Consider the following 121,896-nt stretch of genomic DNA (forward strand, 5'->3'; position numbering starts at 1 on the left):
AGAACAGATTTCACACAACACCATGTCGTAAATGCACTCAAGTGTCAACTAGTGCAAATCGCTGTCAAGGAGCACACTACCACATGCATGCTGACATGCAAAGCATTATGATGATGCATGTAGCAATGTGTTGACACATAACACAATCACACACACACACACACACACACACACACATGAAGAGAAAGAAGCTTCCAAAGGGAAAGGAGCAGCGTGTGTCTCTGTGCCACAATATGTAACAACCTGTTCTTTTGAGGGTGAGGATCGCTTGGGTAATCACCAACTGCAATTATATTTTTGGAACTGCTCTTTGATGAAGTTTTCAACGCTACTGTGTACTTACCTCACCTATAATGTAGGTTCATAGCTTCACCTCACCTTAACCCATCATTATCAGATCTTCCTGTCAATTCAGGAACTGAAATATTACACCTCAAAGGCTTTTGGAAAGTTGGATGCATTCAAACTCGTGACATCTTTCACCTTCCTTGTACCCCATAAAGTTGTGCAAATCAGTGTGCATTCTTTCCCTGTGCAGGTTAGCTTTCATATCATGAGCTCTTATCTCATTACTCCTAACAGTGGTGAATGTATAACTCTTGTAGAGCAACGTGTAGTACAAGTACATTCATTTCACAGTATCCTATTCTGATTAGAAAAAGTCTTCTACATCTTGCAGGAGTAGATGCCGACTTTGCATTCAGGATTTTGGAAATTGACCATAGAGTTCCATCAGGTTCGGAGAAAAGGAGCATCATCAGACTTCTATGACTCATTGTGCATCACAGGCCTCATGACTTCAGTTTCCATGTCCAAACTCTCAGCGAGCGAAGGAGACTAGCCAGGGGCCAGCTGTTCCTCGCACAACCATGTAGATTCCCTTTGACACACTATATCTTAATCAGTTTTGACAGGTAGGATTTATGAGAAGGCCGTCGTGTAAATCAAAAGGAGGCTTGTTATTATGGAGAGGCACTGAAATGGTATAATTGTTTTTAAGTGGTGCTGGAGGGGCAAGTGTACATGTATTTGTGTGTGTGTGTGTGTGTGTGTGTGTGTGTGGAGGGTGTGTGTGTGTGTGTGTGTGTGTGTGTGTGTTGCATGTGATCGTGTGAACATGCACAGTGTTCTGGGAAGTTTTCCAGAGATTGGGGAAATCCGCTTTCCACACAACAAACAAGTTAAACCACAAAAACAAATCTGTTTAAGATATTTTTTTTTTGTCTCATTACAGCAAATAACATTTGATGGTAGAAAAAGCCACAACTTTCCCAGCTATTATGGCAGCGTTACACGCACCCTTCGGGTTATGGAGTAAAATGTGCTTACACACAGGGACAGTCAATCTGTGTGCAACAACAGTAGGGATAGATATTTTTTGGCAACTGTGAATGAACGGAGTGCATGAAAAACATCGTCGATATTAGTATTTCATTTACATTAAATATTTTTAGAACATCTGCTTTGACCCTAAAACTTATGTTTGTGGAATTTTAAAAACAAAACTGATTTGTAAATATTTGCTCCTTTAAAAGACAGAGTGCATGCTCAGTTTGAGCCTTAAAAAACGTAATATATCTTCAGATATCTCGCTTCTCATGGACTTTTAAAACTGCTCTATCCAATCACAGGAGTTTCCTCTCTTTACTATATGGCGCCATCAGCCATGAGTAAGGTCAAGATTCACATCTTTACCGAGATTCAAGTTTCAGGCTGTATGTGTTTTGTGTTACCTTGAGGTAAAATCAGTATGTGCAGTTCTGCAATCCGTGTCTAGCGAGAGCTTCTTTTATGGAGTCATAAAGAACAAAGCACTTAACTGAATAAACAAATCAGCCACTCTGCCAAAACAGGGAAAAGGCAACATCAAAGCTGGTTGTAATCGTTTTAAAGGTCAGCAGCTGGCTTACTGACTGAGTCATTGGCTAGTTGGCTAGTGGGCTTTTGCTCTGGAAGATGGTTCGTCGGCGGGCTGAGTAGACGACTGAACAACCTCTGGGAGGACTGCTGATTAGTTGAATCATTGGGAGGCTCTGACTGAATACTGCTCTTCATTGATAAAATTCACTCTCTCTCTCTCTCTCTCTCTCTCTCTCTCTCTGCTGTGTGTGTGTGGGTGTGCGGCAGACTCAGGACTCGGACTCACTGCTGTTTAATGAGCAAAAGACGCCAGTCCCAGTGGGACCAAGGACCGATATATTAGGGAGAGAACACACAACCACACCGATCTTTGCTCTGACCCTGTGGAGTGAGAACTGCCACTGGGGGTCCCTTGCAGTGACCCTTTCCTCGCCGACTGGGTCAAAGGTTACAAACCTCAGCATGCGTCCTTTGAAATGGAGCAACGGGGGCTTGCTGCTGGACTGATTGGCAGGATGGCAATTACCAAAATGCTTGTCCAATATATCTGCCTCACCTTGCAGCCATGAGAAGGAGAGAAAGGCAGAGAAAGCAGCTTAACAGCAAGTGTAAATAATGTATTAAGTTTGAGCTTGCTGTTGCAACTCATAAATAATGATGTTGCTAAAAAAGTGGCTTTCAGAGTGGCTGAAGGTAGTCTGCTTTGGTCGTATCTTTAACACACACTTTTGTAAATCCATCTCAGAAAACCACTGCTAACCACTGTTATATTCTTGTCTAGCATACACAAGATTGTTGCTGTATTGTGCTTTTTTATTTATGTCTTTGTCTGTTTTTTGTTTTTTTTAATAAACCGTTCTACTACTATTGCTGCACTATTTATCATCTATACCTACTATAGGCCTATTTGTCTTGTACAAATGTATTTAAATAGCATGGTGGCATAAAAGGTTACTGGGTGCTGTGCTGTGAATGATTATTTCGTAGGTAATACATGTTTTGTCTGACAATAATTGTCTCTGGGTGATATTGACCAGTAAATCAGCATAACCTGAAATAAACTCTTCAGGACATTGCCAGAATTGAGTCCATTAGACCAAGTAACACAGTAATGAGACTATCAACAGGCTGTCAAGAAATCCATTGTATCTGAGTAATCTACACCAAATTTGGTGAAAACAAAAATGACTACATCCCAAATGTCTACACTCGCCTCATCTGCACACAAAGTTGACTGTGCAATTGTTGTGTAAGATCAAATGCAAGAGACAATTGAAAGCTGCTGTTATCAATACAGTGCATCACACGACTGTGTGCATGTTTGTCGTGACAAACCCACAGAGAATTATCACCCAACTCTGCAGTTCTTCTCAGGGAGCATTTCGGTGTCTTTTGAGTTTGTTTTTTTGACTCGCAATTTTATTGTTTTGGTTCACTGCCACTGCTCTCATCAGCATTGTTTCCAGATGCAGGGGGTAACTGTTTTCAGCAAAAAAAAGCTAAAACCAAGGATAAATGGCAGACAGACAGCAACTAGCTGGTGAAAACAATTGAAACCAAAAACAGAGCTTAAAAGAAAATTAATCTTACATTCGCCAAGTTGCCAGAGTGATTTCTCATGTAAGTCTGATGTATCTGCAGGATGATAAGCAACTATGCTAACTAGTTCACCAAATCAATTTTAAAAGGTGATAACATGTCGGTGTTTTGTTAGCAGCCTGTTTCCACTGCCCCCAAGAGGCCAAGGCATCATTTATTGCAGGTTTAAAGACTGGAGATTGGCACCATAACAACCTCACTAAGACAATAATTTCATTATAATGATATGACTTTTTCTTTGCTCCTATGTGGGTGCCCTCTCCCAAGCCTTTTAAGTTGGGCTGTCTGCTGATCTGTAGATAATTGTTGACCGTAGTACTAGCCAGGAAATGGAATGATCAACTCCAGATGACGAGACAAGAGCGAGGAGGGAGCAAGACGGACAAATGGAGAGAGAGAGAGAGAGAGAGAGAGAGAGAGAGACAGAGAGAGAGAGAGAGAGAGAGAGAGAGAGAGCAGTGGGGATACTCTGAAGAAAAAAGAATGTACTGATCGTGCAGTTTATACAGTAAATGTGACAATAACTCCATTTGAGATCACACAGTCTAACATCACCTCCTGTGATGTTCATGGCAAAATCAACATTTGATTTAAGTGCGACGAGCATCAAGTGTTAAATTATCTTTAATACAAAGGTGTCTGAGCTGCACTTGAGATTGTTCTTTACCTAATTGAAAGGCAACTACCCATGATTCAACAGTACTTGAGTAGCACTTAAACACGATTTGCTTGTAATTTCCCCTGTGGTTGTGTTCTAGTACAACGACTACATCTGCCAGCTTGACCCGAAGTTTGGAGAAGTGAGTGACATTGTTTGCCTTCAGAGTAATGGCTGTCATTATGGTGAATTACTAGCCTACCCAAACACCCAAACATTCTCTAAAACCACCCCACAGCGCTCTGTCTCTATCTTGCTCTCTGGTGCTGGTGCCTTGTTACAATCAATTAAGCTGATTACAAGCACTATCTTCACCACTTCAAAGGAGGGCCATTACAGCGGGTCAGACTAACTGTCTCTTTACTGCTCTGCCCTGTTGTTTGTCTCAGAGTAAGAAGCTTTAGATATGTTGCACTCTAACATTTAAGTTGCTGAAATCTGTTACTAAAGAAGAAAAATCAAAAAAATGCTGGAAACGGACAATTTTTTTTATCATGCTAATTAAAGGATAACTGACAAGCAATGAGCTGAAGACAATTGGTGTCGTCTGTGCTCTTTTATGTTGAAGGTTGACTCCTCATCAAGCCAGACAACAGGTCAAATAATAAACGGAGGGACACAGAGAGAGGGAGCGAGACGCCAAGTCTAGACGGCGTATTTAGGGACCCTCCCTGATTGCTTTGTTCTGCGCCATGTCTATAGATAATTACCTCAACAAACTACTGGGAGCCCTGTCAAATCTGAGGCAAGGGAGAGGTGAACTAGATGAAAAAGTAAATTAAGTCGAAGCATTATTGAATGAATGTGTCCATGTGCATCTGTGTGTTTGTGTGAGCTGTCATGCGTGTCAGGAACGTGTGAGACAGACCCACTTCTAAAAATATCTACAGCAGCGGGGCGCAATGAAAGAGATATTACCAATGTTTTTTTTTTTTAATTCTAATCAACTTTATTGGCCAAGTATGCATGCACTTACAAGGAATTTGACTATATTGTTCTGCTGGACAGATAAAGAAATAACAGGACTGTTATTGAGTGAAATTGTGTGATGTAAACATAATTACGTAAACACAGGTTCACATTAATATCTATAGTCATCTTAAGCTGATGATCAGATATGACCACTAGTCGGCGCTGTTTAGGGGGCTTGTGGTGATGGGATTAAGTGAGGGGAGAAGAAGAGTAGGGGCGCGTGTGGTTTTACTTTGTCTGGTTCAGTGTTGAGGCTTGAGTAAAGTTATGAGGAAAACCCAGAACGTGTTGGACTGATTCATTCATATCATACAACCATGACGCTTACACTAACCTCGGGACTAACAGTAGCTATCTCTGCAATACAATACATGGATATCTTAAAACATCAACACTGTTACCTCTTCAACTGCGGTTGATACTGTAAGTTCATTTATTGATGCACCTTTTAAAGCTAAAGTACTTGTTGATTAACCGTTAATGATCGGTTAAGATAAAATAGCTGTATCAACCATACACAACAATAACATTTATGAGTACTGTAATAAGTTTGAGTATTAGTCCCATTAAAGCATCAGTGTCTGTAGTTGGATTACTTAGATTGGAGTAATATATTCATTTTAAAACTTTTTGATGCAGGTTTAAGTTGACCTATATTTATCCACACATGTTGCCATATTGTGGCAATTAATGCGTCTCACTCTCTCATTCCAAATGGGATAACTGTGTTCAATTTAAAAGTATTTCAGTGTTTTAATAAATCTTAAATGTCAGTTAAAGACTATTGTTAAAGTGCTGCATTGGAGTTACTAATCAATTAAGATGTTCACTTGGCTAAAATGCACTCTAATAAAAAACTAATTGAATAATGACATACTTACCCCAATTATGCTCTCACAACAATCATAAAAGTGTCGACATAATTACAGTGCATGGTTTACAAGAGCTCCACCTTAACCACATTACTAACTCATTTGCATTGTTAGTTGCCACTGAATGATCAGAATATGACCTATTACTGTAGTCAGTCAGTACAGTGAAATGCATTTACCTGTGTGCATCAAATTATTAAAACACTACTTCCAAATTAATTTGGTTAAAAACCAACCATGAATCTTAATATTAAACAGAGAAGGACTTTAGCTAGAAGGGAAGATGTTTCAAATGTTACTTTTATTTTCTAAAATTGGATTTTCTTTTTTATATCTTTCAGAAATTGTTGGATTTGCCAGTTCTGTGAAAGTCAGGCTGGCCCATGCATCTGTCATGGCTGCATGTTCAAAGTCTTCACAGTGTGAAAATAGATCTGGAAATAACCGTTTAATACTGTGTAGGGTTACACTTGATCCTAATTAAATGGAAAATGGCCAATGAAACAAAAGTGCTTTTGTCCACAGGAGCCTCGCAGTATAGCTTAAAGGAAATTTTGTGATTAAAAAAAATCAAATGCAATTGCAATCATTGAGGATAAAATCAAAATAATGAATTGTTTTGCATTGTGGTCGACCAACTTCCAGATGGGAAAACAACAATAATAAACCTTATCTCATCAAAACATGAAAAGGATGATATCTAGATTCAGATATGATGAATTATGATCAATCACACCCGGAAACAAAACCCTTTTTTATTTTTATGCATGTGGGCCTCTTTTATTATACCTTTGCTCCATTTTTTCACACCTAAACCCAACATGACGTTATGTCAAAGCCATTGGTTAAACACAGACTAATGCGTATCTATTATCATGATTATATGTTACGATTAGAGGGCTTTTGCCTAACCTAACATTTCCTACATTCAAAATTGCCAAATCAAATTTCTTTCTGTATCTGTCATGTGGAGAGCTTCCAACCATACTCAACAAAAAAGTGATTGTTGCCTTTTCATTATCATAGAACATTAGTGTGAAGCAGTTATGAAAAGGGAACAAACGATTGGTTTAAGATGCAATCCATTATCACAGGATTGTTCCCTTCACAATGCTTTGGAAGTCTCACAGACACAAATCAATAATTCTCACACACTCACTAATGAAGGACAGATCATTTACTGGGCTTCAACCTTCACTGTTGAATTTGCGAATATCCTGTCAATCTCCCGCAAGTACATATCGATCACATCACTTACGACGTGTAAATATCAATCAGCACAGAGCTAATTGAAGGAGTCGGAGCCTACAGTACAGTATGTCATAGCTTCAGTAGTCTGCAGGTTCAGGAAGCTGACCAGACATTGTTATCTTAATCCTTAAGCTTAAATGGAAAGTAAGGCAAAGTAAAATACCTTTGGCAGGGGTTTACCATTTACTCTGTATGTGTGGGTATTTGGCTTGTAGTGCTGCTTAAAATGCAAGTATTTCCCTGGATTAAAAAAAAAAAAAAAAAAAAAAAAAAACAGCTCTTGTTTTGCTTGAAGAAAAAACAACATTTTGAATCGTGGGCAAACTGTCTGAAGTGGAGAGACTCCCTCTTTTTCTCCCTCTCATTTGCTTTGCCACCAAGCCTCTCCCGCAAACCCTGGTCGCCGACCCTGCCCTTTCACACACGCATGCACACTCACTCAGCAATATTGCTTTGTCAGCCGACGTTTAAAAAGATTAACCTCGAAATTGCCAAAGGGCATCCCAACTCGCCTCCACCCTCAGCCACTTCACCCGCCTCTCAGTCAGTGTTCCCCTCCCTGGAGCTCCCTCTCAGTGAATACTTGCGCAACAAGTGGCGCCGCTGTCGAGCCCCCTGGGCATTAGAGGGTTGAGTGGCGTCCCAGAGAGCCGTAATTACACCACCACTCAGGTGATTTAAAGGTCCGGGAACATGCTGACCCATGCACGGCACCAAAAGTCCCACATTACACCGACACCCATGTTCTGTGTGTCAGAACACATTATTTATTCTTCCACCTCGCATGGAACAATTACACTAGCGTAACATTTTTATGTGCAAACATGTACAAATCATTTTACGTGTTTCAACAGAAGTGAAATGAACCTCGTCACATCCCTGCCAGCATTTGTTTTTGCCAGTTCTTTGAAGGCAGTAGTCTGCAATGCAGGTTAGTCTGTTTTTATCTACTGATGCCTGGTGCTTTGAATAAAACCATGTACTACAGTGAGTTAAGCCTTGCCTGTGTGTCTCCCATCAAGGAAACATAACATTGTGATCATTCTTTCAACTTTATTTTTTATAACCAATACTGTTAAGTGGACAGTATTTGAAAAGAAATAATTGTATACAAATGATACTCACAAGAACTTGGACTTGACAGGCTATAATTCAAGAGAAAGGGGTTGATCATTAGGTTTGGTTGACGCTCCACCCCTTGCAGACATTGTGGTGACAACAGGGAATGTTTTACTTTGAACAAAGTCAGGGCTAATACTGGTTAATGGGAAGGGGATGTTCCTCTGCCCCAGTAGTCCTCAGCTCTCACCTCTCTTTAGTTCTCTCTCTTATCTTCTCCGTCTTTCAGTTTAACAAGATGTTGTGACCGAGTGGTCACAGTGATGTATTAGAAATTCATTGCCGTCTTTCTGCACAGGACTGAAAGTTTCCCCTCGGGAATCGCTAAAGTTGCATTGAATCATTGAATCTCTGCACTTGTTATCAGCTACTACACTATGCACCAACATTATGCCCAGTTTTCTGCAGGCCCAGAGGTGCATGGAAACACCGATTTTGCTCCACACAAGTAGTTGTATACCTGACAGAGAACCCCTGAAGTTTTCTGCTGTCTTGGGCCAAAAAACAATGAGTCGCATAATAGATGTGCCATAATTGATTTTAACGGAGAAAGAAGGAGGAAGGGGAGAAAAAAGCTTGAAAGACAAAGAGAGATAAGAAATAGTTTCCTTTCACTCAAGGTTTTCTCATGTTATCAAATGAGGTATTCTTCATGTTAGGATTTTGTATCTGACAGCATTGGATAAAGAAAGTATGCCTTTTCAGTTGTAATCCCTGCAATTTAGGCTGTAGGTGCAGCTCCATTACTTCAGTAGGTTTAGTAATGACCCAGGAGAGAATATAATTGCTTCTTAATTTGAAGTTTGAAGTGCATGAAATACCTGAGGCTCAGCCTGCTGTCTCAGCAATGGTTAATTCATGGATTAGCTGTCTTTTTTCCACACTTTTTTCCAAACCAGGACCTTTACTGTATAGTGTTGTGTTTTTATAATGATGTTTGCACTTGTGACACGCTCTCTGCACGGGCATCTTTATGAGAGCTCTGTTACCCTTAATACAACAACAAAACAAAAAACAATATATACGGTTTATATTTATACACAGTATCGTGTGAGTAAGAATGTAGAATTAACACTATTGTCACACCGGCCAGCGTGGTGGGACTGCACTGTAACACCCTTCATTATTTAGGCCTGACATCTGTCCAAGCTGACTAACGCCATATAATTACAAGGCCTTTGACCAGCCATAATGGCTTCTTTAGGTCCTGTCTTTTGTCCTCAGTGAAACATTTCCAAAGTGTCCATTAGTGACAATACAACACTCGCAACTGACACTTGGCTGCTCAACAACCAACGAATAATTATTTCACTGCAGGGATCTAACATGATTGTCACAAGTTGGATTTACTCCAAAAAAAGAAAGTAACAAACCATTGGAAAAAAAGACCATTTAAAAACCATTTTGATACTATTTATGGTTTATACTTTTCCGCCATTCCAGCACTGGATTACAATTGCTATGAAGGACTCACAGAAAAGGATGCATAACTGTAATCCTGTTGCTGTTTGTATTTTTATCCCAGTGATGTCAGCGTCACTGTAACAGAGCTGTATTAAGTTACTGCTTATGCAAACCGAACATTTCCTACTACTGCTACAGTAGATACCATTAAAAGCATTCAACTGGTGAAACACGGGGTAGCTTTTGTTGTGAAGCTGTCAGTGTCTTTGTCACCGAGGTTAGTGTCGACTGATTGGTCAGCAGCAATGCAACTCAAACTACAGCGGATTAGTTTTAAATATTGCAGGAAATCATGGCAGACTTCTTTATTAAGAGTTTGTTTGGCTGCACTGTAACCACATATTCCTTACTGAAAAACTAGCTGTTCATTGTTGCTGTTGTATAAAATAACACTTACTATTACCACCACAGCTGTCGCCTAATCATCCAGGACCAGGAAGTGATATGCATAGCTTTCTAACATACGTAGCATCCATGCAAGCTCCCCTGCCTGTGTGTCCATGTAGTGCCCATGAACATCTTGTCAAGGCCGCTTACCCATCAAAAACTACTATTGAGACCATGTAATGAGCTGTCAATCTGTGGGATGGATCTAGTTTCATTCCTCAGGCATACAAACACTCATCAAGACAAACTTCTGCATTCAAAAAACAAATAATTTTCCCAGGCCTCATCATGTGATCTGTATTGTTAGTGTGAGAAGGAGGCACCACTGTTCTGATAGAACAAGCAGTAGAAAATGAAAAGAGGCTGACAAGCAACAGGATGTCAATTACATGGCAGCAGTGAAATCCACACTTCATGTCGGCTTAAAGCTGTCAACTGTCAATAGAGAGGAATGCCAGACAGCAGTGCTGGAGCCTGCCTCGGAGAACAGAAGGTAGTGTTTGTGTGTGTGTGTGTGTGTGTGTGTGTGTGTGTGTGTGTGTGTGTGTGTGTGTGTGTGTGTGCGCGTGTATGCATGTATACACATTGTAACTGTAATTGGAAACAGCCATTCACCCATGCACAAGTGTTGCACAAACAACATTTTCACATAGGCACACAAACACCTCCTCTGACAGCAAATTAATAAAAAAAGAAGTTGTGTTCACGTTTGCCAATTCTCAGAGACGGATGCAATTATCACTTTAGCTATTTTCTGCTTTGGTGTTACCTGCAGTTGGCATTATTGAAGACAAACGGAGATTGATTTGCACCCTGGTATACGTTTGCATTCATAAGACATTGCAGGGAGAAGGGTGTTGCACTGTGTCTCTTGTTGCATTGATTTCCTCGTCTCCTGTAAAATGGACAACATGATTAACAACACTAAACGTCTATTGCTAACCTAGCTGCCCTGTGAGGCTCAATACACCGAAGAAAACTAAATTGTTCAATGTGTAGCATATGGATCCTTCCTAGTAATATAAAGTTTGGCCCGAGGAAAGGCCATGTTTTTACCTAAATTTAGCATCCGTGTATGGAGGAGGTCAGGGAGACGAATAAGTCAAAACACAGGAGTCACCCAGGAGACTGCTCTTTGTGTCCTATGTGAACCAAGTACTTTTGTTGCCTAAAGGGTTAATCCTGGATCGGAGAATGTATTCTTAACCATATCTATAGCTTTACATGATAAATAAATGATTTAACGTTTCCAGGATTGTGGAATCAGATTTGCCATAAATAAAGATTCTAAAAGAAATATAAGACAGATAATAACATCATATAACAATTAATACTAATGATCAGAATGAATTAAGTTTTGAACAACTCAAATAGACAAAATCCATGTTTCCACAATTTAAAGGTAGGAGTTTGTATGACTTTCAACTATTAAGTATTAATCGACGAGCCAAAAGGATCGCAAATGCTACGGCTAAAAACACTGTTGCGCCAAAAGCATTTGTTGACGTTACTCACAGCTTTACTTACTATATCCACTTCATTCTGCCGTGTGCTTTTTGAATATGCATTAAAACTTCAAGCAACGTTAAAGAAATTAAGGATGCTTAAAAAAAAGATGAAGTGACTGAAGTTGATTCTCATCTTCAACTATTTACACAAGTTGATTGCACTTAGCGGGAGATAAATACAGTTGGTCTATGGTGACTCCTACTTCACAATTGGACGTCGCGTCGTACGCATCTGCTTCCTAGCAGTGTGTAATCAACCAGAGCCTTTTTATTAGTCTCTAAAAAGAGAACGGCTTTGATTAATGACGGAGGCCCCTGGTCTCCACGTGCTCTAATTAACAAACCTCAGTAGGTTTTTTTAGCACACTCTTGACTGTTAACCTGCATTAATGGAGAAAGGAATGGGCATAATGAGCTGTTTTAAAAACATTACAATTTAACTTTAATTTAACTTTAAATGATTTGTTTAGATGATCGCAACTTATATGTGTTAGTGGCCTTTACAAGTCTGAATAACCTTTAGTTGAAATATCCTGAAACCAGAACCTAGAATGTGTAGAGCAAGCAAGGACACGCACATACAAACCATAATTTAGTGGGGAAATAACTCAAGCACGATGGGAAATTGCCATTGACCCTGTGTGTGTGTGTGTGTGTGTGTGTGTGTGTGTGTGTGTGTGTGTGTGTGTTTGTGTCCTCTTGTGTGTGTTTCCACTAAATTAAGAACTTATTAGGACTTAAAAACCCTATCCTATTTCACGCTGGGAACCTCTGGGGGAAACGAGGATTACTCTTCAAAGCACTGCGGCCTGGCTCTTTTAATGTTGTAACACTTCATATTTTATGTCAGTGTGATGGTTGGACCATTTAGAGAGGTCATATGTCAAAGTTAGATGTAGCTAATTATATGTCTTATGGATTTGATCGTCCTAACAAAGAAGAAATAAATTACTTCCGTTCAGCCAAGCTGGAAAATATTTTTCCAAGGCTTCTTTTCACCCCAAAGCACTTTTCTTTTTTGGGCATGCAGTAACAACTTTTCTCTTTGTGTTCTGTTGTTGTTTGCTTTGAAATTAAATTGAATCATTTGACAGATTTTGATGAATGAGACTCAATTTTCCAAACACTAAACATCCCTTAAAGGTAATTGGAACTCAAGATTATAAGTGCCAAATTTATACTCTAGTTATTTTGATGACACCGGGTCCTCAGGGCATTTTGATGTTTACCTTTTGTTACCAAATCCAGAATAAATAATACTGTACCGACTACTATAATGGCTGATAATACATGTAGACAAGCTCATAAAGTTAGTGTTAAAACATAGAGTCATTCTCTGTCTTGCTTATTGTAAGGAAAGCTGTAAATATAGCATGAAGCTGGAATATAGCATGGATGTTTTCCAAGACAACAAAGTGCCCAACCAGGGCCCCCGTACAGTAAATACATCTTCACATAAACAGGCACTGTGGGGAAATGTAGCGCTGTTAAAGGGTGGTGTGAAGCCAGAGCCGCCACAGTTGGAAAAGGCCCCTAATGACTTCAGGTCTGTTACCAAAAAAAAAGACCACAGTCATGATTAAACAACTTTTAGTAGTTCTCGTCAGTGCCACCACTAAAAGGAGTCATCCGACTACAAAGACTGTTGTCAAATAAATAAACATCTTTGTAATTATTGGCTAACCTTTGAGGAAGACAATTAAACATGAAAGTAATGTATGTGAAGTAAAAATAGAAAGACGGGTAAATTAGTCTATTGATGAAAGCCGTGCAAATGAAAACGGATAATAATGTTTTGCGCTCTTGTCACGTCATATTTTATTCAATGGACTCTTTCATCATGAACAAACCTCTGTGGAGATGTCTCTTCACCTCGCTCTATCTGTCACCATATTGCATTAGCTTTCTGGTCTAAATGCACCGAGGGAGGATATCAGATTCCTCACAGCAATGAGACAGAGATGGATTGTGAATCAAAAAGACCGAGACAGATCGCTGGTGGAGACGGTCCTTATGTTCCTCTTCACAGCTGCTGCCAACAGCAGGACGGTTTCATCTCATTGTTGTTTAGAGTCTCTGACACAACATTGAAACTCTACCTGTCCCCATTATGATGGATTCACTCATAAATGTGGTGGCTCGGTTTCAAACGGGAGAACCTGTTTTGTGATTTTGTAAGCTTGTCACTTAACCTGCTCACGACTCATCCCCATTAAAACTGTCTCTGGAGATATGGGTAGGGTAGGGTGTGTGTGGTGAGGTTACAGGAAAGGAAACCAACTGTTTTCCACATATTTTCTATTGTATTCCAGCAGATTCTATTTCTCTGCTGTTGTTTGTTTTCTCTATTCAGACACAAACAGTTTAGTGTCTTCCCGCAATTTATGCAAAATCAAAAGTTCATTGTTGTGGGTTGACATTTGGAAGTTTGCTCACTCTCTCTGTGTTATATTGACTTGGATGGAAGTGTAGAAAAAAGTGTTTTACTACTTAAAATTCTAGAGCTCTTGTACAGTACAAGTTAAAACAAGCATCTGCCACAGCGGCACTTTTTTGTCCTTTTTATTGACATTCAAGAGCTCTAGTATGTTGTATGTATGTTGATGTGTTGTCCTTCTTGAACTCAGCCGTCTACTGATTCCCGGTCAATGACGTTGAATCCCAGTTGATGCTTTGACTGGTCTAAGTCTGGTGTTCACAGTCAGCTGATGTTGTCTGTTTTCCGGTTTTCATACAGTCTCTTGTCCAGGATCCTAGTCGTTTCACATAAGAAGTCAAACATCTGTATCAGATTGTGAGTGGGCTGCTTTTCAAGTGTGAACTTTCAGAATTACTCAAATCAATTTCTGGTCATTTTCTTATCGGTATAACAGTATCTGATGTACTCTCACAACCCTATCAGATTAGTGTACGGATCAGAGCTCAAGTTCACTTTTATCACCACTGTCATGCTCCAAATGTGTAAATTTAAATCTGGATGTTTTTTTACACGAATACTTGCTACAATATTTTTTTCACACTGTAGATACAATATACTACAATACAATTTAATTTTATTTACTCATTGCTATTTCTTTGTGCTTTTTTGGCTCCCTACTTGCTAGTTTTCAGGCACTCCCAATCAGGTTGAAGTGCTATAGAAATGTAGGCCATCCGTTTTAAGGTGGCTGGTTAATGGGTGTGTTCTGCTTATGCAATCCTGGTATTTTCGTAGGTATTATGACAATAACATACCAAATACCAACCTCAAACTAATTAGTAATGTATGTATCCACAATCTTTCCCTACACCCCTGACAACTCACTGGAGTACTCATACCCCTGATTAGGAAACAATGATCTATTGCATCTACTTCTATGGAAATGTATGTTCACTAAACTTTTGCTAATTAGATGCAGAGTGAAGTCAGTAAATTATCTTGTGCAAGTGCTCCCCCTTGTGACAAGATCAGATTCTCACAACAACATGTTCTTAGTTCCCACAGGAGATTCTGGCCGGATGAGTGTACATTTTTCTTGTTACAGCATCTGAGTGCAGTTGACAAAATATGCCAAGGAAAATTTTTCAGAAGCCCAGTGTGACTTTCTTCGCCCAATTTATACAAAGTGATGGAGGAAGATCACTGAAATGAAGGAGAATGAATCAGGCTACAGCCACCGATGGTGGACACCTGACATGCAAGCCCAAATTAAACTCTTAAGTACTAAACTTTGTTTTGTGTGGTTAAAAAAAAAGTTCATTTGTGACTTAAATGTAAGGGCCCTGTAAACCTATTTTCTCAAGCAGGTTCCTACTATGATCACTGTGGTCCTACATAACATCCTACATTGTCTGTCAAAGTGTTCTTTTCCCCCCTCTGTGCTCTTCTCACTTGTTTGAAGTAAGTGGGTTTCATTTGCAAAAAAATGTATTGTCATGTACCCCAATCACTTGAATTAGGATGTGATGACAGTTGGTAGGTTATTGGTTCTTACTGTTGCTGTCAATCCAATGTGATCGAACCACACCCGCACAATCCTGTTGAAGCAGATCATCTGAGTGCTTAACTCTTAATGACACCTGAAGATGTTTTTACAATTTAAATTATTGCTAGTTGAGTCATGACTATTATTTAAAAAAAAGAAAAAAAGCGGAATGATTCGGTAAGAAGACACAGATGTCAGTGCAAACAGAAGCAGCTCATGTATGAGCTAACACTGACATCTGTGTCAGTGCAGACAGACGTTTTTCTAAGATGTTCTTACTCAGTTCATCATTCTTTGTCAGAGTTGTCTGTAGAGGAAGCTAACTGTGAGTTTGCATCATGGAAATAAAAACCCCGAACCTTTGCTAAAACCTGAATATATATAAACAGCCAGCAGATGTCACTGTGCTTCTTCTGAAGGTGATAAGAGATGAGAAGACTATCACGGTTAGCAGGCTTGGCTACTTTATTCATGAAACGGACAGAAGAAAGAAACAGTTGTAATGAGGAACTGCTGTATCATCCCAAACAAGCATTGATCTTATTTTAAGTTTTTCCAAGCATTGCTTTTTTATTATTTTTTAAAGCTAAGATTCTGTGAGAAATTACACAAATTAATAAATCAGATTGTTGTGTTGTTTTTCTTACTATTGTATAGGAGACTATAAATTAAATCACAAAAAATGTGATTTAATTGATATGAATGAGATGTATGCTCCAATAGATGAAAGGCTTCAATGGCTTTTTGTACGAGGTATTAAAGCAGAGTAATGTCTTACCGAATGTGTCACTCAAACTATTTTTTATTAACAAGTTTTGCTTTCTGGTTCTGCAGCTCCTACGTGTATTTAGTGTATCTGCTTCTGTGTTGCAGAGGTTGCCAACCACTGCACCACAGTCGGAGCCTGTACAGTCCAGTGGTTATTCATACCCCGACCACGTACTTCAGAGTTTACTCATTCTCCTCTGGCTGCAGGATTGTGTGTGTGTGTGTGTGTGTGTGTGTGTGAGAGAGAGAGAGAAAGTGTGTGTGAGTGAGTGAGTGTTCCTTCAGTTATAATTGCTGCAGATACAGGTCTCTCTCTCACACACACACACACACACACACACACACACACACACACACACACACACACACACACACACGCTTAAGAGAACATTCAGCTGTGTGCATGTACATACACAGTGTGACAAAACCAACATGGCTGCGTAATGATTAATCACTAAGCACAATTTACACTCCCTTGCTGGAATAGTATCCATAGCAAATATGCACACACACACACACACATTTCTCTCTCCTTAAAAATGCTTGTCCATTAGAGAGAGCGAGAAAGAGAGAAACAGAAAAGACAGCGAAATACAGAGAAATAAGAGACGATGGATTTGAGTGTAATTGTGAGTGACTCCTCAGAACAAAGCAATTATTGATTTCACACTCTTAATAGCTTTTCTGATTGCCTCTGCAAGTATTAAGTGTAATTCAGTGAAGACGCCGAACAACTGGTCCATTGAATTAATTGCAGACCGTTTTAAGTGCAGTTTAAAATCCTGTGTTTTTGATGGTTAAAATTATGAATTGACGTTAGAGTGCGACGAGAAAGCTAAGTTACTACAACTAAAAATGCGTTGTAGTCTTCAGGATATTTCATAGAAATTCATTTTCTATTTTATTTAGTCATTAATCTCCTCAGCAACGAACAGCCAACAATGACTGTTTTCAGCAGCGGTTTTAATCATATATTCTGCTTAAGATGCATCTGCAAGTTCATACAAATGCACAGGATAATATTAGCATTTAAATAGAGTAGCAATGTCCATTTTGTTCTGGTAAATGCATATCAACACAATTGCAGGGATAACAGTCGTACTTCTTAGTATTGGAATACCATACCTCTGTACATTTTACTGATGACACTGCAATATATCTAAAGGTTTGCCTTATCATGCACATCTTTTACAAGCTGGATAGACCGATTCAGCTTAGATGCAAATTGATATGTGCAGTGAAGTGTAGATGTCCAACACCACTGATTTTCAAGGGATAGGGATGTGCCAAGTCGCTTGTTTATCAGGGCTGAAGTTGCAATGCACACTAGTGCATGTCAAAACTGTCAGCTGCTGTTTGGAGATGTTCCTTCATGCACACAGCAGATGTTTCTCTACCAGTTTTGTAGCTATTTGAGAGCTTATTAAATGCCCAGATCTACTGTGGTATTTTCTCACCCTCACTGGCAGCACAACTTTCAGCATTTAAGCCATCAGAAAAGCTTTCTTGTTGTACCTTTGTTTTCCCACATAAGTACTCAAACTATTGAATTTGTATGTTTCATAGTAAAATAAGGACAATAATGCCCAATGCAATTATGCATTAGCCTTTTGACAACTTTGTTCTATTCAAGTGTCCCAGTAAGCCATGAAGGGGATCCTGAAACTCAAGCACCTAAATAGAATTCATCCATATTTTGTGTTACTTCATCTTGTGAAGTAACACAATATGAAATCAACACAATGGGACATGTGTATGAATACAGATCCTTTTTCAGGTTTACAGAGGTCATAATAGGCTCCTCACATATAGCAGTGTTAATTATTGTGCTTAAAGTAGATATAGAGGGAATCTGATTTTCAGAGTCTCGCTAGAAATGTGCATAGATAAAGCACTAAAAGGTGATGTATGGAATAAAGGGCGAAAGCCAAAATTGATAACGATAAAACTGTGTAGCTATTTATTTATCCATTAATTAATTCCAATCAGATTCAAACAAGTCTCATGTCCCAATAATGAATTATAAATACCACCCTGCAGACTAAAAAGCATACAAATTGCTCATTATTTTATGAGAAAATGGCAAAGTTAGTATGCTGTATTCCTGCACATCGACAAAGTGTCAGTACCACTCGAGAGGCCAAAGGAACAGATCAGGCAAAATATGATATTGGTAACATGTCGGAAAACGAAAAACACATCGATATGGGACTCAGGTGTCTTCAGATTTAGAAGGAGACTACTTCAGTGTATGTGGCTATCAGATACAGAAACATTTGATGTGGTGTTTTTGATATATTTAAAATTGTTGTAGTCATTTCTCAAATGTTATCTCAACTTCTACTGTAGGAGGTTAAGACAAACTGCTACATAACTCATTACTTGTTTTTAATCCATGGTTGAACCTGCATGAGGATGTATGAGGCAACACCAACAACTTAATTATGAGTGAACAGAAATGATGCTGGTCACAAAGAAAGCCTAAAATCAGTATTATAAGCAGAGCTACCAACAGAGTGTGCAGTTTTGTGACTAAAAGAATCAGGATTTAATTGCAGAGGTTTGAGTGCCTTCCAGTCATTTTTGCTGTCAAACTGTTGAACCTGAGATTTATGAGATTTCAGAGTACTTCTGACAATACGCTCTTCATGCTTTGAATAATGAATTTCCAGCCGAGTGTCTTTCTTAGTTTTTCTCTTGTGTTTTTGCATTCATGTCTCTCCTTTGTCAGAGGGGCGTGGCAAATCGGATTAATAACCTGTGAGATTTATAATGTGGGGCTCATTACAAATAAGAAAATGACTCCTACTGCTCAGGTGGAGTGTGTTGCCATTTGACATGAAAACATTTACAGATTAAAGGGAACGTCCTATATGTAACAAAAGGCAGTGTCTGAAGTGAACCTGTTTAATATGTTAATAACTGTATCTGCATAATAGCCATACCATGCTTTACTTCCAATGTACAGAACAATCATTGGAGTACATAAGGGAAACGCAAACAACCCTTTATGGCCGCCATCGACCCATCCATCAGGTGTATGAAATTATTGCATTGTTGCCTATTTAGACCCTTCATAAAAACTAAAAAGCATGCAAGGTGCTCATTATTCTATTCTTTTGCATCTGAGAAATTGTTACGGTTGGAATGCAGCACAGACGGTTCACAGAATGTGAAACTCAAAGTCAACAGTATGTACCAGAAGTAGCATACGTCATCTGAAAGCTGGGAGATGCAGCTCAGCACTTAGTGTCAAGTTGTTCTAGACATAAATCTGTAATAAACATTGGGTTTTGGTTCGACGATTTTAAAAAGCTGAAAGTTTAGATTGTATAAGGCTTAGAACATTATGATGAAGTAATTTATGACCATTCCTACACTCAATTCAGTCTGGGTTGATGCCAATTATGTGTGGGTTGATACCATTTGTTACCCGGATTTGGTGCAAAATTGAACCATTTTTGATCATCGGAAATTTGTTAAAAAATGGTCAGAAATCCCTCCAAAATACCACATTAAGACACCAGCTTGCTGTGATTTAGTATCAAAAGTTGACACTTTGAGATTTCTGCAAGAATTGCATTTTTTGGCAATTGGATGATGAACACTTCTGTTCTAGAAACTGCTCAGAAACCCTGGCAGTGTCAATATAACTAGGAAAGCCAGACATCCTCTGAATGCCTTAGGTCTCTGCTCTCTGGTTTTAAAGTGTCATGAGGCTGTGATTATCTTAGAGATCACAACCTGACATTTCATGCAATGACGTCAAATCAGGTTTTTAAGAAATGGTCATACTACAATGAAATGTCTTATGTGGGGACTTACATTATCACAGATAATTATAAATGGGCTCATTTAATCCACAAGAGTCTCAACCTTTCAGCCTTGCTCAAGTTATGCAATTTAATTTAGGGACCCCAGAATGCAGAAATATTAAAATTTTTAGAATAAGCGAAAATAACAAATTTGAATCTGCATGCAAAAAAAGATGCATGTTTTTTGCCCAAAACTGCATGGGATTAGCATAAAGTGGACATGTCTGCAAAGGGGAGATTTATGAAGCCACTCTCTTCATATATCTTGAGGTGCAAGATCAAGGGACCCCTGTGAATATGGCCAGTTTTTTATTTTAATTTTAACCTAACTTTGGAATGTTATTTAGCCTCAACCTCTTTAACGACCAGGGTAATTGACCACACCTTTAAAGTGATAGTTCCCCTTAACGAACTAAATGTGAATGAGGAAAATGAATGGAAGCCTTTTTAATTTAAGTCTCTTCTACAGTGAGATCATCTTAGTTTATCTTAATTACTCAAATGTCTTTGGGATTAGTAGCAGCTCTGATCAAAGCAGCCTCCACCACTTCCCCTCTTCACACATTTAAGAGCTCTTCGAATCCATTAATCTGTACATCCCTTTCCGTTTCCAGCCTCCATTCACATTGTCAATCCCTGCCTTCCAGACTTACCGCCACTGATCCTGAGATGTTCTGCCAGACGTACTGAGCTCGCCGTCCGCCTCGAGGAAGCCACTTACTGGCTGCGTTGAACAGAGCGAGAGAGCCAGACAGGGCATTATGAAACAACAGATTGGACTGGAAACAACAGATTTCAATGTTAGAGGTAGAAGGCCTCTAGTTAAGGTAGGTACAATCATCATCAACAAGCTGCTCCTGTGAAAATCATTGTAGTGATTTCTACAGTATGTAATGCAGCTGTTTTAGATATGTGTGGTGGTAACTAAATTAAGTTATGCATTAAATTAAAGTTCAACTACTGCTTTAAGAAACAATAACCCCTATGCAGGTTCAAGCCTCTGCAGACACAATGACACCGAGTACCAACAGGCCAGATGGGCATGGATATGATTCTAATATCACAAAGAAGTTCATAACTTGAAGTAACAAAAAAAAGGAACAAAGCGCCTTAAAATACAGTTTACTAATCTAAAGCATATTGAGCAAGATGTGTATGTTGATGTTTCTCTTAATTTATGGTGACCTCTTCTTCCTTGCTGACTGTCAAGTGTTAGTCCAGTTCACTGGTATTTTGGTCTCTGGTGTGGGCCACCAAAAATATCTGGATCTCTTTGCTTTGATAAATATTTGTCTGATATTGATTTGCTGTTATTTTGTGCTGGGTAAAGCTGTCAACAACTGGTTATGGGAAGACATTGGCTATTCCTAGTTTGATTTTGTTTTTTTATGAACTGGCAAACAGAAACAATGGGCTTAAAGCTGCACGGACCAGTAGGAAAGCTGTTGCTTCTCAGTGGGAACGGCAGTAAAAAAAAATAGCTGCTTGATTTATTTAAATCGCAGTTTAACTGGAAAAGCTTTATTTAATGTGTGTTTAGCTCAGGGATATTTTATATGTGTTCAGAACATCTGGATTTTAAAAATTCACATAAAGAACTCGTAAACCACCATTGTTTACAATAAAGCAGTGACTTACATTTATTGTCATTATACCACTAGCATAAAAACACGTTTGATATTATCAAACAGGAAAGCTAACCAACATAGAGAGGACTGATTAGTTATTAGGCTTCATACAGTTTGTTCCAGACACTCTTGTCTATACAGTATATCTACCCGCCATGACAAATTCCTTGTAGGTGCAAACTTCCTTGGCAATAAACGATTCTGATTCTGATTCTGATTCTGATTCTGATTCTGATTCTGATCTGCTGAATACAGCAGCTGTAAGCCAAAGGTCACAATTGTCTTTTTAAAGTTAGGGAATTATATACTCTCCCCACATTCAGACATAATGCAATGGAAAGCCAAAGACAATCCTGGAGGCAACCGCCGACAACAATAACAGCCTTATAGATCAATTTTCCTCCTTGTCGTTACCATAGTGATGACAATGTGCTGGCTGCCTGGGATTTAGTTTCAGTTTTTTATACTCATCATTCCTTTGCCCTCTCCTCCTTTCTTACCGTTTCCGTCTATCTTTTGGGATGAAAGGCATAGTATCAGACTCTCTCCCCTTTTTTTCCATGCAGTCAGTTGCAAACCCAAGCAGGGAGAGGGATTATCCCTATATTTCTATTAGTCACACACTCATAAGCCATGTATCACTCTGAAGCTTTGTGTCAGCAACTCCACACCCAGAGTGGAGAGACTTCTCATTATTGGCGGATTGAGAGGTTTTAGCTTGCACTGGAAGCGCAATATTCTGAAAGTCAAGTCGTGTTTGAAGCAAGGCAAATGCATTTCGCAGATTGCGACATGGTGTAATATGTCTTAACGTTCATTGCTGCCATGACTGCTTAATTGGTATATTAGTTCAACTTAGAGAAATATGGATGTATTAGAAATGTTCTTTAATTGCGCACATTTGTCAAGAAATGTTTGAAATATCTTTAAAGGGTTTTAAACCACATAGTGTCTGTGTATGGGTATAGAAATGCATTAGGGTTCTTTTATTCTATTTTAGCAGTATAACAACTATCATAGCTTGCTATGTGTTAATTATTTAGGGAAAGTGCTATTTCACATATTGACCGGTCCAACAAGACTCAAGCAGCATTTTGAGGCAATCATTTTGGTAATTGCTTCGTCGAGTAGTCATTTACCCACAGCCTACTTACAACTGCTATCCATCCCCTTCCACATCTGCAAACACGGCCATGCTGCTCTTCTCTTGCATTTCCCCTCATTACACTGTGAGGGAAGCGGTAGCTTGACATGCAGGAAGACTGCTACTCCACTTTGCTCTTTCCCACACTCCTTATGAGGGATGAGGGAAGATGGTTTCAATGCGCTGTACATATGACGCGCTTGAAAAGGAGAGAGAGAGCAGTCGAAATGGCACTTTGTCGGGTTTGACAGGACTCCTCTTGGAACAGATGTTTTTTTTGTATATATAACAAATACTAATCTAAATAATAAATTAATTAAACTAATATAAAAAAAATGTCAGTCTCTATTTTCCCGGTATATTGACCTTGAGTGTTTACCACAGCTACTTTGTTCTCGGACCCTTCTTTTTTCCACACTCCTCTATCACCACCTCTATCCCCTACAACTGCAGTCCGACTACAGTCTTAGATTAGATATTTACCTCACGCAAGAATATTTTCATATTTATTTTGTAAACCTGTATACTTTTTTTCTGTGAGGCTTGATCATACAACTCTTAACTGCAAAAACTTTCAATTTCACTTTCAATTTTCATTTCGTCAACCGTTGTCCCAGCTATGGGTAAATAGCCCCGCTGCCTTATGGTAAGCCTGTTAGACAAAGTCTAACTGGTGGTGCGCAAGACGAGGGCCTTAACAGACAAAGGACCCGGCAGCCTCCTGCAGCCAAGATGTGGGACCGGTTGTCCTGGGACCAACCTTTTCCACTGGGATGTGCCTCATCATGGTGAAGACAGTGCTACTGGGGATGCCGCACCTCCTGCTGCACTTTAAAATCCTCCTTGCACAGTTCTTCTCCAGTCTGTATCACCAGCCTCCTCTATAGCTGTGAATGTTGGGTAACCTACAGCCATCACATCAAGTCCTTGGAGAGCTTTCACATAAGCTGCCTCCTGGGAATTCCTTGTGATTGTGTGGTGCCTCAAACTGATATACTCACTAAGTCCATATACATTCCCCACCTCCAGTAGAACTTGTGGGTCCAGGATAGGACTATTCAGCCATTAAAGAACTCACCGTTTAATGGGTGGACGTCATCATGGATTTAGATGGCCATCTGAAGAGAGGTTCGTGTGTGTGTGTGTGTGTGTGTGTGTGTGTGTGTGTGTGTGTGTGTGTGTGTGTGTGTGTCGTGCAATTGTGGTAACACGTGTGGCAAATGTAATCTCTGACGACTCCACTCCTCTGTCTTCTCTTATAAAGAAGTGAAGGCAAATGTGAAAGAAGGTCCAAAGGCTGACGTAGAGGATAGTTTGATATGATTTAGTAACTCAATGTACCGTGAAAAATCCTTTGGAAACTGCTGCAGGAGGAATAAACATTTTACGGATCATACTTAGGTTTTTCCCAAAGGCTTGTGAAACTGAATTTTTTTTTAATCTTTGTCTCAGTGAAGGACAATTTTGAGTTTAAAACTTTAAAAACTTTTCAGTCTGATTTCAAGTTAGTCATTCACCAAGCGTTGCGTTTACTTCATGCCATGTCTCTTGATTGACTAAACAATCAGTTTAGGACAGGATAATACAAACTTCCTGTATTATCCTGTTTTCTGTGGTGCATCATATTTCAATAAGCCACGACAGTGAGCCACCATGCACAATACCAGGACTCTGAAACTGAAGCAGCTGAATGTAATTCAGACGTCATTCATTTAGTATTTACATCTGTGCTTTTCCTATTGTGACATGTCAAAATGCCCTCTGTGAAAAGGACAGTTATCTACAGGGTGAAAATATAATAGGTCAATGTGAAATCACAGCTAATTGCATTTGATTTATCAATCCATTTTCACTTGTTGATTCTTAGTCTACTGTGAAGAAAGCCAAACACAAAGAAGTAAAGACAAGTCAAGGATTGCTATTTGTTTTTTGGTTTCATATTTGAATTCATATGATACACTTGGGGGCAGTGGAAACAAGTTTTGAGTACAACATTGTTTCATCACTGTTCATTATGTATGGTGAACTTGTAAGCAGATAGTTGCCTTTTTAAACATCCAGCAGTAGTAAATTCAATATTAATTCTCTTTTAGCTGTTTTAGGTCTCGACCAACTCCTGAGGGAAAAATCTGTCACTTTAGCTTCTAAATGCACAACAATGTTCACTGGATGCTCAGGCTGTCGGACTGCTTTCAGTGTCGCTTGATGCAGGTATCATATACCGATTATAGTATCATATATCGACTATAGCCACACAAAAAAGACAGAGCAGAACTAAAAACAATGGATGAATTACTAACTCAATGAATGGACAAGATGATAGCGAAACAAACAAACAAAAACATAGACCAACTTAATCTAATAGTTGTGGCTCTGAATGGCTTTCAGTTTTACTTAGTTATATAAGGAAAACGTCAGTGAGACACTAACATCAGCTGCAGAGAGAGCAGATGATGCTGCATGCCTCATTTCTGATACCCCTCACATCTACAGAGATCAATATTATTTTTTTGTTCTCCTGTAATTGTGCTGAGATTCAAATTTTGGACATACTTCCAGTCACTTGATGTCAATTTCCATCTCTGTCTCACTTAAGTCTAGAGAGTATTCAGATGGAGTAGACTCGCTCTCAGTTCTCATTACCAATGATTCACAGCTCAATTATCTTGTGTTTTTTTTTCAACACATGCAAACTAACCACTTGGTCATATTAAAGTTACTACAAGGAACTTGAAACACAATATGAAACCATCCCAATTTATTACTCAGCCAAAGGACCGTGGACCCACACTGGGCTGCAGAGCATTTGCTACCGGAAACAGCGAAAACAAAAAACTTCAATAATAAACATATAACATTATTCTAAGATATGTTTAATTTGCCATAAGCTGTTTATTTCCCACCACGTTTAACTGAAGCTCATATGAATGCTGAGCTATAACATGTGATCATAGATTACGTAACAGGTACATCTGCACCTGAGAAAAATAAAAAATAATCTGGATCAGCTCTAAGTGATTTGTATGTATTCACCCACATCCACTTCCTCTATGAATATATATTGAAAACTTAAAATTCTCTTTTTTGTGCTGAGGAATCTGAGATCACAGTCATTATCTCTGAGTCTCTGGGTTGGACTGAATCTGCCCTGATGCGATGAGGTATCAAGCACACAGCAAAACACTATGAGATCGAAACCTGTTGTGTGAGGACATATTCTTTGCTTGTGTGAGTGCACAGTGTGAGTGCCATCCGGGATTATGATAGAGTGGATGACACATGTGAAATAGAGGTCACTTCTTCATCTGAATCACTGAAGGGAAGCCTTCACCTTCAATGCTCAAACTTTAACACTCCTGAAAGTGAATTATTTAAATAGATAACACATGCAGGTTAGTGTGTGTACATGGCTCAGGAACAAAGCAGGTCGGCTAATTTTGACTCCCTATGAGTCAGTGATCTGCAGAAAATCAGTGAATGCTTTTTGCTATTATATCAGATGGCTAAACAGCGTGAAAGCTGCAATTATTTTGAATTCAACTTGCCTGAGCTCCCAAAATACAGACTGTAACTCAAGTGTAATGTGTTGGATGTTTCCCAGTGACATAACTGTCTTCTTGTGCTTGTCAGTGTGCAGTCTGGGGCGAGGTTGCCATTTCTTTGTGGGAGCATGTTTACCCGTGTGTGTTGTTTTTTTGTTTTTTTTTAAAGAAAAAAGTGATTTGTGTGCAGTTAAGCCCATTATAGATCCACAGATGATATATCAATTAGGAGACTGTACAGGAAAATAGTACACAAGCCCCCCTTCGTAATCTCACATTGTGCAGCACACCTGAATCCAAAATGCTTCACTTTCCCCCAACCCCCACCCACAGACTATGGTGGATTCCGGTCACCCACCCTGTACTCTTCAGGCTGGCAGAGTCACAGGGCTGAGCGTGGAAACCCTGGAGGCGTCGGCACAAGGGGGGATGATTCATTTATCTAGGATAAAGCCTCCCACCTTCTCTTCAATGAGCTGATGCAGCTACAGCACATGTACAAGGGAGTGTTTCAAGTGTTCATCTGTACTAACTGCCATCCGGCTTCACAAAGCTTTCTGCCACAGCCATTACCTCTATCTACTCTTCCACAGGCTCTCTCTATTCTTACTGTAGTCTGAAGCAAGAAACACATTTGCTGTTAAATCTGTATGTTAGCAGAATATTGTATATGTTTGTGAAGATATTTCTGGAGACAATAAATTGAATTTAATGCTTTGAACAGCTACTAATACATTATGCCACATATGGAGACATTTATTTTATGTTACCTTCAAATGTATGTCTGTCAATCTTCAGGGATAGTTGACCAAAAGAAAAAAATCTAAAATACATATCTCTTTCTCTTACCCAGTGCTATTTATTAATCTAGGTTTTGGAGATATCGTCTGTAGAGATGTCTGCCTTCTCTCGAATGTAATGGGACTTCAGAGCACTCGACTTGTGGTGCTCAAAGCGCCAAAAAAAAGGTTGAAAAATTCAACATCAAAAAGTCTGTGGATTATCTTGATTAATCAGGTCATGATTCCTGGCAAAAAATATTACTGTTATTATATAAATATATATAAATATTTTGTATTTTGGGGCGCTTTGAACACCCTAAGATGAGTGCTATAAATCCCGTTACGTTCAAGAGAAAGCCGATATCTCACACCAAAACAATCTATATTGATAAATAGCAATACAGGTAAGGGAAGAATAAGGATTTTTGAGTTGTCCTTTTTATTATTAATGGTGCACTTTGAGAACAATCTATACTTGTAACTTAGTTACACAATTTTTTTAATTCTACAAAGAAACTTGATCTTTATCTTTCATCTCATGCTACTGTTAATGACTTCCAGTGTACACACAATACAATTGAAGTACTGAGAACAAATGTCAAAAAATGGACATACTGTACAAACAAACAAGTGTTTGCCTATACATCTTTTAGTGAATATCATATCATTGTTTCATTATTCTTGATTATTTTATTCTTCATGTCCTTAAACCTTATCCCTTTTTGCCCTGTATCAATATGTGTTCTGTGCAGCTACAATGACCCCATTTCCCCCAGAGACATTAAAGATTCATCCACATATCTAATCTAGTCTTTCTGATTGGATAAAATGCAAGCAAAGATTAAATTCGGTCCACATTAGCTGATAGAAATCAAAGGATAAAACTAACATTGACCTTAGATTTGGATGCTTTGCTCAGTGAGAGAACAGGTTGGCACAAAGGAATGAAAAGAGTGTCATTCCTTTGTACATTTTCTGAATTCATTTATGTTTGTCAGTAGTTTGGCTGATTCTTACAGTACAGAGGTTTTAAAACATCTGGCAGGGTGGTAATTACTGGGCAGAGAAACAGACAGATTTGGAAGACATGAGGAGGGAGAGGCAAATAAGGTAAGCACAGGGAGTGAAAGAGAGGAGGTGGGCGTCCTGCAAGGTGTTTATTATGTGACTAAAGAATGAAACAACAGGAATGTCACAGGCAATTTCATTACAGCTTGTAATTATCACACCCACACTTTTTTACAACATATACAGTAGCAGCACTGGGTGTCACCGAGGGGAATTACTGCACATAGCACAATATGTTTTTCTGAAACCACAAAAATACAAGCTTAAAACAATTGTCTGTCAAAATGGTAAATACTTGCAACAATTTTGTGTATTGTGGTAGTTAGTTGCCCAAAAATGTATTTGGTTAAAAATGAATATGGTGGCAACTCCTAAACCCAAATCCAAGTTTCAACATGTCCCTTCAGAAACCAGCATGTCACAGACGTTATTCGTGTTTCTCTACAGTCCATAGTCAAAATGTATATGAGAAAAGAGTTTAATATTACCTTTAAATATTTGCAAATTTACTGCAACACAGGTTTCTAACTTTTGTCCAGTAGAACTGATTCAGATGTTGGCGTAACAAACACACCAGACACACACACTTTCTGTCTCAGTTTACTAGAGACTAGAAATATCCCCATCAGCAGAGGTTAGTGTTCTCCTATGGAAAATAATTTCAGCTTTTCCTTAATTAGAATGAGATCAAATGGGGCAAAGTATACCCTGATGTGCTGCATGCTCACACCTCGTATGTATGTATATTGGGTACGCACAGTTGCCAGTTTACAATAGGACACATAGCTAGCACTAATGCAACAGCCCTGCAATAAATCCTACGATCATAAGAGTTTAATACTAAGTTTTTGCACCTGGGTAAGAAGAGTCACACCTCAGCTATTCAGCTATTTACAGCTTTGTCAAGTTGAATATGCTACTTAATTGAAGCAATAGTTGGCTAACTGAAAGATAACTAAGATTTAGTTGTAGTAGTTATAGTAGTACAAGTATTAAAAGCAACAAAGTAGTGTGCAATAGGTTGTGGTGGACGCATAGGTCACACGCACACACACACACACGTCACAATTACATTATTTTTTCTTTTTCTTTTCTTTTCTTTCTTTCTTTTGTTGTTTATAATGTAATTTCTTATGCAAATTATACTTAATGTTGTTTGTAATTTTGTAAAAAAAAATATATTATATAGGTGGAGGCTTTAAATAAGCCCAGTTGGCTTCCTGCCTATTCCTGCACTATGATATTCATTTATCTCTGTTACGTTTATTTTTAATTTTATTGTTTTAATTGTGCAAAATTAATGAAATTAAAGGAAATGAAAACTCAGGACTATCACCAAGAAGACCAGGGTTTGAAGTCTCATTTTTCAATAAAAAAAAAAAAAAAAGTATTATTAATATTATCATTTTACAGCGGTAGTTTAGTTAGGTTTAGGCAACAAAACCACTTGGATAGGTTTAGAAAAAAATATACATAGCCTACAGTAGGCTATATATATATATATATATATATATATATATATATATATATATATATATATATATATATATATATATATATATATATATGTAGCAGTCTATCTATCACATTCAAGATAGCAACATAAAAAAGTTGCAGACATTTTGTTTGTATCATTGCAGACTTGTTGTAAAATGCAATAGTTTTACCTATGGGAACTTCACAAACTGGCAGCTGATTGCATGAACAATTTGTTAAAAGCTATTGCCAGCAGCATAGCATGAAGCTGTGGTGTAAATAGGAGAGGGAGAGAGAATACTCGCACTGTGGCTCTGTTCAGAGACACAGAGTGAAAGCCGGTAGCAGCTGAGTCAGGGGCAGTGCATGGTTCAGGGATTATAATTGACTACAAATATCCTAATGGAAGTATTGCTTTTATTGTAAGCACCCGAGGAAAGCATAAGCTCGCTAACACAGAAGCACACTCCAAAACAAACTAAAGCTGCATGAGTATTTATGTTTTCGTGGAGCTGGGGGAACGCCTTGAAAATCATAAGCAAGTTAATATTACCACCAGCAGTGACACCAGGGTGACTCACCCTGCTGGGATTAATCCAGAGTGTATTGTTCAAGATGTTCATTAATATCCTGACAGCAGATCTGTCTCAGTTAATTGCTTACATTGTGGAAACAATGAAACACAATCACAATGAATTTTAGTTCTTCAAGCTGTTTTTTTTTCAGCAATTTCACAAAAGCATAGTTTAATTTACTTTGATTATTTGTATTCAATAAGTTAATTGAACTGTGTTTATGTGTTCCCAAAACTGAAAAATTGCTGGAGGAATTAGCTTACTGTTTTGAGTGAGTCACTTTTGGGCACTCTTGGAGTGTCACAGTTAAAGCTCTACTTCTACTGCCAAAAGAGATTTTTGTAAATTGGTGATGTTATGTTGGTGTTTTAGAGCTGTAGTTTGAAAACCTAAAATGTTACAGCACCTTATCAAATGCATGATGAAATGCATCAATCTATATTGATAGGAATGCATGTATTTGTTAAAAAGGGCCGCACTTGTATTGTATGGAATGACAGGGGTCCACTGTTGGCTGGTACATAATGACACAAGTTACCTCTTAGAGCTTAGAGCAACATTTACGCTCCAGCGTGGGTGAATAGAAAAGATAAAACCAAAATTAATAAAAAAAGAAATAAGCAAAATAGATAATTCTTATGAGAAAACAATAATTTAAACTGAATTTAATCAAATCTGTAGTGTTGTTATTTGTATTAGTAAAGCAGCACCAGCAATGTCATCATTGTAGCTTTTCGAATGTGGGATGTATTGTGAAAACACAATGACAACCAATCATGATATATATATATATATATATATATATATATATAGTTTAATAATTGTTGCAACTATCACCACATACCATGAACAACCAACACTAACTATTTCAGCAATTCTAACACTTGATGATGATACTGTCACTTTAAGGGTTTGCATTAAGAAAAAGCTCGCTTTGAAAACAATTACTGTATCTACATCTATATAATTAAACACCATAATGCTGTACACTATGTAAGTAATCTTTTTTTCTGATGGCTGCTATATGTGTCACATAAAGATTAAATTGTAACACTTGATGTAGGAGAAGTGACTTGAGAGCTGTTTAAAGATTATGCTGATATGTTAAATTAACAGCACATTATGGAGAGACATGCATCTCTAAAAGTGGCTGACTATTCATTTTTGTTTTTGTGATTAAATGGTTGTTCATTCTCTGTAAGCAGTCTCACATACTAGTTTGTGCAGGTCTCACACTGGGAAACACTGTCACTTTAAGACCCACTGCATCAATGCAGATGCACATTTTGGTCTAACAACAAAACTGACTTAGTAGAATGTGAACAACATACCATACGGAAAACATGTCACAAACAGGATTAAAATGTTTACAGACAATAGTAGAGGATGGACAGCCAACCTATCCTCAAGGCTGCATCTGACGCTGGAGAGATTACTGCGAGTTGAAACATTAGCTCACTCCGAACTAGTCTAAAAACACAGGAGTGATTAGGAGTAAGAATAGGAGTGATTTGCTGGTGTGTGTATGTGTGTGGGTGTCTTATAGGAGATCTTATAATCAGATTCTCACTAGATGCCAAAAGGTCTTTATCACGTCACCCTAATTATCATTTACAACTGCAGCTTTAGAAAAGTATGCTGATTTTATCTACTAAAACAGAACCACAGATTTCTTTGTTTAATGCCCTTAGATGTCTTTATGAGATTAGAGGTAACTCATTGAACTGCAGACCATACTGAAGCAGTTGAAAAGAGATATTCAACTTTCAGTATCTACACAAACCTTAGTTTGATAAATTGCCTTGCAAGCTAAAGATATTTATGTTCACTTGGTTTATGGGTCTTGGTTATTGCTGTTACATTGAGTTTTAAAACTCATTCTAGCCTGAGACAAGAATTCCAACCATTTTAATAACTTCTCCAAGGTCAAGAATTTCTTTAATCATCTTCTGAGTTGGTATTTTATCCCTGCATGAAAGGAGCAGAGTGTTGCATTTAGTGGCATCTAGTGGTGCGGCTGCAGATTGTATTCAACATAATGCTCCACTCACCCTTCCCTTTACAAGCATGTAGGAGAACTACGGTGGCCTTCAGGTAACGTACAAATGTGAAAGGCCCTTTTTAGAGCCAGTGTTTGGTTTGTCGTTCTGGGCTACTGTAGAAACATAGCTGTGTGCACCATGTGCAACATGTGCAACCGTGAAGAGCACGCCCACCATATGTAGATATAAAGGACTAATTCTAAGCTAACGAAAACACTACCATTCTTAGTTTCAGGTGATTATACACTAATGAAAACACAGTTATGAATATTGTATTCCATTTCTGCCAATCATCCCCCTAAATCCTACACATTAACATTGGTTTGATGCGTTTTCACACCAGGTTGATTATATTATGGTTGTGTATGTTCAATTCTTATAAATAATGTATTTTTAATCAATGGATTTGATATTATTTCCATTAAATGGTCATGTAGGTTTGTTTATTTATATGTCCAATATTCAAATTTGACTTTGAAATATAGCTATCACAAATATTTGCCTCTGACATATACCTTGTCTGTGAGTTTTTGAATCTGTGCGTATGGACTAGGTAAAGCTACAAATGAATTGCCTTGTTTTGTGTTGTTACATAATTATTATAAAATGGGTGAAAATCAAATAAAAACTATAGGTCTTTTAAACATACCGTTTGCATCACAAAACTTTAGGAGACTTTAGAGGGTGTGTAACAAATGGTTCTATTTTCACACCAATTATCCCTGAAACTTTTTTTATCCCAAAAGTATTTTTTAAGTTGTATTTGTGGCAAAAAAAAAACACTTTTTTTGTATACGAACACAGCAAGAAATATTTCTTCATCTGTGGGGAAATAAACAGGTAAAGGTGAGCCTCACACATTTGTACAACACTGTCATTTTATGGGGGAAGTTTGTGGCAAAGTTGTGATTTTCTTTACGTCCTTATTCTGTCATCGTCATGTTTTGGTGTTTTTGGAACACGTTTTGCTGCTGGAGTGATCAGCTGTAAGCTCAGTCATGGCTATCATGATGATGTCAGCAGCAGATTTCAGGCAGGTCGTAGCAACAACAAAACAGAATGCTAGTCAGCTCTTAGCTTGAGGTGGAGCTCAACTGATTAGTCAGATGAATTAGGTTGGGTTAGGATTAGTTTTGCCAAAGGCAAAATGTTTCGTATTGGAAGTTTAATTCCTAAATCCCAAACTGGAATCATGGTTCTCAAATGCACAGTTTTTTTTATGCAGGAAGGGAGTGAGTCAGTGCAATGATCTTCTCCCTTAGAGTCCAGTATGCTTCTTTATCGCTTTATACGGACTATTCCCAGAGGTTTTCTGGCACTGTTGTTGATGAGTCAGACACTTTACAAACACCAGAGAAGACATCCTGCAGCCCAGTTGTGTAATTGAATGGCTCTTCACGATGCATTTATCTTTCTCCCATCTTTTCCAACATTCGTGTTACCTGCACTCGCAGGACTCAACATTTTTCATGTAATCGAACAAATAAATCATAAAATTTCCCAATGTTTTACGTTGAAATGTCAAATCTCTTTAAATCAAGGGAGAACTAGTATATTTTCAAATTTTTCCTGTAAATAGTCGCAATATTACTTGTACAAAGTTCAAATTAGTCCAGGTATGGATGGCTGGTGTGTTTAAGAAATGAAAGAGAGAGGCAGGAGAAATTTGAAAATAAGCCGTGAAAACATCATCTTAAGCACCAGACTGCAGTTAAATGTGTCTCATAGTCAAAATGCCAAAGACTGTATTTACATTTGCCAACCATATTGCCATATGCAGTTTGGTTCTTCAATGGAGATTAGGTTTATCAGCAGAGCAATTACCATTTCTAAAAAAGAGCCTGTGTTCGACTTTAAACATAAGGATGATGTGAGAGAATTCTTCTGGTACATTTCCCTCTCTGAATTTTATTCTAACAGAGCAGTGAACAGATTAGGGGGATTATAAAAAGCTCTCTTTCGCTCCTCGGTGCCCATACACAGACTGACATAATAATCACACTCTAATGTATCGCCTGGATATGTGCCCGAATGCGTCATTCTTTTTTGTGTTGATTAACTGGAAATTCCTGAAGGGCACACTGTGACTGCAGTGCTGCAGTTGGTGTTGATTGGAAGGGCTCTCTATATTTAAAGCGTGTTTAAGCAACTTATACAACAACTTTTCATTCAAAGAAGCATTGCATTATTTTGAAATTGGTTAAAACTGTGATGAATAACATGGTTCACAAATACAGTTATTCATCAGTCCATCCATCAGAGCTGAGGCGAGCAGAGAAACTCAAACACCTTTTTTTTGCAGCTCATTCAAGGGGTCCTCAGATGCTCGTATAGGCCAAATGAGGAATGTGTATCCTCTCCAAAGAGAGTGGGGCCATGAGGCATCCAAACTACATTCCAGAACCATATCAACTGACTTGTACCAAAGCTAGAGAGTGAAGCTTGGTACCAAGAGAGCCTCACTCCATCACACAGACAGAGAAACCTCATCTCAGCCACTTCAGTTTCATGGCAGGGTAGAAATGAAGATTGGTCAGGACATGGGGAACTTTACTTTTCAGCTCTGTCTTTACCACAAAGGTTTGTCCCAATCGTACATTCCTGCAGCTTCACAGTCATTGCAACCATTTTCTGTTTTTCAGATTCAATTCATATTTTTGCAGTCTCACACTTGGAGGTGTTGGTCGTCATTCCTATCCACATCAGATAGATAGATAGATAGATAGATAGATAGATAGATAGATAGATAGATAGATAGATAGATAGATAGTAACTTTATTGATCCCACAAGGGGAAATTATTTTGTTACAAGCAGCAATAGGTTCCAGTATTTCGTTACAAGCAGCAATAGGTTCCAGTACACTCCAGTACACGTCAGAGGTCACAAAAAATAACAGAATCCACCAATGAAATCCACAAACTAGATGTGCTTTAGACCCTTACATCCTGCATGTGAATATCACAAAAACAAGTGACAATGGGTGCCCTTGTGAGACCAAAGCTCACTTTGAATGTGGCATAAAGACACTATGTACAGAGAATGAACAATGACCCACCAAGACCTTCATCACCTGCCATAAAATATGTGCGGTCAATAATGTTTGAGCGCACTCTCCAAAGATCCTGGTTCCTTTTAATACAATAACACCCCTGCTTTTGCTTTTAGTCTCACATCCATGCAGCACTGAATAATGGTAATCACCCAGTGAAATCAACGGGGCCCAAAGCCGCCAGCGTTGCAAGGCCAATGTACCTTACTTCTTTGAACTGAAAGTGATATGCATTTGATCACATTTAAAACTATTTTTCCCTTCTGTACGTGCCATCCAGCAAGGTCGAGCAGTCTAAATATGTAGCTGTAGGCTGTTTGAACTTGTAAGGCAGACGTTGCAATGTTACGTCCTTTCTTCTTACCCCTTGTTCTTTTTCACCTCAGTCAAACTTTGAGGTTGGACTTGTTTGTATTCCTTTATCATCGCTACCTGTAGTTTAGATTTTTTGCACTTTAAAGACCTGTTTTTCTGAAGACACATTTAGGAGAAAAGTGTTGAAATAATACCTGGGTGAAAGCACAACTGGATTTAAAAAAGAATTCAAACAGACAGGCAGTGACAGGCAAAGACCTTTTCACTGATACATAATGATGTTTTATCTTTCTACAAACACAAGCTGGCAACCCAGTAGGTGAGTATTTTACTGTGTACTTTCAATTTGTGAAATGGAAGGTCATATAGTTAGCACAATGCCAACATATGAGGCTAATGACTGATTGATTATTTACATGAACTTTCATTTCAGATTGCATTGCCTCGTTTAAACTTATTTCCTTTAAATAACATAATCAAATGAATCGTTGCAACCAGAAAATAAATCTGCAATGCCCTTTTCCCATTTTTGTAATACAACCACTAAGACAGAGTTGCATTCATCATTTTCTATTTTTGCTGCCATAAGGGGCCCCAATCTGTTAATCTCATTCCAAAACTGTTGTGGATTATGAGTTTGTATGTAATTAATATGCAATGAAAGACCTCTATTAAGATAACATTTCACATTGGGTAACATCTTGTCAAATTTGGTGTGCCTTTCCTTGAATTCTCTCTTCAGCCCTTCCTGCTCTTACTCCAGCCGTTTCTGTTCTTACTTCTTAGAAATGATTGATCTGCTTAGATTGTCCCATAAAGTCTTCAAATCTGGGTTCCTGTAAGGTTTTTTTAATACCTTTATGGCTGTTACATTTCCTCTTAACACATTTATTCTATGCTGTATGTGCACAGCCACACAATCTATCATACCAAGCATCCAAATACCATTGGCTGTTCTTTAGCTTAATAAGGTTCAGCAATATGATGTTACATTGGCTAGAGGACAAAAAATGAATCGGGGATCCACCTTTTGTGGTGCATTTTTTCTGGTATATGGTAAATTTGAATCCTCTTTTACAAAATAAGGTCTTACTTGAAACTTTAGCATTCATAGAGAATGGTCAGGTATTTTCCATCTATCACCCAGTAAAGGGGAGCCCTCTCTGCCTAATCTCTCAATTAACTCACTTGGGGTGAAGACACAGAACCTAGCTCAATTATTTAAGCCTTAATGTGGAGCAATAATATAGTCTACTACTGCTTTTACTTTAAATCAAAGTAAAGTGAAGTGATCCTTGCCCAAAGGTATTCTGTCATTGAGCACTTGTGCCATTTATGTCTGATATATGTTGTGCGCCATCTAATTACAGAATAAAAAGCAGTAAGGAACTGGTGCAAAGTACATAAGATGACATTCATCCTGACCAATTATTGCCTTTGTCTGTAGCAGATGGCCACAATCATAACAAGGACCTATGTTTATTCAGGCTCCCTTACTGTGTGAGCTACTATACTGTTTATTTTAGTGATATAGGGCTGATTATGATACAAATGAATGCATGCTTGGATGGAAACAATTTTAATTGACTCCAAGAGTATAAAATAACAGAATAAATAATGCAATGAACAAATGAATGAATGGACAGTTATGTATCCCTCCCTCGGCGTTGGACATGTCAGCGGAGGACTGTTCGCTGCTCAGTTTCTCCTTGGATGCACCCATCCAGTTCAGAATGTGCCAGCTATGTCAGCCGCAGGATGTCAGGCGGACACTGGAGTCCTCTGCGTGTGTGTGTGTGTGTGTGTGTGTGTGTGTGTGTGTGTTTTGAATCAGGACGTACCCCGAGTACGTGAGTTTTTTTATGCATGTTTGCTGTCAGTGAATGTCACAAGGTGAGCACATGTTGAACACACTGCTATATAAGTGCTGTGGAAATATTATTTAAAGACACAAATATGCCCAAATAAAAAACTCCTTCACAATACTTTCACACTCATTCAATAGAGATGTGTAAACACTTTAATTAATATATGCTGCACTGTGGGTCGCCGTGAGTTGGTTTGTGTTTCTGGAGACGTGGATGAGCATATCCTCTATTCTCTTGACATTTTCCGAGGAGTGAGAAGAGCGTTATACTTGAGTCAGGAGAAGGGATATTAAGTATTTGGATCTCAAAAATGTCTTGACTTCTGTGAGATTGTGTGTCCTCGATTTCGTGACATTTCAAGTAACGTGACAAGACCGAGCATTTGTGAGGAAGTTAACATGGTGAGCTTTTGCATCAAAGTCTGATTATACTAAGCACTTCAGGCATGTGTGGCCCGTCACATCAGGTTTGTAGTGAGAGAGGGGACATTTTTATATGTTGCAATTTCTTCTGCTGTATCGATTGTTTTATTCCAAAAAAAGAGAAAAAATATCAGGGCTATGGCCCCTTGTTTGTCATTATTTAGTAAGTGCAGCTGTGAAGTAAAACAATTCCATACAACTATTTGATTGATTGAAAATTGGTTAGAAAATAATTATTTGGAGAAGGAAGAGAAGATTGACATTGATTTTTCTCTCAGCTGAGGATTGGGTTTGTTTAAGTTTTCCCTTGGATGCACCCGTCCAGCCAGTCACGTCAGCCTTGGGACTGTGAGACAGACAACAACAGTGCATCGTGTGTGTTTTCTGTGTGTGTGTTTTAGAGGTAGAGACACAGGCAGCTAGACAGATAGGTTCCGTTGCTCAGTGTGTGTGTGTGTGTGTGTGTGTGTGTGTGTGTGTGTGTGTGTGTGTGTGTGTGTGTGTGTGGTGTGCAAATCAAAACATATCTGTATCCACTGCATGTTACTATGGCTGTCAGAGTAAGATCTTGATTCGATGCAGAAGACCTGTCATGCAGGGAGTATGAAATCAAATGGATAGGTCAAGAGAAAGAAAGAGAGAGAGACTGGATGTACTATATGTCATGTGACCTGCTGGTAGATTCACACATCTCGCTATAGTAGATCTTACCGAACCATCACATATGGTTTATGATTCAGCGTAAGCTGCTACGCAATATGCGTAAAAATGTAACATATTTTTTAATTGCCTGCCAATCCATATGCACCTTCGCCATATTGGACATGACACACAACAATTATTTCTGCAATAATCAATTATCCTTTACACTGTTAAATTCCAGCCTGTCCTGTTGAAGTGACACTAAACTGTGTGTGTGTGTGTGTGTGTGTGTGTGTGTGTGTAGACCTTTTCAGCTGAGTAAATTTATGCTTATTTAACAAATTAAGCAAGTGGACCAAAAAAGAAAAGAAAGTCCCTTGAAGCAGTTGTGATTAAATGCCACAAATTGTGATATATTTAGTAGCACTGAAACAACAGCAGTATCATAAATGTCAGCTCAGATGTCAGAGGTAGTAATGCTGTATTCAATTGCTGTTTTATATCTGTGACTTTCATTCAATATACTCTATATTATTATTGTAGGTAAATGCAAATTATTTTTCTCTTTTAGGTGTCAACATACTGATAGCAGGGTGCCGGGTTCATATTTTTGTCACAGTTAATTTCATCAGAACCTGCTGGGCTTTAATGAAATTGCTTTGTTATTTGTAATACACAATGAAATCATCTTGATTTTTTTTCTCCTGAATGTGAATGACAAACCATTTATATGTTAATTACATGCCAGATGCACATTTTGTCTTTAGTCTCTGCACAAAGTGTCTTTATTTATTCTGAAATAGCTCATCCACTGTTCTTAAGCGTCACAATTAAGCCTTATTAACAATGGCTGTACAGATTGATCTTCACATTCTGTTTCACACATGGTGAAAGTATACCAGAAGTACTTGTACAATGATACTGACACAAAATACATAAAATAACAACTAGAATACTTGAAGGCAGCATTATACCACTTTCATTTTGCCTAAATTCTCAAAAATATATAATTTTTAGACACTAAAAATGACAAGATTCATGCTAATTTGTTACTGTACATCTGCAGTATCCAGGTAGAAAATACTGAGGCAGTGGGTGGAATATTTGCAGCTTGGTTCATCCCATTCTGCACCTATGGTAGTCACTATGTCAAGTCTCAGCGGGATATTCTGCAACCGCCGACTTCAGGAGAATTCTGCGGTCTTCCCTCGGAATTGCTATCGCAGTGTATCTGTGCAAGTTACTTCAACTTGCCATTCATTTACCTTTTCTCCCCTCCTTACAGGAACGACAACACTGCAATTTTTTTATGGCAAAAGCTTTAATTTTATAAAGAATTAAAATTGAAGGATTTTACCTGAATCATGACTTCCACCTTTGCTCTCTGTTTGATTGCATCATTGTGGAACATGTTTTACAGTATGTAGGGACAAGTTTGTTCTACCAATATTGCTGTAGCCTCGAGCCGCTAGCCTCAAGCAGAGATGAAGAACGGGCTGCAGCGGTCTGGTTTTCTTTGTAACTCCACACCCCCAGATATTCTAACTTGTAGTCTTCAGCACTAACAGACTGTCAAAACACACTTGAGGCAATTCATCAGAGTTCACACATCTCCCTCTGGAGCCGCAAAAGGCTTTATTCAACTTTTCTTCACATATGTTGTCGCGCCCCCCCATGACTTTGATGTGTAAAATCAGTGGAGTTCCCCTCTAAGCCCTGCTGAATGCTTTTTGATTTATAGAAAATAACCAAGCAACAACATAAAGACAACATTGAGTATATTAGCCTCTACTAACATAACACACCCATAGACTGTATAAAAGAAGTGGACATAGTCTCTGGATCTGAAAAGTGAAGAGCCTTAAACCATCATTCTTTCTGATAGCCAGCAGGACTCCTCTGGTTGCAAAAAGAAGTCTGATTGTATATACAGTAAGTCTATGGGAAAGTTACCATATTTCTCACTTGAATAATTACCTCTGCAAACATTGTAAACATGGGTTTATGTTCTCAATTCCTAGTTTCAAGACTTCAATACAGTATGATGTTCATTTAGTAAATGATGGTCCCATTTAGAGTAAAATAGACGATAAAGCAGGGTATGCTTGTGCTTGACAAGTCGCTACAATGGCGACCTGTCAATCTCAATCAGGACAGAGGTGTAGCAGTGCGTATCATTCTCCAGCTCCACCCTCTTTTCCAAATATGGACACTTCTGGCTCCAAGAAAACAAAACGAGGACAGCCAAAATGCCAAGCTTAATGATTCAAATGGTAGTCCGCAACTACTGGGTGATGTCATGGTGGCTACGTCCACTTCTTTTATACAGACTATGAACCTCATGAAAGTAACTGAATCTCTGACCGAACTGTCAGGTCCAGTTGCGTTGTTGATAATGTAGTTGCAGGCTTTGACAATACAGAAGCATATGTAGAATCATGAAAAATATGATATATCTGGTTCTGTTGCATTCATTTTCATCCTTTTCAAAGAAAACTTAGCATTGTAAGAGTGCCAAATAGGTGGAGTACTCTTTTAAGGACACTCAAATACCAGCATACATTAACAGTATATGAACATAAAATTATCTACAAACCTATGCACCTCTGCAGTATTTATTTGTTCATCCTCTCTATCTACCGGGCAATCTTCGTTCCTAGTTCGGTCATCCGTGAGGGACTCGGAGTAGAGCCGCTGCTCCTTTGCGTGGAAAGGAGCCAGTTGAGGTGGTTCGGGCATCTGGTGAGGATGCCACCTGGGCGCCTCCCTAGGGAGGTGTTCCAGGCACGACCAGCTGGGAGGAGACCCCGAGGGAGGCCCAGGACCAGGTGGAGGGACTATATCTCCAAACTGGCCTGGGAGAGCCTCGGGATCCCCCAGTCAGAGCTGGCTGATGTGGCCCGGGAAAGGGAAGTTTGGGGTCCCCTGCAGGAGCTGTTACCCCCTCGACCCGATCCCGGATAAGCGGTCGAAGATGAGATGAGATGAGAGATCCTCTTGGGGAGAAAACAAACACATTAGCGTAGTGTGCAGAGAAAACCATTCCTTATCAACAAGTGATAAGATTGCCCTCTCCTTCCTTCTTTTCTTTGACTAAAAGTGGAGCGCCTTCTCACTCTGTAATTATCTTACTTCCTCTGTGGTTACTCTTTGTATTTCTATGACTCACCCAGCTCTCTTTTGCTCCTCATGTTATATTTTCCAAATCCCTTCTGGCATTCTCTTCCCATTGATTTCATGCCTGTTTTCTGCAGGAGAAAGGAGAAGTGGAAAATGTGGTTGCCCCGGTTTCTAAAGCAGAGTACACAGTATATATGTAGGAAAATAGTTTCTTTTTAAACAGACTAGTAGAATGCATACAGTTGTTATTGAAGTTCAGCAGCAAATCAGTAGGGAAGAGATATCACAGATGCCTATTTCTTTCCGCCTCTCTTTTCAGGTTTTATTTGCAGCTGACGGTGTTGTGAGACAGATATGATGCCTGAAGTAATGAGTGATTATTACAGGATAATTAAAGATGGAAGTGAAGGGAAAAAAGAAGGACAGAGGATAGTTGAAGAAAGTTGTGAACATTAGCTCTACAATCTCAAGAAGTTTTGTTCAGACCAACATATACATATGCCTGCTTTTGATTTTTGATGATTTATGTTTGTTAAGTGAAACATAAACGCCACGATTAATCCAGTGAGTAGTAGTCTTCAAAAAAATGTAATTCACTAACATTGCATTTAGTAAAGGGATTCGTTGATTGATCATTTGGTCGATTCAACAACAGTTCTGCATAATACTGTATAACTTTTAATTATCAAACAAAATCGAAAGACTAACTTGAACTTTGGTTTTTGCTGTTTCTGCTGCATTGAAGACACAGCACTCACTCTATTTCAGCTAAAGGTTTAAATAACCTTAAATGCTAATTTGATACATTGGACAGACAAGGCTATAGACTGCGCTAGTAACCTAAATCCATCAATTGCGGGATCAAAGTGATGTGGGCCAACCACTGGTGCAAAGTGCTTCGGTGTCGTGACTACAATTTAACCTTGTCCTGCCCATGTTGGCAGGTCCAGCCTCTGTAGAAGAAACATGAGTCATAAACAAACACACTTGTAGCCACCAAGTGCTCATGAAATGCACACAGGCTGGAATTTAACGTCATCTCTTCGCAGTTTACTAATCCCTGCTCTCACAGAGCACAGTTTGCTGTCTGCAGCACACAGTGCCTTGGCATACATTCTTAAATATGACTGACATCTGACCAGGGATTATCCCATTGCCCCAGTTTCACTGGGACTGGCGAGCAGGGAGTGCTGTGGAGCAAAAAAGCTCCCAGACTAAACAAAGATCAGAGTCTGGGTTTTGTGTTTGTGTGTGTGTGATTGCCTTTTTACTTGTGATCGAGAATGAATGTCCATGTCCAATGAGCATGTGTCTGCTTAGAGGCATAGCCTACCGCAATGTCTGCTTTCAGTGAGTGTGTGTCTGTGTATGTCTACAGATTAAAGGGATTTAAGAAAAACAAATTAGGCATGACAAATGCATTTGCAGACCTATGACCTAGTGAGTCTTTAATGAAATGATACAAACAATAAAAACCTGACTCACTGTTGAGCCATATTTTCTGTTTATTGCAATAACAAATGCTACAGCCAGACAGATTATTTTTGCTCTGAAGCGGCTCCCTGAGAGAGAGGCACAACTTGCATCCCCTAACCAAGACATTTTTTTTCTAAATAATTGAACTGTGCTCAGTATTTTGAATATTATATGTACCAAACGCAATGGGAGTGCCCCAGCAGCAGTAAGAGGTTGTAGACTTAACTGGCATCCCCCTAAATGGGTGGGAGAAACTAGGCTAGAGCAAAGTACGGACACACACGCGCTACATCTGTAGCTGATAGGTATGACCATCAAGAGTCAGTCTGCCCATCACCGAGTGACTTTGACACAGAACATTTTTGGTTTTACGTATACATTCCTAAATGTGATGTTCATGTCTTATTTACAGTACATGTTTTTCGTCTGTTTCATGTCCGGTTATCTTACATTAGACTCTATTTATTGCTGGCTACAGTGAATACAAACATGATTGATTCAGACAGCCTACTATAGATTTCTCAAATTTGGGAACACACATCCACATTTTTGAGGTTGTATAGCAACAGGACATCCACACAAATATCAGATTAAAGGATGATTTTATCTCTCTAGCTGTTCAAATACTAAAAACAACCTATGCTTCAGTTTTCCATTCCAGGGATCTCTCGTGAGCATGACATTCATTTCTATTCTCTCTCAGAGGCAAAGGCGGAAGTAACGTGAAGTTATAGCGCTGAAAAGTCTCTTGGAAGCAGGCTGGGGTGGAGGGTTGGAGCATACAAAGTGCCAGACTTTGACACAAAAGACTGCAGTTCATATCCTGTCTTCTAATGGTTAGCTTTGGTCACAATGTGACACACAGAACATGGTTTTGATTCCTTGTTGTTCTGTTAGTGGCAATTTAGAGAATGGATTATTTTTCAGTCATATGAATGATATGTTTTGCAGGGTCTTGCATGACAATCTATTTTTGTCATTCAAGTTTTTCCTGATAGAGAAATCAGATCCTGATTTATTTTATCTAAGAAGACCCTTTGTTTTGAAGTGACTCACCAGTGTGTGTAATCGGTAGTGCATAAAGTCATGTATTTGTGATTCGGATGGAAGATAATATATTTTTTCTGTTAATGGAAATTACTGTTTGATATTGTATTTTCGTCTGTAGTTGTATAGTGTGAATATATATATAGCTAAAACTCAATAGAAAACAGTGAACAGCAGACTTGTGGAAGGTTACTTGTTTTTGCTCTTTTTCTTCTTTTTGTAGCTTTAGAACGGCACTACTTTTATATTAAAACACATCAGACAGCTCCACAAAGTGGAGCTGTCATGAAAGACCTCAGGAGTGAAACATGCATTTGTCCTTTCAGCTCATATCAAATTATTTTGATCATGTATGTACAGGAAGAATGAGCACAAACAATGACAAATCAAACTGTAACACTGAATACAAAACTGTGAGCATTTACCAGTGTGCAAGTCTGTCTAGTGCAGCTTTGATGAAACTCCTGATGGCTTACCAGACTCCTCTCTTGCTCTTGTAAATCCCTCTGGGTCTGTTCCTCTCCACTGTTATTTTTCTCCTTCTCTTCCTTCTATTTTCCTCTTCTACACCTCCGAGAACCAACTGCTGAGAAGCAGCCTTTCTATGACAGCAGGGGAGATGGCTCAGGGGAGGAATGGAGGTGTAGAACACAAATTACATAGATGGCCATATGTGTGTATGTTTGAGTGCATGTGTATTTTAGCATATGTGTGGGTGTATAAAAACGAAAGACAGGATGGAGGACGGGGAGTCAAAGAAAAGACACAAGGCTGCACTGTTTCTTAGGTCATTTAATTCAATTTTACATTTGGTTAATTTTTGCCAATATTTATAGAGCACTATTAAAACAGCAAATGTTTGAGAGTGAGACATTTTGAAATGTAATTTTGTAATTAGAATAAAATATACTAAAAATACAGTAATCATGTAATGATATAAATAACTGGGGAAACTAAAAAGCAGGAGTATTAAAGTAGTGGTATTTAAGTATTAAAGGTGGATTATACAGGATTCAGAGCATTAATATAGCAGCAAACAACTATTCGCGCTGTAAAGATATAGATAAGATATATGTAGTAATGTCTACCTGAGCAGAAAATTAAGCTACTCTCCCTCTGTGTGTGTTGTAATCATATACTGTATATAAGAAGTGGACGTAGTTATGGTGAAGTCACCCATTGGTTTGTGGACTGCCACTTTGAAGCGTCGAGTTTGGTGATTTTGCCGTCGCCATCTTGTATTTCGGTCGTCGCCATGTTGTTTTTTTTCGCAACCAATGAACAAAAGTTACCATATTTGGAATCCATAACTAGTGACTGGGTGATGTCATGGTGGCTACGTCCACTTCTTTTATACAGACTATGAACTTCATGAAAGTAACTGAATCTCTGACCGAACTGTCAGGTCGAGTTGCGTTGTTGATAATGTAGTCGCAGGCTTTGACAATAAAGAAGGGTATGTGGAATGAAAAATATGATATATCTGGTTCTGTTGCATTCATTTTCATCCTTTTCAAAGAAAACTTAGCATTGTAAGAGTGCCAAATAGGTGGAGTACTCTTTTAAGGACACTCAAATACCAGCATACATTAACAGTATATGAACATAAAATTATCTACAAACCTATGCACCTCTGCAGTATTTATTTGTTCATCCTCTCGGGGAGAAAACAAACACATTAGCGTAGTGTGCAGAGAAAACCATTCCTCATCAACAAGTGATAAGATTGCCCTCTCCTTCCTTCTTTTCTTTGACTAAAAGTGGAGCGCCTTCTCACTCTGTAATTATCTTACTTCCTCTGTGGTTACTCTTTGTATTTCTATGACTCACCCAGCTCTCTTTTGCTCCTCATGTTATATTTTCCAAATCCCTTCTGGCATTCTCTTCCCATTGATTTCACCCCTGTTTTCTGCAGGAGAAAGGAGAAGTGGAAAATGTGGTTGCCCCGGTTTTTAAATCAGAGTAAATAAAATTGGACCTAAAATGGAACCATACTTCACAAAACATCTTCATTTATTCTGCCTCACACTGTGTTCCTATTCATTGATCTTGGTATGAATGCTGGGGTTATTTTTAAGTGTTTTTCCATAAGCAATAAGAAAAAAGTGTTGCATCCGTCCCGCCGATGTCAATTTAAATTGTCACAGAAGCGGTGGTATAACCTGTATATATATGGTTAACTTAACTAACACCAACATAAGTGCACAGATTTAAGAGCTGTTATTCTGTAAGTTAACTTACCTATTCTTGCTGATTTTGAGATTTTTTTTCTCACGTTTATCATGGATGTAGCCAGGTAGCTAGCTATTTATATTTAGAAATATGATGTCCCCAATCTTAATCCTGCTTTAATTTCTATGATTGCTCACTTGTTTCTCCAACCGGGGGAAATAACTGTTACTGAGCATGACACCAGACACAGACTTTGATTTGCTGGACAAATCAGCTGGACATCGACAGATGTTCATTCATTCAAGATATGTACAATGAGTACAATTGTTGCCTTGGTATTGAGACTCGTTTCCACCAATTCGGCTGAGAGCCGAGGTGGATGAGAGATAGTAGCAATGAGGTGTGTGTTGAAATAGAGATTGTGGAAGAAAGAAAGAGACAGACGGATAGAGAGCTTGAATAAGAAGACGAAATGTGAGCAAAAAGAAAAACCTACATGAATGAGGACTGAAAGATAGAGAGACTCCGAACATAAAATGGCAAAAGGATTATGAGCCAAACAGAGAAGCAGCTTTTATTATCATGTTGAGGATACAAACAGTACCTCCAAACCATCAGGGATGTTTCAAGCCCATCAGATCTTTTTCCTGTGTTGGGAGACAACAAGATGGACATATATGGCTGCTCATTTCCACATGTCAGGCCTTATTTCCCTGAGTGCCAATCGAAACAGAGCCTTTTCTCTCTCCCTCTTCTTCTACTTTTCCTCTCCTTCCTCTGACATCCCTCTCTACTTTGAGAAAACACCAATGACCTGTCTGCAACAATCAGTCCTTTCTCACATCAATATCTAATATCCTGCACTGGCAATAATTTAGCATGAATTATACCACTGAAAGCCATTTGCTGTTATAATTAGAGAGCCAGAGAGAGGATTAAGCCACAGTTCATCCCATATCTGATTGCCAATTGTCCCTAGTAAGTAATCAGGGCCGTAAGGTCTTCTAAATGAATGGTCTAATAAGCCTGGAGAGGATTGTATGCTTCCGCAGTGAGAGGAGAAGAAATGGATCTCACATTAAGCAGTTCTGCTAAAATCAGTGAGCTTCAAAAATCCTACATATTATTGTCTCTTAACGTTGACAATATGGAATGAGCAGTTGCAAGTGGGGGCTTTTTTTCTATATCTTAAGATATACTTTTAACTAATTTCTTATTTAGTCGTTATGGTCGGTCTCTTTGTTTCTGACGTTTGTTGGCATTTGAAGGAAATCACCTGACCTCTAAATTCACAACATGTCAGTGTTGTGTTGGCGTTGTGTAAGCATTTGCAACCATCTGTCCAATTCATAAAGACTCTGAGTCAGTTCTGTTGTGTATCCATGTGAGAGTGAAGAAAACGGCAAACATCAGGATAACAGATCAGTTCTTCATTCTACCTCTTCTAACCAAACAACTTAACAGTACATTGTTTTGCTGTCCAGAATGAAATGTCCAGACAACTATGAGATAAATTGCCATGAAATATGGTCCGCACATTCAGGTTCTCCTCAGCATGAACTGTATACCATTTTTGGGGAAACCTCTCTGGTAAAAATTATAACTGTCATCAATCAGCATATTTGGCATTTTCATTGTGACCATGTTACAGTAGCATGGTGATGCTGGCACAGAGCTGCTAGTGTGGCTGCAGACCAAACGCAGAGTGGATTTTTTGTTCCCAATCATGACTTCATTTTGATGTATGTATTTTTAAGAGGAGATTATTTGTGTAGTTGAAGGTGTTTCGATGAGCCTTATATAGACCATGATCAACAACAGGTGCCCACCCAAAGCTCTCTAAGAAGAAGAAGAAACTGGCTCGTTCATCAACTAGTTTTGATGAAGCTAGTTTTTGATGAGCTTTGAATTAGCTGCAGCGTCTGGTCAGAAGTTAGCGCTATAGGCAATGCTTTAAGCATGGCTGTAATCTGTCAGTAAACACAGTAGGAGAAACAAAACAAGTCACCATGTCCATCTAACCCATATACGGTAGAAAAAATTAGAGGTCTTCAGGAATTTGTTTCAATTGAGCAAGTTTCAATTGTTCTTTCATGCCAGCTAGAATTGGTCATGTTTCATGCTGTCCGGAGATGAAGATAGGCATTTGTGCATTTTGAGAATATTCCATTTTAATTTAAACACTGCTATGACTGACATAACTCAACACAAGATCAAAACCCTGAGAACGTAAGTATTACTGTTACATTATCTGTCTGATTCTTCTTGACATGGTGTGATTGTGTGCTGAGTCATATGGTGCCAGCATCATTCATGGGAGATTCTGAACTTACTTATTGCTCTTAAAAGTTCCTGGACAGTTCAAATGTTTTGTCCTTGTTGTGTTTTCTTCTCTCCTTTGCTGAAAGCTCTGTTGCATTCAGCGGACGGTTCACTCCTCAGTAGGGGAAAAACACAGACAGCTGACAGAATAATTAGAATACAAGCCTGTAATTAAAAAAGCCTGCTTTTCTTGTCACTCACTGAAGACACTGTTGCTAGTGCTGCTCATTAGAAAAACATAGTCCTTATCTGCCATTCACAGTGTACACTATGTTGATGAATAATGTATCCTGTAGCCATTACAGATGCAGGTATTCCTCTGGTACTTTTTTGCTGTCAATCACAGCTAGTCATCATTGCAGCCAAAGAATCTCTCTGCAGCTCTGGAACGTCCTATACACAGACAGCAGAATACATATCTAATGTAGTATGAATTTGAGTAGGAGTATGAAGATCTGAATAATATAATGTGCTGCATGAAAAGCCCTCTCTGCACTGCCTCGGGGCTGCATTAGGCGTTGTGTGAGTGCTAAAGAGACAGTGGTAAGTGGGACTGATAGACACACACAGTACAGGTCACAGCTTCTTTTATTTTTAATTCAAACCAAGAGAACAGGGACAAGGATGCACACTGATAAATTACACCAGGTATCTCTACATATCAACTAACAACATCACAATATCTCATAAAAGCGCTCTTGACAACAGATCCAACATTACATAATGAAAAATAACGGTACAGAAACAGAACTCGACTGCAGTTGAAGCCCATCAATAAACGTAGCAAATCTCAGCGGAAAATAACAGTGTGGGCAAGAGACGGTGATATGCACGGTATTCCCTTTCCCATCTGCAACATTGTGTTTAATGGAGCTACAACACTGAAGCAATATGTAAGTAACTTGCATGAAAGAATTGTAGATCTGTGAAAACAGAAATAAAAACCTCCTAATAAAAGCTACTACAATGCATACGCACAAAAAAAACTAGCCTGAGCACACAGTTGTATGTACAGCTTGGGTCACTGGGAGATATCAGGATTTAAAATGTATAACACAGCACATTGAATTGTCACTGTATATGAGCTATCAAACAGCCATGATGGAAAAATTAATTTGATCAACTCAGGACATGTTGTAGATGTGGACCGTGGCGTCAAACCTTCCTCAGACAGTACAGCTAAAATGTTATGTTCAAAAATGTGTTACAGCAATACAAGACCATACTGACAGTTTTTGGGGTTGGAATATGAAGTGATCTGAGAAAAGGGCCCGTGAATGAAAATACATGAACTACAGTAACAAATAAAAACCGACTTCAAACTTCAGAGAATCTCACCAAGAGAAAGCGTGAAATTCAGCATTGACTTGTGCCTTTGTACAAAGATAATCACATACAAATCATCCATACATTACAGTAAAAAATAAATATATCAAGACAGTCAATAAATAATAAATTAGAGGAAGGGTTTAAAAACATGGTAACGAGAGAGCAGACTGTGTTTGTGTTTGTATGTGGGAGTGTGTATCAGCAGACGATGATAATCCCAAGATGGCAAAGGTTCAATGGGAAATGCCCCCCAATAAGGGAGTGAGCACATAAATGGGCAGTCAAGGGAAATCAGAATATGACTTAGCTTGTGTGTTTTTATGCCTGCATGCATGTTTTCACTCTATACTGGCGTTATACTGTATTTGTATCTGTTGTGCGTCTCTTTTATCTATATCTACGAAAAATGTTCACCTACATGTTTGTGTGTGTGTGTGTGTGTGTGTGTGTGTGTGTGTGTGTGTGTGTGTGTGTGTGTGTGTGCGTGCGCGTGTCTCTATCTGCCTGTGTCTGTGTTTCTTCATCGTCTTGCATGTGTTTACAACACCGCTCGGCTAACTCAGTGGCCCTCGCCAGTGGGCGGTTTAGCATCATGCTGCTGCCCCGCCGCCCCTCCGGGCAGCCAGGGGGAGACAGAGTGCGAGGTGGTCTGCTTGGCCATGCTGTAGTGGCTGATCACTGTGTAGAAACGGCCCCTCGAGTTAGCATCCTGGGCAGCGTAATAGGCCTCCAGAGACGCTGGGATACACCTCTTGTGCTGTGAGGGAGAAAGAGAAAAAGAAATATATATAAAAAAAATAATTACAGGTCTGTAGTTGCATCATTCACCAGCAGAGAAATAAAACAAAAACAAATTTCTCAATGATCCAAAACAATGACCAAAACTAACAAAAAAGAACTTCAAATGATGGGATGGGGGATGGGGGTGGGGGGGAGGACAGCCAGCACTGAGCCTACAATCTGTATTTTTATACATTCCTGTTTTTATTAGAGGGAAAAGGGAAGAAATACAAGAAGCCATTTACATAACTGAATCTAATAGTATAGCTCTATGCAGGAACATTTGGAGGGGAGGGGACCCACAGGGCATAATACTGTAGTGCATGTGCATATTAGTGTATTTTGAGTTCATAGAGCATTTGAATGTGCTTTAGTGTGTACACATTAATAACCTTTTTTGCAGTTTGTGACATATTGGGTGAGCGAGTGCAAGTTTTTCTATCTACACTTTTGCACCCGGTGAACATACGTGTGACACTGCTAATAATACCTTTGCAGACTGCAGGCAGACCCCCTGCTGAGGCTTTGGGCCTGAAACTAGATTTATTCCACCGTTAAAGACCTGATTTGTCCAGAGACACAGACAAGGTGACCTCTCGCAAAGTACAAACTTGAGGAGAGGAGAGGAGAGGAGAGGAGGGGAGAGGAGAGGAGAGGAGGGGAGGGGAGAGGAGAGGAGAGGCTGTCTCCGTCACATGCTGCAAAACTTTAAAGATTCAACACTAATACTATGTATATCTGGAAAGCATATTGTTGGATAAGAATGTCTGTATGAGCCATTTTTTTAATGACCAAATCCATATAAATTGTGGGTTAGTAATCATAACGTAGTCATTATTGTCCAATAGGCAGTAAGTCTAATTTGCATCTAATAGTCGACATGGCTAATGACATATGCGAGCAGCCTCAATAGAGTCTCTTTCTTTGGCTTCTGTGTCAGGGAACAAAAGCCTAAATTACACTTAATTATACTGGTCATAAAAAAAATCACTGATATCACTGATTGATGATTGCCTGTCTTATGAGCCTGGTTAGCTTCCTCTAACATGACCTCATAAATGAGTCAAAGTAGGACGGGAGTTGAGGTGACTGGGCAATGTGCTCCCCTTTAATTCTGTATTTAGATAGGAAAGACTGTAGAGAGGGAGATGGCAGAGAGGATTCAGTGCCTTGCGCAAGGACACTTAGGTTTAGAGGATATATAACTATAGAATTGGTCAATTACTTAAGAAATAAATTAGTGAAATACGTTTATTAATTTTGAGAACATTGATACCACTCTCATATCTGTCCATTAAATGTAAAGCCTGGAGAAGGAGACTCTATTTTGAAGACTGGAAACACGAGACAAAGAAAAACGAGACAAAACAGATAGTTTGGCTCTGTTCAAAAATAACAAAATCCCCCTGCCAGAATCTCCAAAGTTCACTGATTAACTTTCTTTTCCGTGTGTTTCTCATGGTTTACTATCCAATTTGCAACTTGACCAGATTGTTTCACAAGTAGCCAGTTTACAAGCAGATTTTAAACTAATAAAAATCTAAATCATTGCCAGACGGGTTTCGAGATTGCATTTCGTAATGCGTTCTGCTTCTTTTGATCTCCACACGGACTGTTTACCTTCATTCAACCACAGCCTGCTCAAACCTGATTTGTCAATATTACTTGTCTACAAACGGAAACCACAGTGCTTCTGATACCAAAATCTTCGATGTATGAATGCAAAAACTTTTGATAGAGATTAAACCCCTCGTAACATGGCAAATTATTGCACTTAGTCTTTGTTTTTTGGATGGAATAAATGCTCTAATTAGTAAGCTTTAGAGTTGATTTGGACTCTTTCACCCTGTTTCAAGTCTTTGCGTTAAATTAAGATAAACTAACCAGCTACTGTCTGCAACTTCATATTCAATGGACACAGATATGGGAGTAATATCTGTCTTCTCTAACTCAAATAGAAAGCAAATAAGAATTGTCTCCCAAAATGTCAAACTTTAACTTTAATTGATTGACAAGTAGCAAACACAAATTAATCAATTAACCCTTCCTCGTTCAAGTGTCTGAAATTTGCTTCTTTTCTCTATCTTTTGGTTTTTGGTTCGACAAAACGAGTGATCTGACAATGGAACCTGTCAATTTTGTTAGACATTTCTACCTATTTTGAGATATTTTATAAACTCAAAAATCCAATAAAAAAAATGTATCAATAATTAAAATGATCATTACCCGTAGTTGCAGCTCCACTTTACTCATCCTGTGTAGGCTTACATTCAACCCTGTGTACTTTCCAGCTGCCCTGTTAACCACCTGACTTTCTCTGAACTGTGAGTAGGTGTGTTGTAACGCCGTAAAATGAAATACTAGCCACTTATAGGTCTTACCTTGTAAATGAATCCATCTGGGCAGGCGTGGTCGTAGGTGAAGGCTTTATAAACCACCAGGAACACGATGCAGGCGAGGAAGGCCAGGGCCAGGATGATTAGAATCGTCACCTGGGGGGAGGACAAACGCTGGTCATTGTCTGTGTGTGTGTGTGTGTGTGTGTGTGTGTGTGTGTGTGTGTGTGTGTGTGTGTGTGTGTGTGTGTATGCCAGAGCAATAGAGCAGGATTGAGAGTGTGTGTCTTATATATGTGAGGCAGGGTAGGGTTAGACAGTGAAAAAGATGGAGTGTGTGTTGTGTGTGTGTGTGTGTGTGTGTGTGTGTGTGTGTGTGTGTGTGTGTGTGTGTGTGTGTGTGTGTGTGTGTGTGTGGTCATAAGACCAGGTACAGTAAGATGCTGCTGACTGAGGTGAATGGCTCCTCAAGGCAAGGTGTTCCTGTTGAGTTGCGTGATGGATGACTCAGGTTGTGAGAGGGTGCCAAGACCTGTGCCTCATAGTATAATAGACCCTTCGCACAACAGATTTATCATAATAGGAAAAGCACCGGTGCTACTAATAACATGAACAATGGCTCTGTTCTTTTCAAGTGTCCCAGTAAGCCATGACAGCAAGCCAGTGACCCAGCATGCACAATACCACGAGCCTGAAAGTGAAGCAGCTAAATGTAATTCAGCTGTCTTTAAGTCCATCGTTTAGACCTGTGCTTTTCCTACTGTGACATGTTAAAAAGAATGTCTTCAGTGAAAAAGTCCTATTGCAAATATGATCTTCTCATTAGGTTTCTTAAATAAATAATGGTTTAATTAATATGCTTAAAAAGTTTTCAGAAGTTCCCTCGTTTGATTACAAATGTTCTACAAAAGTAAAAGAGCACTAAAGCTGCAGCAGACTTGTCTCGGCTTACGTAAAATCTTCTTGTAATCCTAAAAGATATCACCTCCTGTCATGCAGATGGGGAAATGTTGTCATGTGATGTGAGCTTAATATAAAGGACTTCATTATGACAAGCTGTGTCTCCATAAAGACCTACTGAATTAGGACTGGGCCATAATCAATATGTGTGTATCGGGTCTCAGTGGACTAATATCATGACATTACATTCAATTGGCTTTTGTCTATAGTTTTTGCATATATACATACTGTATATCTAGAGCATTTGGACATCTTGCTAAATGATTTTTTTATGTTTTACGACTGTTTTATGTCTATTTATTTTTTCAAGCAATTTTTTTATAAAAACTATAAAAGTTATTGCGTTTAATGTGAGGGTTTTGTCTTGTGAAATGCACGACAATGCCATAGCATTGAACATCGATTTGATTGTTTGATCTTAATTTGCATAAATATTTCCCTTATTATTATATACAGTATATAAATGTTAAATTCAGCCCAGCCGGTAATGACAATCCATATGGACTCTGGTGTTGATTATCGTGGGAGTGTAACTGCAATGGATTTCAGTTGTTGTTTATGTTATTTTTGCTTCAGACTAATGAATCAATCAGTTGTGTCAGTGCACTCAAGTCAACGAGAGAAATCAATTAGCTCCCAGCTGTTTTCTGCAAGAAGCAGAAGAAAGAAAAAAGAAAGCTCTTCCTTATCGTCTTGTAAATAGGAAGGTGGCAAACTGATTTATAGATTGCATTTGTTTGAGATTGCAAGCAGCTTTGAGGTCTTCAAGTGTGCAAATTAAGCCTTTCAATGTATGGCATGAAGAAAACATATTAGTTAAAAAAGCCGGAACAAACCAAAATGTTCAGGTCAGTTTTCACAACAAGGAACTATGAAATGTTATCAGCAATCCAAATACATCTGCAGTGTGAAAAATGCTTAATAGCAGCCAAAAAGCACAGCTAATCTAAAATGATGGAATAACACATTTATTTCTGTGCAAATACCTCTGTGTAACTTGAGGTGTGAAATATTAATTTCCCTGGCAGGCCACATAATGTTGTAGTAGAGCAGATTAACATATAAAAGGATTTATTTCCTCCTACTTTCTACTTGACATCCTGATTGGGTCCTTCTGAGCGAGCATTTAATTAGAAATATGCAAATCAATTGCAAAGGATAGCTGTGTTTAAAAACTGTACCGTCTGCCAAGTCACAAATGCCAGTGTAGATATGTCTGTTGTGCATGCTTGTATCCGTTTCCCCCACACGCTCCAAAATGAAAAGTCTGACTTCCAGACTCCCAGTGAGCGAGTTGAAAAAACATAGAACCTTCCATAATGGATGAATGTTTCTAATTTCCATCCCTGGATTGGGCTTAAAGCTGTTCCCGATTTATTGCTCTATATGATCTGTCACCGTGAGACGTCACAGCAATTACACATGGGTGTGATCATTAGTCTCCATCAGCGTTATGGGGGTGGACAGGGACACGCAAGCTAAGTGACTGTTTACTTGGTGTCAACTGGGGGACACGACTCTCAGCCTTGGTAGCTGCTGACATTCTCTAAATTACATCTCCCACATCACACACTGTGATACATTAAAAGAACACATTGAAAGTCATGACAACCCGCCTTTTGGAGAAGAAACAGACGTAGAATGAATGATTAAGACTCACTCTGACCCCCTTTTTGAATCATGAGGCATATGAAACAGCTTATTAAGGAGAGGGATTACTGTAAAGCTCCTAATATCAGGCAGCGAGCAATCAGCGTTTTATTCATGTGGAAACCCAACTTTGCACCACTTTGAAACATGAAACGAAGACTTAAGTTGCTAATGACTGAAGAGATTTGCTTTTTTGCACAATTAAAATGAAGGAAATTACGACTGCACACATTTATTTGTCTGTGTAGCCCACCCATCTTGAAATAGTTGTTCAGACAATCATTCATTGATTTAAACTTCTTCTTGCAAAATATTTGATCTGTCAGAAAAAAATGTCATGGCCATTTTCAAAAGGGTCCCTTGACCGCTCATCTCTGAAGTAAAACGGGTTCTATTGGTACCCATGAGTCTCCACTTTACATACATGTCCACTTTATGCTAATCCCAGTCAGTTTTGGGCAAAAACCATGCAGCTTTTTGCATGCAGTGTAATTGTGTTGTTTCTTCCTATTCCAAAAATGGTGTATTTGAATATTTCTGCATACTGGGGTCTCTAAACAGTCTAGGAATTGCATAAATTGGGTATGACTGGAAAGCTGAGGCTCTTGTGGATCCACTGAGTTCAATTATATTCATATGTGATGATTTTAGTACCATTAGTAGCTATTTTATATAGTTAGACCATTTTTTGTAACATACTGTATAAATTTACCGGTTGTGTCTTCTGGGATAATCGCAGCCTCAAACTAGAGCCCGATTGCATTCAGAGAATTTATGGCTGAAGTATGTTGACACTATCTGTGTTTCTGAGCAGTTTCTAGAACAGAAGTGCTCACCATACAATCGTCAAGAATTGCTGCACCAACTTATGAGACATAATTGAGGATGGGAATGTCTCTTACTTTCATCATCATATTTTCATTAATTATTCATTTTGTTTAAATATCTGATTCGTGACTAAAACAACTTAAGACACGCTGCTGAGCTGCAGCTCAAATTAATGTTTTGATTTAGATAATGTATACCACTTCTATGTGGCATATACTGCTATCTCCCCTTAAGAACATACCCCGCCTTTGTAGTAGAACTAATCGCTCCAGAATCCCTGTTGATGCAGCCACGGCCATGTGATGTATAAATCCATTGAAAATCTATCCTGACCTTTCTCCATTATTCATAATCTGGCTGAATCCCGCAGTAAACCGAAGGAGGTTGTCAGGGTAACGCTACCGCTCACGGATGGAGACTCCCTCCTTGCATGAAGTAGATTCATACATTTATTTGCCTAGTATGTACTGATGCAATATTCCTCTATGATGAGATAATGCTCTAACACTTCTGATACCAGCTGGATATGTGCCAACATACAAATAGAATAGAATGAAATACAGTAGAACCCAATACAATCAAATAATGTTTTTAGTCAATACAAGGCTATAATATCTCCCATATGACAGCTTCTCCCACCCACATCAACATCATCCTATTTTCTGTTGAACAGTCGATGGGGCTGTTTTGTCATTAGCGCTCCAGTATGTGCCATCCTACACCACTATCACCACCAATACAACCATCATCCTGTTTGCTGTGAAACGCAGTTAACAGACAGACGTTTGTTGTTTCTTGGATGCAGGTAGAAGCACAGCATGCTGCTATAATTTGGACTAAGAGCAACATGTCCTTAACAAGAATTGGCTCCGTCGAAAACGATTGGATTGACTGCATGGCAGGTGACCGTGCCCGCTGGGCACGATTTGTTTCACCTACTATAATCCACCCAGGACTGATAGAAAATCTTCTCTTCCACTCTTGCTTCTTTTTTATCCCTATATAAAATATATATACATATATATATATTACTGTAAAACTTTACAGACAAAGTTGCAGTCCAAGTCAGTCGCAAGATTTGAATTAAACAAAATTGTTCACATAATAGATCACATGAGAGATCACATCCTATTTCCATCCTGTTTATAGTATAAACAACCTGAAGTGGCACCTCAAAGACAACTTAAAATGTGTATTAAATAAATTAAAATAACTGTATGGAAAAATAAAAATGCTTATTAGAATTTCTTGACGCCCAACATCTGACCAACAATCAAAAACCTGAAAATGTTCAGTTTAACAAAGGACAAAGATTCCTGGACTTAAACCTGCTAAACTTCCTAAAGACATTTTTTAACATTTGAATATATTTCGCTGATGTGAAAAGTGGCTAGTATTCACAATTGAGAGGCTGGACTGCATTATATCTTAACAATTTATATTTAATTGGTTCTTAAAATTGTTGCTCACTATTTTTTTCTGTCAATTGCTTTTATTATACTGCATATATTCAAGCACATATAAGACAAACAATCACACCGGATAATAACAGATCCAGTAGGATTGTTCCTCTCATCTCTGACTGCAGATTAAGCATCCTCAGTCTACCTATTGTTTATGTTTATCCACATCTTTCAACACACACCACCTGCTTACTTTTTCTAACGTTGACTCATTCTGGGTTGTATAAAATAATTGATTTATAATTGATATTTTCCACAAAATACTCTTCCCTTTGATTATTTACGGCTGTACAGATATAGTAAATTCAAAGGCAGTTTCCTTAATGGATGTTCTTCTTCACAGCCTATTTCACCCCCTTTCAACATATGATTTCTTTCCCTTTTTTTTTACACCATGCTATGTTAGAATGCAACACACCGCCCACACTCTCACTACTGGAAGTTGACGGGCTATATGGGGGGAGCAGACACCTTCTCATATTCGCTTGAGGAAAAGAGGAGAATATGTAAGCGTGTGCTTGAGCGAGAGAACGGGAAGTTGGGTGTGTGACAGGAGAGTGGTGTGAGAGAGGAAAAATTATGCTGATAAAAACAGATAACAGCGTGACAAAGGGAGCCAAGTGAGAAATAAAGGAGGAGATGACAGAGACAATGAAGCAGTGAGCGTAAGGCAGACAGAGAGCGAGTGATGGAGATCCAGAGGCAGATGGAGAAGCTCGTTCCCTCTCTTAGAAGAAGGTGACAGAGACAGACAGACCGAGAGGCAGGCAGGCAGCAAACACAGTGGGATGTTGGTTGATGCATCAATCAATACATCACTGATGGAAGCATGAACCACTATTTTTCATTGATCTTCCTATTACCCTCTGACACCTTCTCTATAGCAGCACAACAGGCAGCTCAATTCCCTAAATGTTCATGGATTATTTTCTTCTGCTCTACAGTGAAGCTTTGTGCTGACACATCAGGATACATGCATAAAAAAGAGCTATTAATATAAAATGAGAAAGTTCTAATATTAAACACATTTTATCTTGGCTGTAATAACCTCTGATGCCTTTAGGCTAAGTTTGTTGATTAATGAAATGAATGAACTCTGTGACAGGGTGAGCTAGTGCGGAGAGAAAGCATCCTCTAAAAGGACAAACTAAAAAACAGAAGCGTAAAGGTCACTGGTCAGATGGCAGCAAAAGACAGTTTGCTGCTTTTATATGTCCACCAGATTTACCGGTAAACGTTAGGGAATGCCCCTTAAAGATTTGGCCATCGATATTTTATATAAGCATTGTGCTCACCAAGTTAATTGGAAAATTGGGATATGTCTATTGTAAATTATCCATCGACATTTACGGACTATATTCTGGGTCAAATTTGACCTAGACTATTTCGATAGTTGGACGTACACAGTTTTCTTGTTCTGTCACTGTGAGATATTATTAACAAAATTAATAGTGCACAAACACATATGTAACTTTATATATTCCTTGTAAATATAAGTTTTTCTTTTAATTTCTTCCTTTAGTGCTACTTTTATATAGTTTGCTCTATTTTATTATTTTGATGTTACTGTAATTTAAACATTTTCAAAATCTGTTCATATATTTTCTGTGTGTGTATTGTGAAGGGGTTTCATTGTGCAATCCTTTATTATATAATGACAATAATAAATCCTTGATTCATTTAGGTAATTTGATATTCTAAATTGTTGGTTTGTTTATAACCTGTTTGACACACCTACTGAGCGTCTTTTCTAAATGGCTTAATTTTAACAACGTTGTTGTGTTTCAACAATGTGTTGTTTTGTGTGTGGACGAAACCATACAAAAAGGACACAAGTTAAAATTAACTGTTGCTTCCATGGCAGCCAATTCAAATCACAATCAGCTGTATTGTCCAAGTATATTTGGACACACAACAAACTGGGCTTTTACTGCTGTGACATCAAAATGTGTTCTGTCAAAAAAAGGCGTATTTGTCAAGTAAAAATGGCAAAACATTCTCTGGACTATTTTCCTGTATTTTATAGTGTAAACCTCAGATAATAAAAATATTTTTTGCAGCCATAATCTTAACTGACATCAGAAAAAAAACTGGTCCTACATTATATGTTTAAAATAGTAAAAAAATATTCTTTATTCATTCCCTCTGGAACCAACAGTTAGATGGAAATGTGTCCCGCTTAAGTGTCATCAAGACACTAAGCCCCCACCTATCCATCACATGTATAAGCGTTTAAGTCAGGGATCAGCTAGCTACATAAAAATGTAAATGAAATATTCTCCTAGGCAATTTTGCAATGATGAATTAATGAAGCCGGTAACCGCATACCTGTGAGGGCAAGTGGTTGAAATCTACAACCGATAAATGAAAGGTCATGTGTTTGATCCCTGCATGTCCTTGAGCAAAACACAGAGCCCCCAGCTACTCTGTGACGGTGCATGAAATATAAATGTGTCGGTCGTGGATAAGGGCATTAGATAACTGGCAGCTGGTACAGTCTGGAACAAGATAGCAGTCATCATTTGGGGTCCATAAGATATTTCTAGACCTTGTGACCTCCTGACAGCAACTTTAAGTATAACTTCAGCAGTATTAAAAGAAAAATGTACTTATTTAAAGTAAAAGTACTCGTGCAGAAAAATTGTGACTATGTATATATATTATACTATTAGGTGAATGCTTTTGCATAGTTTTGTATATACTGGAGCTAGTTTTACCAACATTTTATATAGTTCTGTAGTTTAGTCCAGTGGTGCCCAACTTACTTTGGGCCCCCATCAAAGGGTCACAAAGTAAATCTAAGGGGTCATGAGGTGATCAATAAGATCTGTGGAGAAATCATACAAATCTGAAAGGTGAAAAGGGGCACAAGCCAGAAAGATTGTGAACCACTGGTTTGTTAAGCATGAAAAGTATAGTAACTGTAGCTGTTACATAAATGTATTGAAGTAAAAAGTACAATATACCCCTTTGAAATGCAGTGAAGTAGCAGTATAAAGCACAAAATGTAAAGTACACACACCTAAAAATACTACTACCACAGTTCAAGAGAAATTGATTTTTCTAGAGTTGTATGCCAGAAAAGACAGTTGTTTTATTTCATTGATTTTCCTCCAGGAAGATTTTTGCAGGGGTGACTGCAAAACTCTTTGCTCTTAAAGTGTCTTGGTGCAAAGATCTCTTTGTTATTAGTCAGTGAAACAAAGACAACTCTCAAAGCAGGGATCTCTGGGGAGCCAGCTACCTCAGAGCGCAGCATCTGAGATGGGGAAGAGGGATGCCAAGGAGACGTGTACGGGGATTGGGGCTCTCGAGGACTGGCTATCTGGTTGAAACGAGCACAGCTACAGTACTGTGGCAACAAAGTGCAAACACTCCACTGACGAGATGCATCGCATCTCCGATGGAAACACAAAGGGTTAAATGCCAACCTGACAAAAGACAAGATTTTCCTCTGATCTCAGGTCAGCACACAAGAGCACGTCTCCTTCAGAGCTTTGCGGGAGGTTTTGTGAGGTTTCGTCTGGTGAGGTCAATAAGCTACGTTGTTCAATATTTTCCAGAAACAATTAATAGAACATGGTTTTAGTGGATACTTATGAAGTGCTGATGCTGTTTTTTTGTTATATGTGAGTGTATTTTATTATAGATGTACCATTTTGTATAAAGGTCTCATGAATGCAATAAAGAAACAGCTCCCTCGGTAAAGCTACATCAGGGTGTGTATGTAGAATACACCAGTCTTGGATCACAGAATTCCAGGATTGAGAAAGATTCGCCAAATATACAGAAAAAATACATAAATGCACAAGGTCTGGTATGAACAAATATAATCTCCCTCTGTGTGGTTGTGCACACTCAGAGGTGAATGACTTACTAACACTTTGTACTTTGAACGTCCTCTGTAGCCTCCTCCATAAAAGCGCTAGACTTGCTGACTTTCCTTTTAAACCAGGTTGGCACATTGCACTGACTTGCAGTAGCAAACTGAGGGCTCTGCCTCCTAAAAACTGTGTGTTCAAGCTATAAGGACGATATACCATTCAGATACAGCATTACATGTGTAACAACTGACTTGTGCAGATCATGGCGATCTCAGTTAAAAAATAAAAGTTTTTAGTCATCTTAAAGCACATCCATATGAGTCAATTCAACGAGTAAAAATTAAACATTTCTGATGCAATCACGAAGGATCCAACCGCTCTGAGACAAGAGATACAAATATTAACTACGGCCACTAAAAGGTAATTGCTGTATGGTGACTTGTTCTATTTGTCAGAGAGCTCTTTACAATCTCAAATAACTGTTCCAGGCCTTTTCTCAGGAATAATGCTTTTTAGAAATATTTTTCGAGATAACACAAGGTTAGTTGTACAATGAGAGGGATGGACTGGAATATTAAAGGGGTTTTGTGGGTGTGTGTGTGTGAGTGTGTGTGTGTGTGTGTATATATATAGCGTTATTGTAAGGTTTTACGTCCATTGTTTTGCAGTTACAAAAAAATCTCACATATGCACACAGAATTCAATAGTTCAGTGCACAGTGAAACAGTGCATGTTCAGCAGTAGATAGATGCTAATTATGCTAATATATCCCAATTAAGCAAGGTCTCTATGGAGACAAAGCTTCAAAGGTTTTGTCTGAGCATACTGTTATATTGGTTAGAGGAGAATGTGTTCTTGGGGTATAGACTCCAAACAGCAGGGGGCCTTAAAATGACCAACACTGTTACCAATAAAATTACTTTCCATACAACTAAACTGCACTCTCAATTATGTTTCAAGGGAAACATATTTGCTTCCGGATTACGGTTGCAGTTTGAAAGAGTTTAAAACATGGAAAACAATACAAAACAGCAAAAAACAGAATGCTACAAACCTGCTTAATTTCATTTAGTCAACCAAATCACTTGGTACGTTTAGTAAAAAAGCATCAGGATTTGTCTTAAAATTACTACAAAACTGAAAAAACCCGAAACGCAACAAAAGTACTTGGCTATGCATGAGCATCACATGTATGATTCACACAGGATCCACCGCCACTCTGACCTCCTCCCTGTGCGGATTTATCAGAGCCATTTGAAACTTATTTGTGATACTTCAAAAGCAAACGTAATCCACGCCAAAATATGTTTCCCTCAAAACGTGATTCACAATGCAGTTTTGTTGTATGGTAGGGACAGGGCTGGAATTGACAAAAAAGGGTGACGAGACAAAGACAGAAAATGCATAAAACAATAGCACAATGAATAAACATCACGTTTCCCTTTTCCAGGGACAGTTACTGTTAAAATATGATCTGATACTTACCCTCACCCCTATAAAACATGTGCACTAAGGAAATAGACAGTACTAATCAATAGTGAGAATAAATCCAAATGCAGCCAATAATGTGAACACATGAGCGCACACACACAAAAACACACTCAAAGAGAAACTAATTATGAATCAGTAATACGTCTCTGAGGAGACACTAAACATCTGGATTGGATTTGCTAATCAGCTGCTTCTCTGCTGGATGAAGACGTTGCAAGAGAGGAGATATTATTAATGATGGGACCCTCTTCGACATGCACACGCACACACACACACACACGCACACGCACACACACACACACACACACACACACACACACATACACACACTCACACACAGGACATTTAGCACACCTCTAAAATGTTGTTTACATCATAAGACAAGGTTCATTACTCTAATGTATCCCCAGCTCTCAGTCTCCTGGGTATTTTTTATGTACCTGCATATGTTCACCACGTAAAGAGCTGTGTGTGTGTGTGTGTGTGTGTGTGTGTGTGTGCGTGTGTGTGTGTGTGTGTGTGTGTGTGTGTGTGTGTGTGTGTGTGTGTGTGCGTGCGTGTGTACGAGTGTTTACGAGCAACCCAGCATAACATGCTGGGTTGCTACTTTGTCACTCTTAATGTGTGTAACTTTGCAAGTAGCTTTGACAGATTATTAGATTATTTGAAATTCAAGTCTTATTTTTTAATAGTTTGGTAAATTAGGAAACATTGTTTTTGTCCTATATATGTTTTAACTAGTTATTATTTTCAGTAATTTAATTAAAATTCTTGCATTTCATTTTTTAATATCTAGATTTCTTTGACAAATGTAGCAGTAGCAGTATAATTATTATTATTATTATTATTAACAAATGCTATACTTGTGTTACCTCTTAAGGTGGCATAGAGTTTACTGCATGATTTTTGAATAATATTTTAGATGTTTGTGTTGCGCTCTTATTCAGAGTCATTTACAGTTAGTACCAAACTAAATTAGGTATTGGATCAGTCAACATCACATGCAAATAATACGAATGCCATGAGAATCACGGGATCCTTACAATCCTGCTGATACAATCACAAGAGATTTGTGTTCAGAGAAGAGGTATAAGAAATAAAAGTTGATGAGACCGATAGAAAGGATTTTTGTACTTAGAGTAGATGGAGAGATTTTGAAGAGGGACATGATTCAGTGGGGAGAGGGGAGTGTGAGGATTTGTCTGTGAGAGGAAACCTTTAGGGGTAAAACAGATTATGGGGTGAGACTCTAAGCTGTCTGCTGAGCTAACACACCATTTTTACCATTTCACAGTCAGTTCAAAGTGAGGAGAGTAAGGTATGTCAATCAACACACTTTACAATAAAAATTATGTTCAGAATATGTGGTTTATCAGCCTTAATATATAGATAGGAAACCTATGGAACATGAATAATATGATAACTGAACAGAAAGATGATTAATGGTAAATTAAAACATACCCCTGATGCCTGAACTGCGAGTGCAGCATGAGTAACATATGATGAGAGAGGTGGAGTGATTGCAAAGACAGATGTTAAACTAAGAGGAAACAACAGAGAAGGGAAGGGTCAGACTAGTTATCCGCAGTCTGTCCATCTCCTAATTGCTCCCATGGCTCAGCTTGTCAGAAGAACAGCAGCAAAGTGAAGGACTCTGGTTGAGGACAGGGGAGCACAAAGAACACTTGCTTTCCTTCTTCGCTTTATCATTTTCAAGATGGAAAGAACAAAGCCTGGCTTTTTCATGGGCTCATGTCTTCATTTGTATTGTGGCAGAATGAACAGATGTTGACCGGCCATGAAACGAGCATGCTCCTCTAAGCTGCAGGAATTTGTTCTTTGAGTCTTATCTGCCTAAAGTTCATCATATCTGCACAGGGCTTCAATTCGAAGACTACATTTCAATCCCACATATCATGGGAAAGAATAAAGGAAACAATATGTCCCTAAAATTAAACAAATAAATACCTTATTTTAAAAACTGTTTTAGAGCCCTGTTGCAAACTACAATACATTTCTGTTCTGACAACGCTGGTTAAGGTTTGTTTAGACAAAGGTTTAGGAACATCATGGTTTGGATTCAAATAAGAATGTGTTGATCGCCGGATCATTATCGATTCCGATGCTGACCTTGTTAAGCAGATCGGGAATGTGCCAGACGTGACCGATCCACACTAAATGCAGTTTCTGTATTTAGGTCACGGTGGGCAGTCGACTTTTTGTGCCACACACTCCCTGGCCTCATATCACATGACATGGAAATAGTCCTTTTCTCGGGGTGGACCTTCTCAAAGGTAATAACAATAATGCTTGCTTCAAATCCTGTAAACCCACACAGCTACGGATGATGAAACATGGTCTATACCTATCATTTTGTAAACCATAAAAAAACGTATTGACTCCATATACTTTTAGTGGTTTGTTTTTTAATTAGAAAGCATTCAACACAACTCGGCTAAGCAACAGCCTGCATAAATCATAAGATACATGTGCAAGATATATTTTTCATTCAAGTAGCTGCAATAGTTCATTAGAAAATGGCAACAACAAAAGAAATTCAAAATGCTTATCTTGCAATGTTAAGAAATCCTTTGAATATTGCTAGATCAGCACCACACTCTTAATATTGTTTCCTCCGGCAATGACCTAATCCACCAAATTTTATTGAAATATGCTTACAAGTTTTAGAGATATCCTGCTAGGTATCAATACAAATGACGATGATTGATTATAATGATTATGACTATAATAATGTTCGCAGGCAGTTTTTATCTAACCAATTATATCTAAAAAAACAACAACTGTGACCTGATTTAATCCCCTTACTAAAAATCTGGTAAAAACAGAATTGGATTAGATGGTGTTGTGATAATTAAAAACAGAGGTATTTCAAAAACATCATGGACTGTTACATTCCTATCCTGAGCTGACTGATACAGAACGCTTCAACAAATCAGGCTGCATGTGAATGTCAAGAGATTTAATGCTGTCACACTGCATGGAGTTGTTTGCCATCGTTCAGGCTCAGAAATAATTTTTAGCATTGGCAACCCCCAACAACTAAGTTATTGAGTTCTGCAACAGAGTTTGGATGCAGCCGGCACCGCATCCCTGTATAAAAACAAGACAAGATGGTCAATCCTAGATGGAGCTTTGAGATCAAATTGAACATACAGAAATATCAGTTCCTCGTATATTGAATCGGTAAAACAGGTGATTTATACGTATTCACCTCTGCTGATATTGATAGGCAGACAGTCTGCTGTCCTTTGAGGTGCTGCTTTATACGGGATATGAAACAAGAAGTAGAGCAGAACAGAGGCCATCTGGACTTACAAATCATCCCAAATATCAATCACACAGCAGCGATGTCTCTCTGTTGTTATCTGTCTGTCTGCCTTCTATCTGTTCCTGAAAATTGTGACTTGTCTCTTTGTCCGCCCTGTCTAAGTGTCTGTTAGCTGACACAGTGGGCCTCTCAATGACAAATGACTCCGACTTGACTCGGCAGGCTGACCTAACCAGGAAAGTGTTTGTGGTTCAGCTGAGCGTGAAGACGCACGTACTGCACAATCCAGCTGTACACTGGATTTCGTTTACAAAGTTTTATGATTTTCAGCCTGTTAACAGCATCCTCTTCCCGTCTGCTTTTCACTGATAACTGCTTTTCTTGCTCACATAAAACCAATACAACCATCATATTCATCTGAGGCCTAAACTGAGCATCGCAGCGTGAACCAATTCATAATTTAACAATGACAGTCAGCAGCTCAACGTGTCTATACTTCAAGTGTGTGTGCGCAAACCAAGGCTCTAGGATCTGGGGATCACAACAGGCAAGTTCATTTTATCACAAGCCAATTTTTAACAATAAGATGTCTGTGAATATCTGCCAATATGAGCTGGCGCGGTTATAACAGGAACTGTGAGCGTGTGTGTTAGAAATGTTGTAAAATGCTTCCCAGAGTTGAATTTGATGAGAGAGCATGAGCAGGCTGTCACTGATTGTTGGCTTTTTATGACAGGATGACGAGGGAAAGAAAAAAAGAGGGTTTAAGGATGAAAAATGGCCAACAAATGTGAGAGCTGGACAGATGATTGGAGGGAGAGAAAGTAAAGGAAAAATTATTGAAATTTCATGACCGATATCGCTGAGTTCTATTGAATGCAGCACATATCCCCTCTATATGAGTATGACAGATGTGCTAAAATTCTATATTTTGCATCTGAGTGAAAAAAGTAGAGCCTTTAAATAACAACTATTGAATCGATTACCATGACATACGGTACAGACATTCATGTAAACCTCAGAAAAAAACTTGAATGATCCTTATATGAACTTTAAAACTTCAAAAAGTCAAAATTACATATTGTCCAGCTTATTGGTTTATGACCAAATATCTGAAACACTCCCATCAGCCTGAGCTAAAATTTGTTTTAAGCACTAATTAGCAAATGATAGCACGCTACCATGATGAACTAAAATAATGAACACTGTTAACATTATACTTGCTATTAATCCGCATGTTAGCATTGTTATTGTGCGCAAGTTAACGATACTGGTGTTAGCATTTAGCTCAAATATAACCTCAGAGATGCATCAATGTGGCTGCAGACTCTTTTTAAAAAAAAAAGAAGTGTATATTTAAACAATAGCTTTGTATAATAATAATAATAATAACTTCTAATTCTTTGGTAGATGTTAATAGTATAAGATTCCGAGTAAAAATCTGGTTTTACACACCCGCCCACCCCATTTTCCTCTCCACTCTCCATTACTGGAACCGTATTCTGAGCTGTCTTTATCACAAGAGTAATGTACCTAGATTAGAGTAAACTGTGCAGCAAGAAACACAAACATTTGTTGATGCGTTGGGGCATAAAATTCAAGTGAAAATCCGTTTAAACAACTCAAACAATTTGAATTAAATAGTAGTTTTAAATGTAGAGATAAAAAATGGATGACCATAGCGGGAGTCGACACTTGCAAACAAACAGTATAATCTCAGCTTCCATCACACTTCCTGTACTCCAAATGCAGCTGAGGAGTTTAGTCAGTGTTGCTCCCACACCAGCAAAGAAAAGGCATCCACCTTCTTCTTCTTCTCCTCCTTCTGATGTTCTCCCTTCTTCAACAGTAAACATGGTTCAGACTGTAACACTATTGCTGAGTGTAAATTAATTGCTCCCCAAATGCTCATTTGTATCTCACTTGAATGTGTGTGTCTGTGTCTGTGTGTGTGTGCGTGTGCGTGTGTGTGTGTGCATCAGTGTGGGTGTTTAACTGAGAGCAGACGACGGCTTTAAACACTCCCTATAATGAGCATACTTTTAGTCATCCATACAAAACAAGATAGAACAATATGTGGAAAAGGAGTCTGTGCGAGATTTTGAACCGCAACAGTAATTACCTCCAACCTGACAAACAGTGGAGGCCTTCTGTGGAGGTGGTAGATTGCAGCAAAGCTTTTATCAGAAGGCGAAGTGGAAGTAATAATGGGATAATTGTTTTGGATGATGGCTGCCTCTCCCGTCGCTACCAACACAGGCCTGCTAACTTCTGCTGGCACTGAGCGGGTTCGGCTTGGCAGTCATGGCGCTGTCATGTGGTCAGTGTTTCTCTGTGTGTGTGTGTGTGTGTGTGTGTGTGTGTGTGTGTGTGTGTGTGTGTGTGTGTGTGTGTGTGCATAATGAGGTGTGTGTTGTAGTGTCAGAGTGGGTGGTGCACGTGGGTTTGAAGTGTGTGTATGTGGGGCGAGAGCTGGCTAAGTGCACCATGTTTTCTAGATAGGAAGCGAGCCAGAAACCAAGCAGGGCAACACAAATTAAATCTCCTTTTCATCAATCTCTACACCTGCATCTCTCAATCCCTGCACTATTGCATCGGACTAATCCTTTCCTCTCTTCCAAGTCCACATTTTAAGGGACACCCTTCATGGCATTTTCTTTGTATCAGAAAGTCTGCCGTTGAGCATGATGGCAAATATGGACGACAAATAGAGTAGATGTTTTTCAGCAAAGGTCATGAGCTGAATTTAAATAAAAAACACTAATGCCACAACAGCGCACCTTTCCACTATCCTCAATGTAATCCCTCTTATTGGATCCCAACCAATACTGAGTTTTTGAGATCTTTTTAAACATATTCACTGTAGCAAATCAGTAGTATATAGACATCCTTTTTAGGATAGGGCCGAAATAAATCTTAATATGAATTGATCAAAACATTCAGTTAAAAAATAAACTCTTTAAAACAGAACATTGGGAGCCAATATAAATTGTCACTTAAATTAAATTACTATTAATAAAAACTACAAATACAAAGTCAAAGAAATGAGGAAAACATTTTATATGTATTTTTTAAAACTATAATAAATATTAAATAAAGTAGCATGTGATTTGACAATAAAAAAATATATTAGTAAATTATTTCCTAATATTTAAGATCAAATGTTACCAGTGGCTCATTCATCTTTGTGTAAACTTGCGCATTAATTTATCTTTAATTTACCAGTATTGTTTTTTTCTGTCTATGTGATGCAAGCTACAAAAGAAGTTTTGCAAACATTATATATGTCAACAGACTGAACTCCATCTCACTGAGAGCTCTCCAGGTTCAGTTTGCTCAACATACAGTGAAATTGAAGAGCTTGAAACCTGGCTTTATTTCAGAATTCAGATAATTAATGAGGGGGAAAACGTGCCCTTCTCAGTTTGTTCATGGAACAAAACAACTATGGGGAATACTTTGTATCGCTGGTGTGCTGGGAGTAATCAGAAAGATAGAGAAAGAGAGGGAGGGGGAGGCTAAAAAGCATGCGGCGAGGGACAAAATGAGAGTAGGAGGGAGGGATGAGGGAGGAAACTGGGACACAGTAAGAAATGACACATGAACCTGGTCCAAAGAGAGGATATCTTTGGGAAATAGAGAGGGATGAAGTGAGAAGGGAATGAATGAGAGAGGCAGAGAGGGATAGCAGGGAGTAGGGAGCACTTGTGAGAATACATCATAGTAAATCTACTTTAAGGCCCTTCTTTCACCAAAATATAACTGTATTTTATATTCTCAATGCTTTGTTCTTCAGGCAATAATGCATTGTGAATATCAACATGTCCGCCTTTTACCCTCTCCTATCATCTACTTTCCTTGCAGAAGGATCACTCTGTATTCACAGCAACACTAGCATGGCCATATGTGTCACTGTGGATTTAAAGCTGCAACTAAACACTTTGTATTTATTAAAAACAAGCTGCACAGAATTTAAAATTTCAAGCATTTTGAATCAAAAAGGGAAAAGCAATGGAGTAAGCAAAACATCCGAGGACAGGAAAGAAAACAGCAGCAGGGAAGAGAAGAGAAGTGGAGGAAAGGATGGAGAGTGGTAAGCAGGAGCGGGGCAGTGAGGGAGGGCAGATTAGAGAGCATTTTACACTCTGAGCTCTTCATCCATCAACACAATCTGCAAAGCTTTGAAGAGAGAAGAGATGTGCAAGCTTTTCATCCAGAAATGTTTGCTCTGCAAAGCACAGCATGCTTTATGTGTATGTGTGGCGGTTGTGTGTGTGTGTGTGTGTGTGTGTGTGTGTGTGTGTGTGTGTGTGTGTGTGTGTGTGTGTGTGTGTGTGTGTGTGTGTGTGTGGACATGCCTGTGTGCTTGCAGAATCAGCTCTGTCAGTCAAGCAAAGCAAGCCATTCAGTTGAGCGCCCCAAAACTAACCGACATCGCACAAAATCACACAGACTGAAATGCATTTTTGCCTAACAAAAGCTGATGCAATGTGGCAAGCCAGAAAGAACAGATAAGTATGCTGCAACATTTTGGAGAACTCTGATAAGCAACAATTTCCAAGAAGTCAGCTCAGCATTGCTGCATGGTAATCTGGACATTTTTGACACTGTGTCCTGATTTGTTTCCCCTATGGCAAGTGTCACACATCCACAAGTCTGCAAAACATCTGTCAAGTGTATCCATACTCCACCAATTTATCATTGCACTCCAACCCTACTGTATGACATTGTCAGACTGACAATGGACTGCAAAAATATCAAAATTCATGCACAAAAAACAGAGATGCTGTCTTTTATTTTTTTATTCTTCCTTAACAAAACCTGGCACCTACATTACCCACAATCAGCTCCCCATTTGGCAGTTTGGTCAGAGGTTCTGGTGTCTTATGCTACTAACAGCTAATGTAGCCTTTACTATTTAGCCTTTAAAAACCAATCAAATGCAAGCATTGAACACCTTTCTAGTAATTGTTTCAAATACAGACTCCTCATAAGTGCTAATCACTGTACAAGGCTGGGCGATATGACAATATACACAGATGATAGACATTAATCAGTTGTCAGAGATCCCTTCTATATTTCTGGTTGTATTAGGCCTTTGTGGGAAACATTACAAATGAAATCCGATATATTAATCAAAAACAGACCTTCCTATGTGGGTATTGCATACACAAAACATTACTCAATTTCTTATCAGTAAAAAAAAATGTACAAAGCTTTGTGTGTTGTTCTTGCATACATTTAATTCGTTTTTACTTTAATAAAAGCAAACAATGGCCACTTAAAGTAAATTGTAATTTATTATTAAAATATTGTAATGCACTATGATCCTTGCAAAAACAATATCAGTGAGTGACCAGCAATTATGAAGAATTATGGTAATTGATCTTATAAGTCATTATAAAATCATCATATCGTCATAGAAACTGTAAGTCAGACATATAAAAGGGGAGGAAGTCCTTCAGCCTATTATGAGCTATATTTGACATCAGACAGGTTGAGCAGGGATAAGAGTGGAGAACATTTTCTGCCACAGTCCTGACGTGCTTGTGCTGCCGAAGCCAAAACGTAGAGCTCATTGCATCGCTTTCGAGTGCTAAAGAGGCCCAAGTGAGTTTTTTTACTTAACCTTGACAGTATGCTCTGACACGGCTTCAGTGTAGCAGTGTATGAATATAGCGTGTTTGTGTGTGTGTGTGTGTGTGTGTGTGTGTGTGTGTGTGTGTGTGTGTGTGTGTGTGTGTGTGTGTGTGTGTGTGTGTGTCATGTAAACACGCTGTCTCATCCAGACGGATGTCACAGCCTCTTTTGGTGCCCAAATCTCATTCTGTCCTCTTCCGCTTTGAAGGACTTTTTTCAGCAGAGCTTCTCCTCACTTTACACACACACACACACACACACACACACACACACACACACACACACACACACACACACACACACACACACACACACACACACCTACACTTTGACCTTTGCACACCACTTTCTCTCCTCTCTCTCTCTCTCGCTCTCTCTCTCTCTCTCTCTCTCTCAGTCAGGGTTGCCATGGAGGGAGGTTTTCTTTGCTGCCATGACAACATGAATTCTCTTTGGTCTCCCTAACGACAGAAGAATGGAACAGACCTGGGTGATATAGATGTGTTTGGACCGGTAGCTCAGTGATTCACACACACCGCTGGAGTCACCTGTCCTACTCTTTGCCAGGGAAGAGTATAGTGGTGGAAAAAGTAAAAGTAAAATCCTACTTATGTAAAAGTACTGCTTACTTTCCTGCGTGAGATGATCATATCATTACCAATTCTTCCATATGTTTGTCAGAGTAATTTGCAGGTCTATTTCTGAACCTGGTCACACAGATTTAATTTTGGAAAGCCAAGGGGGGAAATGTCAGATGAATAAATATTCTGCTTCTCAGTATTACTTCAACCCACACACAGGGAATGTTATACTTTTGAGTCACAGACCAAGTGCAGTATGTTTTCTTTATTAAAGCACCAACCAAACTTTTTCCTTCCCAATACTAAATCCAGGCTATCAACTGAAAGCAAGCACTGATCCTATATCAGTGCTGAGTGAATGCAACTGATGGCGGAAACACAGATTTATTATTATCAGTTCATTCATCACAACTTTACAAGCTTAATAAATCTTACCTTAAGTCTCTCAGACACCCCGTCAGTAAAGCTGATGGTGAACTCCTCCACCTTGGGAACCTTCAGCCTCTTCTTCTCTGTCTGGTACTCAGTGCGGGTTTTCACCACCACCTGGAGGAGGGAAATAAACCGTTAAAGCAGTTAAATACTCAAGTATGCTAAAGGCAATGAAAGGTGTATGGATGTTATTGCAAGAGGGAACTGTCAAATGTTTTCACATTTTGAAAAAGTCACCAGACCTTTAAGAAAAATGAAAGGCAACGACGGCAAATTACATGCTGTCGCCGGTAATTCCCATGAATTTTGCTCCTCCTACTGGAGCACTTATGGCATATGACCGAGTATACTCATTAACATCAGAGAAGTAAGCAGGGGGATTGACTAGTTCGTGGGGAGCGGACCTTGAGACGATCACCGCGCAAAGCCGCCCACCCAGCCAGAACTGCAGGACCAAACGCCAAATCTCTGCCAAATCCTGAAAGTGGATTGGACTGCCGCAGGAGGAGAGGGAAAGTTGAGTTGTAAGCTAAGCCAAACCAGCTAAGACCTAGGGCTATTCCACTACTCAATCTGCTCCTGGCTAATGGCCGATCACAGGAAAATCCAGGCTAACCCAGCAACGGTTGGTCTGTGCCTACATCTTTACAGAGACTTGGCAAAAATTCTCAGGCCAACCCCCTCTTCCCCCCGGCTGTACCTGGTAACAGCCTTTATCTGAGCAGCTGCCTTCTTTATTCAAACGTTGCAGGATCATGGCCATTATCCATGAACATTGAACTGACTCTGAATCAGGCACAGGCGTCCTTTCCTATTGATATCCCAAGCTCATTAGACAGTTTGTAAGAGAACACTAGTATAACACAGATGAGAGAGTTATGACAGCATAAAACATGAAGCAATTGACCACACTACTTTCAGGCTACAGAATGTGTCTGAGACTGTTTTCTCTGGTCTAACCAAAGTAGCACTACACACTTTGACTACGTTTGGATCGACTTACAGCTGTGAGTCAGCTGTCTCCTCTATGAACGTTATTAAAACCAAGTACTGATTCACTCACCAATGAGCAGGTATACATGTGCATGAGAATGGCACTAACTCCATTCAAGGCAAGATGCAAACTACTGACAGGGCAGTCAGGTGCAGATTGTAGAAAATAGGAAATAAAATATAAGAAGAAGAAAGAGAAAAGGGGCTGCTCAAAGCTTGGTTTGCACATTTTCTAAAAGAGGCACTTTTATTTTATTCAGAAGATTCTACCTTGTTTTCTTTTACTTTAAATGCAGGCCTTGAATCCATTGCGGTAGGACTAATGTTATTTGTGGTTAAGGTTATGTCCACACTACTACGTTTCTATTTTAAAATGCATATCTTTTGCTAAGTTTACACAGAGCATCCACACTAGGCCGGAGTTTTAGAGCACCGAAAACAGATACGTTTTCAAACTTATCCGTCTTCAATTAAAAGCAGTTGTTGTGCAGCTAAATTCTTTATGTAGTTCTACTACTGCCGATATGTGGAGGAAGCAGGTGTTATTGGAGCGATTAGCGAGCGGCGTGTCCAGTGGTGTTATCAGCCCTACGTGTGTTGACCCATAATCTAGTCAACTTTGATTTGTAGTAAATTCGATGTGTGTTGTGAGAGAGCGATAGAGCAAGACCTGCAGCATTATAACTAAGTTTAAAAAAATGAAACATTTCCACAAAATGTGTCTGTTTTGAGTTTATAGAGGAAAGTTTTAGAGGATTGTCTTAAGTATCAAGCTCTACCTTTCATTATTAAAGCCTACTATAATACTTTGTCTTATTTTCTGTAATCAAGCAACCAATTTCTACTTCCTGTTTACACCGGCACCCGCATGCCCAGTGTACGTGAATAGTCATGTGATACTCGTTTTCAGGCTTGCTAATATGGACGGAAATCATTTCGCAAACGATGCTGAAACGCCCGTGTGGACGGAGATCGTTTCTGTTGTAAGACCCTGGTTTTAAACAAAAACATATTGGTGTGGATGTAGCCTAACATAGATGTTTGTTTTACATACCAGTGCCATACAAGTTAAATCTATATGTATACAATAAATTGTTGAAATGATAGGGATATGCATGCAGTTGGTTTTATTTAACAGACACAGGGTTACACTAGAGCACTCAATTTTGGTTGAGATTGGTGCATAGCTTAATACACAAAGGTGTAAGTAAGGATAGAATAGTAGATTAAAGCATAGGCTGCTATTAGATACCTGGATCTGGGAAAACCTAAATAAGTACACAGATAACCAGCATAGTATAATAATATTATAAATAGTATAGTCAATACACAGTATCAATGTATATTTTAATAGCAGTGATTTCATGGACTTTTATTTTCGCATAGGATCAAACCTCAGCTTCAGAACATAAATTACACCCAACAGCCAGCACAGCTAGAAACCATCCTACAGGCAACACCGAAGCCGGGCATCTGTTAAAGCTCTACTGTATGTTAATAAGGTCCAGTGTCCAGAATTTAAGACCCTCAGTCCAAAGGGGAAACACTGTGCTTCGTGCCGGCAGCTAGATGGGGAAAAAAGAGCCATGCAGGGCAGTACAACCCTGCCCCAGTAATGTCAGTATAACTCTCTTCAAGCAAACCGGTTTAGAGGACTGAGAGGGACACAGGGTGAAGAGACGAGGTGAAACTCACAAACTCTTAAGGCTTGTCTACTTTTTCAACACTATGGAAGGTACTGGTTCTAAATGGTAAATGCACTGTACTTGTACACTGTACCTGTACAGCAGGGGATCGAACCGCCAATCATCTTCAAATATTTTATATATATAGTTAGTTACTATAAGGAACTTTAAAGTGGTTATGCAGTTGAAGCTTCGGTGGGAGGAGGACTGCTCCGCGCCCGGCAGCAGCGTCTCCTCCTGCAGTCAGAAGCAAAGCTTCACCTCACTGCTCCGCCAGTCCTCAGCCAACACCGACAACACTGGAGGCCCAGGTCATGTTTCTGAGCCCGCTGGAGGTAAGGGAGGCATGGGAGAACCAGAACCAGGACTGCGCAGGGCAGACTGTCAGACCCGGCTGCAGTATAATGAGAGATTGATGAGACACTTGTGCTTGGAAACCCTACTGCTTTGTCCACAGGACTGCCAAAATCAACATTAAATTATAAAATATATTATATGTCATTTTGTTTTAGATTTTGCTTGGAAAAAAAAAAAACCTTTCCTCACATACAATTTTCCTAATTCTGATGCGACAGATCAGTCTGTGTGTAATACTTTTAGAAAATTAAAACTGCATGAATTCTGACCTCTAGCATTGCTTAGCACATAACCCACTCATTTACTCACTTCAACAACATAATTAACAAATCAGGAGTCTCAAACGTATCTATCACATCTAACATTACATTTCTGGGTTATCCTCTGAACATTGACTTAAAATTGACCTAAATGGTAATCCTTAGAAACTTGATTAACTTTTTGTCTCAGCTTTAGCATCATCTCATCTTTTTGCAGCACTGACTTCATTGAACAAAATAATCACTTTTACCAGCCTTCACCTCATCCCTGCACCTGCTAAAAAGAGGAAGTGTTCCTACTGTTTTGTGCATTCACTGTATATTAATGTGCACAAGAGGATAGGGCAGAGAGAGAGAATGTGTACAAATGACAAGGCAGAGGAGAGGTGGAGGAAGAGGAAGAGAACAATGTCTCAGTGTCCTTGTGGCTAATTGCGCTGCCTCTGAGCAGCTCTCCTTCACTTTGAGACAAAGCCAGAAACTGCTGTGCTCACAAACTGGCTCCACTATCGGAATAACAAAGCCGTCAGTTGGCTCTAGAAAGCCCTTATCTAAAGAGTTGAAGGCCGCAGTAGGTGCACTGAATACATTGCATTTGATTGGACCCCTGGGGTTTCGGAGCCTTGTGGCCTTCAGTGCAGTAACACCAGACATCATAGCACAAACGTATGTCTCAATTTTGCCTCAACTTTCTCTTTCTCTGACTCATTTTACAATAATATGCTCAGGGCCCACAGGTTCAAACACAGCAGCGCTTCATGTTGCTTTATTACTCTCTTCCCACCTGTACCTCTCACTCCTTTATTTCACATTACCTAATGACGCGGCTATCAATCAACATTGCCTCATTTACACAGGCCTTTTGCTCTCAGCAGCAGATAGGAATCTACTTAACAAAGTGCAACCTTCTCTGATTAGACATCTCCAAATAGTCCTTGGGAAACCATACATTTATAAACAATTATATGTTTACAAAGGTTAATGTAAAAAAAAAAACACCAAATGAACGATTCAGCCACATTCATGATAGGATTAAAAAAAAAAAAGTAATTACGACTTACTCACTTATTATTCCACAGAGGTAGCGGCTCATTTTTCATTTATAATTTCTCTTGAGAATTTATTTATGTGTATTTAAGTGGTCAAGTGTAAATTTTTTTACTGTGGCTTTGGGGATAGCAGTCAGATGAAACATCTAAATAAGTGTTGAGTGGATTGCCTTGACATGTGTACACACATTCATGATTCACAGAAGGTCCTCCAAGAACCAAAATCCCAATGACTCTAATGATCCCCTGACTTTTCCTCTAGTAATATCAGCAGATTGATATTTAGTTCAGAGTGACTCTATTGGATGTATCTTCATGCACAGGATGAATTGGGTAACACTTTATAATACAGCCTGCAATTTACAATATAATTCTGTTGCATGAATTAGGTATCAATGAAACACTTACCAGTTCCTATGGGTACATAAATGCCCTCTGTCTTAAATGTATAACAAATTATTGCCATGAGAATCTGCTTTTATTGTACTTGAACCATTACTATAAAGAACAGCACCTACACTGTAGTGAAACCACAGAAAATAAATTAGTAGGCAATATTATTATATGCAGTGAGAAAGCCTAATGCCCTTTTACATCATTTAAGGGTGCAGCTGTATGCCATTGTCCTTCATTATTCCAAGATTTTAAACCATTTTCCTCAAGTATTCCACCCCCAAAACTGTATCCAACGATTACCAAGCACTTAAATAAGTATTAGTCTATTTCCCCTTTTTTTTGCCTTGACATGTGTACACACATCCACCTTGTTCCCCTTAGTCTGGTTTTATTCTGGTTAGGGCTTATTGTTTCAAAAATGATATCACTACCAATACCAGCACTCTTAATGTGGTCCCAGTAGAGTACTTCATTAAACACCCATCATGTAAATGGTAGATGTGTGTCTGTCTACGGGTTAGCTAATTGCCGCCCTCTGCACTGTGCTCATACAGCATTTTTGCCGTTTGCCGTTTGAACTGTTGATGCTAAAAGTGCTATAGTTGCTAGCCACCGGCTCGGCCATCTCCATGTTCAGAGTCAATTGCAGATAATCACAACTGAATGGGTTATAGCTGCAGTGGTAGTAGGCCAATCACAAGATGCATTAAATCAAAGAATGCTTGTGATGATTGGCTGCAAATCTATACAAATTGTAATTTGTTTCCTAAATCCGAGTACAAAAAGGATCGCATGCAGGCATCGTTAGACTGGAGAAGTTTCTATACTACTTCACACTGGGTTATTTTGGTGCATACCTTTAAAGTATGGAGTACCATTACCAAGGCCTACTTCAGCTTTAGCCTACTTACATTTAAGTACCAGTAGAAACGGGTAAGTATTTCTTTTGGTACCTGATTGATGCAACAAAATTAGACTGCACGTTGTCTTATAAAGTGTTACCATGAATTGTAATAACTTTGGTGAACCACTGACTTTTCATCTCAAATTTTGTCCATCTTACAATTTGGTGTTCTTTAAAGCGAGCCTTAACAGCCGCACACGTTGGTTGTAGAATTCTATTAAATTAAACTTCTTCACTTCCTGTGACCTTTGAATATGTCAATGAAACTGATAGAGTCTTCTACATTAGTAACAGGAAGGTAAATGAGTCCAGCACATACAGACGCTCACCCTCTGCTGCAATTTCCTTTGAGAATATTTTTACAGATATCTAATTAGTATTTAATGCAAACATCTCCATTCAATGTGACCTTTTAATATTGCCATGACTGATGCAGAGTCCCTTTTTAGATCTGTAAATAATACCAATTTATTTCTGGGTGGTGAAATACATGCCACACGTGAAAAAATAAATACAAATGGCAGTCAAACTCAGCCAGCAACTCTCTCTCGCTCTCTCTGCCTGTCTCTCCATCCTTTCTCCAATAACATTATTTATTTAAGGTTTGATATTGTAGTACGAGCTGTTAAAATGTTCTTTTCTCCTTGTCTTTCCCAGTATGCTATTCCTCAGACCTGTTATCACTATGATTTCTATTTCATTTCTCATCCCCAAAGACTGAGCTGCAGGAGAGTTGGTCTTTGGTAGAGTTTCAGTGTGGAAGGAAGATGCAGACACTTTTCTTGACATGTTTGATTCTATTCTTTCCTTGAATAAAACGGTTAATGTAATCCATATAAGCACGAGGGAGCTCCTTGTGGCAGCTGGACAACATAAGTTCCAACAGGGTGAAGTGATGATTTAATCAAAGGTGAAATGTTTAAATTTTGTGTTGTTTAAAGTTTGGATGTTTTGTTGTTTGAATAAGACACCCCTGCAAACACAAAACTAATGAAAAGTGATTCTAAAATAAGAGTAGTAATATCTGGTTATAAATGTCTAAAACCTGTAAAGACCTTTACTTACAAAATAAGAACATTTCAGAGGATGTTTTAACCTCTACTTTCGATAATATTTGGTTAATCCTACCACATCAACTCTTGATCTTGATGTAATATCTTTGTTTTTTAAACCAGATTTTTTTGGGGGGAGACAGCATAAACAAGCTGTAAACACAACATTTACATTATCATCTTTTAATTTCACAAATTAAACATATTAGCTGCCTATTTACAAACCCAACAGAGCAACATATAGTCAAATATTCACAGTATTCCTTTTAGCTATGTTTTTGGTCTCCATCAACTCAACAGAGTGAGTTTTCAGAGCTTTTTTGCAGCTGCCTGCTGACATTAACACCAAAAAAAAAAATAGCTGAAATATATTAAAAGGCTTAATAGAATTGAGGAGAACTGCAGAGGTGTAAATCGATCCGTATCCACACAGCTAGAATATAATCCAGCTGAGCACAGAGTCCTAAGGAGCAAGACTGAAAAACACTGGTCATCCAACTAACAGACAGCACTGCAGTACTGTTGGATAACACAGTGTACAGTACAAGAGTATGAAATAAATACATAAATGACCACTTAGCACATTATGCATGCATGTTTTTCCTTACTTAAAATACTAAAGATATCAATATTTCCCTTGTTGCAGTTATTTCCTGCTATTTCTGTTTTGGACTGTATTTGAAGACGTCACCTTGGATCTGGGATATTTTTATGCATATTTTTTCACTATTTTATGACATATTTAGTTTTTCCACCCTCCTCTAGTTGTTGTTGTTGTTATTTTTTTCAAACCAGCAATCCAATCAAGATATTGGTGACCCAGCAGTGGCGGTGATGCGTCCCTGCCCAGATGGAATCAAATCTAATACCTCTCTAATGCCTCAGCCTCTGCAGGGCAGAGCTGCATTGTTATGAGCCGGTGTGTGCGTCCGTACGTGAATGAACTTTGCTGTGACTGCACCCTGCCCCTGTAAATTTCCGTGTGTAACCCTGTAGTCGTGGGAGGTCACGCTGTCATCAGGCAGGATCAGGGTGAAAACAGCTGGGGTCGTATTTGTAAAGCTGCTCAGAACCGCACCGCTGATCTAGGGAACTAGACAGGTCACATGACCCAATAAATCTTGCTTTAGCATTAAAGGACAGAGAGAATGAAACTGGTTACAGATCAGATTCTGAAAAGCTGATAAAAGCTGATTAACAATGAACTCCTTCTGGTTGGGACGGGTGGTAAAAACAACCTTAAATTTAGTGAGATTAAATAGATTAGGTTTAGAGATAGAATTCACACAAAGGGTATGGCTTCCTACAAGACTGCCATTTTCCTTTAAAGTGGCCACAATCAATATTACATTAAAAAAACAATGGATGACAGTGTAAAAATGATGTGGCAATGTGAAAGGGGTCACTCGTAATGATAAACCTATAGAGACAGTTATCACCTGAATCTGAAGCTCCCCTCGGCTTTATGGAGCTTTATGGTGGTTTCAGCTCATTGTTTAGCTGACCGGCCCACAACTTTATTGTTTATGTGTCCGGTCCCCCTCAACTCTGGACAGATTTCCAGTAGTCTGAGATGTGCTGGGCCAATCAGAACTGTTATCTATAATGGCCGTGTTTGAGACGAAGACTGCAATGAGGAGCTGTGTTGAGGCATTTTCAAAAACAAAGCCTACAGGAAAGAATACTAGCCTATTATAATTACTTAATAATTATATAATAACTTGTGCGTTGATAGTGAATGTAATGTACTGGAGGCCATGCCCACACCCAATTCCCCTGTTCCGAATTTCGCCCATTCTCATCTGACGTACATTTGCCAGGTGTCCAGAAACACAACTCCAAATAAATGACAATGTTGCTCTCTATCTGCTAGATGAGTAAATTAGAGCCCTACCAACAAGCAAGGCCAATATATGGGCTGATTGTTGTTCATTGCTGATATATATCGTATTGGCGTGTATGTCAATAACAAATGACGAGAAATTGACATACAGAACTTCTATGGTTTGTCCACCAGCAATTAGTGAGTAGCTAGTATATTTTTCAACTGTAAAAAAAAAAAGTGTTAAGAAAATGATGGTACAGTGTCATTCTCTAATTTTTTATTTTTAAACTCTCAAATCCTTTATTGTTATAGCCATAGAATACATTGTTTGTCATCTTCAAATACAATATGCCAATGTTGGGTTAACAACTTGTTTCCACATACTCCAATTGGCAAAAAAAAATCAGTTGATGCAAGTGTGAGGATTTTTACTTTATAGCAGGATTACAAATGAATACTGAAAACTGGCCTCAAAAGGACAACAACAATTCCACGTGGTATTCTAAAAGCACAGAAGAGTGTGATCATAGACATACACCGTATAGGATGAAGTACAGGGTGCAGAATTCTCATTAAATTAACTGTGATAACCATCATCGACACCACCCACGCTCTGATGTCTAATTACAGATTTCATTATTATTTCACTTGGCCTCTGTTGCTTTCATGCATCACTTGTCAGGAAGACAAACTCTCATATTTAGAGCTGGAGACAAATTCAAAGATTTAACTGCAAATTGACCTTTACAACTCCCACACAGTCCCACGAAAAAACAAGTGGACCCATCTGCATTTGCAGTATGATTTATAAAAATGAGAAAAACATTTTTCGCTGAATGTCTATAAGTGCAGATAACTTAAACCATCTTGGTATTTCTGTTAGCAAGTGAGCAGCATACAAACTCTGGTACCAGCTGTCAGCAAAGTGTATCCAGAAGCAACAAGCAACCCCAATCTTTGTGCCCGCGTCTCTCGAGGCATGTCAAAATTCACTGATCAACAAAACAGCAAGCCTTCTTCTCTGACCTCTTTTCCTTTCATATGTCAACAACAATTACTCGCTGGTGTGTCGCAGGAGCGAATACTCCACCCAGCGTATTTTCTCTGTCACTCTACCTGATCAGGAAATCAGTAAAAAAACACTTGACAAGGCAATGTGTGTGTGTGTGTGTGTGTGTGTGTGTGTGTGTGTGTGTGTGTGTGTGTGTGTGTGTGTGTGTGTGTGTGTGTGCGTGCTCGCGTGTTTCATGATGGCAGCTTCGGCTACAGCACGTTGTGATGTTCTCAAGTCTAGTGGGACTGATTTAATCAGTGTAAAATGTCTGACAGCTCTATGAATGTCATGTTACGAACTGTTGGATGCTGACAGAAACGACTTGTCACTCACGCACACACATGCTGACATTGCCTGAATGGTACACACACACACTAGAAGGCAAGCATGCCTGTGTGTTCTGCTGTGTGTGTGCAGTGAATGACAAGTCAGTTAACAGGAAAATAAAATGTAAAGAGACTGTGCCTCCCTCAGCAGACACACAGTGAGGGTTCAGGCTGAGCTGTGTGTTTCTGTCGGCAGCAGCATAAATGGACGTCCATTTTTTGGAATTATTTTTGGGGAGTTTCTGAGAATTTTCAACGATAAAACCACTTGAAGAGATTGAACCAAAAATAGATAAATTGTCATGCTTTCAAAGGCCAGGCAGCAGGTAACTTTGGTCCATGTTGTTCTTGTACCTTGGACACGATGCTATAAAAGGCTTTTGCTCTCTCAGGTTTGCTGTATTTTAAAGGCCCCACAAATTAATTATTTTAGTTTTTTATTTAGGAAAGAAAGCCTCTCTCTCTCTCTCTGTCTTTCGCTCTCTCGTTTTTAATGATAAGATGGGCAGAGGGGTAGGACTTATTATTAAAAAATTCTGATGTAGGGCTGGAACTCAATCTAATTCCTAAAATCTGTTTTCGTTTGGCAATTCAAGTCTATGAAATATAAGAAAGCAATATAAAAAATGTCAATCTCATTTTCTTTAACAACTTGTATTGTCCTAATAAGCATGTACATGCTGCAGACAGCAGCTTCCATTAATTTTGCTAAATTTTTGTCCTAATTTAGGTTATTTCTAGAGCACATTTGGCATATGACAGAATGCACACATCAGCATCGGAGAAGCGGGGGGGGGGGGGGGGGGGGGGCGTTGAGGCGACCACCCGGCCAGACCAGCCGGACGAAACACCACTGAGTCAAGATGAGGAGAGCCGAGATGGAAGCAAAGCTAACCCAGCTAGGATCTAAGGCTATTCAACCACCCAATCTGCTCCTGGCTAATTTCTGGTAGCAAGAAAATAAGATGGATGAATGGATGGATCCCCAGAAACAGGAGGTCGGTTGTTGTGTCCTCATTTATACAGAGACCTGGTTAAATCGTGGATCAAGCTGCACTTGATGGATGAACCGCAGGACAGAGCACAGGACTCCGGTGGGATGAGAGATGGCGGACTCTGTTTACTTCAATGATGCTTGGTGCTCAAACATAGTCAACGTTGATGGACAGCGTTTCCCTAATGTTAATTGTTTTATGTAAATATGTCGGCCATACTATCTGACTAGAGAATTGTTTTGTTGCTGTTTACATTCCTCTAGATGCAAGTTAAAAATGCACAGGAATGCACTACTATTTAGTTTGCCATGTTTTTCTTGTGTAGAAAATGGGCTACAACTGCATTTCGTTGTGCAACCCGGGGTTGCATAATGACAATAAATTATCCCTGAATCCTTGAATCCTTAGCTGGAGCCAGGAGTGGTTAGCTTAGCCTGACTGGAAGCAGGTTGAAATGGCTAGCCTGTCTCTATCCAATTCTCCTACCAGTACAACTAAAGGCTAATTGGGAGGGTAAATGCAAGATGGCATAGAGGTTTGGACATGGGTTGTATGGCATAAATATAAAGTATCTAATTCCTGTTTACAACTGAATTGATTGTCCTAATAGACTCCTGTCCAAAGTCCTATCAGGAAGAGTGTATTGGTTTCAATAAAGTTGTATATCGATAATACTTCTGATACCCTATTAAGTGAGTTAAATAACTAGTGCAATGATTCTATTATAAATAATGTCATCTTGCAGCTCTACAATAAGTAATTGATCAGCAGCTCAGAGTAGAAATATGGATTCATACAGCTGCAAAAGGCAATTATCCCACTGTAACTGTGGTCTTGAAACAAGACAAACGCTGTCACTTGATGCATTAAGAAGCTTCTATATTGTCTAATTCCATTCAATTTTATAATGTGCAATCAATGCAGCACTCTGACACAACCTCATAGAAACACCAATCAGGCTCGCCACATTGCGCTGCCACCATGGTAACTGGATTAACGAGCTGCGGTGCAGTTACTATTGGATGTCGAGATGATAAATGACAGTCTGTCTGGCACCAAATCTGTCTCCTAATCTCAGCTGGAAAACAAAGGACACAGCTGGGAGACAGCTGAGATGACTTAATTTGTGAATGAATGAAAGGGTATGAGTGTGGGGGTATATATATATATATATATATATATATATATATATATATATATATATATATATATATATATATATACGTATATATATATATATATATATATAGTGTGTGTGTGTTAGTGTGTGTGTTCCACACAAAGACTCAACCGGCTGTAGTCTCTCACCTTGTCAGGTGCTTGGCTCTGGAGGCTGCCGACATCCAGTGGAGTGATGAGGGGCACATTCTGAAAGCCGTCCTCCACGCTCACAGGTTTGGCCCCTTTGTCTTGAAGATTACTCCCCAGTTTCACCATCTTTCACCGCCTTTATATATCCCCTTTATTTCCCTGAAGACTGCTCCTGAATAGAGGAGGTGTTGAGAAAGAATGGTTTTACCAAACAGCCTTTCAGGTCAATGAAACCTGGCAGACAGGCTATTTGATGGAGAATATTCCAGTGTAACAGAAGATTCAATTATTTAAATATTAACTTAATATAAGTACACAATAGCTTGACTATTTTTTTTCCAATGGGGAGCATGCGATAAATTATTGAACAATAAAAGAAGCAACATACTCCAAAAAAAGCACATTATTGTTTGCAATATAGATGTATCTATCTTATTAACCAAAAAACAAAAGGGGAAAAAACTCCACAAAAAACATAATCTTCTCAACCTTTCCCCATCACAAAAAAAAACAACTACACTGTATTCCCTAAAAAGCAGTTACTTACAGCTGATCGTCCTTGTCCGTACGTCCCCTCAGTGCTGCGGCAGCGTTTTGTTTCTGGTCACAGAGGGAAGGGAAGCGCAGATAGAAGCAGGTGAGCCTGGAGACTGCGCTGCGGTGTTGCTGCTGCTGATGCTGCGGGAAAGCAACGCTGCACCGCCGGAGTCCAACTGAATGTCTGGCGGTAGGTTTTCTACCAGCAGGCAGCCCAACCCCCTAATCCAAACACAGCCTCTTCTTCACCGTGCTGCTACGCTCAGCTGCTGGAGCTACCACTAGGGGGATTTGTTTTTCCTTTCGGGAATCTAGTTTGTTTGACTGAAGTGGAAGCCAAATTAATGTTGCCTTTAAAGACTCCTCGTAAACATGGTGAAAGCATATCCAATGCATTTATAATTTAATAATTCTTAAAAAATGTATACAGATAAGTTATTTTGTCAATTTTGCAATCATTTTTCTTGTTTTGTTCAAATTTGATGACCAATTGGACAGTTTGATTTGAGTTTCGGTTGTATGTGAATACATTTGTGTTGGCATCTCAAAATGAACCATGATTTAAAAAGAAAACGGTCAACTTCAGCAGAATGCCTAAAAATGACACACAATTGTATTCCCAAACAATGAGGGTAATGATTCCAAATCCACCTTTGCCTCCCAACGCATTCCAATTTCTCAGCAATCATAGAAAATTGACACTTTTCCAGCTGTTAATTTTAAAGGTAGAAAAATAAATCCTGGGAAAAAAATATTTGATATGCAAAATTCCCCGCAGTACCTGAAAGCAGCAAAAAACATGTGCCAGTCAAATTTTCTTTTGGTCATACAGCGCTATCTGGTGGTTAAATGAGTGACCCACAGTCAGATTTGAGAGAGTCTTTCCATAAAAAAAGATAGATGCTGGTGTATATATCTATGTTTGTTTGGGGAAACATAGAGCTGTATATGACATACGTTGTTTCACTGGAGTCATTAGTTGTTTGTCTGAAAAATAAATAATTCATAAAAGTGAATAAGATATCAAATTATCAGATAAGAAATCAAAAAGGCAAGTAAAATCAACATTACCAAAAGAAAAAAAATCATTGCATTACATTACAGTCATTTAGCAGACACTTTTATCCAAAGCGACTTACAATTCAGTATCTATCTACACACCATAGAAGCAGCTACGGGAGCAATTTTAACCTATTTTAAACCTATAGATGGGACCTATAGATCAGATAAGACACATAATACACCAACTCTTTGACAGAGACTACAGCCTGGTGTCCACAGAGAAGCCCATCCTGAAAATGATGTGGCCAGAGCCCATGCAGAGCAGTCTCTAACTACACATTATAAATTCTGAATTATCATTACATGATTTATGTTAATTGATTATTAAATCTGCCACGACTAATAACAGTACAATATGTCATAAAACAGTCATAGTATAATATGTTAGTATAGTATATCATAAAAAAAATTACATAAAAGTTTTCATGACCTGCTAAGATTATGCTTTCTTTGTTTCTTGTCATTTAGGTTGCTCTCTCACCAAATCAGGCGTTGAGGTGATTGGCGCAGGGTTGTGTTGCGGCGTGGAAGTATCAATTATGAATGGCCCATTTAACGCCAAGCAACTGCACAATGTTCAACGTCTTTGTTCCTTCGTGGCAGGGTTGTAAGCTCTGGTTTGCGGGTTATTTGATTGGCCACCGCAACATGATGTCGGGTTGTGTTTTTCCAAAAGTTGATTCTGTTTCATCTTTTCACTTGCCAATAAAGACAACGTCAGCTTTCTTGTACAACTCATCATAATTAATTGTGTTCTTTCCTTCCCTATGGTATTGACAGTGATAATGGCATATATCTTAGGACTTGTTTGTCTGCCATGGGATAAACAGTTTGTTAGTTAGACTTGGTGATCATAGACATCTTAGAGAACAGTATCAAGATTTCAGATTCAAGAGAATCAGTTAAGCTGTGGGCTCTGAACAGGTTACTTCAACAAATTGGAAGCTCTAAGTGGCACAAATATATCCAAGAAATTGGCAGCATTGAAGGAACAGAATGCTTTATTCTCATTTTAATACTTGTTCAGGGTGATAACTGAATCCTAAAATAGAACCAAAATGTGTCTTCATGCTGGAAAATAACTGGTTGCATTGCATTTCACTGGTTAAAGACACCAGTGTAATGCTGTAGAATGTATGTGAAGGAGCAAAGCAAATGTGCTAACAACCAAACTTAATTCAGTTAATGAATTAAGTTTGAAAGATGAAAGATGTGTACATTGAAGTAAAAAGAGTACAGATTTGGATCTAATGGAAGACCAAGGAAACCCTGACGTGTGCTGAGATTATTTGCTTTCTAGGCGTGCTTGAAAGACACGTGTGTGAACCAAACACAAGAAAAACAAATGAATGACTGATTGACATCTTTTTTTTTAATCAATTCTTCTCATCTCAATAGCGGCTTTGGTTTTCTAAATATTTTGATGCAGCAGTCATGACAATAGATGTCAAACTTTCTTGGTTTTGCGGAATAAGCTACATTTAGCAAATATTCCCACTATATTCATTGCTAAGTGCATTACCTTTTTTATAGCTTAAAGTCACTTAGGTGCACATGTCAAATTATACAAAAACTTCAGGTTTCTCATATTTTACATCAACAAATAAAGAGGGGTAGGACAGGGAGCATTCTTACAGAAGTTGTTGATCCATCAGACAAACTGTACAATAACACAAAATCAACAATGTGTGTTTGAAAATGTATCAGATGATATCAATTTAAGATGTGGACTTAAATGGGAATGTAAAAGGTAATACGGTAATATGTAAAAGTTCTCATGGCATTCCTATTGAAGGTTAACATTGAACGGGCTGAAGTAGACAAAAGGAATACCAGATAAATCTTTGAAACAAATTTCCGTATTTACATGAGGTGGCTTGAGATCTAAGATTCAAATTGATGATAAGAGATCCATTCAACAATGAAAAGAAATTACAAAAAAGCACAATTTAAACTTAAAAAACAGTTTAAAAAACAATAATTACAAAAATGTTTAACAAACAAACAAACAAACATATTCCTTGTCTGTATTGATTATTTCTTTAAATGTGAAATGAAAGAGGAGCAGACATTGACATGTTTTGTACATTTAATATGAGCCACTGATAAGATTTGGCTCCTGGTGTGGTCTTTCTGGGTTCACTGCCTACACGCGGTCCCACGTTCGTACTGTGAGACAGACGTGTGTGTGTGTGTGTGTGTGTGTGTGTGTGTATTGCATGCCGCAGATAGACAGAGTGACGCACGGAGGTTACCGAGTTCTGCGTCGGACACATGTGTTTGGCCTGCGTGTTGCCACAAAGCCGTGTTTGCAGAAGCACTTGTATGAGCCAGTGGTGTTCACACAGCGAGCGTTCTTGCATGGACTGACACGAGCTCCTGGTTCTGCACACTCATCAATGTCTGAAAAATAAACATAATCAATGAGCGTAAGCTGTTAAGAAGGAGATCAACAGTGCTAAATACAAAGTTACTAAATACAGATATTAGTCTGTGTATACGCCTCTATTGGCTACTGTGCATTCCTCAAAATGCAATAATACATTTTTTTTGTTTTAAGTTTTTTGGATTATGTATTTTTGTAACAACAGCAAGTGCAAACCTATACAGCGGGTGCGTGAGTGGTCCAGCCTAAAGCCTGTGTTACATTCACACATGGTGCCCAGATAGGAGCGGACACAGCGGCCATTTGCACAGCTGCATTCATCTGAATCCTCCTCTGAACTGTCACCTTTTATAGACAAACAGGGAGGGCAGAGGTGGGGAAAAAAAAAAATAAAGATTGGTTGGTGGCAAATAGATGAGTGTGTCTGACATATGACTGCAAAATGACACAGAAAGTGTATAGCTTTACCTGGGTTGTAGTTGGCAAAAGCTGCCAGGAAATCCTGCTCCCCATCAGACTCGGTCTCCAGATGCATCTCACACAGACGACTGAACATCTCTGAACACAAGAATTAAAATGTCTTTTTAGCTCAAAATGAAGAGAAAGCGGAAGTCGGCAGTCAAAGTTGAGCGGCCACTCTGGTCTTCAGGTTGCTCACCTGAGTTTCTAGGTGGACAGGTGTTACACTCGGGCCCCCAGCCACGACCGTAATGACAGCAGCACTCTGAGTAGGTCACCACCATTCCGTTCCTCGGCTCGCTGCAGATCAAGCCCTCATCAACACGCAGGAAACACACATCCTTGTGGGCTGCAGTGCGATCTGGGATAAAAAAGAGCACAAGAAAAAGAACAGTTATTTCCATTACCGTTACAGTACATAGGTTAAGTACAGGAAGCCACATTCTGCCAGTCTCTGAGCTCTAAGATTAATATTTGGTCTTCTGAGTAAAACAGGTGTTGTGCAAGTCAGTGGAAGATGTTATCAACACACAGAAAGTGTGAGGCATATAAATGTGTAACTCTAAAGACTAAATACCATTTTGGGTGTATTCAGCATGTAAAAAGCAAGAATTAAGCCTAAAAATATATACAGTATTTTGAACATCAGTTCAGTGTTTGTGACAATCTACTTATAGATGATGGATGTTCGTCACGTGTAAGAATATCTCAATAAATCTAACATGTTTTACGAGAACTAATTGAAAATGTTTCAGCGAAAAATATTTATAGATCAGAGTGAATTCAAATATTTGTTCATACTTACAACTATTAAAGACTACAGACACATGCTAAAGTTACCAAACTCATTTGAAAAAACAATGCCATGTCTACAAATGACAGTGTAAAAATGATCACAAGCACTTATCAAGTGATTAAGTGGCTGCATGCGTTGCATTGATGATGAAGATATGCCAACAGTTAACTATCATTAAACAGTTAAAACATTAGGCCAACAGCTAATTGTTACAGCTCCTTGTGTATGATTCAGTATGCTTCCTTGTCTTCTGTAATTGTGAAGATCGAGTGTAATAGTGTTCAAAGTAATTTTCTGGTCTGCAGGTTACAATGCGTCACACTTAAACAGTCCTGTCGCGTTTTTTTACAGATGTTAAACCAGCCATATTAAAGACATCAATTACTCTGTGAAAATGGCAATTGAAAACATTACAGTACTGTGAATCACATATTTCACATGCAAAATTATCACTAGTGAGCTCAGACCATTATCCACTAAATAAGCAGTTTTCAAATGCTGACTCTGTCTTTACTCTACCAGAACAAATCATTCTTATCATCTATAACAGCACAGACACATTGTTTTTGGAAAAATAGACATGCAGAGAAAATGCTAAAAGTAATCACTTGTTTCCTCATACTGGACATGCTTTGATATCTGTGGGCATAAATGCAAACATTCAATATATATTTAAATAACTACACAAAGTGGAATCTCTCCAAAGAATGGGAAACTGTCTATGAAGTTGTTAAGAGGGGAAACACAAAGCCAGTACAGGCCAAATTGGGAGGAATTGCAAAGAGCAACATGAGTGGCAGATGAGGAGGTAAGCCAAAACTCATTTTGATCGGTCATGCTCAGGTGAGCCGATGCTGGTTTTACCCACCGTCATAGACGCACTGTTTCAGCGCTGCACTGAAGGTGAGGGGAGGGTCGCAAAAACAGTGAAAGGAGCCGGGCGTGTTCTCACACCTCCCGTTCTTACAGTACGAGGGGTCCTGGCACTCATTCACATCTGCAAAGGGCACCACAGACACTGGTTACAGTATGAACATCTGCTTGGGGCCAGCTCTTAGTCTGTAGGTGGTGGACACAATATTGAAAAGAAAAAAAAAAGAAAAAAAAACTTGTGCTACATCATGAAATTCGGTACAATAATCCTGCAATAAATACTCCCTTTGTGAAGTCCGTTTAGTTTTTCCTAAAACTTTCAACTTTCATCTTTAACTGGTCACAGTGAGTTGAATCAATTCTGACACAATCTCAACAAAAACTGAACATTTTAAGCCGCAGCATTCATTGCAGTGATATTGTATTGGTTTGGATAACAATGTACAGTGGGTACGGTTATTGTATGTCCTGCTTGCTTTCTGTTTCTGTTTTCACCATAAATGTTGCATGCAATTTCTTATGACAAAATGAGCTTCGGCCATGCATAACACTGCAGTTATGGTCTCTAATAAACATTCAACCACACCTACATCTGCAAAAAAAGCTGCGGGTTAAAACAGGAAGCTTGGTTCCAGCAACACTTCAACTGAGCAATGTTTTATCTGCTAAAAAGTTTGCAGGTGTTTTGCAGAGAAAATGATTCCGACATGAAGGCCAGTGTGTATTGGGATAATAGTGTCGAAAATGTAACATTTTTACTTTGTTCTTGTTATCTTTGTTTTCTTCAAGCTTGAATAAAACCAAATACGGTGTTACTAGACTGAAACCTGAGGAATGAGGGTCTAGTACGCATTTAGACGGCATGTTTAAAATCAGCTGGGTTTTCCAACCTGTTCTTAATCCAGGACAGTACCGGACAAGTAAGTCCCTTAGACTTGACAATTTGAAACAATTGATTAGAATGTGTTCACATCTAATCATCAATTGTCAGGTTAGCCAACTGCTTTCTAAAATTAACAGGTTAATGGGAAATTTGAATGGTCGTAGTTGTAACGGGAGACCAGAGCCACCCGTACAAGAACTATCCTGGACTAACGGGTCAGATGAGGAATGCTAAGCAGCACCTTTTCTATGTTTGTATCTCTTTCATTTCAGTCATGACTGAATACTAACAAAAGCAGGCTTTCCAGGTGCACACATGTTGGGAGTCCAGAGCCCACATGTTTGACCTAACAGCAAGAATGCAAACACATCTCCCATTCTGAGTGTGAAGGGAACAAATGTTCGCCACATTTGCAGACAACACTTTCCTTAAAATACCTCTGACAACATGGTAATAGCATGCCCATGTGAAATGCGTCCTTCATAGCCATTTAATACTCCTTCCTCGCTGAATTTGCTTCTGCAAGGGAGCAATTCAACTGCATGTTCCCAAACTCTGGCCATGAGAAGGAAAAAGTGAACTTCAAGTTTACGACAGAATTGTTCACCAATAACTGGTCTACCTCGCCTGTTATCCGATGCAACTCAGTATCAGGTGGGGATCAGTTCAGATCCTCTTCATCAATACAACACTTGAGCATTGGCTTCAGGTTTTATAGAACAACTACAACAACTGCTCCTTTTGTTTCACAACATGATGTTTAGCCAGCAAACACCCCAAAACCCCTGATATGTCATTTAAAACACATAGTGGCCACTTCAGATATCCAGGGGTCATTTAAAGATATAGATACATGTTTTTTTATATGTTGTTGGGGTTTTTTTGTTTTATGTTTGCAACGGATGCACCAGCAATTCAAGCAGCTATTATAAAGGCACCTACTCACTTGATTTATATTAGATTATAGAATATGTAAGCCTTGATAAAGCCGGAGCTACTCTGTGGGATATTTTAACACCACTATGTCATTTCAGCACTTCTATGTGTTTATTATAGCTAAAACAAATATGAGCTGCATAAACAAACAACACATTGTGTGATAGTCTACAGTCTAAATGTATTTCTATCATCACATGTACACAATGTACATGGATGGATCTATGAATGGATAGACATATCTTGTATGTTTATTTGTCCGATCACTATCTGTAACATAATCCTTGATTTAAAATGCATGTTCTTAATTGGTTTACTTTAGACAGTTATTTTATAATTTTGTGCGGTTTGGGTGGTCTAGCTAAAGATGGCTCTATATTGCTTCTTCTATCATCATTCTACCTTTGCTGTACTGCATGAACTTTCACGGTTGTTCCTCTGTAATGTAAGTGATAAAATAAAATCTCAGAAACCCTCTTCAGCCGTTTAAAACGTGATGAAAACACTTCAAAAACAGTAGAAAGCTTGATGCCTATATATTCTCGCCTCTGTTTAGTACGATGAAGCCTTCAAAAAGGTGAGCAAGTTCCTTCACCTTCTTTGGTCAACCTGGCACAGAAATCAGTTTTGTCTCACATACACTGCCTCCCACAGGCGCAGATAGCCAAGCACTATGATTTCAATGTTTTGTTTTTTCCTGAATGAACTGCTGTTGCCCACCACCGCCTTTTTGCTCTTCATAAACCCCCCCCCCCCCCCGCCCCCAACTGCACAGGGTCTGCACTCACCAGCCTGCTCCTCAGGAGTCACACAACTGTTACGGTCGGTGGCCAGGGTCCAGGGCGGAGAGCAGATGCAGTAGTACGACCCTGGAGTGTCCACACAGTGGCCGTTCTTACAGTTGGCTGGGTCCTCACACTCATTCACATCTGTAGAACACAAAGGTTTACTCTAAGCTTAAGCTAATTCCTCCAGTGGCTAGATAAATGCACAATAAGTTGTCATTAAGTTGTTTTTTGGGGTCATTGGGATATGACACTTTTTTACTCACCTGCTACCGTTGCGATCACACACTTCTTCTTGTTGGAGTCTGAAGTCCAGGGCCGGTTACAGTTGCAGTAAAAGGACCCTTCGGTGTTGACGCAGCGACCATTATTGCACAGAGACTCGTCGTGGCATTCATTCACATCTGATGGAGACAATGCAACCAAAAAGAGCAAAATACATCCGTTATGAAGCATTTACAAAATTATGTTTTTACAGTTTTTTTAAAAATGTTAGGTGCCATTTTATGGTGTGTATCTAAGCACTCACCAATGCACTCAAGAAGATTGCCGTCATAGTAGAAACCCTGTTGACAGTAGCACTCGTAGCCCGGCTGCGTGTTCTCACAGCGACCCTTCTTGCAGATTTCATCAGCAAACAAAGAACACTCGTCGATATCTGCAGACAAGAAAGAAAGAGTCTCTTCTCAGGAACAGACTGGCGGTTTTCCCATAAAGTTGTTCAATGTAACGAGGACACTTATTTGGATAAGTACAAAGGTATTAAACTCGGTTATATATATATATTTTATTTTAACAGATCATTTTGGTGCAAATGCAGGAATATCTTATCACAGTGTGGCCCTGGTGTATGTGAATATAATGGACCCAAGTTGTGTAATATCTACCATGGTAGACAGGCAGGCTGTACAGGAGTCCTTCATCGTAGTAGAGGCCTTGCCCGTTTGGACACAGGAAGTGGAACTCGGCTGGGTGGAGATAACCAGGCAGAGTTTAATAAAGTAGATATACAGTTAATACAGAATTTGACATGATGCTCACCAGTGGTTAGTCAGATGCATGCAGAATTATCTCAATCACTTTTTAATATTAAAAATACCTACAATCATTATTGTCCAAAAGCTTGTTAGTAACATATTGAACACACTGAGCTACAAACCCACAAATCAGTTGCACCAAAAGGATTAAATGAATCTAAGATTACTTTGCATCGCTTGCTTACCCAAATTAAATTAAATACATTCGCATCTGTCAGGAGCTAGAAAGTAACCGTCCTGCTCTGTAAGCCTTACGTCACTCATGACGGCTCGGTAGAAAAGCTCTAACATATCTTCCACAGAAGAGTAAGGACAACAGTTGTCCCACAGTAAGGGTAAAAGAGACTGCCTGTTGATATGAAGGTAGATTTGTGTCTTTACTACGCAAAAAAAAAATATGTTTTGAAAGCAAATTTCTCGCACTGCAATCAAAAATCAAGTTTGTAAGTGAAAATATATAAACTGAGAATAAATTATTTGTTAGTTTTGCTTATGAAACTATAATTTTTGGTTGCAAGAGCCAGGAGTTTCTATTGGTGGGTTCGACTTGGATCCCGGCATCTACTTCCACTGTAGAGGTTACTGTGATGAGCGGCATGGAGGTAAGTTGACATTATATTGCTCTGTTAGCACTTCACTTTGTTTTCATCTTGTTAGTGTCGTAGAGTCTCTTTTTTTAAAGAACGACATGAGGTGTTGTTGACATGAAGCTTCACTTTCTGCGTGCATGTAACGTAAGTTGAACCCACCAATAGAAACTCCTGGCTCATTCAGCAGCGTATGCCCCGCCCACTACGTCCAAACTCAACTCGTAGCTTTACGTTTTGGTTTTGGTTTTGAAACCGTAGCTTTTGGTTTTGAAACCGTAGCTTTTCGTTTTGAAAGCAAAGGTTTTTGTTTTGCAACCAAAAATTATAGTTTCATAAGCAAAACTAACAAATAATTTATTCTCAGTTTATATATTTTCACTTACAAACTTGATTTTTGATTGCAGTGCGAGAAATTTGCTTTCAAAACATATTTTTTTGTTTGCATAATAAAGACACAAATCTACCTTCATAGTTGATCCAATCGTCCTGTTCAGCTCAATAACAGCTTCCTTGCTGAACCACTATCTTGTGAAAAATTCAGCAGCAGCATAAAATTAAATTGGGTTGAGTCTGTTCCTTAACTTTCTGTGATGAACTTGATTGTATCTCTTTCATCTACCTCAAAAGTGTAAAAGTTAAACGAACGCTTAAAGTTAATACTGGATACAATTTTAGATGCAAGAGAATTACATTTAATCTAGGTTTATAGGAAAAATTAGATGACGTATGAAGAGAGGTTTACATTCTTTAATGTTTCTTAATTTTAAGATAGTTTTAAAGTTTGATGATGGTTTAAAGTTATACCATGATTTAATCATGTTTAAAAATGAACCCTTGTTGGTTTAACCCAGTTTTTAATTGAATGTGTTTTTTTTGCATTACGCACACTGCACTGTAATGTAAATGTACCTGAATGGGAGACAGGACAGGGATAGATCTCACAGTGATCTCCCCATCCCACTCCAATGGAGCAGCAGCACTCCTGCTTGGTGACGTTGGTGGCCAGGACGCTGTCGCAGAACACGGTGTCATCGAGGTTCAAGTAGCATTCCTTCTTCTCATCCGTCAGCACTCGAACTGCTGCAGGAGCAAACATGGTGAATGTTAGCAAACAGGTTTTGGTGTGCACATCCAGGCAGTGACTGGACTGAACCTCAAATGGGTTCGACAAGGTAGCCTTTCTATTAATTTATGTTAAGTTTGTGACTTGGTTTGTGTAGAATATATATGTCTTGGTAATGTATTACCAATAATTATAATTGCTTGGTTTTTGATGTGTTTTTGCTTTTGGGACAGGCAGGGATCAAATGTTGAGGCCTGGTTTAAGCTCGGGGATAAGTGTGGGTATACACTAAAGCAGAAGGAATCAGAGCAGGCTTACCCTCACAGCTGTGTTTGTCCTCTGACAGGACATAGCCAGGATTGCAGTCACACACATACGAGCCTGGTCTGTTCTCACAAGAGCCAAAGGGCTGGCAGAGACTTCTGTCTGTGGCACATTCGTCTATGTCTGAAAGGAAAAATCACACATGCTTCTGATTGAGTGTTTGTTTCAACCCAAACACCATCTGAATTGCAAACATATAGATTTTGTTCCTTTTTTTTTTTTTTTTAAACTGCTTTGCTATTTATCTCAAAATAAAGTAAGAAAACATTGGTTCAGACATTTTAAATATCTGGAAATGCAGTGTCCAGAGCATTTAACTACTTTTTACCCACAATGCAATGCATCACCTTGCGTGAGATGTTTAAATTAAACCTGTCAGTGATGACACAAAATAATGATAATTCATAAGTTACAGATAAGGGTAGAAAGTACAGATACTGTAAATAACAAAAAGAGTTATGCTGGAATTTAGCTTACCATCTCCTGCATGTGAGTTAGTTACTAGTTACTAGCAACATGACAGATAGCAGTCTGTTTTCTTATAAAGGTCTGACCATAAAGACTTGAAGAGACTGACCTTGGCATCTCCTGCCTCCGACCAGTGTGTAGCCCGTCTGGCAATCACAGTGGTATGAGCCCATACTGTTGATGCAGCGGCCCCTCTGACAGTTTGATGGCCTCTCACACTCGTTGATATCTGGAGGGAAGGAAACAAAAATAACGTTGGAATGTGAAGCATGTAGTGAGCAGGATTAAGGAACTGGTCATACTCAGGGAAATGATATTTGGACAGTCCAGTGCTGATTAGTTATCAAGTTGCCAAGTTGCAGGTGATAAATTATTGCATATTGAGAATTCCATTCCACTTTTAAAATGCATTGTTTGTGGAATAATTCATGCCTTCACAGTGGCTGCCTTCCTGTGTGCGCTGGTATCCCGGGTAGCACTGGCACTGGAAGGAGCCTTCTGTGTTGATGCAGTGACCATAAGCACACAGCCTGACGTCCTCACACTCATCAATGTCTGTTTGGGAGAAGGAAATCCATGCGAAATACAATTTAATGACTACAAATTTGTCATTACACCTCCAGCACCAAACGGCCATTAAGTCACTCAGCTGCATTTTAAGCAACTTAATCCAGGTAATGTCATGTAAAGGTTAGGTAAGCATTACTCACCACTGCAACCTCTGCTGTCTGAAGACGGGAGGAAGCCCTCGTTGCACAGACAGCGGTAAGTACCAGGGAGGTTCTCACAGCGCCCGTTAGGACAGATGCCAGGCTTCTGACACTCATTAATGTCTGGTGAAACACGTGGGAGACATAAAAAAAAAGAAGGTCGATTACAGCGATGAAGTTTGTAGCAATGTTTTTTATTTGGACTCTTGCTAAAATCAACTGCATATTTGGTTTTAACAAGGACGTATTACACAGTATTTCACAATATTTAATCTGTTCCATAATTTCCATGGTACTTTCCATAGTTTGGCTGATACTGGTACTAATATATTTTACATGATTGCAATACTACTACTTTATGTCTGGTTTATATCTGTGGTGTGGGGATTATTCAAACAAGCAACATGTGATTTGTAATATCTATCATAACATAACACTTTAAGGAATAGTGTATTCCTTCTACAGTAGGTTGATCAAATATGTCTCCCTGTAATGAAACACACTATTGGATCAAGTAATGACCAATACTGACAAGCTGACAGAATTATCCTGCTCTCTACTAATGAGCACATTTGGCTTCTTTGGGCATCTGCTGCTGAGTGAATGTAGGAATTGCTGGTCATTGTGATCCATTTTTCACAGAGATCAATATTTTGATCTGATGGCAAAACACCCTTCACTAAAGGAGCAGGTTAACTTTTTCTTGTACTTTTAGCCCGGTAATAATGCCCTCAATTTGCAGTACGGCAGGGTTGCACTCACCAAAGCAGGTGCCGCTGCGGGCCTCGTGACCAGGCAAGCAAGGAACACACTCGTATGAGCCTGGCGTGTTCTCACATTGCTCATTGGGACAAGTCTCTGGGTTCAAACACTCATTTACATCTGGAATAATTGAGAAGAAGTGTCACATACCCATGTTTTGAAAAAGTATTCATCAACACAGACGCAGAGCACAGACACAGACATGTTATAGTGACACACGCATAATAAGTGTTTTGTTAGTGGAGAGCCTGTGCACTAATATCTATTCTGTCATAATAATCAGTGTCTTTGTACCTTCACAGGCTGGGTGACGGTGTGACTTGCTCCTAAAGCCGCTGTGACATTCACATTTATAAGAGCCGGGCAGGTTTACACACTGGCCTCCGACACCACAGATGTCGTGCTTAGAGCACTCATCCACATCTGCAAAACAGAAAGGATATAGCCAATGCAGGGTCTCATAACTTCTAGAAAGAAAAAAAAACATTTTAACATGGAAATCACTAAACCTAACTTACCTACGCACTTGAGTCTCCCATACTGCACCATGTGTTTATAGCCCTGACGACAAAGGCATTTGTAACCTCCTTCTATGTTGACGCAAAGGCCTCTGCCGTGTCCGCACGGTTCTGAGTCACATTCGTTATTATCTGAACAACAGGAGAGAAGAACAATGATGACACATGATGAAAACAGTGTTGAGTATTACAGACAGAGGGTCATAGAGCTAAGAGGACACGCTGCTCTGATTCCACAAAGTGTTTTCCACCAGCCGTCCTAACATCGTTTTTTAAGTGTCAATATAAATATAAAACGCATAATACTGGAATTGAAGATTGTGCCAAATTTGAAGAAATTCCCTGCGTTCACGAAGAATGGGTCGGCCAGGAGCTAAACTGTTTTTGCAGGCGGACTTGTACTCAGTGAAGGGCCCCTTTACTAAAGCTAAACATTGATAGAGTGGAATAGGGAACTTGAATTCAAATCTAAATCAAAAGCTTGCACATCACACACAATCAAGTTGAATTTAATTGTGGAAGCCAAATGCTGACTGTAAATAAATAATCTATGCAATAATATTGGGGACCAATAAGAGCAGCAATTATCTTTCTAGTTAGAATTTCACAGGTAAACGGACCTCTACAGTCGAGATACAAAAGGCATGATGAGGATCAGGTCTCAGTATTTTCGGGGGAATATTGCCTGCCAAGGGGACACCCATGCATGAGAAACTTCAGGAGAAATTTTTGTCGCTATCCATCACCACCTCCTCGAGCCACTGTCTCTACCATTTGCTCTTACCCTCACAGATGTTCCTCTGCGGGTTGAGATGGTAGCCAGGGTGACAGTGACAGATGTGGCCGTTCAGGCTGTTCACACACTCTCCATGACCACAAATGTTCCTGCTTAGCCGGCATTCATCTGTCTCTGCTTCAAGAAGGGAACAAAAGCATCATATATATATATATATATATATATATATATATATATATATATATATATATATATATATACATGCATATGCATATAGATACATAGATGTGTTCGTGTGTGGAGATATCACACCCCAAAGATATCCAACAATTCTTTAGGAATTTGTCTTTTTATGGAAGTGTCTTACATAACCTGCTTATTAACAGCAGCATGAAATTAGGGCTGGGCAATATGGAGAAAAATTAACACAAAATGTAGTTATGCTACACCTGCATCCATAAAACGCAAAGAGTGGGAACATAGCCTTAAGGCTGGTTCATGCTTCATGGTTGGATGCACACAACATGCAAAGTGTCCGTCAGTTAAGCATTAAAGAAGCATGCATCTGTCAAGATTTGAGACTCTATTTATATCAACAGGGATTGCCTCAGGATCTCAATAACTCTTTTGCATGCCGTTATAAATACATGTTATTACATTGAGAAAGTCAACATGTCATTTGTGAGTGATGGGCCCAAAGCTCACCACAATATCTTCTCTTACTGGGGAATGTGGAGAGCTGGGTTTTCCAGTTTGAGGTGGATGAAACATGAACCAGCTTTTAAAGAAGTAAGGTTAAAGAAGAATAGATGTTTGAGTCAGTTTGCAGGAACTCACGCAAGACTTTTGTCTGTGTTTCGAAGGGGTCATTGCCTGGAGTCATTCTGATGATTGTTGGAGGGGTGGGTTTAACAACTGTGGATCCAACAGAAGAGAGATGAAGCGGACAGACTTTAGGAGGAAACATGACATGTTGAACTTTAGTCCTGACGTTTTGGTCTTCACCACACATGGGGAAGATTTCTCTACACTAGCCGTTGTTGCAGAAACCTTCCCCTCATTGTGACAGCCAAAGCACATTAAGTACCAGTAGCGAATACATTGTATCCTGCTATTTCAACATGTTCTATCACTGGAGTTATGGAGAATAAATCTGGGGTTAGAGGTAAGTTTACCAGGCACACGAGGACTGCTGGTGCTGGTGGGAGACTGTTGCACAGCAGTTGCCGTCTCTGAAGGCCTCTCCTGATAGAAAGAGATAGTCTGATTTCACATCAGCAAAATTGTAAATTCATTGATCATTAAAAACAGGAACAATGTCTTACCGGCCACTTTGGTTCTGAAAGGAAAAGAGATAGCGAGGTATTACAACTGTGAATTGACATGATCCGTACAAAGCCCTGACAAGTAGAAATAATAGAGTTGTTTAACAACTCCTGAGTGGTGCGAATCATGTTCGAGGACTCACCCTCCTTGACGGGCTTGCGGGGGAAGATGATGGGAGGGAAGGCCACGGTCTCTCTTATATTTTGGAGAAAGTATCCTTTCCCAGCGGGGCAGATCTTACTGAAGGCCACTGAGCACCACATGGAGAGAGGACAGGATTTTAGTGTTACTTTATTTTACTTTTTTAGCATCTCAGATTTTGCTTAATAGCTTTTTGCTGACTCACTGATTACTTCCTGGAATCCAACACAACATAGAATTACTGCCTTGTGGTTGAATGCTTCCACCAACCTTACGAATTATGAGATCATAGTGACCTTTGACCATCTATTCTAATCGGTTCATTCTTGAGACCAAGTGGACCTTTGTGCCAAATTTGCCTGAAGCCATAACACCTCTGGCCATGGCTGTCACCGGCTAGATATGCATAAAAATGTATGACATCCAATTTCTTCCACTATTTTATTATATATAGAGAAATCATTACTAACATAATAAGACGCCAGCTTTGTCACATTCCTTATAATAATATCTTAAACTTCAGATTTCAAAGCTGTAATAACAGAACATCTACATTAACACATAAATGCATGCAGTAAAGAATGATCATTTAACATACAGGGGGAACCTGTGGTGAAAGTATGAAGGTCTGTTGTAAGTTCTTCAGTAATTGTGTTCTTGTTTACGTGCAGATGCACAGGTGGATAATGTCCCACATATCATGAACAGCAACTTGTGTTTGCTGAACATTTAATTTTTTTAAAAACAATTAGGACATTTTCTCAGCCAGTAACTGCTCCTCTCTGTCTCCGTCCACTCACCTGTGCCCACCTGAGGACATCTTTCACAGCTGCGGCCCCAGGCTTTGCCCACCGTGCAACAGCACATCTCCTGGGTGAGGTGGGTGGGCAGCGCATGCTCGCAGCCCCTGGCCTCGGACGCCATCAGGAAGCACTGAGCCTGCTCAGCTGGAGACTCTGACAAGAGGAGACACCGAGGATTCATTTGGGAATCCCATTATGGAATTAGAATATAATGTAATTTAAGTGGTTATTCAGTGAAAGGCAGAGAATAGAGGAATAACCCATAGAGGCCTCTAACTCACCAACACATCGATTCCTGTCCAACACCATTCCCGCCTTGCAGGAACATTTGAAGCTGCCCAATGTGTTCAGACAGTCTCCGCTCTGACAGACGCCCTGCATGGAGCACTCGTTGATATCTAAAAGGTCGGAAGTTGGCGTGTAAAGATGAAAAAGTGATTTTTATATACTGTAAAGGATGATATCTGTTCATAAAGTGATACCAGGGCTTTATCACATTGGAACTGTAGCTCTAAAAAGTACATGAAAACTGAAACAACTCCCAAACGGAGCTCCGTACTTGTTAAAAGCCAAATCCTGCTTGTGTTACCTTGGCAGTGAGTGCTGTTGAATCTTTTATAGCCTTGCGGACAAGTAGAGCCGTAGTCTTCCACAATGGTATGCTTGACTGATGCATCTGAGGAAGGAGAAGACACATTAAAGCACAAAGGGAAAAGTGAGAAAAGCCTGAGTGAAATAGTGTTTCTGGAATGAGAAGTTGTAGCTGTGGGTGAATGATACTGTACAAACTAAAAGCTCTACCCAATAATTTACTTTAAAAAATAGTCGTATTACTGCAAACCTAAAGCCTAAAGAGGGCTGGCTCTACCTGTGTTCCAAAACTGTTACTGGGATGTTAATGCCCAATCCTTTGTTTACTGGCAGGATGTGTACCCTGAAGAGCTTAACCCTCATCCTACCAACTGGGGAAACCACAGACCCCAGAGGTTTCCTTTTAGTCACATCTCACAGGTGCTTTATTCTATCAGTCTATTTTGTAATGACTTTGTTCATTAATTTATCCCTATTGACTTCATATCATTGTTTTCTGTTTTATTTAGTGCTTTTTAAAAGTACTAATGTATTGAGATCCGGCAGAAAAAGCACCCAATTCTGCATATGCACTTTTAATACCATACCATTTAAACTATTTATCAACTATAACTTTTATATAACTATAAAAAATGACACCCAAATCACAATAGACCTCATGTATAAATCATTAGATGAGCAAATTTGTGCAAAATTATTTTGCAACGTTAATAAAATCTCTTGTGACCCACAAGTGGGTCACGACCCAGTCTTTGTGAATCACTGCTCTAGTACTTTATATACAAGTATGTAGAAAATCCGATATGAGACGTCATGAAAAGCAAAACAAATTGTTTTAGTAGACGTAGAATAGAAAAAGATTTTCATGCTTGTAAGTATTTAGCCTGTAAAAAGTGAAACACCAACTTCTACAATATCTGGCTATGTTTAAGGTCTAACAATGTCAGGAAGCTTTACAGGATGTTTAGCTTATCTTTAAGCTCCCACATGGAGTTTCCCTGAATTAACTGCATTGGAGGTACAACCGACAATTTTAGTAACAGTCTGCAGCAGACAATTCAATATCACTCACTTTACGCAGCCATTGGACCGGTGCGCAGAGGTGCAAAAGTAAGCAAGGTTTGAACCTCTCTCTCAAGCACTTTGTTTAAACTTGTCACACAACTACTTCCGTCAGTGTTCATGTGTACAACCGACTGTATCACCATGAAAGCTTTGAGGAAAGACTGTCCGAAAGAGTGAATGTTTATGCACGTCCCCATTTGTTGTATCTAAAACGGACTAATTAACACGCTGCATCTCCTTTGTTTCATCTATTTGCAAACAGTATAAACGATAAGTTTTGGTTTCTGGCAAGAAAGTACGTAACTATGTCACAGAATGGCAAATTATTTCTTTAATACGTGTATTAGTTTATTAGTTTTAATTAGTGTATTAGTCTAAAAACATGTAAAAACAGCAGCATACTAAGCTTCATTACACGCAGTCACATTATAGACAGCAGTTATATTGTTGGCAATGACGCCGTTATGTAGAAGCCACTGTAACTTTGACAAGTAAAAGTTTGACATTTTGAGAAGTACATTTGTTCACTTGCTGGCCGAGAGTTAGGTGAGAACATTGATATACAAGTGTTGTACCAATGTTCTCCTCTAACTCGCCGCCCAGAAGAAGCATGTTTTTCCAAAATGTCAAACTACTCCTTTTACTCCTTTTATGATCAAACATACTAAGATTTTCTTTCTTTGCCTTTCTTGTTCTTTTCTAATGACATTTTTTATGAGGTCTTTGATGAAGTGTAGCTTGTCGTCACAAAATAGGAAAGTCTTTCATGAGGTTTAAACTAACAAAGCACTATTCTTGTTCTTCTTCTTCCTCTCAAAGAGCCTTGAACCTCTAACACAGAAGAATGTTCCTCTCTCTATGAGGGGGTAAAAACATGTCGGCAATTTTATTAGAGAGCTGTGGGATGACTGCACTCGCAAAAACATTTTGAAAGCACAATGAAAAGAGGGGAAAGATCACATCTCACTTTTGCCATCTTCCTTAAAAAAAAAATACGAGGGGATTATAAATGGATGTGAATGTAATAAAACAGACAGCACTCCGGGAAGCAATCCAGTTGTCCAAAGACTAACCAGACGCACAGTATCAGGTTTTGTCAAAGGCCGCATTGTCTGAGTCAGAACTGAGAAACGGAATAATAGCGGAGTGGAAAAACGTGAGTAGCCAAGATTTTCTTGAAATTCAATCTCCAGCAATGTGATGACAGTCCTGCACTGGGCAGGCCCATAGGAACATGCTTAAGTAGAGGGTTATTTTCCACATTCTCTTTTTCTGCCTCACTGTCTGTGTGTAATTCCCGTAATTTCATCCGTTTTCTCCTTCCCAACCGTTCACACACTCCCTACCCCACCTCACCACTAACTTTCATGTACCCATTCAAAGACATTTTTTATAGAGGTATGAAGTGATTGTTTTAATCCAGGGCCATAATTTCATAAAATGGAAGGGATAAATTGCAGGGAATGCTTGACATTTTTGGCTCAATAAACAATAATTTATTCCCTGGAACACACAAGATGTAGATTGAATAAAAATCTAACAAGAAGTACCTCAGGAAAAAAATCACATCTGAAAAAAAAATAGATTAAAGGGTAAACAACAAGAGGATGGCATCTACAACGCTGACAAAAGTGAATCAGAGCAGCTTGAAAATTAAGTAGGATGAGAATTCTAAGCAGAGGAGATATATGAAGCACACTGCAACTCACTTGGTAGTTTGGGGCACTGATAACACTTGTTCTGTCCCCATGAATTCCCCACACTGCCGCAGCAATCCTCCTGATTGGTCAGAACAGGAAGCGGGGTGCTGTTGCACTAAAGCAAGATGTGACAGAGAAATGTTATCAGTGCAAATGACAAAACAAAAGCTTTCAGGGTTGTCCATCACTGCAGCATTGTGTCTAAACTCACAGCTTGCTTGGGTGTGGTCTCCTGGAAGCAGCGCCCCTTTGGTTTGTGTCTGGAGGGGATCGGGCGTGGCCCCATCTTGTAAGGAGGCTTGACATCTGATTGGTCGAGCGGTTGAATGACTACAGAGGTGTCTGGCGTGTGGTGAACACGTACATTAAACTGTACTGAAAATAGAGACAAGAAAAACATCAGAGGAACAAAATCCATCCCAAATGTATATTTACCACATCAATCAAAACCAACCGACAGATGCAAAAGTTCTGGCATTAGCTGCAGTGATTTCTAGATACCTTCAGATGAGTGTGACATAGGTAAGGTGAGAACAGATTGTGTTTGCGTCAACTGACCTCGCCCTATGCTTAATTGCTCCACTAGTTTCTGGCCTTCTGGCTTCAAAGATATGGGGTAGACAGGCTGCTTGTTGCCTCGCGCTGCCTGAGCTTGCTGCGTCTGGGGGAGTGAAAACTGGCAGAGCCGACCGGTGAAGCCAGGCGGGCACAGGCAGTGCTTCCTCGAGCTGCATACTCCTCCATTCATACACGTCAGGGGACACACAACTGCAGAGAGGGGGACAGGGTTAGAGTTGTCACACCGAGACAGGCAGAGGGACAACAGTTCATAGCTATGAATCACATCAGATGACAGGAAAATTAAAAAAAACATGACAACACAAGCAAAGTTATAAAACAAAAAGGAGTCTCATCAGACTGGACTTGTTCATTTTGGATCCATTCACCTCAGAGACAGACTGGGCCTGATGATTTAGTGTTATATCACATAAATACGGCAGACAGACAGAAAACTTTGTGGCCTGAGCAGGGCCACGTGAAATATTCACTTTGAGCTGCACCACTGTAAAAGTCACATCAGCTTGACGGACTAACAGGTCCCTCCAGCCAGTCAGCAGCAGCGTCTGAGCAGAAAAGCAGGTAAAGTCATTGATCTGCTCAACAGCTTTATTCTGACATATGGGAGAGATCTTGAAATCTATGGGAAAGCTTCTGGCTAGAGAGAGATTCATGGTATATACAGTATTCACTGTGGTTTTATTAGGTCTCCCATTGTGTTTATGTTCAGTCCAGTTGTTTTTGAAATCCCCACAATAGAACAATCTGAGGAAAGAGAGAAAGAGCAGGACTGTGGGGAAAACTGCAAGGAAATGTTGAATCCAGAGAGAAAACTCAAGCAATGCTAATAGTAGTACTACTATGACCACTAATGAAGTAATAGTAGTGAAAGTTCAGTCAATAAGGCCACGTCATCTCAGCACTCTTTACACACATGAGACAATCTCCCTGAGTTGCCTTACTTTGAATGCATGTTTAGGTATGTAGAAGTATATTTTTCTACAAAAACATTTTTTTGTCATTCAATCAAGGCAGCCAAAATTATAATCTTAAAACACACAGCCATATATCTCAGTAAATCAATAAATACCAGAGTGATTTCTAAAATAATTAATCGATTAGTCAATCGATAGTAAATTAATCTGCACCAATTTAGATAATTAATCTTGATAATTAATTAGTGGTGATAGTAGCTGAATTGTGTTACAATTTAACGGAACCAGGCTGTTTCCAGTCTTTATATTAAGCTGAAGTTTAATACCTATGGACAGATATGAGACTGGTATCAATCTTGTCATGTAACTCTCCGCCAGAAAAGAAATATGCGTATTTCCCATCAACTGTATAAGAAGTGGACATAGTCATCGTGACGTCGCCCATTGGTTTGTTGACTTCTGTTTTGAAGCCTCGAGTTTTGGCCGTCGCCATCTTGGCTTTTGGAATCCAGAAGTGACACGAGAGGGTGGTGCTAAGGACAACCGGACGCTGAAGAATTTTTTAGAGGAGAGTAGACAAGAGAGGAGACGAGAGGAGAGGAGACAAAAAGAGAAGAGACGAGCGAAGACGAGATGAGATGAGAGGAAAGGAGACGAGAGGAGAAGAGAGGAGATGTGGCGAGAGGAGAGGAGACAAGAGAAGTCAAGATGAGAGGAGACGAGAAAAGACGAGAGAAGAGGAGACAAGAGAGGGTGAGAGGAGAGGAGACGAAAGGACACGAGAGGAGAAGAGAGGAGACAAGGAGACGAGAGAAGAAAGGAGGAGAGGTAACGAGAAGAGACAACAGGAGAGGCCTCTTTCTGCTGCCGAGCCAAGTGTGCACACATGGAAGTAATTATATGTGAACTGCCAGGGAGTCTGGGTTGTGGCGTAATTGGGGGACTAGATCACTTTAAACACAGCAGGGACATCCTCACAAAGTGAAAGTCTGGCAGAAAAATGAAAGGACCACAATGAAACACCCCACTAGTGTGGTAACATTTTTTAATCTGAAGCAAGATGGATACTTCAGAAGCAGCCTTCGACTACCGAACACCATGTGACAGTGGTCTGTAACTACTACGACTGAGAGCAGGCAGCAACATGCAGAATAGAGCTGGAAGGCTCAGGCATGGCAGGAAAAAAAAGAAGGTGAGCAGCGCAGACTGTAGAAGACAGAAAACTGTACTTCAAAGCTCCAGTTTCCATGGCTCAGATTTCTTCTCAGTTCTGGATTTAGAATGAGAGGAAACTGGGAAAGATGCGGGGTTTGAAAATTAGGATCGCAGACACAGAAAGTCAGGAAAAAGACCTCTTTCCAAACGTGATTACACAATCTAAACCCACAGAGACGACATATTGTAGGCAAAGTCTGGGCTGAGGCCCCGTCTGGCTGGGAAAGTGTCTGAATGAGACTCTGATAGCAGTCAGGGTCAATGCCACGCTAATTAACACAAAAGAAGGGGAATCGTATTCCACATTTTGGCTAATATATCTTGGGTGGGGGCCTTGAGAAGGAGATCTGTTTGTAAAATGAAGCCAGTGTGATGACATACAATACGCAGTGCAAACTACAATACACAGCTGCCAGCACATGCCTTTCTACAATCCTGACAGATACTGATTCTGATACCTCAAATCAGAGTATGTGAGCACTGATCTGATACCCTTGCTCTCTTTTTTTCCAAATTTGTCTGGACAGTTTCACCATGAAACACTGTTTCATCCATTTCAAGTGTCTACAGACAACACATGCATACATAAATTACATTATTTTTGTTGTCTTGATATGAAGGATAGCTGATGTTGGAAGGAGGTTTTTGTCTGAGTGTGCCATTTGTGTGCTACAGTGAAATATGTCTACAGGATTAATATTTGTAAATATACTTCTGTAGCTGTGCAAAGTGAGATGGCACCTCTAACTAAACTACACAATGTAATATTATTTATAAAGTCTCTATTTTCACTATAAACCCAGAATTGAGTTATCAAATATCAAATATTCCCTGACTGTTCAGGCAAGCTGCTTCACAGACATCCAGTAATTCAATAAGCTAAGCTAGTTGTTTTTTATTTTATATAACATGTCACTTGTTGCTAACACACAGCCATAATAGTACAGCAAATACAAAAAATCTCCAACAGATTGTATTACTACTGCACTTCATGCCTGTATTATTCTGATTATTGGATACTGTTCAAATGAGCTGTCTCGCGTCTGTTTGTCTTCAGCGCTCCAGGAGGACTGAATTATTTGTATGTTAGAATAACATACGGTGGCTGTTCTCCTTCACATCTGCCTCCTTCATTTAAACTCCAGCCATACAGGCGATGCAGTGGCTGATGTTTTCTGCAGACCTTACATGTGAATGGGTGTGTTCGTCCGTGCGTGTGAGAGCTAATAAGTGGAGGGGTGTACTGTCTCCTGGAGAGCCGCTGCGGTTGGGTGACTGCACCACATTACATACCGAAAAGAGCACTAGAACGCTTTAAAGCTGAGATCATAGTAAGGATTTTACTTTCCAGCGGGCTTTCCCTTTAAATCATCACCTCGGAGTTCATTAGCGGGATTTATGATCCAAAATCGCTCATTGACTCTCCTCGTCAGTTAGCTGAGCGTCCCAGACGCAGCCGCCCCCCCCCCCCCCGTTTTGAGCCACGCCTTTGTCATTATAGATCTAACACATTCCTCAGACTAGAGGTGGTGTGTTATTAAAAATCAAATGCACATAAGAGCTATTTGTTCTGAATGATTGCGAGGCAAGAACAGGCTGATTGGTGGGGAGTTATGTTATCTTGAACCTTATTTTCCACACGTCAAAGAAAATGGAGGAACCAGGATCCCATTCAAAGATGACTCATCGTGTATGGAATTTAGATCAGCACAAAGTAGTGATTCAATAACTGTAACTTAAGGATTTGAATGAAGACACACTGTACAGCCATTAAATGTATTTTACCATATATGGATTCAGTCCGCATAAGAGAACATTCAAAGTTGACTTTGTTCTTTATGGCTCTCTGAAACCTAATGTAATATTGAACGTCAGCTTGCAGGTACGTTCCAACACAGCCACGAAGCGTATAATTTTCCCATGCAGCACTCACTCCAAGTAGAAGAGCGAACTAAAGTGAAAAACAAGACAAAAAGAAGGGGGGGTTGGTGGAAGACTTTGTCTTCGAGCTCTTCTCGTTGGAGTGTTTCATGTGACATACGAGTGGGAGCTCCTTCTTCATAATGTAATGAGTCACTCCATGAGGAGAAAGACAGATCTCCTCACAGCATGACATCGCAGAGGGGAGATATCTTTGTCATATACTGTATATCATATATCTGGGAAAGTGATGGAATGACGCAAAAAAACAGGCAGCGATGTAAAATTCAGAGAATACAAAATAATGTGATGTTTCAGTGGCATTATTGTTATTCCCAGACACTACTTTTTTCCTTTAAAGAAAAACATACTGTGCATTCCTTAACTGCTAAGTAAGCAAGCCTAGTAGACCAAAAAGACACCATGCATGTCCATGAAAACATATAAAGACAGACTGGCACACACATTTTTCATATTTTTACTAAATTATGGGTAATGACTGGTAGAGGGAAAATTATACTAGTCTGCACAGGTATGTACTGTATATGTGTGAAATGACAAATAGTAAAGAAATAAAGAGACAAAGAGAGTAGAGGGTGCCCTCTGAGTGCCCTGTGACCACCCACCCACTCACTCCTGTCTGTCTGGAGATGACGCATCTTCAGCCCCCTCCCTCCACGGCGTCTTTTCAGCCGCAGCCGCACCCTCCCAGCACAAAAACAACAAATTACAGCCCCACAAACCACAGCTCAAAAGTTCCCCAGCTCACTGAACTGTAAGCTACTGCAGACATCATCTCGCACAGATGTTACAAAGGCCTGATCTGTCCCTTTCTTTGAACACAGTCATATTCTGGTGAAAAGAAAATATCAATTTTCCCAGTCTACAAGAAGCAGACACCCAAAAACCTGTGATGATGCTCACTGAGTCACTTTCACAATGATTCAATACCAGACTGAATCAACCTCCTCTGAAATTTAAAATTAGTAGCCAACACTTTTTCGTCAAAATGCGTTGGTCACATCAGCTGACATCGATACCACAACGAGCCCTGTTTCCACTGGTGGAGTTTTCTTATTGTTAAAGTGTAACTATGATGCAAACTTCTAAAACAGACCGCCTTAATAACACGTCACACTACAACTCGCATTGCAGTTCAAACAAACAAAAATCTCGCACATGAAATAAAATGTAGAATGAAATATAGTTTTATAAAATACTTACTGACCGAAGAAGAAGTCTGACACATAATCCCCCATAAAACCTCAACTCAAGTTTTTGACCTATAAGATAACATGTTAATTTGTGAGCTTTAGAGCCGCTGGTGTGGTAGTTTCCCACTGTTTCCAGTCCTTTTGCTATGCTAATCTTAATATTTCCAGATCGGAGAATAGCAACAATCTTCTCATCTAACTCTCGGCATGAAAGCAAACAAGCGTATTTTCCAAAATGTCAAACTATTTTTTTTTAAAGTTGCTTCAAGTAATCTATTGACCAATTAGGGGACACCAAGGAAACAAAGCCCTGATATTACTACCTGCCTGTCAAACTGTTATGGCTACATTATTGGAGAACATTGCACATACACACAACAGACTCAGCGTACATGGGCATCTAGTTTTTGGCTTAAGTCCAATATTCACTCAGCTTCTGTTTTGTTTTCACCAACAATATCTGCAACTTAAGCTGGCTCGTTGCTCGAATGTTTTTCTGAGTGTGTTTGCTACCTACGGTGTGATATTACGGGGTAGGAGAGCAGTGAGGCTCAACCACACTGTCAATGTCCAGCCTGGAAAACCAAAACAATGAGAAGCTAAAGCTGCACACCAAACAGCAAGGACCAAAGACTACCTGGAGGCGAAAAGTTGAGAAAGAAAGAGAGGAGACAGGCCAGAAATCATAGAACAAGTGGCGGATCATAGCGACTAACTGGAAAAGGTGAAAATGCTCTGTGAAGTGGACAAAAAAAAAGAGGATTCTGCCCTATGAGTGACCCTTTTACATTACACACATTTGATGAAATATCATTGTCAAAAGCTTAATTGAATCTAGGTTTACAAAGTACTTCCATGAGTATTCTTCGATATACTAAATTGCTACTATCTAACGGCATCTTTAATGACCTGAGAGAACCGTGACTAAACAACATTGGGTGCAATAAAACGGTAAACACAGTTGCCGCTGGAGCCCCTGTTTAAAAAGAGAGTGGCTATCACCAAATGACGTGCTTCCCTTTACCATCAGCTCAAAAGCAGGAAACCACATCCCCAAATACGCCTACCATCGACTGGCCCTGCGAGACCACATACCACACCGAGTGAGAAAGAGCGACGCACGATGTGGGTCAGACTCCTGCAGCTGAGCCAGACGTTGGGAGTAAATGACATAATCACTGCCTTTAGAAACAAACACAACCCTGCGTAGGCATTCCTCCTCCCCCTGCACAACTCTCTGCCCTCTGACGACTCTCAGAAACTCTGAGCGGCCTCTATCCAAACAATGGCGCTGCCCTTTGCCATTGTCACCAAAGGTATTCGTTACCTCTCTCACAGTACGCCTAAAACTACAGTTTGTTGACCTCAACAGAAACAGGAGGACGAGCAGACTCCTGAGAAATGGAAGCAGCCATCATCAGGAAGAACCGATCTGAGTAAGGACGTCTGCAATTACCCAAATCTAAATCAAACTGCGCCTTGCACAATGTGACTTTCACATGTCATGGAAATACGCAACGTGGTTTCCCTAGCTCTTGGGTGGGCACGAGTCCAGCGTTACCCCGTCACTCCCCTCTGGCAGAGATGTTGGTGGAAACAAAGCCAGAGAATCAGACGGGATCTTGGCACAGATAGGGATGATGTCATACGTATAATGACCGTCTAAATACCGGAGGGCAGGCAGGTAGAGGAGTGCTGACAGTGCTCTGCTGAGATTATGTCAGATACCTGCCCTGCGGGGATACTCAGCATTCAGCAGTGGAGCGCGTGGCAGGTAATGTCTGTAGGCTGCACAGTCTCAGGCCGTGGCGGCAGGCAGTGCTGGCAGAGGCCGTGTTATTCTGTTTACCCTGGCTAATCGCTTCGGCTACAGGGTCCTGCACGATGTGGGTGCAGTCCCTAGCGCTCGCATTCCTCTGAGCGGCTTTAAATAACTGCTCCGTTTCTCCCCCTCGCTAAGCAAATGGGAGGAGAGTGTTAAAGATGGCAAAGAAGGCTGTTTGTTTGAGCTGGGTTTAGTACACTGCTTAAGCACCAAATACACTTCGGCACATACACACACATGCAAATATACACACTGTTCCCCTGTGACGTTAGAAAAAACATCTAATTGCTGCTTTGTTTTCAGAACATCCTTTGCTGCGATTTTATATTTCAACCTTCCCAGCAGAATTGCCTTTTTTTTCTACAAAAAGTGATGACATGGAGGAGTCTGATTTCACAGGAAACTCCTGCTCAGATCACGTGGATTCTTTTCTCTGAATGAGGGTTGTGGTGAGACTGCAGATCTAACCCTTTTAACATATATATATATGTATATATATATATATATATATATATATATATATATATATATATAAAAAGGGTTAAAAGGGTTAGATCTGCAGTGAGCAAACATCATGTTTTTAAGGTTTTACTTGTAGACTCTCCTGTGAATAGAACCTGGATTATTCTTTTGACTGGCCGGTCTTTTTGAAAATGACCAAAAAGATAAGTCTAAAAAATGACAATATATTACATTGTCATATTCATATAACCTTTCAAAGCATTTACAGTCTGTCTGCATGGTGATAGAGTCCCGCTTGCGAAACAGTGGTAAAAGGTTAATGAGAACGGCAGACCCCAAATAACCTTGTGTTAATTCCCCAACATGCATAAATAGACAGGGAGAGGTGACAGAATGTGTATCCATGAAAATTAAAACACACCCTTGTAAAGAGATAATGATCAGCTTACAAATTCACATGATCAATGTGATATCATCAAAAAAAAGAGGCGTTCAGAGTTATCTTATGAATGTGCATGAGTCTCCCACACAAATATTTGTGTTTAAGAGGCGGTGAGCACAGGAGCCATGCCCAGCTTCGCCTCTGATTTCAATCCAACCTGTGGCAAAAATACGGAGTGCTGCAGGTTTTTGGTTGCCTGTGTTAGACCGCCTTCTCCGGAGTCTGGCACGAGAGAAAGGAGAGTGTGTGGGGAAGAGCAGAGGGCTTTGAAAAGTAAAATAAACTCACCTCCTAAATAGAGAGAAAGCAGAACTGGCTGTGTCTACTGTATTTGTGTGACTTGTCTTTATTTTCAGGCTCCCATGGACCTCTGACCCATGCCAGGAGAAAACCCAAACAAACCACAGTGCTACTACTGTCACTTTACTCTAAATTAAGAACCACATGGGAAATCCTGAAATAGCCACATCCACTTCTCATGATGCCCATTTTAGGGGAGAGAAGCCAAGACAGGGGTATGATAAGACCCCCTCCTGTGCAACATGAGGCCCTGTGCTTTTAGTTATTCCAGAAAAAGATGAGAATCTAGAGTAGCCTGGAAGTCTGGAGCCCTGATAAAGAGGAGATGCTGCTGAGATGCAGAAGAGAGACGAGACTCAGAGTGCTGTCTGGGAGCCGAGCAGCTGCCGTCAGTAGGGCTGATGGATGGGATGCCGCTGTGCAAGCAACAGGAGAGACAAATTTGGACTAAAACACACAACCGAGGCATGTGGTCAAATACTGTTTTATTTATTTTTTTGTGACCACCTTATTTTGAAAGGATATCTTTGAAATATAAGTCTTCCTTTCACAAGTGGCCAGAAGTGTGAGATAGATGCACATACATACACAACAACACCTAGTCTCCAAGGAGAAGAAAAAAAGCACCCTGTTACCTTCTCTACTTCACCCAATCCTGAAGCTTACATGAAGCTTTCAAGTGCTGAGAATAGAAGATAAAAAATAAGTTGGCCGATGGACATTTTGTCAGCCAAACACATGGAGATATTTATAAAAACATCTGCTGATAAACAGGTTCAGCTTCCATAGAGGACATGCAATGGGATGAGCATGCAAAGATTAATTTAACGTGTTGACAATTTTGTGATTTACAAATGTCACATGCCTCAAGATGCACTCGTTCTTTTTTTACTGACATCAACAATAACGATGCCTGCACCGCCGCGCACCCCGATGATGACTTACATAGATACGATGTGGAATCCAAAAATAAGGCACATCAGGCTGTAAACGCCAACTTTTCTCTGCCTGCCAACATGCCTGGGAGGCTTTCAAGTTTCCATGCTTTCATCCGTTTTAGGATGTGTACAGTGAAATATGGATTCATTAATGTGAATTCTCTGCAAACATATGACCAGAGCGTATCTGGCATATTGTATCCTCACTGCAGTGATGTTTTTTTAGATTAAATATGTTGAGTAAGTGTTGACTTGTTAATGAGAAAGTATATGATGTGTATACTTGTGTATACTTGAGCTCAGAGGAACATGTGTGAAATAATGATTACATAGATGGTACGCTATGTTGTACACTGTATATTAAATAGACCAGTACTCAGTTTTAACTGCTACTTACTTGACCAGAACAGATATTCTCTCTGACTGTCTGTGTGTAAAATGCCAACGATTTCTCCTCAAGCCCAGCATGTTTTTTTGGCTCAGAAATGTACTGCTTTGTGTGCCTCTCACCGCTCTGAGGCAGTTGTTTTCAGCAATAATGTCATACAATTCATCCTGAGGGAGACATGAGTGTCTGTAGAATATATTTCATGGCAATCCATCCAAAAGTTAAGGAAATATTTTACTCAAAACCACACCTGTCAACCTCACGGTGGAGCTAGATCAAAAAGTCAGACATTAAGATCCATCCTCTGGGAATCATGAATGTCTGTACCAAACATCACAGGAATCCAACAGTTGTTGAGTTTCAGTCTGGATCAAAGAGTTGGACTGACCGACAGACCTACAGACAGACATTTACCATCCGTAGAGATGCATGGTTAACAACATCAAACATTAAATCTGGGGTTTGCTTGCTTTTCACGGTTTCATATCACCGTAAATAGAATGCTTTGTGTTTTTGGGGCAGCTGATCAGAAAAACAAGTCCTTGAATGCACAAACCTCTGCCAACACCAACATGTTCTCCACCTTGCTCTACAGCTGTTTAACTCAACTGAAACTTAAGATTTATTTCTGATCCTGTAAACATGCTGTTAGCATTTAAAATACATGTTTTGGGAGCAGATGTTTACCATTCCACACAGATGTCCCCAGTTTCTTCTCACGGAGCTACGGTCACTTTATCATGTGCTTTCTCTCTCTGTTACTTTAAATGTAACGGCCATAAAAATGTGTCATCTATTGGCCGAACTCCCAGCTCACCACTGAAACCGAAGCATTCCTTGGTCCACAGCCTGCCTATCCACCAAATTGAATCGAAAGGTTTACTCAGATTGGGCCTTGCTGTGTTGACGTCACAACAGCTCAAATATGGAAAAGTCTTCATATTGTTGCTGCTACAGCCAAAGCCGTTTTAACACGGGAGAGAGAAATTTCCACTTGTCCACACCACATTCCAGCCCTCACACTGAAAAACACACGTCTCCTCTCCAAACTGAACCCTATATCCCCTGCTGCAAAAAATCGCGCACTCTCATGCACAGATCTTTTCGGATACTTTGCCTGTGAAACCCAGGAGACAGGTGACTGTAGAGCTTCACTATCCAGACCAAATGTGAAGCAGCGTTAGGTATCCCAGGAATCTAAAAATGTCTCTCTTGAAATATTTGACACAGAGGCTCCAAAACATGACGCACCACAAAAAAAATTGGGGGAGAAGAGGGAGGACCGGTGGCCGAGGCCAACTCTGACTCCACAGCACTGCATGGTGTCAAGGAGGAAGAAAACTGTCAAGGCGCAACAAGAAGGATTCACTTGACCTTGATTAAATCCAGCCTGCTTACTTTCACATGGGCACACTAATGAAAACAGCTGGAAAGGCGACATCTGTATGATCAACTACAACCTCCCTGTACTGCGAAACTGTGTTTTGATGAATACAAGGCCATTATTTTTAAATTCTCCTTTAAAATCCAAACATGTGTAAACATCCAGAGCAGGCGGTCAACACTGGACAAATTGAGAACACGGTTTTTGAATAATTATGTTTTATTTCTTGCAAAACAGATGAGAATGGAAGATGGTTCTGGTGCCAATGTGATGTTGACAGAAATATGAAGCTGTTTCACCATGGCATGCTGGCTCTGACGTACAGCTGTTATCTATAATTTGTTAATTTTAGGCTTGTGCTACAGCTTAACATGGGGTTTCAAACACATTTTGGTGAAAGGGGATAAAGTGACTAATAATTCAAATCTGTTTATACAAAGAGAGAAATGACATCTCTGTCCACCACAGATATGTCACTGAGAAGTTAAAGCTCTTTTCTTTTTCTTTTATCACAGCGGAACAACTCAGCCGATCAACCAATGTGTAATTTTCTTGTTTAGCATCTTATTCCCTACACCAAGTGAGAAAGCGAAATGAGGAGCAGAGAATTTCAGTTCTGGGCCGGCCGCTGACGTAGACTGCGAGGCTCCACGTCTCACCACAGCTGATCTGATACAGCGCAGAAAGGATCCACTCATGCCAACCAGACACTGGAGTACAGATCTTAGGAGAACATTTACATGCTATGTAATGAGCCATGCCTCAGTAATTAAAGTGTAGTATGGGAACGTTTTCCAGCGATGCAGTGGAGGGTGAACCCAGCTCACCTCGTCTTAGCCACCTATTTATTTGCAGAGCAGAGTTTATACTCATTTTAATGACATGTGTTCACGGTGGATACGAGTAGCTGGTGTCAAATAGATGTAGGCTACAAAGAAGATAGAACCTTTTAAATGATTCAGTTATACTTGTCATCTGTACTCAAGTACCATCTTATGATACAGTATTTGTACTCCATTTGATTATTTTAATTTTAGAAGACTTTTTATTTCAATCCACACTAAGGAGGCACAGTTGGCACTTTTTACCTCTACTGGTCTGAAGTTAATTGGCAAGTAAAGATTTTATATAGGCAATGAAACATATGGTAAGATCATTTAATATGATCCATTGTTACAGATTTAAGTACCTATTAAGATGTTATTCTAAGCAACACCAACCAAAACTTTATCAACAATTGAATACTGAAAAACACTGAAAGAGGACAATGTGCATTGTGAGTACTTTCACTTTTGATACTTGTGTTTTTCTGCTAATACTGCTGTATTTCTTTACTGAAGTAAGAATTTGATTGCCAGACTTTTCACTGGAGCATAAATTGACACGTTTACTTAATCAAGCAGTTGATTTTAATGCTTTTTCCTCCACTGCCTTGTAATAACATTAGGCTATACACACTAGGCCCATTTTAAGCATTTTATGGAGTTTCATGGAAGTAATTGGCACTTTTATTGCCTAAATTACCGATTCAAAGCAGTTATTCTCCCTAAATAATGTCTGAAATACTAGTTGTAGTGATAGTGTTATAGTCTAATTATCTATATAACATTTACAGATACATTAATAATAATAAAAATGTCAATTTATGAGCAACAGGCCTCCCTCAGCCCTCCATAAGGGAGAAACCATAAACCCAGAGGTCAGAGCAGCGCTATTAGTTAATCGCAGCGGCCTAATTATATCCCCTCATAAATAAACAGCATTGTTCCACTCACCGACCCTGAAGCCCTGTCCGATGAGCGTGTCGGCCGCCTGCCCGTTCTCCGCGATCAGCGTGGTGTTGTTGCCCTGCTCGCAGGTATCCTGACACTGTCCCTTCAGGCAGATCCGCTTGCAGATGAGAGGAGCGATGACTACCTTGAAGCGCTCCCGTGTGGAGGAGCGCTCCGTGCACCACACCAGCCTGTGGACGCTCAGCCAGATGACAAGCAGATGGGAGATCAGAATGGGCATCCTGGCATCCTTCGCTGCCCTCCACAGAGGCCCGGGGACATTAAATCACAAGCTGAGGGGTTCAGCTCCAGCTCAAACGCGCGTGCTTTGTTAACCTGAGGAAGATTTTTGACGTCTCGTGCGTTGGAGAAGAAAAAAAAAAAAAAAGCGCGTCCTCCCTCCTGTTTTCTTCTTAAGGAAAAAAAATGTAAAATTACTTCCCTTGCGTAACCAAGTGATCCGTGAGGAAAACCGACACGTTTGACATCTTTAAGAAGTTTATTGTTGCCCTTGTTGCTATTTTCTAAAACTTTCCCGTCGCTTTTGTCGCTCGTCCTCCTTCTCGCCTGCTGCTTTGGAGAGTTGGAGAGAGTGCGTATGTGGGTTTGGGAGAGAAAGAAGGGAGGAGAGGAGAAGGGGTGAGCCAACCCTCTCTGGAGAAAAGCTGGCTGCGAGCCAGCCAGGCGGTGCAGGAGCAAAAGCTGAAAGTGGTTTCCTTGTTGGTTATTTCTCTCCGACACCCCCTCCTCTCCTGCCCGCGCACAGACCCCCACTCTGCAAATCATAGCTGCACAGCTGTGTGTGTCACTCTGAGAATAAAAAGATACTGACATGTAATGATGCATTGCTGTACACACCTGTGTTTGATTAGTTTCTTATGTGTAAAAGTACTAAAATGAGCATGTGACTTAGCTATGGACAGTTATAAATCAGCCACCCCTATGACTCAATTCTGCATTATATTTTTTGAATTTCTTAGAAAATATATATTTTTTTCCTTTCGTGTGTTGATACTTAGCATCAAGTAACTATATTATTTTTAAGTATTTAAGTCTTGCAACTTTCAGAAACGTGTAGACATGTTTTGCTATGGGTCATCAGGGTGATGCTGAGGTCAGTATGACTCCACCTGAAAGGATGCAGCCAGGTGGACATCTGCTTTCTGTCTCACGATAGTTCAACATTTAGCTTATTCCCCTCGAGACAAAAGTATGTGACATCTGCACAACAGCTTTACAGATGTGTGTTACATGTGGCATTGAGTTCACAGGTCAGTTTATCTGCTACCACATCAGTTTATCTATCGCAAATGGCAAACCATAAAAACTATTCGCATTGCCCTTTTCAACATGTCCGTATTTTTCCTGATGATAGACAAAGTGCTCAAACTCTGTATTTAAGAAAAGGCCACGATAATTAAAAAAAAACATCAAACTTAAACCAAAACATCTGCATAATATTTTCATCTAAATAAAAGTTGTAAACAGTAAAACGTAGGTACAAATGAAAATGTAAAGCCTTAGTTCTGAAAAATGGCAAAAACTTTGCGAAACTGCTTAAAAATGCTTTATTTCTATAGGTTAATACTACATACACTGTTAGTTGGTTTAAACTCCATAGTGAGCTTCCTGTGTGAAGTTAGTAACTACAATTGTCAGATCAATTCAGTGGATAATGAGTAGGAAATTGTAATGTAATGAAATAAAGTTAAAAAACAAAAACAATGCACTGAGCAGAAGGCCTTTTAAACTCCTCATGTCATCCAGTCATATGTTAAACTGTGACGCTTACGTCTGGGACATGTCAGCATGCCGATCAACCACACGTAACTGTTGAAAATATGAAGCTACACAGCTTTAAGGATCCCGGGGGGGGGGGCGGCACATGGGAAAGCTGTGAAAGAGAGAAAGGGGGAGAGAGAGAAAGGGGGAGAGAGAGAGAGAGGAGTCACTTCCGCTCCAAAAAGTGAGTGTTTATCTTCAGTCGCTGAGGAAATGACTGCATGGGCCTGCAGAGAGTTCACAGGCTGCTCTCACATTTCTCTCTGCCTCTGGTACTCGCCATCACTGCATCATCAGCTGCCAAGAAGCAGAGAGAGCGAGAGAGAGAGAGAGAGAGACACACACACACACACACACACACACACACACACACACACACACAGACAGACAGACACACACACACACACACACACGAGATAAGATACAAGATAATGACTTCCCTTCTGAAAACTGAAACTTTAGTGTCACTGA

At 39.4% G+C, this 121,896-nt stretch overlaps 2 protein-coding genes across 4 annotated transcripts; both read right to left on the reverse strand.

The window, feature by feature from the left end:
- Window positions 1-49,499: 49,499 nt before the first annotated feature.
- On the reverse strand, window positions 49,500-86,571 carry nsg2 (neuronal vesicle trafficking associated 2). The gene is made up of 5 exons (XM_068715739.1): window positions 86,287-86,571; window positions 85,737-85,911; window positions 73,536-73,646; window positions 53,420-53,530; window positions 49,500-51,015 (listed from the first exon to the last, which is right to left on the reverse strand). Exons 2-5 carry the CDS (start codon window positions 85,863-85,865, stop codon window positions 50,818-50,820), a joined length of 549 nt encoding a protein of 182 aa, XP_068571840.1. The 5' UTR covers window positions 85,866-85,911; window positions 86,287-86,571; the 3' UTR covers window positions 49,500-50,817.
- Window positions 86,572-88,688: 2,117 nt separating this feature from the next.
- Window positions 88,689-120,326, reverse strand: ltbp3 (latent transforming growth factor beta binding protein 3). Of its 3 annotated transcripts, none has more exons than XM_068715741.1 (29): window positions 119,647-120,321; window positions 106,849-107,058; window positions 106,502-106,665; window positions 106,300-106,405; window positions 103,524-103,610; window positions 103,216-103,332; window positions 102,932-103,087; window positions 102,133-102,240; window positions 101,990-102,003; window positions 101,840-101,909; window positions 101,502-101,579; window positions 100,713-100,838; window positions 99,929-100,060; window positions 99,705-99,833; window positions 99,411-99,530; window positions 98,649-98,771; window positions 98,371-98,493; window positions 98,048-98,167; window positions 97,465-97,593; window positions 96,993-97,163; window positions 95,344-95,424; window positions 94,986-95,114; window positions 94,723-94,860; window positions 94,460-94,600; window positions 91,848-91,976; window positions 90,383-90,544; window positions 90,193-90,282; window positions 89,941-90,069; window positions 88,689-89,741 (listed from the first exon to the last, which is right to left on the reverse strand). In XM_068715741.1, the coding sequence occupies exons 1-29, from the start codon at window positions 119,882-119,884 to the stop codon at window positions 89,590-89,592; spliced, it is 3,672 nt and encodes a 1,223-aa protein (XP_068571842.1). In that variant the 5' UTR covers window positions 119,885-120,321; the 3' UTR covers window positions 88,689-89,589. The 3 variants fall into 3 exon arrangements, with proteins under 3 accessions (XP_068571842.1, XP_068571841.1, XP_068571843.1); XM_068715740.1 differs by having other exon boundaries at window positions 100,713-100,841; window positions 119,647-120,320; XM_068715742.1 differs by lacking the exon at window positions 91,848-91,976 and having other exon boundaries at window positions 100,713-100,841; window positions 119,647-120,326.
- Window positions 120,327-121,896: the final 1,570 nt, after the last annotated feature.

The sequence above is a fragment of the Cebidichthys violaceus genome, unplaced genomic scaffold, assembly GCF_023349555.1.
Source record: "Cebidichthys violaceus isolate CVI_PGR_0920_01 unplaced genomic scaffold, fCebVio1.0.p SCAF_20, whole genome shotgun sequence".
NCBI lineage: Eukaryota > Metazoa > Chordata > Actinopteri > Perciformes > Stichaeidae > Cebidichthys > Cebidichthys violaceus.

Excerpts from the sequence above, each read along its gene's own strand:
- nsg2 (XM_068715739.1), bottom strand. The coding sequence starts at position 85,865 with ATGGTGAAACTGGGGAGTAATCTTCAAGACAAAGGGGCCAAACCTGTG. Across the intron at positions 73,647-85,736 it reads AGAGCCAAGCACCTGACAAG|GTGGTGGTGAAAACCCGCAC; the intron begins GTGAGAGACTAC and ends TCCCTCCTCCAG. Across the intron at positions 51,016-53,419 it reads CAGATGGATTCATTTACAAG|CACAAGAGGTGTATCCCAGC; the intron begins GTAAGACCTATA and ends TCTCCCTCACAG.
- ltbp3 (XM_068715740.1), bottom strand. The coding sequence starts at position 119,884 with ATGCCCATTCTGATCTCCCATCTGCTTGTCATCTGGCTGAGCGTCCAC. Across the intron at positions 102,241-102,931 it reads ATGTCCTCAGGTGGGCACAG|TGGCCTTCAGTAAGATCTGC; the intron begins GTGAGTGGACGG and ends TGTGGTGCTCAG. Across the intron at positions 99,531-99,704 it reads CCGTCACCCAGCCTGTGAAG|ATGTAAATGAGTGTTTGAAC; the intron begins GTACAAAGACAC and ends CAATTATTCCAG.